The following is a 138,457-nucleotide window of genomic DNA, read 5'->3' on the forward strand; positions in this document are numbered from 1 at the left end:
CTTCTCCCCACATGGATGCAGCTTTGGCTTTCTCTCCCAGGGTCGGCACCTCCAAAATCAGAAGAGCCTGTGCTTCCAGGAATTGCCTTTCCCCAGCGAGACAATGGGGACCAGTCTGGGTCCCCTCCTCAATGAGTATCAAGTAGAGGCTGCCACCCAGGTCCAGGTCTGCCACCCATGGCCACCATTCCAGACCAGCTCAGCCAGGCTCACTCGGGCTCTCCGACTTGAAGAGCCTCTGAACTCCTGGAGGGCACATTATAGAGCCTCTTGCTGGCCTCTTAGTTGACACAGGGTGCCTGGGCTGGCTTGAAGGCCTGCTCCTCTAGTAAGTGGTACTGCTGGGGCCTCTCTCGGGGAACAACCAACTTAATACATTTTTCTTTCCAGTGCTTCTAAAATTTTTTAACTCATGGCTGGGAAACTGGCTTGCAAAGGTTGGAGTAGGAACCTGTTTGCACTTTAATTAGGTCATTCCTGGCCAATGGCGCATGCTTTTTTGATCATGATACTCTGGAGGCAGAGACAGGAGGGTATTTGTGAGTTTGAGGCTAGCTTATACTACAGGATGAGTTCAAGGCTAGCCAGGCCGATTTTGTGAGACCCTCATCTCAATAATAAAATAGACAAATTAATAATGATAAAAAAGGCCAGCATGGCTACTTCCTAGGTGTTGGGCACAGTGCCACACTCAGGGGCTCAAGAATTTGCTTAGCACCATACTTCTGGGGAGAGACTCAGATATGGAAGGCACTTTCTCTTCTGTAGCTGGCGGGACTTGCTAAGAATTGGGTAGTTAAGCCTGGTGGCTAAGACTGAGCTAGAGAAAGAAGGAGCCAGAGGACTACTCTGTTCAGGTGGTCTGGGAGGGTGTTCACAGGCTGGTGGATTCTCGGAGCTCAGGGAAGGCCCTGGTAGTGAATAAAGTGTTGTCAACAAGTGGATTCTGACTGAGGGCCTGGGCACAAGTGTGCATGGTCAGCAAGCCCATCAAGAAGGGAGCTGAGTGGAATGTAGGGAAACTTGTGTGAGGGCTGCTTCCCAGTTTGCAGCCCGAGGCCAAGGATGACAGCCTCGTTGTGGCATAGTGCCCTGTTCTGGAACTCATAGCAGGGCTCACCTTAGAGACCAAGGCCCAGAGCTGTCACCTGGGGTTCTGGCCTGTGCCCAGGGTACAGATGACTGGTGTGCCCAGGGTACAGATGACTGGTGTGCCCAGGGTACAGATGACTGGTGTGCCCAGGTACAGATGACTGGTGTGCCCAGGGTACAGATGACTGGTGTGCCCAGGTACAGATGACTGGTGTGCCCAGGTACAGATGACTGGTGTGCCCAGGTACAGATGACTGGTGTGCTCAGGTACAGATGACTGGTGTGCCCAGGGTACAGATGACTGGTGTGCTCAGATACAGATGACTGGTGTGCCCAGGGTACAGATGACTGGTGTGCTCAGATACAGATGACTGGTGTGCCCAGGTACAGATGACTGGTGTGCCCAGGGTACAGATGACTGGTGTGCTCAGGTACAGATGACTGGTGTGCCCAGGGTACAGATGACTGGTGTGCCCAGGTACAGATGACTGGTGTGCCCAGGGTACAGATGACTGGTGTGCCCAGGTACAGATGACTGGTGTGCCCAGGGTACAGATGACTGGTGTGCTCAGGTACAGATGACTGGTGTGCCCAGGTACAGATGACTGGTGTGCCCAGGTACAGATGACTGGTGTGCTCAGGTACAGATGACTGGTGTGCCCAGGGTACAGATGACTGGTGTGCCCAGGGTACAGATGACTGGTGTGCCCAGGGTACAGATGACTGGTGTGCCCAGGGTACAGATGACTGGTGTGCCCAGGGTACAGATGACTGGTGTGCCCAGGGTACAGATGACTGGTGTGCCCAGGGTACAGATGACTGGTGTGCCCAGGGTACAGATGACTGGTGTGCTCAGGTACAGATGACTGACTGGTGTGGTTATCCTCCACACTTCCCATTGGGCCCACTCAAACCTCAGAGGAACACTTCTGGGGCGTGTCATGTCTGATGGTGGCTTTGAGCTGGGCTGTGGGTAAGACTCCTGCGAAGGCTGACCCAGGAACTGCTTTCCCTTAGGGAAAAGCACCTCCCTCTGAGGACGGAGGCACTCACTAGGTGCCATGCGGTTCTCAAGTCTCACACTTGGGCTTCTGCTGTGCAGTTTGCCCAGCATGGAACTTGCCTTTTCTCTAAGGTTTTTGGCATCTTTGTTAACAATCATAGGGTTATAATTGCATGCGTTTACCTTTGAGCCCTCTGTCGCATTGGTGTACACTTGTGCTTTGTGCCAAGCTCCACGCTGGCTTGGAGCCCCAGGCTCCGTCCTACAGCTCAGTTGTAGACAGGGAAATGGGGCGCTGTTTCTGCAGTCCTGCTTCTCCTAGCTTCACACTGCTTTGGCTATTTGGAAACTTCCGTTTACACTTTGGGTTTTTTTTTTTTTTTTTTCTACTTCTGGAAAGAATCTCATTGAAATTCTGAGTATGTGAATTACTTTCAGTAATATGTTCATTTATACAACAGCAATTCTGATCCATGACTATTGGGAGGTTTTTGTTTAGTTTTTTAAATTTTCTAATGTCTTCATCTGACTTAATTTTTTCTTATTGATTTTCCCTTCAGTCCATCTTATTGCTCTGGCCAATGGTGTTTTAAGCACCATTTCTGAAGCAAAAGTAGAAAGCAGACATGTTTACCTCACCCCGATTTCCCCACTTAGTGCATAGCTAGCTATCAGTCTGTTGCATATAGCTGTTCCTCCCCCTCCTCCTCCTCCTCCTTCCTCTTCCTTTCCTTTTTTTTTTTTTTTTTTTTTTTTTTTTTTTTGAGACAGGATTTCTCTGTATAGCCCTGGCTGTCCTGGAACTCACTCTATAGACCAGGCTGGCCTCGAACTCAGAAATCTACCTGCCTCTGCCTCTCAAGTGCTGGGATTAAAGGCGTGCGCCACCACTGTCTGGCTATGATGCAACATTTTAAGGCATGAGCTTTTTAGTCACTGATAGCTTAAAGCTGCTCCTCAAAATGGCAGTGCCGAGGCCAATGTCTGAGATAGGATTTTGGCTGGGTTGAGGCTTAAAGGTGGGTTTCTGCTAACGAGGAACCTCTCTTAATCTTGCCCCCAAAGGTCAACTACCCTGGGTAAGGGACCTAGTTCCCTGTCAACATGAACAGTCTGTATCAGCCCAAGGACCACTCTGTTGACTGGCATATAAAAACCTCTTGCTCTGCCACCATTTTGCTTCTTTGGTTCCCAATGAACCTTTCTTTCTCCCCAGATAGTCCAGTTCAGTGGTTTTACTGCACCTTACATTTGGTGCTGAAACTCTGGATGGAACTAAAACAGTAACCAATGATGTAACTTCAGAGGAAGGGGACAGTGGAGCCTGGCTGCCTGGCAGCAGCGGCAGCAGTGCTGGGGCCTAGACGCGGGGGCGTGGGGAAGCATGGGAGGAGCGTTTGCTGCGGCCCGCCCGGGATGGTCCAAGTCCGGCCTGGCGGGGTCGAGCGGGAGCTGAGGAAAGCACGCGGGCCGGGTCTGCGGGCCAGGTGGCCGGGGGCTGAGGTAGAAGTGGGCACGGAGGAAAGGGCTGGGCGAGGCGGTGGGACGAGCACCCTTTGGTGGCGGCCGCGGCCCCAGGGACGGGTGCGTGGGCGCCCAGCAGCCCAGACTCCTCCCGCATGGGAGTTGCTCTAGATCATAAACCAGCCTTTGAAAAAGGAGAAACCAGAATGGAAAACCGACTATCCTCTAACAGATGGACAACTGTGCAGCAAGAGGGATGAATTCCGGGACACTGCACCAGCTTTTGAAGGCCGGAAAGGAGATCTGGGATGCTTTGAAGGCCACTGCACAGGCTTTTGAAAGCAATGATCATGAATTGGCACAGGCAATCATTGATGGTGCAAACATAACACTACCACACAGTGCCCTGACAGAGTGCTACGATGAGCTGGGCAACCGGTACCCGCTGCCAGTCTATTGCCTGGCACCACCAATCAGCACGGTGGAGGAAGAGAGTGACATGGAGACTCTGGATGTTCCCGAGCCACCTCCCAATTCTGGACACGCATCAGCTCCATCTGAGGCTCTGCCCAGGCAAAGACCTCAAGCTTGTGGTCCGCACACAGACACAGTGTTTCACATGACGGGGCACTTACCTGCCGGAGAGTGTGGTGCCAGGCAACCAGCGGTGGTTCTTCTCTGGCAGGTCTCTCACTGATAGGAGGAAGCCGGAGGAGCTGAAGATCCCTAAGGACTGCGGTGCAGGTTATGTGAGCCAGCCTGTGCAAACCCCACCACCAGTGGAGAACTGAGCTGGGCTAGTCTTCTTCCAAGATCCCTTGGCTCCTTTTTATTGTTACCATTCCCCACTCTAAGGCGTGAAATTTATTTTCACTGCTCTGAATTCCCTATGAATGGATTTAGTTCTGAGGAATTACCAGTGAAAAAAATCCCATCTGTGATGGAGACCAACAAAAATAAGAAAACACACCGAGCCAAAAAAAAGAAAAAAAAAAAGATGGAACTTCAGGTGAAGATGCATATGAAAATTAAGATGAAAGTAATGGTTGGTTATTTAAGAATATCAAATCACCCAAAAGACTCACTGCGAGGAAAGCTTGCAGAGGAGCTTAGTAGCAGGCATGGACGTGGAGTAGAAAGGAACCATAATGGTTTTAGGCATTGTTTATTCTGAATCATGGGAGTTAGAAAGGGAAATTCAAATTATGGCCCCTGCCCTTTAAAGAACGGCATGCTTACTCAGGGTACAGGGCTGGACATGGTGGTGCAGGCTCTCAACACAGCACTAGGAGTGCAGGAGGAGAATCGGGAGTTCAAGGCCAACCTTGAGAATTAAAACAACAAACAAAACAAAAAACGGAAACCACTCACCCACCAATCCCTGCCCTGCTAATAAACTGTCAGAAAGAATACTGGTATTTATTACAAGTTTTAGTCCACATGAAAAAGGTTCAGACCCCCCCAACTCTTTGTTAACGTTAAACTCTTATGGGGCCACGGGGCTGTTGTTAATTTAGGGGTGCTCAGGAATGCTGAGGCACACAGGGGACAATCTGTTTCTCACGTGGGGCATCAGTTATCTCTAGTCTACTCTTTGGCGCTGCCACATATATTCTCAAGAGAATCTGTTAACATGGCACCGCATGGTCAAATGTGAATACCCTGAGGATGACGTACTGAGGTTATACAATGGACAGCTACAGACACCCCCACGTCAGTGTAGGCTTTGAGTCATGAGTGGCTTTAATGTTTGTTTTTTTTTGTTTTGTTTTGTTTTGGAGACAGGGTTTCTCTGTGTAGCCCTGGCTGTCCTGGAACTCACTCTGTAGACCAGGCTGGCCTCGAACTCAGAAATTCGCCAGCCTCTGACTCCCAAGTGCTGGAATTAAAGGCGTGCACCACCACGCCCAGCGTTTGTTTTGTTTTTAAAGAGCAAAAAGACCTTTCTTTAAAAAGTCAACAGGCCGAGTTCTGTTCGCCCAGGCACGAGTGGAGTACATTCTTCCACACCTCCCTCTGGGAAAGCTGGGAGCTGCACTGATGAATGCTGCAGGCCACAGAGAGAAGTGGACGCCTCAGCAACACAGGAACGTGGCCTGGTGGAGTGCAGGCCACGCCCAGGGCTTCCTGGCTGCTGCCCCTGCTGCTGCTGGAGCTGCCTTTAGTGTCTCATCCACAGACAGGCAAGCTGCAGGCATTTTAAATACAAGTAAGGTCTCACAAAGAACAGATAGGCTTCTTGTACTTTATTTGAGTTATTTTCAAATGACAGTTACAAAAGCTTTTAATTTTTATAATACTCTTCATAAGAAAATAAAATTTAAATAAAAATACATTCTCAACAACATAGAGTCACTATATTATGGTCTGATAACTTACACTTACAAACTAGACACCGTACAAACCAGTATTTACTAGCAACATATTAATTCCCAAGTTAAAAATGGAAGCAGATAATATCAACCAAAAATCAGTCATTTTAACTCTAGAATGAGTTTTGCATTTGTCACATAGGTGGGGACACTAGAAAGCACTGCGGAGTCCATCTTTTAGGCTATTCAATAGTACTTAAAGCAATTTAGAAGGTGTGTTCACTTAAAAGGAATGTATTTTCTAAAACCTAGCTTGAATGAACTTTTCCAGTAAAAGAATGCAATTCGGCCTTGGAGACACAGACAAACCCCAGCCATCAGTCACATGATGTTTCTTGTTGGTAAAATAAGAGCCCAGTTTTGATGCTTAGCTATTACCCGTGATATTAAAAACATAGTTCTTTGGTAAGCAAAATAGTTTGATTTGATAAATTATATTCCTGGGAGTAAAAAAAAAAAAAAACCAAACCAAAACCAAAACTTTTGCTGTTGCCCAGTGTCTTACCAGGTGATGATTTAAAAGAAAGCTAAACAACAGATCAGTATAATCTCAATGGATGGATACAGCTCCACTAGGAGTCAGAGCTAGTGAGTGACTGTGCTAAGTTTCCTCCTATCATCTTCTGTTCATATATATATATATACATACACATACATGTGTGTGTGTGTATATATATATACATATACAAAAACCATGTGTGTGTGTGTGTGTGTGTGTGTGTGTGTACGTATATATGTTTTTTTTTTTCAAATGCTCTTTGCAGAAGCAGAGAAAGGAGACCATGGAGGTAAGACTCTAAGTACGCAAGAGCACAGCATAGGAGAAGCCCCGAGAAGGGCCCTGACTGTCCTTGGACTCTGTGGACATAGTTTCTGATTGGAAAAGACTTACTAAAGAAAATTAGTTTTGTATTTCTCTTTTTACACTGTACCAAGCTGGCTAATTAATTCCAGTCAAGCTGGCTGTTTAAAAGGTCATGTGAATAAAAGAACTACAATATTGAGCTCTCAGAGTTACACATGTATACAGCTTTGGCCCCTGTGACCCTATGATCATTAAAAATACTTGCAATTGGAGTTTGATATTAGAAAGACCAGGTGAGCCAGATGTGGTGATACACATTTAATCCCCGCACTCAGGAGCGGAGGCAGGTGGATTTCTATGAGTTCTAGGCCAGCCAGGGACATAGAGTGAAGAAATCATTAGGAAATCATCCTTTTTTGAGGGGTGGGGTGAGGGAGAAAAACCCCTAAACAAAACAACGAACAGATGATCCCAAACCACTCTAGAGTCTTGAACTTCAATGCCCCTGGGTTTTGTCCTTTTTAGGAAGACATTTGAGAGAATCTAAGTAGGCATTTTAATATGAAGTTCATGATAAATTTATTAAATGGCTAATGTTTTTAAAAAACACCTGTAACAGTATAGTTAATTAGATCCATAAGTCTGTCAGATTTGAAGGACTCTTTTAAGCTTCAGTATGGACCAGGAGTCACAGCGTAGCACAATGCAGGCCAGCACTGACTTAAAAGTCATTTGTAAAAAAATCTATTTTCAGTCATGACGTTTATAATGGGACAATTCTCTGTGTTAATGATCTTTAAAATACCTGCTAATGAAGTAAAAATAATTACCCAGCAACAACATAATTGGTAAGTATATTTTGAACTATAGCTTAAGCTCAACGACAGGGGATTGCAGCTAGTGAGACTTCCACCAGTAAGTCACAGTTTTCAACAGGAACATATGGAAATAGACCAAGGTTCAAAGTACCACACTCAGAAAATAGTTTTAATTAAAAAAGACAAGTAAGTACCATAGGTTTTAATACTGATGAAGCCGAGTGTATCACTCCTCCTCAGGGACACTCGCTTCAACTGCTTATTTACAGGTAGGGTTTCTAGGGCCAGAGGAGGGTAAGGAAACACAGGTATCCCAACAGTTGCTGCCCCTGATCCCCTTTGGCTAGCAGGCAATAAGGAAACAGCAATACAATATCAACATTTTCAGGAAAGCACGGTTTGATATTTAAACACTGATCATTCAACTGATCAAAAAAATAGATACTACGGAGTATCCAAACCACAACCTGGAATGTGCCAGATTATTAAAGTGCGCCAAGTGACCGTTCTCTAGTTAGAGCAGGACCTAACACTATGGAGGGTATCCTTACACACCCTTATTATGATGTGGGACAGAAGGCAACATCAGGTGATCTCCTCACTACTCACTCATGCTTCTCTTCTGGTTGGGAAGAGCTGCCCTCAGGAGGAGTGCTAACCTGAATTCTCGGAGAGAGCGAGTCCCTGACAGCTGAACAATGAAGGCCACTTTAGTGGTCCACTGTCTTGGCACCACCCCCCACTCCAATGTAAACATGGTGCACACAGGAGCACACATCCCCTCACAGCTGAGCACCCTCACCTGTGACCAGGAGAGACACCCGCCAGCTTTCAAAGGTGTTCAGATGTCTGTGTCTGTCTCTAACCTGTAATGGCTAACACAACAGAGGAAAAGGGTTTTTTTTTTTCCTTTTTTTTTTTTTTAAAGACAAACGTCCAGATGAACTTAATGGAAAGTTCTGACCGACAAGGAACTCTAGCTCTATAGTAAACTCAATGTTGGCAGCACAGAGGAGGCACTGACGGTGGTGAGTGACACAGGAGTGCTCCAGGTGGAGGTGGGGTCTTGCTGTCAAGTGCTCCCTTGTTACGGAGCTGCTTGGGTCCTCAGGAAGACCCTTCCCATCAGAAGGAAGCTGCAGGGACACGGGGCTGGATGCATGGCTATGGAGGAAATCTTGGGTTTCAAATTCTTTAGTAATACACACATCAGCATCAGGATCCCCAAACAGTTAATTTCAATCATTAAATATTATACATTATGACAGACAGCATGTATCATCAAAGCCGATGTCCATTCTTACATACTATGAACAAAACGGGGTGAACTGAAAAACTTGATGAAAAAGAGTATTTTCCAGTTCTCCATCAGTTGGTCAAACTATGATATTTTTCCAACAATTGGATTTTCCCTACAAAACAATAAAAGAAATACACAAATTAGCAATGTGACATACACAGAACCCACTGAACACTTTTAATTTTCCTTGACTGCTCATGCTGAGTCTTGTTTTATTAATCTGACAAGTCTTATTGATCACTTACTATATTTCAAGTTCTATTCTAGAAGCTAATGGTACAGCACTGAACAAATCAGACACAGCATGCACACAGCTCACATGATGGTACAGGAAGTGTAAGAGGGGGTTTGCTGTTCACTGATGCCTGCCTGCCCTCCCTGGGCTCCCAGGCAAGCACACTAATACCAAGCTACTTTCCCAGCCCAAGCCCGCCCTCCCCCAAGAAAGAAAGAAAATGTGTGTGAAGAACACTGCAGGGGTAGTGGGCAACAGTGCCATCAGCAGCTGAGTGCTTTTTTTTTTTTAAAAGATTTATTTATTTTATATGAGTACACTGTTGTTCTCTTCAGACACACCAGAAGAGGGCATTGGATCCCAATTACAGATGGGTGTGAGCCACCATGTGGTTGCTGGGAATTGAACTCAGAACCCCTGGAAGAACAGTCAGTGCTCTTAACTGCTGAGCCATCTCTCTAGCCCTGAGTTTGTATTTTTTAATAGAGAAAATCAAAGTTGATCAGGGTATGGTATGCATGGATTATAAGGTACAATTTAAGAATGGCCAAGCCTTGGCTAGGAACTTCAAAGGACTTCAGGAAAACTAGATTAACTTTTGTTGGAAGATACTCAATTATACTAAAGAAGAAAATACAGAATTAAGATGTTTACAATACAACCTTCATAATGTGCCAAGCTTTCTACCAAGGAAGAATGTATTTATATCCACAAAATTGATTTTTCTTATTCAGAAATATAAAAGTACCGACCAACATAAGACTATTTAAAATAGTGTAGCAAGGACTTGGAGTCCTCACACTAACACTATCTTTGTGCATTTTAATTTTCTACCTGTAAAGTAGGAATGAAACCATGCTAGGCTGTATGAGCATCAATGACAGGAGCAGACACTGCATTGCCAGCAGACACCGTGAAGGACACTGTTGTTTGCCAGTCCATCTACTGTACTGCCAGCAGGTCCCTGGTCACACTGAGTGCTGCGTGTCAGAGAGTGCTGGAGGGTTACAGCTGACACATTTCTTTCCTCACACTAGGGAGGAAAGAGTCTTTTCTTTTTCTCCCTGTAAACATTATCTTAAAGAAGACAATGGGGCTCTGAGCTACTGTGGCTCCTCTGATGGTGAGAAGAAGAAAGGCGAGATTTAGATGATCCCAGTGACAATGACCGCATCTCAGTGACAGTGCTCAGTGATGCACTAACCCACTGGATTAGCTTGGTCTTCACTGTGGAGACTGAAAACCTCCCTCGAGTCTGCTACGGCTCCTGGGAGGAATCCAGCTGCCGGTGTCCTGAGAGGAACACGTCCCACGGCATGCCAGCTGCTGCTGTCCTTAGCCAGCGCATTCTCTTCATCTGAGATGTAGCACTTGAAACCAACCTTCAAATGCTTCTATGCACTGTTATGGCTTACTTTTTTTTTTTTTTTTTAGTATTTATTATAAATATAACATATTGTGAGAAATATAAAGGAGACAACAAAAAGAAAAAGCTATGAATTATTCAGAGTGAATTACAACTGACCACGACATTCAAAGCAGTGATGACGCTCAGCACTGACAGAAAGGATGGCTGGCCTGCGGCGGCCGACCAGGAGAGGGAGTGGGGGAGGCACGCACGCGCACGCGCACGCGCACGCGCGGGCCCTGATAGGCGGGAGCAGAGCCCAGGAGACTTACTTGCTTCCGTATTTTGCACTACTCGATCTTTTCTTTCTGTATTTCTCATGAGGTTCATCGAGCTTCTCTATGGTGCTTTTGATTTGCTGAATTGTCTTAAAGGTTGCAACAGAATCCTCAATGGTGAACTTAGAATAACCAGGTTCTTTCTGTGGCCCCTGATACACAGCTATAGACCCACAGGTCTCTGTAAGGAACAGTGAAATCTCTGATCAGAAAACTAAATTCCACAAGTGTAATCTGTAGTGTAATTTAAAAAACTTTGAAGTTTTTAAGTGAGTTTCTTTGACAAGAGCACAGGTGACTGTATTATAACAATTTACTGAACAATCACATTTACAAAGAATAATTATTTAATTTCATGAATAGATAAAGATTAATGCCTCCTTTGAGGGTTTGTAAACTTCACTATCAGTAACAGGAAATCTATAAATATTTTTAACTTTTTAAAAAGTCAAAGAAATAACCTAGAAATTAATAATGAAAACTAATGGTTTCATTTTGTTTACCTTCCATTTTCTGCAGCTTAAGTAAACTGAGGGTAAAAATAGAATAAATTCTTTCTGTTTCTCTGTCTTCATCGATATCTATCTGGATGTCTGCAGGGATGCCTCTATGATAAGAAGAAAATTAAAGACATTGGAAAAATTCTTTGTTAACATTAGAAATGAATCAAGACTAAAACTAGAATTAGAATTTTCTAAAAGCGGCTTCAGAAATTAGTTTCCGAGATACTTCAACAGGATCACAAGGTCTGGTTGTTAAGGACTCAAGTCTTGAAAAAGATTTTGAAGTAAAATCATAAAAAATATTTTTAATGTATATGTGTATATCTGTGTGTGTGTGTGCGCATGCGTGCGTGCCTATACATGCCTCTGCAGAGGCTAGAAGACGGTATCTGATCTGTGCTCTGGAGCTGGTGTCACATGGGTTTTGGAACTAAACTTGAGTCTTCTTTCTACAAGAACAACAAGCACTAACTGCTCCCCAGTCCCAATAAACATATATATAACCTATAGTTGTTCACCGAACAATGCATCAATCTAGCCCCTGGGCACCACTAACTTACAGTTGTGTCTATAGAAATTTACTTACTCTCTGTATTTTAATTTTTGTGGTACTAGAATTAAACCAAAGCCCCTGTGTGTGTCAGGTGAGAGAGACACTCTACCACTGGGCAACAACCCAAGCCTTTCTAGACACGGTTTATAGAAATGTCTTCAGCACCGTGCGGCCTCTGTCCAGCTACTTCTACATAGCGTCTGTCATGCTCTCACACCCACGCCCGCATGCAGTCATGAGTTACTCACGCGGTGCACGGCTTGCAGCCTGGTGTGCTTTCACTCGTCTCCTGGCAGCAGAGCCAGTTTCCGTTGAGATACGCTGAGGGGTGGAAAGAGCTGAGCCTGTTGTGGTTGCATCTGCTCACCCTGCACAGGACATCTATCCACTCATTGGCTTCCACACAGTTGTTTGCTTGGATGTACAGCGTTTTCTCTGTATGTATCACTTGGAACATCTTTATTGCAAATTAAAATAAAAAGTTAGAGAAACCTTAAAAACAACATATACTATACAAAAAGAAAAAGCACTTAGGAGACCTGGATTGCTTGGCTAAGAAATGTCTGCTAATGTGTCGGAATGAATTGGTGCAGTAAGCAGGTCAGTACCAAAGATCATCTTAGCCAATGGGGCTAAGCAGAACAATACAGACTGCAGATGCCATACAAGTGCAGAGGAGGCCACTGTCTGCATAAGAACAAAAAGGTAATTTCAGATGCAGGAGAACCTGGGGGAACCACAAGTTAGTGAGGAGATGCTAAGGAACAGAGATGTCATCCTGGGGACTGGAGGGTCCTGCACCAGCTGAGTGGCCTAACTTGGGACATTATTGAGAGACCTGAATGGTAGATACCAAAATTACGTACACCTGATGACTTAAAATGCTTCAATATTTATGCAACTTACATTTTTCTTGTTGAAAGAGCCTTCTTCCAATTTTTCCACAGCAAGAATATTTTTTACTGGAATAGTGTAAATTGCATCTTTGCCTAAATAATAAAAGACGACAAAATTAAAAGAATTACTGTAATAACCATAAAGATGAGATGTTAATTCTGCAAGGCTAATTCCACTAGCTGATAGAAGCATATGCATCCACAATAGACTTCTGGATGGTTTATGTATAATATGGAACGAGAATTTTTTTAAAAAAGATTAATTAATTAATTAATTATAAGTACACTGTAGTTGTCTTCAGACACCCCAGAAGAGGGCATCGGATCTCATTACAGATGGTTGTGAGCCACCATGTGGTTGCTGGGATTTGAACTCAGGACCTCTGGAAGAGCAGCCAGTGCTCTTACCCGCTGAGCCATCTCTCCAGCCCGGAAAGAGAATTTTGATGTTTAATGTAAAGGAATGTCCCTGCCTTTTAACACATAAATGAAAATATTTTCAAGGAAAAGCATCTAAGTTTGATCTTTATATGGACAATTATTTTCTATGCTATTACAAATTTGCAACACTAATTATGTGGCAGCTGAAAGAACTAATGTGTCTAGTGACAGAGACCCACTTTGAGGCCCAGGCTCAGGAGCTATGACCACAGTGAATATGACTATTCAAGTAGAATCCTTTCTGTTTGTCAACCTAACATTTAATTAAAGGACTAGCCCTCAAAACAACAACAACAGCAACAGCAACAACATCATTGTTTAGTGTGTGTATATGTGCAAGGAACCAAACCCAAAGCATGATGCATGTTAGGCAAGTGCTCTAGCTCTGATCTACATCTCTATTCCTAATGCATGTGGATGTGTTTTCCAGCATGTATATACGTGTACCACATGTGTGCCCAGTGCCCTCAAAAAAATAAAACAAACAATTCCCTCTCCCCCGCCCCCCAAAGTCAGAAGAGGGCTTTCCATATCTTGAGACTGATGTTACAGATGACTGCTAGCCGCCATGTTGGTGCTGGAAACTGAGCAAAACCAAGTGGTTAAAAGCACTGAATTCTTAAGTTTCTCTCTTTTCTCCCTCTCCCCTCTCTCTCTCCTTCCTTCCTTCCAGACAAAGTCTCTTTTGGCTGTCCTGGAACGCATCCTGTATACCAATCTGGCCTCATATTTAGAGATCCACCTGCCTCTGCCTTGTAAGTGCTGGGATTAAAAGCGTGTGCCACCATGAGCACCATGAGCCTTGTTTAAATTTTTTTAAAATTACATTTTATTTTAGTGTGTGTGTATGTGTTTGAGTGTATGTGTGTATATGTGTGCATGTGTGTGTGTGTGTCGTGTGTGCGAACGCACACATGTATGTACCTGCACGTGTACCCCAGCACATGTACAGAGGTATAGGACAACTGGCAGAAATCAGTTCTCTTCTTCTACCATATGGGTCCCAGACAGTGGACTGCTTATCAATCTTGGTGACAGTCAATCCTGTACCCTCTGACTCATCTTGCTAGCTCCAAAGCATGGTTTAAACTATTTACAGCTGTCACCGGTTAGCCAGTCACTAGCTAGACACTACAAAGTTTGCTTAGGAGGTGCTAGAGACAATGTGAGAGTTTATGGAGCAGATGGAATCCCTAACCCTTTACAATCTGAAACGTAGGTAAGGGAATTTGAGTTTGTTAAAGGGCCTCCTCTAAGATGATGCATGTCAGTACAGCCTGGGTATCTGTCCCTCATCCAGTTATAGAAGAAGCTAATGACAAATGCAGTTTTGACTTCTGTCATTTTGTGATGGCATTTTTACACCAACAAAGCTTTGTTTCTACTTCTTCCTCAAGCCTTTCTTTAAGGACGTGTGGGTTGAAATATAAGAAGCTAAAAACATTCTATTTTACACTATTCAAAGGATTAATGCTGTGACCTTTTTTTTTTTTTTGACAAAGAACAGTATCTGGTTAATTGTGATTTTGTTTTTGCTGTAAATAAAGACATTAATACAAAATAGTTGTTCAGACACTTTCCTGGTACAAAGCCTAAAATTTAAGGTGATTCAAACAGACATGGCATGTACTTTTAAAAAGATACATCTTGAATGTCTACTATATGCCAGGTACTATTGTAATAATTTAAGACAGAACAATAAACAGGGAATAGGTTCCTAGTGAAATCTGTATTGAGTTCTGAAAAGACTGGTAGAGCAATATTAACTAGAGATGGACACTGTGACGAAGATAAACTGAAGTGATGTGACAAAATGTAATGGAAAGTTACTCTAGATTGGGCAGTTAGAGAACTTCCCTGTGGAAATAACATTCAACAAATACCAGTCATCTACAGGAACAAAAGAAAAGCAGACAAGATAACATTGGCGAGGACAGAAGGTAGGGTCCGAAGGAAATGCTGATGGAAGCCACAGCTGGGGAGAAGTTAGGAGAGCTGCAGGCACAGCAGGCTGGAGCTGGAGCCTCAGACATAGCAGGATGGTTAACTAACAGATGAGCTCCATCAGGCCAAACTACACAGGCTAGTGAAGCAAGGCTGTAGCTGGGTGGCAGGGCAGTGCAATGAGATAACATGATCATTGTGAGTATGTTACTGAACCCTAAGGTAGGTAAATGGACTGTAGAACACAAGATGAGCAAACTGTCAAGGCGGTAACCAAATAGATAGGAAAATTAGCATTCGAAAGCAGAGCTACACATACAGAGAACATCTGAGGGAATGAATCAGAGGTATGATCTGGGGGACAAAGGAGACAGAGAGACAGCGTTGGGTACCAAGCTATACAGGACAGTGGAGGCCAGATAATTTAAAAATATTCTTTCTTTAAATCTGTTAGATATTTACAACATGTCCATACTCTAAAGTTGTACTTATTCATTTGGAACCAATTCTAATACTACAAATGTTAGATGCTCTAGGGGCTACCTATCTGTTCTTACACTATGAAGGCTACTTCTGTCAACCATGATAACATTACAATGTGAGTTAGAAACAAAAGATCTCTCCAAGAAGTTTCCAAAACTACAACACAGAATGACATAGAAACAATAATACAAGCTTAGACTCATAGGACTTAAAAGTGTTGGCAAGTGACTAAATGCCCTTAAGAAAAAGATAAGGAGTCTCTAAATGGAAAGATATACCAAGTGTTAGGCAGGAATAGAAGAAAAAGAAAAAGGAAAAATTTCTAAATTATGGGTCACAAAATAGCAAAACTTACTAAAGAAATGTTACAAGAGTTTCCAGAGAGACACATCAGAAATTTAATAATCAGATATAAAAATTTTCACTAGCAACAATGGAAGCTATTAACAATGGAGCAATATATATAAAAATAAAATATGCGCACACACACACCTACAGCACCTGTTATTCCCAAGTAGTTTTCCATCTAACTACTAACTAGGTTAGGGGTCTACTTATTTTCTGAGGTAAGCTAAGAATGGAACTATGATACTATGGCCATAGGTCAGAGTATTATAACTTTAAAGTTCTGAGGAAAATTAAGGATCATTATATGGAACTTAATATTGCATTTTGAAGCATTGCATAGATACAACACCTTAAACAAGAGTTGAAACATATATTCATAGTATGTTGTAACGAAATATAGCCTTAATCTGTATCAATATAGAAAATCCAAACCAAATGTAAAAAAAAATTTTTTTTTTTTTGAGACAGGGTTTCTCTGTGTAGCCCTGGCTGTCCTGGAACTCACTTTGTAGACCAGGCTGGCCTCGAACTCAGAAATCCGCCTGCCTCTGCCTCCCAAGCACTGGGATTAAAGGCGTGCGCCACCACGCCCGGCACCTCAAAATTTATTGTATAGCAAAATTTAATATAGTAGCTGTAGCAACAAAAAATAATGACTAGTTTAGGCTATCAAGAAAACAGCCAGAAGATAGAAGTAAGCTGAGCAAGCAGCAAATACAAAGCTCGGACACTTTATTTATGAGGGAAAGCCCTTACATCTGCTTTCGAAGCCTTAGATCTTAGGTGTAGTTTAGCAATTATAGTATCTGCACCTTAATCCCTAGTATATTAGCCATAAGGGATGAAGGCTGGCTACAGGGATGGGAGTGAGACACGTCACTGACAGCAAAGGAAACTTAAGATAACAGCCTGACTAAAAGAGGTGAGAGATAAACTGTACAAAGCAAACACACGGACACAAAAGCGCAGCTTCTGAGGTGTTTAACTGGGAACAAAGGCTGTCAGCTGGAAAAAACAGCTGCACCTACCCTTTGGCACTCTAAAAATGCAGTAATATCACCCATGACCACCCCAAGAAATCAGAAAATGTGAACTTATGTTCGATGAATTCTTTTTTAGACAGCAGGAAAGGATGTAATCCAATTTGGAAAAAAATCCATCAAAATAGTTAAAACAACAATTATTCATGCTTAGAACTGTAAGCTTTGGCAAATAATCTCACCATCCTGTGTATTTCCTCCAACATAAAACCAACACAGATCTAATACATCCATTCTTACAGTTCTACTAGCTTAATTCTGTGAAAGTCCATCCTTTTTTAGCATCACTGGCTAGAACAAAAGGCTAAATGTGACAACTGTAGGTACACTTGAGGCTTCTGAGGTCCATGAAATTCCTATGCAAACTCCATGTGTATATGTACATAGTAAGATTCTCAGGAAATTCACCATGACTATCATCTGACTTCAACAACTTTCTAACTAGCAGGCTTTGGAATGCTGGGTTAGATTAGATAGTGTTTTGTTTTGGTGTTTTTTTTTTTTTTTTTTTTGGCTTTTCAAGACAGGGTTTCTTTGTGTAGCCCTGTCCTGAAACTCACTTTGTAGACCAGGCTAGCCTCGAACTCAAGAAATCCGCCTGCCTCTGCCTCCCAAGTGCTGGGATTAAAGGCGTGCACCACCACCGCCTGGCTAGATAGTGTTTTAACTGAGGAACAAATAACTTGTTTATTCACAGAAGATGACTAATTTATCTTAAATTTTATTTAATTGCACTATTGTTGTTATAATTATTAGGGTTTTTTGTTTGATTGTTTTTTTAAGCAGCAGTCTCTCTCTGTTATCTGGGCTGTTTAAGGACTCACAATGTAGACCAGGTTGGCTTCGACCTCATGGAGATCTGTCTGTCTCTGTCCTATAACTCCACCCACTGTTTAGAGCCTGGATTAGAGGTATGTACCGCCATGCCTGGTTTAAATTGTGCTTGTGCTATTAAAATAAACATTATCAACAACTATGGTATCCATAGGTAAGAATATTTATATAAAATTTAATATAAACTAGAATTCTGAAATATTCAAAGACAGCTTTAAAAACAAAGGTAAGCCTACTGATCGTTAGTTACATATTTATATACTGTATACATATTATATACTGTAACAAACTATGCAGATGCCTAAAATGCAACACACTGTAAAAAACTTCTTATTAATATACTTGGAATATACATGTCTATTCATTCCTTCAGGTTAAACTGCTCATATGTGTGTGTGCACATGTGCACACATGCCAGTAGTCCCTGCTATTTGGGAGGCTGATGCAAGAGACTGCTTAAGCCCAGAGTTCTGGGTCAAGACCTCATCTCTTTAAAATATCTCTCTTCTCAATTATTCTACTATTCAGGAATTCCCAATGAAGCACTCTATATTCTCTCAAAGTACCTTGTATCAGGCCTTTATGTCATCATTTCGGTATTCATAGGAGAAGCTCTCCTAGTTGGTATTTACCCATCAGATTTCATGGGACTTCAAAACCTACTGAGCACCATGAGTTAACAGATTAGCTGAGTGCTTGTGGTTGTTAGTTAACCTGTTAAGTCTGTGCCTTTCTGCTTTGTATTGTTATACTGTCTTACTTACCAAGTCCAGTTGTTTTATTCTCAAACTGGTTTACACCAGGCTTTTACGTTATAGTTTTATTATATACTACATAATGTGATAAAAGAAACACTTCAGTTCAGTTTTGTGTGTCACTGTGGGACAGACACTCTGAACCATTTACTGTGCAGCGATCACCGCGGCACCATGAACCAGCAGAGTAAAGCCACAACGAAGCCCAAGCACAACTCTACCTTGCTGTCTGTGGTAGGTGAGCTCTCTGCTCGTCAAGCAGAACCATCGTTTCTTGAAGTTCTTCTTTCCAATACGGGTTCTTCCTTGAGCTCTCTTATACATCTCACTGCCAACATAACAGACAGAAGCAAACATTTAACCCTCAGAGGTGCAAACCACTGCCCTGAAACCAAGCTGACCCTGACTGTTAGGTGCCATCGCGGCCATGCACGGCTACTAGTGCACAGCAGTGACGTCTGGGGATGACTCAGGACGTCCTTCTATCAATGCAGGGCTGTCTTAGTTCTCCTTTTAGGAATGGCGTAGCCTGCATGACATCTATGCACAGTGTACATTGCCTGTGGAAATCTGAAGAGGGCATCAGATCCCTTGGAACTGGAGTTACAAACAGTTGTGAGCTGCTCTATGGGTGCTGGGAATTGAACCCAGGTCCTCTACAGGAGCCACTACCTCTCTTAACCATGAGTGAGGCACCTCTCCTCTTCTAAGTAATGTCGTTTTAGAATTGTGCTATACAGAATAAAAAGGGCCAGGAAAGTTATTTCCATCTCATTATTCCTAGTAACAACCACTCCTCGGTAAGGAAACAGAGCCATTTCCTAACTACAGAACAGCCTGGGACTGTGTAGTCAGCGTGTGCTGTCCTAAGACGGAGCAGACAGGGCCGTGAGGGTGATTTACCTGGCTGAAGCCGCTTAGGAAGCTCTGGAACAGAATGAAAACTCAGGTGTCCTCCTTCTCAAAGCCATGTTCTTTGTACTTACTGTCTACAGTGAGTTATAACTTTCATGTCTCATTTAGTTAATTACCCTTCTTTCAGGTGCACAGGCTCACTCGTACCACTGGACTCTTTAGTTTCCGTAGATGAAATTTCATCCAAGAACTAAATGGGGAGATGGGGAAGTATTACAGTGTGTGAGTAAATAAGGTATATTATAAAAAATTATTTTATCTGTCAGGTGGTGGTGGCAGCACACACCTTTAATTCCAGCACTCCAGAGGCAAAGGTAGGTAGATCTCTGAGTTTGAGGCAGCCTGGTCTACAATGAGTTTCTGGATAGCCAAGGCTATACCAAGAAACTCTGTCTTAAAAAACAAACAAACTTTTATCTTGCATGTCACTGATTATATTAGGGAATTTCTTATTATTAAAGTATATATATATATGCAGGTTGGAAATCTCTTGCTTAGAACCAAAGTGCTTTAGATTTAGGATTCTGAAACATTTGCATATATAGTAAGGTATCTTGGGGACTGGACTCATATCTAAACAAAATTCATATACATAGCCTAAGGGTAATTTCATATAGTTTTTGTTTTACTACACCTGCAGTTTGTGACCTATCACTTGAGATGAAGTGTTTAATTTTCCACTGTGACATCATGTCCACTCAAGAAGTTTTAAATATTGCAATAGTTCAGATCTTAGATCATCTTGGATCAAAGAGGCTCATCTTATAGTAATCTATGAAATAAAATACATTTGGTTATACAAAGTTCCCAATTTACAAAAGAAAGGCGTTCTAAAAAATTGTTTCTCTCTCTCTCTCTCTCTCTCTGGTTTTTTGAGACAGGGTTTCTCTGTATAACCCTGGCTGTCCTGGAACTCACTCTGTAGACCAGGCTGGCCTCGAACTCAGAAATCTGCCTGCCTCTGCCTCCTAAGTGCTGGGATTAAAGGCAAAAATTGTTTCTTAACTTACTCAAATTCTGAATGTACTTACCTAGAGAAATAACTCAATCTATAATCCTTAACTGTAATTCGTTTTGAGACAGGGTCTCACTATTTCTGAGGCTGAACTCAAACACACTGTAATCTTCCTGTCTCAGCCTCCTCAGTGCTAAGATGACTGGCATATACCACCACATCTGGCCCTTATCCATATTTTTGGTACCCTGGCTGGCCTAGAACTCATTCTGTGGTCCAGACTGGCCTCAAACTCACAGAGATCTACCCTCCTCTGCATCCCAAGTGCTGGGATTAAAGGCATGTGCTGCCACCACCTGGCTCAAAGCATTTATTTTTCTTCCCTTTTAAAACTCTCATCTTTGATTTGCAGCAAACACTGGCACAGGGCTCTCATGTACTATTTTACAGTGTGTTTTCCATCGTGACAAATAAATACTGTGTGTGACTACTGGATGGAACCAAAGGGGGATATTTAATACAAGTACAAGGATTTATTGGTCTTATGTAACCAATAAGCCCTCCCATTCATTGGTTATTCATAGAAAATAGCTTGCTGATTTCTATTATATATAACTGGTGACCTTGACAAATGAGCTAACCTAAAATCAAATATAAATATTTACAAATTTTCTATGCAGAATATAAGGATGTGGCTCAAGAAAATTTGTAGCATCCATTGCTAGAAACAGGAGGCCACTCAGTGAACAGCATTTAGCTTCATGAGTATGTAAGCTGGACTAGTCACGGGCTTCCCAGCACGTGGAAAGAGGAAACAGCACTTCACAAAGCACCTCCCCCTCTTAGAGAGGAATCCTATCTATCTGCTTATCCAAGAGATATTATGCTCCCAGTTGTCTGGCCTGTATTGCTGTCTTCGCTTTTGTTTTTAACTTTATTTTGTTTAGGATTTAGGATACACACGACAAAAGCACATAGTTTTATAAGAAGGACATCAAGGGACGAGTGCTTCCTCTACAGGACTGAAGGCGCAGCAAGCTGGGGCTATGGGTGCTGTGATTCGCCCACCAGAGCACTCACTCAAGAGGCTTCCTTCCAGTTTGCTGGAAGGGAATCTTGGTAAGTGAACAACCAAGAACAGAATCCTTTTTGTCTTGGTGGTGCAGGTTCAAGTATCCAGGGACAACAGTAACAAAGTATGCTGTCTCATCTGTAGTTCTAATAGATGGGCCATCCACCAGTGGAGTTTAATGGCTACTTGAATATCTCACTTCTTAGCATTATATGAAGAAGTATCAGATAAAAGCCAATGTGTGATGTGAAACCACTCAGACGTAAGTAACTGTAGGTAAGGAGCTGGTTTAGATTCACTCTACTTAGAGCTGTAAACATCTTCACTCCCTCACAGTGCTGTGCTTCTGTCACCAAACTGCATAACCACCTTGTATCCAGAACTCTGCTGGTTACCTTTCCTTTTACTGTGTGGGCAACAGCGTATGATTTAGTTACGAGTCACTTAAAAGTCACTAGTATAAATGCCAGTATGGATGAGTTACATGGACACTCGTAATTCCTTAATTATAGAGGCTGGAGACAGAACAGTCTAGGATATGTAAAATCCTAGGTCCGATCTATAGACAGACAGAAAGACACATGGACACACACAAAGATAATCAAGATTTTTTTTCCCCCGGAGACAGGGTTTCCTCTGTGTAGCCCTGACTGTCCTGGAACTCACTCTGTAGACCAGGCTGGCCTCGAACTCAGAAATCTGCCTGCCTCTGCCTCCCAAGTGCTGGGACTAAAGGCGTGTGCCACCACTGCCTGGCGATAATTAAGATTTTAGGACAAACTATCTTATGCTACCTCAGGACTACAGATATACATGAGACAGTAAATGTACTATGGTTAGAATCTATTTGTGAGTATACAAAACTTGTAATTTTATTTTACAAATTAAAAGCATATTATTAAATTTTCTCAAAAGCTTTCAACTAAAGGAGAAAAAAATTTAGGTTCAGCATAGTGGTGTACACCATTAGTTTCAGCACTTAGGAGGTAGAGGCAGGTGGCTACCTGTGAGTTTGAGGCCAGCCGGGTCTACATACTAAGAACTAGGATAGCCAAGGCTATATACTGAGACTCTGTAAAAATAAAACAAAACCAAGCCCTATCTGATGGGAGCATTTTCACTCATAGAGTCTTCGAGAAAGTATGTCTTCAGTCTAAACAGGTACTTCAGTAAAAATGTTCTTGGCCATCAACAGCTAAATCATGTATAGAAACTCAACAGGCTTTAAGACTAGCCTTGCTAACTTGGTTCACTAAGTTAGGATTGTGATAACGAAACATTACTTTCTTCAAGTTTAGTTTAGCTATATCCTAAGATAATTTTTTGTTCCAAGTTTTTCAGGGTTATAATAATGTATTTTATGTGAATGAATAACAAGTTAAGGACCAAAAAATTAAAGACTTAAAAAGACTTCTCAGTTTCTAGTCACACTCCTTTTTACATATTGTAGGTCTTATATCGACATTTTATGCTGTAGGCATTTATATATTTTTATTTTTACTTATTTTTTTCCAGTTACTACCATGCATACTCATTATATTGAAAACACTGTTTTACATTTTTTTCTGACTTTATGTGAATGTGTGTGTCTCAGCACACACATGGAGGTTGGAGGACAACTATGGGAGCTGGTACCCTCCTTCCAATCACTGTGACCCCAGCAATAAGGTCCTCTAAGAAGTCCCTTTACCTGCTGAGCCATCCTGGTGACCCATTTTGCTTTGCTATGGCAAGTGAGTACCCACTCTACTACATAACAAGCTCTACTAGGCTTTAGTCCTAGAACAAAGGTTCTTAACAAAGCCAGTTCCATCCTCCAGGGGACATCTATTTAGTAATAGCTAAAAGCATTTCTGGCCTTCAAAACTGGGTATATGCCATTGACATTTAATTGATGGATGTTGCCATATATCCTACGATGCAAAATCAATAACTACCTAGCCCCAAATGTCAATAGTGTTGCATAGAAATCTGTATTTATAGAGTTAAGGCTTACAGTAGTTATTGTTAAGACTTGCTTAATCTCACAGCTTTATTTGATAGAATTGGAAGAAAAAGACCTTTAAAAAAAAAAAAAGATTTCTTTACTTATTATGTACACAGTGTTCTGCCAGCATACATGCCCTAGGTGCCAAAAGAGGGCATCGGATCCCATTACAGATGGTTGTGAGTCACCATGTGGTTGCTGGGAATTGAACTCAGGACCTCTGGAAGAGCAGTCAGTGCTTTAAACCTCTAAGCCATCTCTCCAACCCAAAAAAGACTTCATGGTTGACAGTTTCAACATGATTTTATTTTTTTAAAGCTGGAAATGGACTCTTTGGAAGAATATGAGATGTTGATTTCTTTAAACTAGATGACAAGAAAGAACCATACCTTTTTCACATCTGTAAAATATCTTTCTTCTTGAAACATTTTGAGAAATTCACACATGACTGACTTTTTGAACCGTGACTATGAGAAAACAAATACAGGATTTGTGTATGTTAAATACGCACAGTTCTTAAATTATTAGTCGTGTCTCACATGTGGTCATGAGAAACTTATCAACAATAAAGGTTTCTAAAGACACAAACAACAAGAACTAGTTCAAAATCAAACATGTCCAACTCTGAGGTGTTTCTGCTGCATGGTACCGCACGCATGCTTTGCACTCTGCATGCCAATACATCACACATCCCCAGTCACTGCTGCCCTGAAGGCCTCAGCGCAAAGCACTGGGCCACCGTATACTAGGAACTGAGCTATTTTTACTAGACATGAAGGCTTTTGCTCTAACAAAAACATAATGGCTTAATTACAGAAACAAAAACCTACAATATTCTCCCACATCATTAGTCAGCATGTATCAATTAGTAGTTTTGGATTTTATTAGAATGTTTGACTTTAATTGCTTATGTTGCTGACTTAAGTTTCACTAAACAAACAAATAAATCCCAAACCAACCAACCAAAAACCAAAGAAACACTAAGTAAATTCTAGCTTGAGATTAGGACAAAATTTCCAACAATTTAAAAAATGGCCTTAAATATACTTCTGCCATTTTGTACTATATGTTTATGTAAACTGAATGATTACAAAATCAAAATACAATCAACTCTGAAAAACACTGAAGATGCTCTATATACTCAACTCTAAATATTCAACTAGTATTTATTTATGTAAACATAAACAAGTATATCCTTCTCGTTAGTATGCAAATTTGTATTTTGTCTTTAATAAGTGGTAAAATTATATATACAAAGAGTGGTTTAAAATATCTGACCAATATACAATGTAAATATGTATTAAAACATTGCATATATAAATTTGTATTATTATTATATGACAAAATGAAAAATGTAACAGAGAATTTGAAAAGTACTTACAAATGCATGGATAGGTTTAACTAGCATACAATAAGGTATAGAGCCATCATTACTCCAAGGTCTAAAGGACCAAGTAAGAAATAAAAATCTACCTGGGGGTCTCCTGACAAGTGCAACTGTGAATCCAAAACAAGGGCCTCCTGGAAGCTCATGGCTCTCCAGAGGCTCAGAGTAAACACAGGAGGGATGCAGATCTGGATGGAAGCTATGCAGCCCAATGTCTGGTTTCTTTTTTGTTTTAAAAATGGTAGTAGTGGGGACTGAACCTATGGTCTGATTTATAAAAGATAAGGGCTCTCCCACTGAGGTACATACAGCCCAGCCCTTTGATTTCTAGTCTCAAGGGAAAGGAAGAAGGCAGGGAGGGAAAGAAAGATCCTGAGACGTGAGAGACAGTGATAAGGGTGAGGCCTCCAGCTCACAGGGGCTGCTCCCACCAGCCACACAGGAATGGGCCCAGCTTAGGAGTGTTCAAATGTATTTATCACAAATGAAAAATTGTGAACAACTTCATAAATTTTCCCTATAGAACCTGGAACTTACAACACTCTAGTGTGGGGATCAGATGAAGCACAGGGTGAATGTGGACTGATGGCAAGAACATAGCCCTGTCAAGGACTGTAGTTGCCTCAGACCCCTGTAAATGGCAAAACCTTCCATTTACTGGGACCAGAAACTAGCAAATACAACTTCCTCCTTCAGGAAGTACTGCCTGAGACTGTGTCCTACAGAGACTTCCCATTAAGATCAGCTAACTCCTCTTGTTATACATAATAAAGGTACCTAATACAGGTTAGTTAGTAGATCAGAGCAAGTGTAGGTCACCCAATCCTAGCTTTTCTTTGTGTGTTTGTTGGCTCTTCATACCAGCCGTGTCCTAGGCAGGTTTCCAGGGCAAGGCAAAGTACTTCCTCTTAAGGCTTCCAGCTTCCATACCAACTGCTTTGTTTCCCCAGATGAGCTCAAGTCTACTTTCTTCAGAGTAGGGAAGTAGCTGGCCACTATGCGGTTCTCCCCACTGATAAGAGCCAACTCCGGGAAAGCGCGGCACAATCTCTTCTGGTTCCCCAATCCTCTGGGATCCGCAGATTTCATTCATGTCAGGTAGCAAGTAAGGTGGTGTCTCTCCTCTTGGCTAATCAGTCATAATTACTCATGGCAATTCACTTGGGTGCCTTAAGGAGCCAGGTCTGCAGCCAGAGGGCCAAGAGTGCTGCCTCATCTGTGTAGTAGGCCAGATCGTGGCTCAGAAGCAACTATAGAGAGCTTCTTCAACTCTTCTCCATGTGGGACAGCAGGCGGGCTGGGAACTCACAGCCACATTCACCATCTTGTTCAGAGCTCTCCTAGAGAGCATTCCTCCAAGTCAGCGAACCCAGAATGTTCCAGGATCATGGCTACCACACACTCATGGTCTTTAGCCTTCCCCACACAGCACATGGGATATCATGCTCAGCCTCTCCCTGAACATGATCAGGCTCCATTCACATTCTGTTGATTCCAGCTGCTGATAGCCAAAGATACCTCATGCTGGGCCAGATGCAGGGTGCCAGCAAAGCCTTTTTTTTTTTTTTGTAGAGTCAGTGACCTGCAGTTACTTTATTGATCTGAGCCTGGCTCTTCTCCCTTCTTTGATGAACATTCTTGGTGAGAGAGGAACCGAGGAGCAGTGAATATCCCTCAGAGCCTGCATATAGCTTTGAACTGGCAGTCACTGTTTGACCTTTTCCTTCTAGGTCTTAAACTAGGGAAAAGCCCCAAGAAAGCAGTTGCAAAAGCAAATGGAAGAAAAAACTCCTCAGCACTGGGAGCTGAGGACTTCAAAATGCTAAAGTAAGTTATTATCAGTAAATGTTTGATTTTTATACGTAAGGTTGCATAAGTTTCTTAAGTAAACGGCTTCATGAGTGACAAGTTTATGAAGCTCTGAGGTAGAACACAAGACAATGACGGGCCTGTATTTTGAAGCTAAGGATAAAGCTGTCCATGTCTCCATGAATCATCCATCCTGGAGCTGAAGGCTTCTTCCAGTGCTGTTAGGTGACTATGGCACAGACCACCACATAACTCAGCTGTGCCTGTGTCTTCTTCCTAGTTTTTTCCCTACCACGGGTATATCAGGTTAAGTATCACCGTCTCCTTCAAAAGGTGACTACAGTAGAACACCCACTAAAAGACCATTATTGCATGTGAATATGTATTCTCTTCAGTTTTATTTTTAACATGTAAGGAAGTAAGTGAAGAAGGAATCTTAGTATATAATAAAATTTGTTAAGTATGCAAAGAGGAAACAGTTATAAACTCACCTTTTTTCTGGACTGACATCCCCAGTTTCCAATAATCTGAATGGTTTTTGAGATGAGAGTCAATGTCCTAACTGTCTGTGTATCCTAGAAAAGGTAAGAATGATCAAAATTCTTAAGTTTTCAAGAAGTTGAGTTTATATAAAAAGCAGAATAGAGTGAATGGGCTATATGGCTCTAAAATAATGGCTAAAAATGTTCATTCAAACAAAGATAGTTAAGATGCAGCCAAGCCTAAGACAACTTATAGAACTTGGGTTGGGAGACAATGAAAGAAGTTGGTGGTGTAGGTCTACGATCTCAATTCCTTGGGAGGCTCAGACAGAAGGACTGCAAACTCAGGTCTGTTAAAGCTACAGAGAAAATCCAGTCCAGGCAACCGAATGAGACTGCTTTGCCTCAGTATAAAGAGTAAAGAGGGCCGGTAGAACAGCTCAGTGGTGGAATGCTTGCCTAGCATGCGTGACCTTTCAATTCCATTCTCAGTACCATTAAAAAAAAGTCAGAGATTAAACACTTAATGACTTGTTCCCTTTGAAAAACATAATGTGGTACTCATACACATAACATAAATAAATCAATCTTTAAAGACAATACTAAGGACTTAGAAAAAAAGAAAAACATAATGTAATCAACTGTATCTAAGGGCTTTGTGTAGTCGAAAGACTGGATCACACTCCAAATCTATTTATTTTTGGAATATCAGAGATACCTATTTTTTTTTTCTAACTTAGAGGTGTTTCCAACTTTCTGTGCCCAGTCTACTTCTAAGCATATTCAAAGAACACGTAAGACTTCTGCAATCAACTGTTCCCATCATGGGAGCAGAGGGAGAATACAAATTCAGACCAGGAAATGGAGTCACCCACTCACATAAGAACGTACTGGAAGGTAACTGTTTGGGTCTGTTAGCCACGTTATCTTTCAGGTCTGTCTACCTGATAGTAGTGTAATTTACATTAAAGTACATATAATAAATGGACAGAACACAGTTCGCTCATGAGTCTTACTGACCTACATGTCTACATAACCAACTATCTTACCACAGTAAACAATATTATCAAAAGACATATCAAGGAAAATACAATTATTATAGTTAATACTGTTTTATCTTTCAATATCTCATATTAAAAGCAGGCAATGAATGTAGTGGGGAAGAAATGACCAAGAAATGAGGAAATCCGGAGAAGGAATATCTGGTATATGACCATTATGATATATCTGGTAAAAGTTATAAATTATGGTTATCTAAAAATGACTTCAGATGGAGCACCTGGGACTCTGTTCTACCTGTAAGAGAACCCCACTACAGCTCTACCTGGGAAGAGAGTTAACATTCTTTAGAAGTTCCGGGAACATTAAGTTTGAATTGAATTTCACAAGACTTCTCCATTTAAACTTGTTGATTTGTTTGTTTTCTTGATTTTTTGAAACAAGGTTTCTCAGTGTAGCCCTGGCTGTCCTGGAACTCTTTCTGTAGACCATTCTGGCCCTGAACACAGATCTGCCTACCTGTGCCTCCTCAGTGCCGAAATTAAAGGTGTGTGTCACCACTGCCGGGCTTAAACGTGGTTTTTAAATTCAGTGTTTTAGGTTATTCTTTTTTTGAACTAGCAAGAGGGAACAGAGCTCATTTTATTCAGTGTCAGGTCACCAAGGCTGGCTTAGACCCATATAACTGTGGCTACTGTAGTACCATGTCACTCGGCTGCTTTGACCCACATAACCGTGGCTACTGTAGTACCACGTCACTCGGCTGCTTTGACTCGTTACTGTATACATGCAAACTGTAATAAAAATTTCCCATCACTGTATACCCAGGACCTTCCTCACCTGGCTTCCAGTACACAACTCAGCAAACACTATGTAACAATTATTAAAGTCAACCAAAATGTTAAACTTTTTAATTCAAAGTAACTCAGCACACATTCTCTTGTTTTTCATTGGTGCCATTTGACTGTCTTTGGTCTACAAAAAAACTAATGTCCCAAGTTTGCTGTTATCTTTCAAAAGAGCAGCTGCTCGGTTCTAATCTTACACCTTTGCTTAGAATCCTCTAGGATTCTGACCTGGAGGCAGCAAGCCCTCTTTTCGAGTGCCTGCCTCTTCCCCTGTATTTAAACCATGAATCTGTTTCTCCATTAAGAAAAGACTCACTTGATGAGTTCCTTCTCTCAACTATCATTTTTATTAATTAAACTGATCATGTGACTGTCTTAGACACTACCACATGCTTTGGATACACATATTAGGAAAAGGTCCTCCCTTGTTCTGGAGATCCTGGCAGTCTGTATGCAGAGATCTGTTATACACAGATGTTACTAGCCAGAATAGAAAATGCCATGAGAGGGAGAGAGAGTGCACAGGGTATTACAGGTATATACAACAGACAGAAAGTAAACCAATGGGTAAAAGAGGTCTTCAGCAGGAGGGCCTTCAAAGGGATAATCAAGGAAGAATGAGGGATTTAATAAGAATCATCTAATGATTTTCCTTTTGAAATTTCAACATTGGTTTACAAAATCAATGTTTACATAATCTGTATTTAAAAAAAAAACACACAACAATCACCAAGGAGGTTCAAGTGAAGGTTTCCGTTTTTTTTCCTTTCTTACAGCCCTAGGAATTGAATGTAGGGCCTCACAAATGCTTGGCAAATGACTGAACATTGAGCTCTAGTCCCAGCCCTTAGTCCATCTCATTATTTACATTATTTTAAAACCTTATTTTTTATCTGCATATGTGTATCTGTGTGTAGGTATGTGCACACAGGGTGCACGTCCCCAGAGCTCAGAAGAGGGGTCAGACCCTCTAGAATAGGTGTTACTGAGGGCCGTGAGCTGCCTGACGTGGTGCTGGGAACTGAAGTTAGGGGCTTAGAAAGAGCAGTATGCCTTCTTAACTGCTGAGCCATCAATCCAGCTCACCCTTTCTTCTTCTTTTCTTTCTTTCTTAAGATTTATTTATTTTGTGTATGTGAGCACTGTTGCTGTTCTCAGACACACCAGTAGAGGGCATCTGATCTCATTACAGATGGTTGTGAGCCACCATGTGGTTGCTGGGAATTGAACTCAGGACCTCTGGAAGTACAGTTAATGCTCTTAACCGCGGAGCCAACTCTCCAGCCCATGCCTTCATTTTTACTAAACTAATGTTTTCAAAACAGTTTTTATACATGTGTGTGCACACATCCCTTGACTGTCAGCAAGCACCGCTCAGATCTCCTGCCCTTGCTATGATTATTTAGCTACCTGTTCTTTATTCTTTCTTGTCTACTCTAAAACATCTTCTATAATTAGTTTCTTAGAATTAAAAGGATTTCTAAACATAAAATTCAGTAGCATTTGATCAATTCTGCACCTGTATTACTTTGTAACTTCCAGTTCCTGATGAAGCCATCAGAGTCTGGGATTGCTCTGTATTCTCGGCCTGTACAGCAGTGCTTACTATTACTTTTTACTTGGCTAATCATGTGCTGGCTTTAAACTGATGCAATAGTTCTACCTTAATAGAAGGCAGCTATGCTCATCCCTACAGCACCAATGTCAAATGTCATATTGTCTCTATTCCCACTACTTCAAATTTTCTTTAAAATGAAGAATTATGGCTAAAGACTGGATGGAGATGCTGAGGTATTGGGGATGGGGGCAAATAACAACAAAAAGAAAACTTTAAATAATAAAGTTGCGTGAAAAGTGACCTAAAAGTGTTTGTGTTAGAGGGATTTTCTTCAAATTCCATCTAGGAATTCCAAGTCTGAATACAAGCAGAGCCACAAGTGGAGAGGTGGGAGTTCTACTTCTGTATAGAATGTGGCTGGCAAGCTCTCACTGCCCCAGGTCATTCCAGCTTTAGTTAACACAGCCACAGAAGGGTTCTCCATGAACAAAAGGATACAGGCTACACAGAACATCCATCTTCTGCCACTGCAGCATGGCTCTCAGCTAACACTGTGAGGCTATTCGGAGGGGAAGTGAACATTCAGAAGCCAGTTTTGCCCCTAAGTTTTCCCTACACTGCACTACTAGATGGACCATGGGTACATTGAAGTAGGGAATGTCAATTAAGGCTGCATATGTCTCCAGCACTGAGCACTGTGACAGTGGTTGCTGTAAGATTTTCAACACCAGGGCTGGAGAGATGGCTCAGCGGTTAAGAGCACTGACTACTCTTCCAGAGGTCCTGAGTTCAATTCCCAGCAACTACATGATGGCTCACAACCATCTGTAATGGTATCTGATGCCCTCTTCTGGTGTGTCTGAAGACAGCAACAGTGTACTCACATACATTAAAAAAAAAAAAAAAAAGATTTTCAATACCAGTCTGCTTATAGACTGTGGAGACTGAACTAGTCCCATTTGAATCTAGTACAAATTGTGTAGGATCCAAATGTGATGTCTTAGTTATATGAGCCTAGAGAAGTTATTGCATGGTGATTTCCTTACCTGTATATGGGGCTAATAAAGTAATTTACTCCTACAGTGACTAGGAAGACCTAAGCGAGTTAGACATAGAAAGTGATTCAAGGAAAGCTTAGAACAAGGTCATCACTAAATGTTTCCTATTCTACTGTACACAGCAGCAGCTAAAGCATCAAGAGTATATATAAAATATTTACAACAGAGAAAGACCAAAGAGTGACTAAAAATATGCTATATGAAGGACTAGAAATAGGTTAAAAGAAAAAGGAAACCTTAAAATATGAAGAGGTATATATTCAACGCAGATGTAGATTTAGGTAACTGAACAGAACTTCATTTTAGTCTCATCTTTTGATATAACTTAGGTGAACAGAAAGCAAAAGCACAAAGATACCAAGTAAGTCAGGTTCCTGAATACTTTTCAAATAAACTTCTTCATTTTCCTTCACATTTCTGAGATCTTAAAATACTGCCATGATTAAACCACCGTAAACCAGGAGCGGTGGGAATGCCTGTACTCCTGGACTCTAGAGGCTGAGGCAGGAAGACTGTGAGTCAGGGTCCATCTGGGCTATGGAACAAGAGTCTGCCTCAGAATATAGAAATAAAAAATAAGCTGCTGTAATAAACCAGGAGAGGGTCGGCTAACAACCAGCCCCAACTCCACCTACCACCCCAGCATCCCCAGCTCCCTGTAACTAAGGACCGCAGCCCGTGTGCAGCAGCCGGAGAAAGGCCCTGAGGAGTGCTCCCCTCTGCTCATCAGCAGACATCAACTTAGCAGCATTCTGCCAACTGTGAAATGTCTTATCACCGAAAAAGAAAAATGGCATATTTCTTCTTCATTTTACAAAAAATAAATAAAAATGGAACAAGGCTTTGAGAGGAGCAAACACTTACTGGATAATGAGGTCGCAAATGAAAAGCATGAGGTGAGAGTATCGCTACAGCAAAGAAACGAAGGAAGACAAAGCTGCTCACTGCAGAGTACTGAACATGAGGGTGATCTGCAGGGATAAAATGGGAAACGTCATGCAAACACACTACTTATAAACCAAAGAGGAGAAAGCAAAAAAAAAAATCATGTAAACTATGTAGGAAAGGAAAATAACTTGTAAAAACTGAGCTGTGAAATGATGCTGACTGTGGCTAAACTAAGAGAAAAAAATGCTGTAACTTAAAATAACAAACGGAAAGCAAAGTTGCTGTTTTTAAAGAAATACTTTTAATTTGAAAAATAGCTTCTTGATATAAAAGATTCTTGAAATTATTTTTAAAAAAAGTAACATTAAAGCCCTACGTAGTACTACCTAGTGACAACACTGAATACCAAAAACTAGCTTTCAGTTTTATATTTTTGTTTTAAATTCACCCTAAAAATCTTCATGGTGTCTAAGGCTATATTATGGTTAGTCTTGATTATTCAGTTCATTAGATGAAAAATGCCTACAAGACCAGTAGACCACCATCTGGAGTATTTCTGTAAGAATGTTTCCAGAGATGACTAGATCACGATCTAATCAACGTTCACCACACTGACGGATTCCAACTGCAATAGACTGTTGTACGAGGTGGTGGGGCTGTGGAAGCTGGAGGCTTATTAGCGGAAGCAGAGGACTTTGGATATGTCTTTGAAGGGTGTATTTTGGCCCTGGCTCATCCCTCCCTCTCTCTGCCTCCTCACTGCCAGGAGACAAGCGGTCTCTGCTACAAGATGCCGTAACAGTGCTTTGCCTTGTCTCAGGCCTGACTAAAGTAACGGAGCCTGTGGGTGTTGGACTGAGGCTTCTGAAACTATGAACCCACAATTACCTTTTATGTTGTTTCTCTCATGTACTTGTCACAAAAAGAAAAGCCAACAATTTAAAGACTAAAAGCAATTAGGTAGAGACAGTACTTTTAAAGCTACCAATATTTCACATAAACTGCAGGTGAATTGAAAGCTACTTGTAGCAATGATCACTCATTGTCAGGACTTGTTTCAGACTGGAGTCAACAACTAACCCAACAATCAGACGCCAGAGAAAGGGCAGTGAGGGAAAGAATCTCCGGATTTGACGTGGGGTTTAGTCTTACAAATCACCCAGTAGGGAACTGTCAAGCTGTCCATCATTATGACTGCCTGCCCTGCTAGCAGGGTAGCAGAGCTCCAGGTAGTAACAACAACTGAGACCTCAGTTTCATTGGCTAATCAATGGGTAATGGTTTCAAACATGTTAAGAGTAAAGGATAAGACAGACTAGCAAGCAGGCAAAGTGGTTATGATCTAGCTCACTATTTGAAAACAGAATCTAATTGCTATTTCATCTTTATGTATGCAAAATCAAGTCTCTGCCTCCTTTATTGATTATGAAGACTAGATATATTTATTTAAAGCTAAATGTTTTATCTCTTTATTGTAATTAGCCAAGAGACCAAAACCCGAATTCATGTAGCAGTTAGTATGGGTGAATTAAATAAAGGGTCTGACGAATGGAAGCATAATGAAATAACAAAATCTCGTTGGATGGCTAAGAAAGTTAATTTACAGTCTTATGCAGATAGATAAACCTGATTATTATTGTAAATAGTTGCCTTGTCTGTGTTATGGGCAGATCTGCAATGAGTTTTGGCAAATTCATTTATGTAACAGAAATGAACTAAAATTTTGAGTATTTCCAAGTGCTAACAATAAGAAGTAGATCTCATAACTTTATAAAGCCTTTCCAAGCAAAATCTTAATATAGATATTTTTGCAAAACCTGAAGCAAGATCATCCTATGGATTGTGGGACAAGTATTTGTAAAGCCAAAGACTATTTCTGAAAAGACATCTCACCACAGACATCTTAGTATCTTCAAGCTGTCAAATCTAGTCAATTGTATAAAACTACCAATTACTACTGTTTGAAAATCTGCAACTGGAAAAAATAGCTGGTACACACGGGTTTATTCTACAATCTGTTAACTATACGACACATAAAGATTTCCTTACATATTATAGAAAACTGTACAGATGCAAACTGTCCCTTCTTAAAACTAATGATTTTGATTAGCTCTTTATATAGTTGCCATTATATTGAAATAAAGTGAATTGCATGTTTTGAGATTCTAGAAAAAATAAATCATTAAATCTCACAAAGAAGCTAGCACCATTTTGAAAAACTCAGAAGATTGTACCTATGCACAAGTATTTCACACAAACCAAATGAGCAGCATGGAGAAAAAAATAGAAAAAGAAAATGTGATTAAGTATACCAAGGCACTTACTAGGAAATTTCTTAGCAGCCATTTGCCTCAGAGAATAAAAAATATCACACATCACAGTGGGGCAGCTCACACTTGATCCTACGATTGTATTGAATACTTTGTCCACATAGTAGTACAGATTCTCCTGCAGGTTTTAACAAAGTAAACACTAAGATTCTGATTGTCACACAGCTTCAATATCTTCATGAGAACAAATAATGGGTATGAGACTTATTAGAAGATGACTCTCGAGTCTCCTGCTTCTAGTCCCAACTCAGGTTAAAGGCCGATCAACATTAAGGTTAATTTATTAAGTTAAATTCAGACTTTCTAGACAAATGAATGAATATATGAGTAATTTTCACAAGAAGCACAGTTTAAGAGTATATGTTGGAGGGTAGAGAGGTGGCTAAGTGGTTAACAGCACTTATGTGCTTGCAGAGGACCTGGGTTTGATTTTAGCACCCACATAATGGTTTATAACCACCTCAACTCTATTCCCAGATGATTCAATGCCCTCTTCTGACTTCCACAGGTACCAGGCACACATATGGCACACTGACATACATGCAGACAAAACACTCATACATAGAAAATAAAATAAACCATTTATGGGAGACAGGTATCACATGAAGATAAAAATTAATGTAGATATAAATGACACTGTATAATCATACCTTATTATTCTCTACATTATCTCCCTCTTTCAACTTAACAGGATCTATTTCACAGGATTTCGAGGATTCACATATCTGGAATATACAAGTATTTCTCAGTTACTCTTCTTTCCTAGGTGATTTAACAACATGAATATAATTCTTCTTCTTCTGATATTATAAAAAATAAATCTAACAAAATTTAAAGCTTCCACCTGAAGATAACTTAAAGCAGCATAAACAATTTCCCAAAGAACTATATCAAAATCCTAGTTAAAAAAAAATCTAACAAACAATAATGTAGATCAGTGTGTCTTGTGAGTAAGAATGAATCCACAGAGGGCAAAGAAATTTACTTACAAAGTGTCTACACCTATTCCTCCAGTAGCCCATGAATGGACAGACCCTTTTAATCAACACATTACTTCTTAAAAGAGAAGCTCTACTGCAGTGGCTCTCAGCCTTCCTACTGCTGGGGCCCTCTCCTACAGCTCCGCATGTTGGGGTGACCCCTGCGTAAGGTTACTCTTTCTGTTACTTCATAACTGTATTTAGCTGTGGTTACGAATCATGACGTAAACATCTGACACGCAGACGCCTCAGATGATCTGTGAAAGGGCTTTTCAGGACATACAAGTTGAGAAGGCTGCTCTAGCTGGTCACAGGCTCTGCCTGTGAGGTCTACTCTGTACCTCATCTAGAACGGGCTTCAGCGTGACTTTCAGGTAGTGCCCTCCCACTATCTTCATCATCTCAGTCAGACACTGGGTAGCCAGGGAGTTTCCTCTAAATATTGCGTTGGCATCTCTGAAATAGAAAGAGACAAAAACCATTGACAGCAAAAAGAAGAAAAGTTTCAAACAGTAATAATTTGACTTTGAACATATACACAATTTTAGTAACCTTTACTACTATTAACAGCAATGTTTGCTGCCATTAGAATTTCTAAACCTATCAAAACTATGTTTATGAATGTAAAAAAAATGTAGTGTGGGTCTGTGTGCATAAGATGATGGTGTAGTGTGGGTCTGTGTGCATAAGATGATGGTGTAGTGTGGGTCTGTGTGCATAAGATGATGGTGTAGTGTGGGTCTGTGTGCATAAGATGATGGTGTAGTGTGGTCTGTGTGCATAAGATGATGGTGTAGTGTGGGTCTGTGTGCATAAGATGATGGTGTAGTGTGGGTCTGTGTGCATAAGATGATGGTGTAGTGTGGGTCTGTGTGCATAAGATGATGGTGTAGTGTGGGTCTGTGTGCATAAGATGATGGTGTAGTGTGGGTCTGTGTGCATAAGATGATGGTGTTGTCTCACTGCGATGGAAATGGAAAGGCACTGACCGCTCTTCACAACGCTCTACGTGTGCCTACAGTGTAACAACCGTGATAGAGAGCTGTTGCTGTGACATGTGAATCACTGCATCCAGGAGCAAAGATCAGTAATAGTAACAAAGGAAATGGCACCACTGACTTATACACATGTCTGCATAACTGGTTCTTACGGTCAGCCGGATTCTGTTTGGTAACTCTAAGAACTGTCTTTTGTTACTGACTAAGCGATTCTTTTTAACCTAGTGTATAGTAAACTTGGTCAATACAAAAGAACTGAGACTATAAAAACAATCTGGCAAATTGAAGTTTAAACATTTAATGAAATACAGTTCTTACGGAGTATCCTTCAAGTCCAGCTCGGCCACCGCAGTGATAAAAGGGACAAGTTTATTGTGATGCAGCAACAGTCGTACAAGGGGCAAAACAGCATCCTTTTGATCTTGACATATTTCACCCAAAATATAAGCAGCTGAGGCGGATACTGGCTAGGATAAAGAAGGTAAAAACAAGGACAGAATCAAGGAACCATGGTTGCATGCGTAATCACTAACCTGTGGATGAAATTTAAACACACTCATTAATTATAACTGATCAGAGGTAAGATAGTATTTAGTTTTCTAAATTATAATCAGAGATAAGATTTGAAGCACATCAGTATTCAGGTTCAGAGAAATCAAATACACAGCACTCTGTAAGAGCTGACACTATGAAATCTTTTATCATTTGCAGAATTAGTTTAGCCTTTTCATGTAAGATTTTTTTAATTTCTTTTTTTTTATTAGATATTTTAATTTCAAATGAAATTTGCTAGTTTCCTTTCCAAAAATTCCCTATTCCCTCCCCCCTCCCCCTGCTCACCAACCCACCCACTCCCATTTCTGGCTCTGGCATTCCCCTATACTGGGGCATATAATCTTCACAGGACCTAGGGCCTCTCCTCCCATTGATGACTGACTAGGCCATCCTCTGCTACATATGCAGCTAGAGACATGAGTCCCACCATGTGTTTTCTTTGATTGGTGGCTTAGTCCCAGGGAGCTCTGGGGGTACTGGTTAGTTCATATTGTTGCTCTTCCTATGGGGCTGAAAACCCCTTTAGCTCCTTGGGTACTTTCTCTAGCTCCTTCATTGTGGATCCTGTGCTCCATCCAATGGATGACTGTGAGTATCCACTTCTGTATTTGCCAGGCACTGGCAGAGCCTCTCAGGAGAGAGCTATATCAGGCTCCTGTCAGCAAGCTCTTTTTGGCATCTGCCATAGTGCCTGGGTTTGTTTATGGCATGGATCCCCAAGTGGGGCAGTCTGACCAAGTTCAGAGCAGAGACTGAAGGAACGACCATCCAGAGACTGCCCCACTTGGGGATCATATAAGATTTTTAAAGTAGTTCCCAGAGCTGACCACAAGGGCTCCTCCGACATGTGGACGGATGAAGCTGACCGTTTTTCTGGGTTTATCCCTTGAAGCTTTGTACCTATATACAAATCCAGAACAAATCACAAAACACTTGGGGAAAAAAAAAGATTTTTAAAGTACCTGAACATCTGGTGACTTTAGCAGCAAAGTTTTCAGCGGTCCATAGTACTCTGATGGAAGCACGCAGTCTTCTGTATAGCAGAGAGTTAACAGAAGAGATCCCAGGTCATCGGTTTTAGATGATTTGTTTCCATTGTCTCTTGGCTGTAGCAAGTACCTAAAGTAAAAGTACAGCTGATGGTACTACACGTGATGGTAGTGAGTTAACGAGCAAGCGGGATAAGTAGACAGCTGAGCTACTGAAGAAGAAACCACGGGCCAGGGCCAGACTGCAGCTCATGGGCGGACTGTGTTCTCAGCACATTCAGCCCTCACTGTGCCCACGAAATAAGAAGCACAGAGCAAGTGGTTACTGGCGAGGATGGGACCTGAATTAAGGCTGTCTGATTCTAGAGTATAAGTTGTAAACCACCATCAAGAGTCAACGCCTATCTATAGTGTTCTACTACACTGTTGAGTAAACATACAGGCATAGTACAGGTGGGCATGTGGTCGTGTGTGCACTTGGGAGATTATGACTCCCAGGCCACACAGAAACCCAGGTTCAATACAACAAAACAACGAATGAAAATATATACATGCATTTGCCTATGAATATAGAAAATATTCCCAGAATCTAGAGAACAGAGGCTGGCTCAGAAATAGGACCTAGGCAAGTGGCACTGGGGAAGGAGGCAGGATTCTCTTTTACATCTTTTTACCTAGGAATGGTGTAATTTCTATTAAAAAAAACTTATTTAAAAAAACAATCAAATTATGTTCTATTATCTACACATGGCAAAATGAAAATTAGCTAATATCAACACAAAAAAGACAATGCTAACGTCCAATCTAATTATCACCAATTAAAAAACAATCAAGGTTAAGGAGGTAAATCACTCCGAGTATGAAATGTGTGATGCTCTGAGTGCGGCTGGCTAGCACGAGACTGTAGTCCGTTTCATTCTCCCAGGTTCCCCCACCACCAAGAACCGACTCAAGGTAAACAGAGATGCCTTTACTTCAATACCCAGAAGGCAAGTGGTGGAAACAGAGAACAATTCCTGCAGGCATTCACAGGCTGCGCGCGCAAGGGACACACATAAAAGTAATATGTACATAAGGGCAACAAAAGACGTCTTAGAAAGCAAGGGAAAGTGGCATGAGTCATTGTATTATAATCTGCAAATAAAATTAAATAGGAAGTAGAGCTGGAGAGATGATGCAGCAGTGGAGACCACTTGCCGCTTCTGTAGAGGACCCACATGTTGGCTCACAACTATCTCTAATTCCTGTGGCAGGGCATCTGACACCATCTGATGACCCCCACAAGCACCAGGCATACATGCAGTACACAGACATACATAGAGCAAAACACTCATATACATAAAATAGAAATCTTAAAAAAACTAAACCATCAAAAACCAGTTTTTAGACATACAATATAATAGGCAAATACTAATGGAAATTACTGGAAAAAAGAAAATAGAAAAACTTAAAGCAAGAGTACTGCCTACTAATAAGTTATTATGACCCTTTGCAATATCAACGTTAGAAATAACTATGCCTGAATGGAATGAGGTTTTGTGCAGTTATCTTTAATACCACTAGAGGATGCTACAGCTCTATAAGTGATAAAGGAGATCAAGATCTTCAATTAAAATGGCATTAACATTTTTATACTTCCATACAATGTACATTAATTCATATACATTAGCAGATTCTTCTCTTTTATGCTACATAAATTTTAGCATTTATGCTTCTGACAGACTACTTTAAATTAAAATATTTTTATTGGAGCCTAGAGAACTAGCTCAATGGTTGAGATCATAAACAAAGAACGAGTTCAATTCTTAGCAACCAAAATCAGGCAGCCACAAATCACCTGTGACTCCAGCTCCAGAGGATTCAACGACTCTGACCTCAAAGACACCAGCACTCAAGAGCACATGAAGTATTTATACTATTGATAGAAGAAATTGAAATAAAGTTACTTATTGTCTGTTAATATTCCAAGTTGGCCAAGGTAGAAAGTTCTGTCAAATTTGAAAGTATATGGAAAGACTGTGTCACACTGTGGGGGCAGGTCTGAGGCTCATTGTGGAGGCCCCTGGGAGACACAACAACTCATTTTTTCTTCTGTACTAAAGGTATGGAATGTTATTTTCAAGACTTAAAAACTGAGTTCAGGAATTTTCATGGAGAAGGGAGGAAATATGACATGGGGGCAGGGGAGGCAAACGGTAATACATTTTTCTCAACAATTAAAGTCATTTTTCTCCTTCTCTGGATGCATTTAGAAATTAAAACACACAAAATGTTTTTAGAGAGACTAATACATTTAGATTTGCATTGGAAGAGTTAAAAAATAAAATTTGAAAATTAGTCTAAAATACAGTCTCTCTAAGGAAGGCTATGGAATAGCAGAATCCCAATGAGGACTGTCTGGTGGCAGGCTCCTTTAAAGGCAAGTGAGACCAAAGAGAAACGTCTAAGTCCTAGGTCAGCTGGAGTGTGCACAGCTTAGATCTCAGCACTTAGAAGGCAAAGACAGGTGGATCTCTGAGTTCAAGGACAGTCTGGTCCTCATAGTAAGATCTAGGCCAGTCAAGGTTAAATAGTGAGATTCTGTCTCAGAAACTAAAACAATAAAAACAAAAACAAAAACAAAAACCCAACCCCTAAACAGTCAACACCAACTCCTCTTCTAGGCAGCTGAGTTCTAAAGAGCGGTTCTTATGTTAACATCCCAGTGTGTACAGACCACGTTATTTAAATTCATTTACTCATCAACAGACGGTTTGCTATTAAAGAGTGAAATCCTATCACTTATGGTAACCCATCTGGAACTGGAGGTCATTTTATCATGTGAAGTAAGGCACAGAAAGACAAAGGCCACAAGTTCTTATTCCTTTGTGAAAACTAAAGTTGATCCACATAAAAACAAAGACTGTAAGTTGCTAGAGGCAGGAGGGGAGATCATCAGAGAAAGGTATTATTATTAGAACGGGCTCTCAATGCAGCGTGGGAGTAGCAGCTCTGTTTATAATCCAACAGGTTCACTATGGTCCGTAACAACTGATGTCACGGTTCAGCACAGTCTAATTCTCCAGCATCCAACATGGAAATGGTATTTGAGAGATGGAAATGCTGACTATCCTGATTTGATCATTACACAGTATATACAAGTGACTATTACACTTAATAAGCAGGCACAAATATTACATTTCATTTTAAAAAGTGACCTTTAAAGGGAAGAGACAGAGGTCAGAGAAATGGCTCAGCTGATAAAGTGCTTGCTCTGCAGAGCATGAGAATCCGAGTTTAGGTTCCCAGCACCCATGTAAAAGCTGGGTTTAGTGGTGTGCACATCTGCAATCCTTGCACGGGGCAGGAAAAGACAGGCAGTCCCTGGAGCTCACTGCCCACCCAGCCTAGCTAATCAGTGAGCTCCTGGTTCTGAAGTCCTCTCTTCAGAAACTGAGAGTGACTGGTGAACATATCCAGTGTCAAGTCTGTTCTCTATGTGCGCATGAGTGTAAGCATACCTACATGCTCACATAGCAGCATCAACAAGCACCAACAACTGAGAAAGCATGATCCTACATACCAATCAATCTAGGAAGAAACATGGGCTCAGACACACGAAGAGACAGAAAACACTAGTTTTTAAGGGCTATAGAGAAAAAGTTTCACATTGAAATAAGTATGAATTTAATGTCAAAACATTAAGGTTATTAACATTAATGTTATTAATTCAGTATCACTATTAGAGCCATGAAAAGGCCAAATGACATTATAGTCAATACCCCACACTCAGAAAACACATCGAGGTTATCTGCATTTGTAAATGTGTGATAACTGAAAATCATACACTGCCTCACACAGAAGACTGCTGTGTCTTCTCAATAAGCCCTCTGCTTTCTACCCACAATTCTTTGACCGAAAAGCATCCAAACTGCAGATGATGACATGTGATCAAGCATCAACGAGCGGTTCATTCGATGTCTTAATGTTTCTCATTTCTTAGATTTAAGACTTTATTTTTAGTGTGTGTGTGTTTGTGTGTGTCCATGTACAGGTGCCCATCAAGACCAAAGAGACCAGTGGATTCCTTAGACCTAAAGTTAAAGCCCTTTGTTTGAGAGATCTGAGGTAGGTGCTAGGATCTGAAACCCCGTCCAAACTGAGAAGAGAGTTCAGCTATTTCTACAGCCCCAAGATTTTATTCTTAAACAGAAAAATATTCCTAGACAACTAAATTCTTTATCTCAGTATCACAGATCAAGTGATACAACTATTAAAGTACTTATCTTTCCTCTAATAACAAATTCATAACCAAATTAATATCAGTAACTTTTTACTTATTTCCAGCAAGCATATATTTATATTCTTTATTAAAGAGAATTAAATTTGGTTCATTAGAGTATCTGTCTTCTTACCAGGCTTGATGAAAGGAATCACTTCTTAACACATTGACAGGAACCTTAATCTCTCCCAGGAAAACATCTTGGACTAGGTTTTCATTATTCCACAAGTCAATCCTGAAAATTGAAAACCTAGCATTAGTTTTGGCAAACCACACTGAGTAGTTTCAAGTGATTTTGATTTGTACTATATTTTTACATGCTTTTAAAAGAGATGTTAGATTAGCATTGTCATATAATGCATTATCTAGACATTGAAAGCAAATTACTACAGCAATTTTTATGAAAAAAAAATCACGATTTAAATTGTAATTTACATCCTTATTAACTAGTTTTGGGGGAGGGATGCATGCCACTGTGCACAGTGGAGGTCAGAGACAATTAACAGGAGTTGGCACTTTCCTTCCGTTGTGAGGGTCCAAGGAATACAACTCAGGAAGACTTGTTTGGCAGCAAGTGCCTTTCCCACCTAGGCCAGCTTCCTGGCCAAATTCTAAACAGTATAAAAGGAGAAACTAAGTTTGAAAGTCTAGGGTTGTTTTTTTTTGTTTGTTTGTTTTTAGTTTGTAGCATTAGGACAAAAGGGTTACTTTACTGAATTGAGGAAACAAAACAAGACCACACTTTTTCTTTGATGATAAATCAATATGTTATTAATTAATACATAAAGATCGGTGATTTAGAAAAATATTGCCTAACAATGTGAACACATGATTAATATGCCTTTTAGAAAACACACTGTTAACACCACACCTACACATGCATTTGCAAAAGTTTCCTTTCCAAAACAGCATAGATATTGAAGGCCTAGGAAATACCACAAACTCCAAACACATGCACCTGTGCGGGTATCGCCTTACCTCACTGAAATGTCTGATAGTCAGCAGATATGTTAAGAAGAATAAAACAATTATTTCTAAATTGGATTAAATATAATCAGTCTTCCATTCATTATACTATAATCCAGGTAGTGAAGGAGCAATTAAATCAGGGAAAATGAAAACAGACTAGGTGAAATTAGGCTGTCTTTGCTCACACAAGAGAACTACTTGATATTTCTGAGAAGAATCCGATTTTGAAAGGCTAAGTGGATTAAGTTAGATGCCTGTTCATCTAAGTTCATCGATCAGCTTGCTATGAAGGGCTCTATGGAGGTTTGCATGGAGAAAAGCCGTTCTCCAGCGCCACAGGACGGCACTGACCTGATCTCCAGCTTCTCAATGTCCTCCTCCTCCACCTGGAACTGGGACTTCCTGCTGTAACTGCTGGATCTGGTTACCTACAAACGAAGGATTTCAGTAGAGACTGTTTAAAGTATCTTTCCTTCATGAGCTCAAAAATGACCATTCCCAAAATATTCAATTACAAATATAAAGAGTCAAGTGTGAATGCAATTTCCAAAGCATGGGAAATGTACCAAATATGCACCAGAAGGTAAGAAAGTCCGGCATAAAAATCAGAGGCCTCCTCGCCTCCACACCGTCAGTTCTACTTAGAGCCACATCTGGTTCCCTGGTTACAACGCTCTGTCTGCACGGGTCACACCTACTCATATTTCCTTCTCACAGTTTTTACTGAAAATATCAAGGCCACTGGGCAGGAACTTCCTCAACTGCCACCAAGCTGAGCATCCACTTCCCCCACCCTCAGGACTTCTGAAGAGGTGATGGTTCTAAGATTACCTCCCCAAGCCTGCTCCTTTCACCACAGTATTAACTAACAAGCATGTGTTATAAGCGTTTGGTCTACTCTAAGTCCAGCTGTCTGATCACTTCTTTCTAGTCTAAGATTGTCAGTGTCCTTGGCCTCTCTCTCTCTTCTTTCTTCTCTCCTTTCCTCCCTCCCCCTCCCCCGCCCTAGTCCCAGACAAGTTCTTTGCATTCGGTTTACCTGTGGGCTAGCCTGCTACCTCTTGCTCTCTACTCCTCCTTGGAATTGCACAGGTGGTTCTCCAAGGTTGTTTTATTTTGTTCTAAATGTAACTTAACGCCACACCATGTTGTCTGGCTTACTCAGTGCTATCACATCTCTGGACTCATTAGACTGTTGCTTTGAGGCAGGCAGAGCTAGATTTATTCCCCTCACTTTAAAAATGAGGAAGCGACAGTACAAACTTCATCAGCACGTCTGAAGCGGAGTGGTTAGTAAGCACCAGAGCTGACTGGGTTTCTCCTCTGCTGCATCTCTTCACTGTTGGCTCTCCTGGCTCTGTACCAAATCCTGTATTGTGATCCATAGTTATCACCTACCATGCTTCAGTCATGAACTGTCCTGTTAGCAAATCTGATTTGCTTTCTGAGATAAGGTGGTCTGAGACTGGCCTTGAAACTGCTCTTCCTGCCTACACCTCTCAAGGACTGGGATGACAGGCATGTACCACATCTGACGCCTGGTGGAGGAATTTTACACAGATCCATGGATGCTTTTGATTTCTTTCTCCCTTTTCTCCCACGATCAGTTATCTCGACTTCTGCCCCGCTCTCAGCTCTTTGAAGGTCTCTGGGCTCTGCTAACAGATCCTGGTTATTTCTTTCTAGTTTAATGGCTAAAGCTAAAGCACCGCCGGACACTTACCAGTTTATCCCATCTTTTTTGGTTACTTTACTAAACTTAGTTAAATCTTTACTTGATGTTCTCTGGGTATAACTTTCAGTTTTTCTGTCTCTGTGCCCAAAGTGTTCTGTCTCTGTAATATTATTTCTGTTCTCGCAAAAATCTAGCTTTGGACTGTTTTAACCCTGAGCTCGAGAGAGGGTGCTCCACATTATAGCTGTGTATATGCACCTGTGTGTGCTTTCTTATGTCTTGCTCCACATTATAGCTGTGTATATGCACCTGTGTGTGCTTTCTTATGTCTTGCTCCACATTATAGCTGTGTATATGCACCTGTGTGTGCTTTCTTATGTCTTGCTCCACATTATAGCTGTGTATATGCACCTGTGTGTGCTTTCTTATGTCTTGCTCTGGTTGTACTGAGCATGCCTGTCTGTACAACCAATCTAACAAAGGACTAGATGAATAAACAGTTTAAGGCCTGAGAGGTAAATTGGTAAGGCAAGCATTTCTGACCTCAACTTTCAGAAAGTTACCCTCTGGCTACAGGTTCTTCCTAAGGAGCGAATTCCAGGCCACCTGAGGTGTGAACTATATGCAGTGAGTGACTTTGGGCAGGAGCTGTTAGAACTGTCATCTTCTTCTCATTCTCATGGTTAGACATAAGAGCTGTTAATAAATGTAGAAAGCAGCACCAAGTCCTCAGCCAGGAAAGGAAGCCTCTTGACTCAGTAGGTTTTTCTTGTCCCCCACCCCACCCCCAGTTTCCTATGTCACCTTTGGCATTTTCTTCAGCTCATGCTCCTTGTTATTAAAGAACAACAATCAGGCATGAGTTGGGGTACTTTGGTGCCCTCTCCAAAACAGAGGAAAAAAACAAAATAAAAACTTCAAGATGTAATTACCCACTTTTACAACCTGTTCTCACATCTTAATATCAATTGCAACTTGTTCTGTTATTACAACCTTTTAGATATTTTGATTTTTAGTTTTTCTATAGTCTTCAATTAATATGAAAAAAGACTAAATACTTTAAAGAATGCCAAAGCACTTTATTTGGGGCAATTTCAAAGCAGCTGAAGATGCAAGCTTGGTGGTCCAGTGGTTAGGATTCACTCAAGGCAGCTGGAGATCCGCATGAACAAGCTACATCTACAGAGTAAATTAGATTTAGAGAACTTAATGGTAAAAAGGCATAATCGTAAACTGTTTCAAACTCTCAAAGTAGTCTCATATTTGGCAGATTTGCTACCGTTCTTCCTTATAAAATTACCCTTTTACAGGATATGGAAGGCAGGGTTTACATTTAATTGATCATTAATATCAGCTGGGAAAAGGTTTCAGATCTTCTGAATGGTAATATTTAAATTTCTATAGGATTTCCAACAGTCTGCTCAGAAGTCACTATGTGTCAGGTAGACTGGAAAGTGTGGGGAGGCTCTCAAGGGAGCTGTGACAATGTGACTATGTGGTAGGGGCTCTAGCCCTCCCCACTTCCAAACCAACCAGAGCTGCATGTGTGACATTATGGCTCTACTCATCTCTGGGTAGAGATTATTAGCTGCATTAATTAATAAAACAATTTTGATGGCTATGGTTTACGAAATTAAATCAACTAGAATTACATATCAAACATTAACATTTATATAAAACAAGAAATTACCTCAAAATAGAAGACTTCATTGAACTGTGGATTGCTTGTTTTCTTCTTTACTTTTGTCTTCTTTTGGTCATTCCTGTTCCAATGTAGTAGAGTTATACCTTGTAGAACTTAATAGTACACAATTATAAAACAAGCTATTCCCAGCTAGGATGCCTAACCTCTGCCTACATTTTAGGACAACTGAGAGAAGACAGTAACTTACATATTATGCAAAGGAAAAAAGCCAAGGATATAAACCTCACAAACTTGAATCTGATGAATATCCACACACAGGATGCAAGTTTTACATATCTATACATGGCAAGATTGGGTTACTGTCTCCACGGCTAGGAGAAGCTGATCCGATTACACTACCAGAAGGAGTGGTGAGAAGAAAGGCCCAAGCCTCCAAGCCTTTACTGATGCTGGAACACCTGAGAAGCATGAAAGGTAACTCTGAACCCAGTGTACTTCTGAGGGCCGCAGCCAGGACAGAAACTTAAAAAAAAACAAAGCCTGCTAATTCTCAGTGAATGGACAATTTCAGAGGCAGTTATAAAGAAATGTACTGGGAGTCTTGTGTCTTTGACTAGACTCAACCAATGGGAATGTCTGTGCAACGGTAGTATAATAGCAAAATCAACTGTGATTAAAAAAAAAGTTTCGGGTTGGAGAGATGGCTCAGTGGTTAAGAGCACTGGCTGCTCTTCTAAAGGATCTTGGTTCAATTCCCAGCATCCAGGAGATCTGGCATGCACTCTCTCTCTCTCTCTCTCTCTCTCTCTTTCTCTCTCTCTCTCTCTCTCTCTCTCACACACACACACACACACACACACACACACACACACAGGAAGAACACCAATGTTTATAAAATAAACATAAATAAATCTTAAAAAAATAGTTCTTGTGAAATGTTACTTTAAAAGCTCCACTAAAGAATTTGTCATGAGATAGAAATCATTAAACAGAAACCAAGAACAACTTCCTGAGTTGAGAATCTCTCTCTGGTAGAGTAACTGCTTAGTAACAATAGTCTGGTTCAATGACAGAACTACAAAAGAGGTTTACTCCAAACAAGCAGCTCTTCTAGGCTGGCTGGTTTCCCTTCTCATTTCTCTGTGAGACATGGTTGTGAGTAGTGCAGGCTGGCCAGAATGTGTGAGCCTCTACGTCTGCTGCCCAGGTACAGGGGTTATCATTATGCTTCCAATATCCAGTGAGGATGAACATTTTTAACATTGATGTGAAAAGTCTTTTGGCAGCATTTAATGCCATATACATTTTTGCTTTTAAATTTAAAACCAATCTGTAATAATAGCATATCAGTATTTAAGCTCCATGGTATCAGGTGCTTTGATACACACACACACACACTTTTTTTAAGACTTGATGACCGAAAAAACAAAGACTACAGCTTTAGGTGATAAAGGGGAGTCATGGTGATAACAAATTTTGTGCTTTTGTTTCTTGATTCAAAGAGCTTTAAGTTGCACACAAACTCCAGACTAGTCAGTCTTGTAAAGAAACTACAATGAAGTTATCTAATATAGATACCACAAAGTGTTACTGGTTTTTCATAAATTATAGACCAATTACTCAACATCATGCTGCACTTCACCATGGCCTGGGACCTCAGTAGTTCTTCTAGAGTTTGGAGCTCTCTTCACAAAGCACCGACACATGAACAGAAAAGGCAGTTCTCAGTCCTAAGCGGCTTCCCAGATACTGGTATGGAAACTGTTTTGCTATTTTGAGTTGACAATCACTAAAATGTGATTTTTTTACTTACAGAAAATTGAGGATATTTGAAAGTAAGAATGTTAATGAGTAAAGGCAGCCAGGTGTATATGATTTGTTTTTTTTTTTTGGTTTTTTGTTTTGTTTTAGATCCTGGATGGCCTGTAGTTTGCTATACAGTCTAAGGTGGCCTTGATTCACAGAGATCCACCTGCCTCTGCTTCCCAAATACTTCAATTAAAGGCATGCATCCCCCATACCTGGCCCAGGAATATACTTTAAAGTACATTTTACAATGGCATAAGATTGAAGCTTTCACCACAGCCTAATAAGCACATAGCAGATTTGAAATAACACCCAGTATCTTTCTGTGATAACAGAACTCAGTTGTTTACCAAGTGTGCTCTAGAACTTACAAAAAATTCTTTTAAAGCATTATTTTATGTCAGTTACTCAGCACTTGATCTAAGAACTGTACATTTCCAATTCTTAAATCCAACTTTAAACTTGAAAATGCAGTAACAATTCAGTAAGCATTACCTAGAGGGGCCCACGAGGGACACTGTTGCATAAGGATCACAGCTTTGTCCGTTTATGAGAGGCAACCCATGGCAGGCCTTGATGCTAAGGTAGAACAAAACAGATCTTAATATGTTAGCACTAACATCATAACATAGTATCTACCCCCTCTCTCTCTCCCTCTCGTTTCCTTCTTGTGGACTGGGAACAGTCCCTGGCTTCAGTCATATACACAGGGCAAGTGCCCTGCAACTGAGCTGCACTACCAAACCTAAAACACTATCTTTCAATAGAAATCTATATATTCAAAGACCGTAACACTGTTTCCATTTTTGTAGTTCCAATGTATCAACTACTCCAAATTACTTATTTACATGAGTACTTCCCAAAAAGAACCACCCAGCAAGGACAATCGGTACTCAGACCAGCATAGCACAGTTCTTCCTGGGAAATGCTCAAGGTACATTTTGTGGTTTGATAATACATCAAAACTGCTGTGGCTTCTAAAACGGAAAAGAAAGTGGTGTAGCCTTACATGAGAAACTACAAACCAGGCCAGCTCTGTGGCACCATATCCTCTGCTAAAGCATGAATGACACACAAGGAAATGGTTGTGGTTTTACTTAAAATCTGATTCATAAATATAGGGCAAGCCTCACATAGTTCTCCAGACTCTCATGCTGAGTCTCAACAGCAGCTCCTATATCACTCTGTACAAAATGAACTGCACTACAAACCCAAGGCCATCCAATCTACTGTACGGACTATGGTTGTATTTATAGCAAGCAAAGAACACGCTCTAATGATGCGATTCTCACAGTTCCTCAGTAATTATTACTAAGTTAGTTGGTTTATTCCTCAGTAATTATTACTAAGTTAGTTGGTTTAAAGTCTGAGTCTCATTTCCTGCTCCCTCACAGAGGCTCATAAATGCCAAGTGTTTTGTTTTTGTTTCACAAACCCCTACTGAGAAACATCCTCTATTTCTCTCCAAGACTCACTCATGGGTGAACTGCAAATGATGTATTGCCAAGTAAAGAGAAAATTGAAAACAAGACTCATTTCTGCTAAACTGAGCATCAAAAATAAAATTCACAAATTTCTGAAACTAACCAAAAAAAGTACAGCCCAAAGAAATACTTTGGGGTTCATATTTTCCCACTAATGGCATTATTCTTAAACTACCAGTTCTCTTCTGTGGCTGGGTGGGCCTCTTGCAAGCTCTATGATAATATGCTGTTCTCATCTGTCTGACAAAGCTTAAAACCAAATTATAAACAGAATGAATTGTTTCCAAGTAAGTTAACTGATACCTAAAAACCAATTCAAGTACATTACAGCAACACAGAGCAGCTAGTGACTTCTATGTCCAACTCAAACAATGAATAAGCATGGCCTACAGTGAGAAGAAAAACCACCAAAAGAGAAGCAGAAACGACAAAAAGTAATTGTAGACAAGAACACTGAAAATTTTTACCTCACACACCATAGACACAGAAAGCCTTAAGAAATAAAGGTCTAGGGCTCAATTCTCTCCTAGGCTACGTGCCTCTACCCTCTCAAACCGTCATCCCACACACATGGATCAGATAATGCAGTCTGTAGAGCCCAGTCAGGAGTTTGTAAAAGACTCAATGCGGCTGACTAAAAGATGTACCAAACTTGATAGAAAAGAATTTTCCAGAAGACTGCCATGGCCACAGCGATGGGATTTGCTATCATGGGGTTCACTGGCTTCTTCGTGAAACTGATCCATATCCCGATTAATAACATTGCTGTGGGTGGCTGAGTCCTTCCTTTCTCACCATGGGACGAGTGAGCCAGAGGGGGTGACATGTTCATGAAGTAAAACACTGCCTGGATGCTTTGTGGTTTTTGTTTCTTTCCTCCTTCCTATGAGGTTTTCTATTTCTAAATTTAAAAAATTTCAAAATAAACATTTTTCCATAATAAAACAAAGGTCTAGAAATGGAAAAAATGTAAGGTCTGATTAAAGAAACACAGGTAGACTCAAATATCTGCTAAGACTCTGGAAAGGAGTTGAACAAACCTGAAACTGAATGTGTAAAAGTTCAGGTGTGTGACAGTGGCAGTGCTATGTGACAGTACAGTGGCTATAGGAGACCAGGACTCAAAACAAACACACTTAGTTATAATTGCAGACTTTGAAACAGTTGTAAGAACAACATACAGAGTTTCTATAAACCCTAACATTGAATGTTAACATTCTGTGTAACCAAGGTGAAGCTACTGAAATCAAGAAACTGACATTTAATGCTACTAACGCTAATTAATCTACAGATGCCACTCAAATTTTGCTGAACTCCAGGATGCAGTATGGGATTCTACACTGCATTCAGCTGCCATGTCCTCCCAGTCTCTGACCTTGTGATAACTGCTTTCACATTACTTAATCTAAGTTCGTCTGACATTTGCTCTTGACCAGAATGGAATCAGATGCCCCCCCATTTTTATCAAAATAAATATCATTTAAATAAATCAGACACATGTCTAGTTTCTACTCCCAAAGAGGTTTTATTTGGGGTGAATGTCCCAGCTTAAATATAGTTTTATATATTTAAAAATAGATAAAGGGCCACCAAGTCTCTAGAGGAGTAGGCTTTCCCACTGAAGCCAGACAAGGTAGTCCTCTGTGTGGATTGGGGGAGGGGGCACGGACCAGCCTATGTACACTCTTTGGTTTGTGGCTTAATCTCTGGGAGTTGCAGGGGTCCCAGTTAGTTGACACTGTTGGTCTTCCTTATGGGGTTGCCATCCCCTTAGCCCCCTTCAATCCTTTCCCTAACTCTTCCAAAGGTGTCTCCGACAGTCCAGTGTTGGCTTGTAAGTATCTGCATCTGTCTCAGTCAGCTGCTGATAGAGCTTCTCAGAGGACAGCTGTGCTAGGCTCCTGTCTACAAGCACAACATCAGCAATAGTGTCAGTGTTTGGTGTGTGCACATGGGAAGGATCCCAAATTGGGATGGACAATGGATGACCTTTCCTTCAGTTTCTGTTCCATTTTTGTCCCTAAATTTCCTTTAGACAGGAACAATTCTGGGTCAAAAATTTTGAAGATGGGTGGCCCCATCCCTCCACTGGGGGCCATGTCTATTATTGGAGGGGGACTGTTCAATTAGATAGCTCGCTGTTCTTTTCTGTACATAGTACCAAGACTACCTGATATGCTACTGTGAAGAGTTATCTATGAAATAACTTCAGAGGGAGATTCTTTGAGACTATACAAAAATGCAATCATACTTAGGCTAACATACTTAGTACTCTTAGATACTTCTCATCCTATTTATTATACTTTAGCTATTTATTTCTATGAATGTTTACATACATGTATGTACACCACCTACATGTCTGATACCAGTGAAGATCAGAAGAGGGTATCAGATCCCCTTGGAAATGAAGCTATGAGCCACCTTCCATTTAGGTGCTAGAACAGAACCTAGGTCCTTTGAAAGAGTATCAAGTGATCTTAACCACTGTGCCATCCTTCCAGATCTCAGTTATATTTTAATTATATGCTTTTATTTTTCAATTATTTACCTTTTTGTTTTATGTGCATTAATGTTTTGCCTACATGTATGTCTATGTGAGAACATCAGATCTTGAAGTCACAGGTAGTTGTGAACTGCCATGTAGGTGCTAGGATTCGGACCCAGGTCTTCTGGAAGAGCAGAGTCAATGTCCTTAACAATTGAGCCATCTCTCCAGCCCCCATATATGCTTTTATTTCTGACATGTAATTGTACATACCTATGAATACAGTGTCACAGACCAATACACACACACACACACACACATATATGTATACATACACACACACACACACACAGTAATGATCAGATTAGAGAAATTAGCATATCTAACATCTAAACATAATTTCTTTGGGGAATGTTCAAAATTCTACTAGCTGTGCTGAAATATCCAGTTGTCACTCATAATTATTCTGTGCTATAAATTATTAGAAATTATTCCTCCTACGCTATAGCTCTGTACCCATTAAACAATCCTCCTTCTCCCAATCCTTCCCCTACATCTTCCCGAGGCTCTGGGAACAACTACTCTGTACCGGCTTCCTTGATAAAGGCTTTCTGTGCATCCATATATAACTGAGAGCATAGAGTGCTTGTCTCTCTGCTTGAACCCAGCTGTGGTATTTGCCAGTGCTGATTCAATCTCCATCACCCTTCCTAAATTCATTAATTAGAATTATACTGTAAGGAAAAGTAACTGTTTCTTCCTATGTATCTACACGATTGTGTGTATTGTATCAGTAGTGATTCATGAATATTTATTCTTCAAGCTTTAGTCCATTATTAATACTAATTTTGAGGCTGTCCTCAAATCTGAAGCTGTCCCACAATTGGCCTTCTGAAACTTATTCAGATTGATTTCAATGTCTCTCATTCATTTATCTCTCCATTATTTTTTGGAGTATTTCCTTACATTCTAATTTCATAAGGTATTCTAGCTTCATCATATATTTCCTTAAGCCAGCCCTAGATCAGCCATTGCTAACAAGGATTCCAGGCTTTCTGCTTTCTATTGGAGCTATACTAATATTGCAGCCACTAACCATATTTGGCTATTACATTAAAATTTAACAAAATATCAGTCACATATGCCTTATTTCATGTCTTCAACAGCCACACACGGCCAGTCGGTACTAAAGTATGAGAGAATATGTAAATTTTCTGTCATGTAAGTATCTATTGGTCAGCTTTGATGCTGTACACATTTGTGAATAATCCTGTGCACACACTACTCCCCAACTCCTGTATCTTTAAACAAATGTCTTTCAGAAATCGGCCTCCAAAGGAGAGCAAGAAACAGGGCACCCAACAGAACAAACCTTCATAAGCTAATGTCCACTTGCTCCTCAACCAAAAAGCAAAAAGCAGAAGAACAAAAAACAAACAAACAAAAAAAACCCACACAAACCAAAAACCAACCAACCAAATGAAAAACAACTAATGCTATCACCACCCACACCCACGCCCAAAGCTTAGCTGGTGAGAGAGGAACTGGTTGTAGCTTGTGTGTGTGTATAGAGAAAAATCAAAACATTCTGAGAAGGAAAATGAGGAGTATTTGTCACCCTAGATCTACCCTAGAAGTATGGGAAATTGGGGCGGGGAGGATATTTAAACAGAATGACAAAAGGAATGTTAATTCAGGAAGAAAGAAAGGAACAGGGACAGAGAAAAATGTGTAAATAATACTATGCTTTCCTTTTTTCTGGATTAAGTTAAATGCCTGATGCAAAGAATTCTAACACTAGCACAATTCTCAATGTTTAATACAAAAATATATTAAACATGGGAGCAAGGAAAAGGTAAAAGAGGAGGCAAGATATCTGTAACTGGTGAACTGTTGACAACAGGAGGTTATATGTTATGTACACATAGTCTGATACCCAAGACAACCACTTTAAAGGACCTATGTAATAAGACACTATAAATAGAACAGGAAATATGGAGACAAAGTGTGGAGCAGGGACTGAAGAAAAGGCCATCCAGAGACTGTCCCACCCAGGAACCATCCCATATACTGCCACCAAACCTGGACATTATTGTGGATGTCAGGAAGTGCTTGCTGATGGAAGCCTGATATGGCTGCCTCCTGAGAGGCTTTGCCAGAGTTTGACAAATACAGAGGAGGAAGTTTGCAGTCAACCATTGGACTGAGCTTGGGGGTCTCTGATGGAGGAGTTGAAGAAGGGACTGAAGGAGCTGAGGGGGTTTGCAGCCTCATAGAGGGAGCAACAGTGTCAACAGGCCAGACCCCCCCACTCCCCGAGCTCGCGGAAATTGGACCACCAACCAAAGAATACACATGGAACGACCCATGGTGCTGGCTCATGGTGGCAGAGGATGGCCTTGTTGGACATCAGTGGGAGAAGAGGCCCTCAGTCCTGAGGGTGCTCGATACCCCAGTGTAGGGGAATGCCAGGGTGGGAGAATGGGAGTGGGTGGGTGGGGGAACACCCTCATAGAGGCAGGTGGAGGGGAAATGACATAGGGGGTTTCCGAAGGGGAGACCTGGAAAGGGGAAAACAGTTGAAATGTAAAGAAAATATCCAAGAAAAACCAAACATAATTTTAACTTATGTTCAGGTAAGTTCAGAAAATAGAAGACAGTATACAGAAACAAGACAGAGTTAAGTCTATCAATAATTACATTAAAAATAAATGGAAAAAATTCACAGAACAGAACATGGCTCTTTACAAATAGTTTTTATCTATTATTTATTGATGTATACTGGAAGGATGTCATGTATCCACGAGTATATAAGTGTTTAATGCATGGGAGTTACGGCATTTCAGGCAGTTGTCAGCCATTCGGTTACAGGCACTGGGACCTGAACTTGGAACCTCTATAAGAGAAGTATATATTTTTAACCACAAAGTCATCTCTCTAGCCCCAGAATGTTTTGTCTGCATGTATGCCTGTTTACCACATGCCTGCTTGGTGCCTACAGAGAGCAGACCATGTTCTTAGGTTCCCCTAGTTAGAATTAAAGACGGTTGTGAGCTGGGGAAGTAGTCCAGGTCCTCTGCACATGCAGCAAGTGCTCTTCAACTATGGAGCTATCTCTCTAGCAACGCCTTCCCACAGAACGACTTTTTACAATGATAGGGTCTATCTACAAGAGAGTACACATAATTCATATGGATTTGCACAAAACCCAATCTCAAAGGCTATACACAATTAGGTTCTATTTCTCCTACTTCTGTGTGCCTATGTTTGTGTGTGTTTACTCAAGACTGAACGCAGGACCTCACAGCGTGTAAGGAAGCACTGAGTTCCGTGTTCCAGCAGTGAGTCACAGTTCCAGCTCTCACACCATGTTATGACAATGTTATAGACTTGGAGACAGAAAAGAGGTTTGAAAAGAGTCGGGAGAGTGGCAGAGAGGAGCATGACTATCAGCTGTAGTATGAATAAAAGCCTTCAGAAGACAGTATGTACTGTACCTTGATTGTAGTGGTGGTTGCATACATTCATACATGTAACCAAGTGGTATATACACAACAAAGTGTAGGAATAAAAATTTCCTTTAGTCATGTAACATGTAAATACTGGGGGAAACTAAGTAAAGAGCACAAAGACCTGTTTGTACTTTGTAAATCCATAACCTCAAGTTAAAACATTAAAATAGAAAAACTGAAATCTAGCCCTGAAACTCAAGAGTATGGAATTGGGCTTATTTAAGTAGCATGTACATTGTTGAGTTATCTGTCAAGTCATGGGAAAAAATAAGGGGCTGGGGTTTGTCTGGGTGGTAGAACCCGTGTGCCTAGCTCAGGAGACACTGGAAACACTGGAAAGAAGATTCTCTACTACTATAGGCAACGATGTAAATGAGTATGAAAGGGAGAATACTAAGTAAAAGAAGCCAGACACAAAAGACTAAATATATCAAACCAGTCTAACCAAAAAGTAAAAACAGACACAGAAATCAGACTGTGGTTGCCTAGGGCTGAGTGTGAGGAAGAGGGAACTGAACCACACCGATGAATAATGCCTTCTGATACAATTTTTCCTTTGAAATCATGCTAATATTCTACATCCTAAAATATAACAACAGGAAGCTGGAGAAATGCTCAGCAGGTAAGGGCCCTGGATACCCTTCCAGAGGACCCCAGGTAAGTTCCAAGTACTCAAATCAGGTAGCTCCCAACAGCCTATGACTCCAACTTCAGGAGATCCAACATCTCTGGCCTCTGTAAGGACTTATACATGTATGGCATACACGCACACAAGCACACAATATACATAAATAAAAACTAAGCCAAGCACCCAAGAGAAAAACCTAAACAAGTATGCAAATAAGCTAATCCAACTACTAGTACTTCAAATGACTGACTACTGTCACTAAACCCAAGCAGGGAAGGGAGGAGCAGGAGGGCCTTATCCAAAGAATTCCACTACAGGCTCTCAGTCTGCGGGCGAAGTCTGCACACTCATTTCTACTGTCTTTTTCTTGTTGTCAAGACAGGGTCTCTGTGTAGCCCTGGCTGTCCTAGAACTCTCTCTGTAGCACTGGCTGTCCCAGAACCCTCTCTGTAGCCCTGGCTGGCTGTCCTAGGACTTTCTATGTAGCCCTGGCTGTCCTAGAACTCTCTATGTAGCCCTGGTTGCCTCAACGTCACAGAGAGCCACCTCCTCTGCTTCCTGAGTGCTGGGATTAAAGGCACATACCACAATGCCTGGCTTTGGACTATTTTCAATAGGCAAATGGAATTTGAAAATCAGTAAGACAAAAACTGTTAGTAAATAAAAAAATTTTATTACTTTATTAATCTATTAAATGTTACCATGATTATAAAGCTTTTAGGAAAAAATGCCTTAAGCATACTGTTTTGGTAAGTCATCCACACACAGCAAAAATCGCTTAGTCTCTTTATTATTTATTAGTTGAGATAGCTAATAAAAGCAGAAAGAAGTTGAACACCTCAGATCATATAGTACACACAACACAGAAAGGCAATGCTTCAAGGAATTGGGGTTTTCATCATTAGGAGAGTGAATTATAGTGTGGAGCAGCAATAGGAAAGTAACAACTGCTCTAACTCCTTCCTAAGGTATGTAGATATGAACCTCATAACCTCAGGGACATTCAGATATCAACTGAGGCAAAGACACAGAAAGTTCCAGAATGAGAAACGCTTGGTAGCAAGCGTTTACAGAGGCAAGAAGTAGAAGACTAGGCTAGAACATGACCTCACAACAGAGTTGGACTGACTACTGAGAGCTTCCTAGAGGGAAAGGTGCTAGCAATCTTAGGTGGTCACGTAGTTTGAGCATCACGTCGTATGACCTCCTCACCCTGATCCCTGGCTCCCTGAAGCTCTGCGTAGTGACTGAGTGCTCGGAGAAGAATCCCCTGGAAACACTTTCTGAGTCTCCGCAGCTAGGAAGCCAGAGGCTCCTTCCTATGACCCTTCATGCCTTAATGCTTACATACATTTGTTGCTCAACCCACATTCATTAAAACTTTGTTGAGTAATTAATGACTTGCCATAGCTTAAGTGGATTAAATGAAAAAATAAGCTGGATTCTCAGTTTGGTAAAGAAATGATGCATGAGAGCTTTATTTTGAAGTTTCTAAAATATTTAAAATAAGAAATTAGTCTAAGAGTATAAAACAGAATTATTTCTAGGTGGTTTTGACAAAAACAAATAAATGAATAAAAAGGATATACTTACTGTACAACAAGCTGCTGGCACACGGTTCCATTCTCTGTTATCAGCTCATTCAGTCTTAACTCAAGGTGAACCTTTCCCTAGGACAAAAAGAAAATATCAAACTCAGTCTATTTTATTTTGCTAACAAAATATTACAATGTACTTCTATCCAAATGGCACACATAATTATTCACTAACCACTATTACATATCTCTGCATAGATTTATTTGTTAAATGGCTAATAATCACCAATGTATGTGCATGCATGCGCATATATAGCAAAGTTCTGAGAGAAAACATTCTAATATTTATATGAAATATGACAGGTAGAAATTTAGGAACTTTATACCTGCTTAATAAATGTTTATATACTGCAATGACCACAGTATTTCCTTAAAGAAGGCACTTATATTTTTTGAAAACATAAAATAAATTAATTTCTAAAGCTATGAAATTAAGTTAAAAATAGTAAGAATCAGTTTTTTAAAATATACCTTGTCAACTACTGAAGATTGATTTAGAATCTGCTATGTTTTAGGAAGTCCTATGGGAATACACAGGAGCAAACAGCTGTGTAAGACACCGTCACTACTGACCAGAAGCTCATGACCTAGCCAGAGAGACTGTAAGAGTGACACTATACGGTCAAAGCACTGATGGAAGAATTGGAATAAAATAGAGTTCTCTCTTACACACAGCTGGTAAGAGATGAATTGAAAGCGCAATTTAGTACGTTTTAAGGAACTCAAGGCATTAGCTTCCTCAAGAAAGAGCTTAGGGACAATGTAATCCAGAGCTTGGGTATCTCTTCTGCTTACTGGCGATGAGCAATCCTAAACCGGTTAACAATTAGTGCTGCCTTACCTCCACATAGCTGACAAGACAAATTCCCAGTGCCAAGTGGAGATCTTGGGGTGTGATGTCTAGGGCCTGGTGTACTGAGTGATAGTATCAGGGGTAGGGATATTTGCACTCTAGTTACAGCTTCTCTTCAGAGCCCTTCTAGACATTCATTTAAAGATATAATCTGAATCACCTTTATTACTTTATGCCGACTTTTCTTATGATACTGAATCTCAGGACCATTAGCTGTGAACTTTAGGCTAGATGACTACTACACAATGAGCAATATACAGTTATGAGTCATAGTGCAAAGGTCTGAATGAGAGAGATACGCTCTAACGCAAACAACAAAAGGCGTCAATGAGAAAACGAGCAGTCATGTAGAGTTGGAACTAAACAGAAACAAATATTCCAGAAATAATAATCTAGGTATAAATATGGAACCAAAAAAATAGTCCAGAAAAAAAATCTAGGTATAAATATGGAACTAAAAAAATAGTCCAGAAAAAAAAATTTAGGTATAAATACTGATAAAATCATATATATCTTACAAACTCGGTCCTTCACTATTCCTGCATTGAGCATTTACAACCTCTGCGTTTTGATACTGACCTTGAAGGTCTATACTATGTAGTAATTTTTAGTGTTACGTGTGTGTGTGTGTGTGTGTGTGTGTGTGAGAGAGAGAGAGACAAGAACAGAAGACTGTAAGTGGAGTGGGAGTTTAAAATAGTTATCTTAATTTCTTTTAACATAGGGTCTCGCTATTTAGTCCAGGCCAGCCTCAAACTTAAAATATATACCACCCATTTGTTTGTTTGTTTGTTTGTTTATTTTGCCTTGTTTTTATTCTAACAGAAAATAAAGTGAAAAATCTAGCAAATAACTGGAAACTATAAATGAATTAAATGATAACTTTAGAGCTAAGTACTAAAGTAACTGAAATGAGATATATCTAACATCAGATCAGCCACAGCTAAAGGAGAATAAACAGGAGTGAAAGGCTCATCAATAGAAAATGTTCATGATGAAGTACAGAGGAGGGGAGCGCTTAGGAGACATAAGACACATACACAACAGTCTGGTTCTAGTACAGGGAGCCTGGAATCCCAGTACAGAAAGTCAGAGACGGGAGAATCCAGAGAGAATTGCTTTAAATTTTCTAAGACCTGTGAAAGACATTACGTTACAGATTCAAAATCTCCTAAAAACATATCAGTTGGATAAATAAGAAGACAGCATACCAAAGCACTAGTGAGACAGCTGAAAAGATAAAAAGGAACCTTAGTGCAGCTGCTATCTCCTGGTATCAAAAAATGCACAGAAAACAGGTTTGTAAAAACAGGCAAAAAATAATGCATAAAGATAAAATCCTCTCACATCTAAATAGTCTTTAAATCATAGAACATTTTAAATATTGAGAATTTCCTCATAAAAATGACTGAGACTGTTTCAGCATGAGACTGCTCTCTGGTTAAGAACACTGGCTGCTCCCACAGAGGACCCCAGCACCACACAGCCAATCATAAATGTCTGTAACTCCAGCTCCCGGACACCCGATGCTTCTTCTGGATTCCAAGAGTACCAAATAGGCATACGGTGCACATGCACACATGTAGATACTCATACAAACACACAGACCTTAGAGACAAATAAAAAAGAACTCTGTATGTTTCAATTGGTTTAAAAAACTTATGAGGCGAGGAACAAATAAACCAACTAACACCACCACCACCACCACCACCACCACCACCACCACCACCACCACCACCACCACGACGTTATGGCTCCCGACAGAGTTTCACTGGTTGTTTTGAGTTCAGGTCTGGCTACACTGCCTAAGCTGTTCAGTTTCTGGAGTGGCTGGAGCTACAGGCATGCATCATGCATCGCTACAGCAGCTAAGACAGCTTTAGTTATAGAAATTGCCTCTAAATAATTTTAGACACAACTGCTTGTCAGATGAAAGACAAAACTTTACTTTATAATATCTCTTATATTAATGGCAAGATTTTTTTCTCCTTAAATAATAATTTAATAATGAGATAAAGAGTGGGGCACAGTGGCCCACACATGTCATTAGTTCCAGCATTCAGGAGGAGGTAGAAGTAAGCAGATCTGAATTTGTCTGCACAGTGAGTTCCAGGCCAATCAAGACTATATAGTGAGACCTTTTTTCAAAAAAATAAAAAAATCTAAAAAGAAATAGAATGGCTCATTTCTGTTACTTCCCATATACAAATTCACAAAGTTTTAAAATCAATCTATAATAATAATAATGAATTATGCTTTTATATTATGATCCCTTAACTGAACATGTGTTTAATGTCTTGATTTCTTCTTAACTGGCTATTTAAAACAGTGGTGGTGCACGTCTTTAATTCCAGCACTCGAGAGGCAGGCGGATTTCTGAGTTCGAGGCCAGCCTGGTCTACAGAGTGAGTTCCAGGACAGCCAGGACTACACAGAGAAACTCTGTCTCGGAAAAAAACAAAACAGTAAAACAAAGGCCATTAAGAAAAAGTATATACCGATCGATAACTTACAGTATGATCCAGATGGTCAAGCTTATCCTGTTGGATAAGACTTACTAAGTAATTGCATCGAAAGGACATAACTAACATTGCATCTGGCATAACATGTGGGTTTGCTGCCTGTACATGTTGTGTGAGACCCCACCCATAATCAACAGTCTTATGCAAAGCATGTTTTTTATCGAGGTACCTAGGAAATAAAGAATGGAACAATGCTTATAAGGTGTGAGTTTCAGCATCTCACAGCTAAGAGGATGGCTGTATTATCATCACTTGTATGGAAGAGAATAAAGAAAATGTACACCAACTGGAACAGACTGACAGCCAGGATCATAACCAGGACTGGAGCCTAAGGAAGAGAACGCTTCAAAACCAGAGCAGCAGGCAGCCAGTGGAGCCCTGATAAAAGTGACGTGCCCATTTGCTTAGGGGCATCAAGTCCCAAGAAGCGAGTCTGAAGGCACACTACAATGGTTTCAAAAGAAAAGGGTTCATGTCAGAGGGGAAAATGGCAAAAAACAGAGTCAAGAAAAAGATTTGTATTTTATTAAAAAGGTAGAAAAGGGGCTGAAGAAATGGCTCAGCAGTTGACAGACAGCAAGCACTGCTCTTGTAGAAGACTCAGATTTGACTCCCAGAACCCAGCGTGGACTCTCAACCACATCCGACTCCTGCCCCCCAGGGGATCGGATGCCAGTTTTTGACTTCTGTGGGCTTTGCACACACGTGCTGCCCCTAATACACTCAGGCACAGACACAGACACAGACAATAAATATTCTAAAAATCCTGCCAAGGAGCTGAAGACATGGCTCAGCACTTAAGAGCACTGCTTGCTTTTGCAGAGGACCTTGGTTCCAACACCCCCAAGGCATTTCATAACTGTCTGAAACCCCAGTTTAAAAGGGTCCAACACCTGGCTTTCACAGACACTAGGCACACATGTGGTGCAGACATACATGCAGGCAAAACATACATACACATAAAGTATTTTTTTAATTAAAATTCTGTCCAAAAAGGTAGAAAATGCACTCATTAAATCCTGCTACCATGAGCTTCTAAGAAGAAAATAATCAGTAAGTCCAATAAGCAAGAGATAAAGTAAAAGGCTAAGATAACAATCAAGTGCGTGGTATGAAATGGGAGTTACTAGTGAAGCTCCTCACTCAAGGAGTGACCGACATTTACACGTGTCACTTCCTGGATCTCCACAGACACGTGGTCCTTTACACCGAGGTCCTCATTCCATAAGTGATCTTCCACCAACAAATCGGTACGGATTTGAGTTACAAATACTAATTAGTGGTAATGGCAGATAACTAAACTGCTTCCTCTCCGAGATAAAGATGCTGATCATTTCATCCACTCAATCCCCTAAACAAACGGGCCTAACCCAGACTCCAGAATGAACTGCCCTGCAATGTCTCCAACCTCATTAGACTTTAGTGGACAGTGACAAAAATTTAGCTAACTTCTCTCTGTAAATTGAGTCAGATCTTTGAGGATGAGGAAGGTATATGGACAAAGAGACTTAAAGATGAATATAGCATTTTACAAGAGGCACTAAGAGTAAACTCACAGAAAGAAACAAAGGAAGAGATATGTACTCTCATTAGGCATATAAAAAGAATGGTTGACATCTTTAGGAATCATTAAGTGAGGAGATAGCTCAATTGCTAAAGCGTCTGCCATGCCTGCCTGAAGATGAGTAACTCCCACCAGCCACCCAGGAAAACAGGTGTATAAATAAAGATGGGTATCTAATACATTCTGAATATCTGCCCTTATATCCTCATCCTGCATATCAAGGGAACTTCTCTTTACAAAGGACTAGAAACATTACAGAAAACCGCAACCAACAAAATGCAGAGCCGTGGAACCCAGTCCCAACAGATTCATCAACAATACAACTCCTGCACCTAAGGATCATTGTGAAAGGGGAGTGAGGGGTGGAGAGACTGTGAGAGCCAGAGGATCAGAGAGTTTGCTATGGAATTATGTCTCCCAGTAATGTCAGAAGGTACACCCATGAAGTTTCACAGAAATGACTGCCTAAATACAAGCGGAACAAGGATGACAACAGACACGCCTTTGTGGGCTGGGGTGAGGTAGCCCAGGCGGGGGAAGCCCTTACCCAGAAGGCTACACCAATTGGGCATCTGACACCAAACAGTCAGCCCAGCCTTATACAGATTAAATAGGTGGTAGTCATGCTAAGAATATATGCACACATGCGCACGCACGCGCACGCACACGCGAGCACACACACACACACACACCCATACCCACACACACACCGACATACACACACACATCCCTAACAACATTTAATGAAAAAAGAAGTCATAAATTTGAAAAACAACAATGAGGGATATATGGGAGGGCTTGGAAAGAGGAAAGGGGAAATAATATAACTATAGTATAATCTCAAAAAAAAAAAGAAATAATTTTTAACAAAGATGGTTGTAGTGTTGTACTTGGAAGTCCTAGGGAGGCAGAGACAGGTAGATCACTGGGACTTGCTGACCAGCGAGCCTAGCAATAGTGATCTCTAGGTCCCACTGAGAGACCCTGTCTGAAAACCGAGTTGAAGTATCTTTAAGAATGACACCCAAGGTTATTCTTTCTCTAAATACACAAGCTCACACATACACAGGCACCTGCACACACACACCCAGAATCTTTTTTCTCTTTTGTTGGAAATTGGTTCTAATGTTTGGTCTTATTTTGGCTTCCAAAAGTCATGCTTTCTTCATACCTGAGGATTCCTGCCCCCTACTGGCTTTGACTGATAATGAAGAATTGCTGTGCAGCCAATGGTTGGACAGGGAGATGGGGCGAGACTTGTGTGGACAAGGGACCCAAGGATGGGGAAGCAAAAAGATGAAACTTATAGGCCTGCAGGCAAATAAGTATCTGGGGCCACTTCCCCACTTGGGTCTGGGGTAGCAGAGATGAAATACAGATTTTTAAAGATGTTAACTCAGAAATATCAGAGGGGAGTGTTTGCTAGCCATGGGGAGGTTTAGAAGTGTCCAGCCATTCAGCTAGTCAAAGCATATCAAAATTAACTGGCATGTGTGTGTTTGTCTTTTATTTGGGAATCTGAGCTCTTGGGCGGGTACAGTGAGAGCGCAACCTGCTAGGAGCCAAAGCGGTTTAACTAATTCACGGCTACACTCTTTATTTTGCAAGTATATAGTTATTTAAAAGAGAGTGAAAGAAGAAAACATAACTATTCCTTTTTCAAAATGAAAAATGAAAAGCCACAAACATGAAAAAAATCAACCAGTGGATCACAGGTCTCACCTGCCTTACAGTACATTGCTGCCGAGTTGGGGCTACTGCTAAGAATGACACTACACAGCGTTTGTTCATCAAAGCCCCAGATAAAAACTAATGTTCTCTGTGGCAGTCAACCATGTTATGAAGACTTAGTCACTTCAAGGATCATTTTTAACTTATGTGAATTTCTATCTTGTGTGCTACTGTCAGAACCTAACTGCCATTACCACGAAGTATCTGTGCAAATGTCTGGGAACTATGTAGCTCACATTCCCGAGGAAGTTCCTGTAATTTGACTTCAAACAGCTCCCTACACACTTTCTAATGCATTCCCCTTTGCCCACTAATTTGGGTAGGCTTCTGTTCTTATATTTTGATGCTCCCTGAGCAATTCTAATCTGTTGAATTCTTTCTATAACTAAGAGTACACGTCACTGAAAGACAGCACAGTGCTGTGACTAGGAGTTAGGCAGATCTCTAATGGGATCACATCTTCTATGACTAAGTCCTTTAATCCTATTAATATAATCTGCAAAATGAGGTTAATATACCTACCTCATAGTGCTACTATGGGCCTTAAATGAGATAATGTATATTAAGTACTCACGGCTATACTTGGTACATATTTTATAATTACTAAAAGTAATCATTAGATTGAGTCCTGGCTAAATGTAATCTCATTGCTTTCTATGCTGCCATCTATTTTTCTTTTTGCATGTCTTTAAAAGATATTATAAAACTTATACAGGGTAAACAACAAAACCTGAGTAGGCTCTATATTAGTTTCAAGCTGTTTTCAAATCTTTTATACTCACAAGGCTAGTGTGGTATTTTCAGATTGTTTGTGGCTAAATAATAATATTCCCAATGATAGCATATTACCCTGAAAAGTATTATCCCTCCCTCCCACCTCCTACAGCATTTTTCTTTTAAAATCTATTTTAAGTAGTGGGTAAGTCTTACTAATTACCATTTAAGATAAAAGTTCTGGAAAGGCTAATGACTAATGGGCACGGAAGCAAACAGTACTAAAAATGTAAATGCCAATACTATATATAAAACATAATGGCTTTATAGATACACTGTCAGATAAAGCCTGTGCTCTAGTATTAGTTTCTGGTATCACCTCCAAGATTTACACAAAGAACACATAGAGCTCTATATTTTCAGAATCAAAATCTTTTTTTAAAAGGATTTATTTATTTTATGTATGTGAGTATACTGTCACTGTACAGATGGTTGTAAGCCTTCATGTGATTGTTGGGAATTGAATTTTAGGACCTCTACTCGCTCTGGTCAGGTCCTCGTTGAACCCTACTCACTCAGTCCCTGCTCACTCCAGCCCAAAGATTTACTATTATTAATATATACACTGTAGCTATCTTCAGACATACCAGAAGAGGGCGTCAGATCTCATCACGGGTGGTTGTGAGCCACCATGTGGTTGCTGGGATTTGAACTCAGGACCTTCGGAAAAGCACTCAGTGCTCTTACCACCTGAGCCATCTCGCCAGCCCCCAGAATCAAATTCTTAAATCTAGAAAAATGTATGCTGGTCATTAAGAACGTACTAAATAAATAAATAAATAAATAAACTGTAATGAATCTTCTAAGTAATTCCATTTCAGATCAAAATCTTACAAGCCTCTTCTTCTCTTTCCTCTTGTTCAAATCACTGACAGATTAGATGGGTGCAGTGGTGTACGCCTAGAATCCCAATATTAAGAGAGCACTGTGAGATCGAAGCCAACCTCAAGTACACATGAGCAGCATACTCAAATGACTGACACCATGTGGGCGTAGATGGAAAATGTATTAAGTCATGTGTCAAAAACTGAAAATGGATAATCTGGTAAAGCTATATTAGAAAGCCACCCGTGTTGGCTAGTTTTAAGTCAACTATCTTCAAGCTAGAACTATTTGAAAAGAGGAAACTTCAACTGAGAAAATGCCTCCATGGGGGCTGGCAAGATGGCTCAGTGGTTAAGAGCACTGAGTGCTCTTCCGAAGGTCCTGAGTTCAAATCCCAGCAACCACATGGTGGCTCACAACTATCTATAATGAGATCTGATGCCCTCTTCTGGTGTGTCTGAAGACAGCTACAGTGTACTTATGTATAATAATAAATAAATCTTTGGGCCGGAGCGAGCAGGGACTGAGTGAGCAGAGATCCTAAAATTCAATTCCCAACAACCACATGAAGGCTCACAACCATCTGTACAGCTACAGTGTACTCACATACATAAAATAAATAAATCTTAAAAAAAAGAAAGAAAGAAAATGCCTCCATAAGATCCAGCTGTGGCTGTAAGATTCTTAGTGATTGATGGGGGAAGGCCCAGCCCATTGTGGGTAGGGTGTGCCATCCCTGGGTCTGTGAACCTGGGTTCTGTGAGAAAGCAGGCTGTCAGTAAGCAGCACTCCTCCATGGCCTCTGCAATCGGCTTCTGTCTTCAGGTTCCTGCCCTGTTTGAGTTCCTGTCCTGACTTTTTTGGAAACTGACGCGTAAGCCGACTAAACCCTTTCTTCCTTAACTTGCTTTTGGCCATGGTGTTTCACTGCAGCAACAGAAACCCTAACTAGGGCACCACCAGACTGAGTAGTGGTAATAAATTTACATCTGTATAGAAGCAAACAGGTTTTTGTTTGTTTGTTTGTTTTAAAGACAGGGTTTATGCAGCCTGGCGGCCTTCACTTCCTAGGTGCTGAGGTGACAAATGTGCGTGGACAACATTCAGTTTCTGTGGTACTGCGGATGGCACTCAGGACTTTGTACATGCGAGCCAAACACTCTACCAACTGAGCTACAACCCAGCCCTAAATCAAGTTTTAAAGTATTCTCGATCCATATTAGTCAAGCATGGTGAATTTTATTCTCCTTTTACAGAAATGAAGCTCAAGGTCATTAAACTGAACATATGAAAACACCATCAGCCCATTCTACTTCCTCACATGGCTTCTCCCTTGGCACCAACAATGCTCTTCCTGAGAGCTGAATGATACATATGGTCAAATGGACAGACAGAAGATTAAAACGGGGTAGAGTAGATAAAACAGAAAAAGTACTTAGCTATATTCTGTATTTAAGAAGGGATTTTTGCACACAATACTTTTTTTTTTTTTTTTTTTAGAATTTAATCACAGAGACTGCATAAAAGGTTATGAAGAAATGGAGACGTATTTTATTTGCAAAGTATCTGTGGGTATGCTTTTTGTCTCTTTGTTTTAAACTTCTGAGTCTTAGCAGCAAATTATAGCCTGCTTAAGAGACAAAGAATCCTGCCTGGAGTTATGCCCTTGTGAATGGCTACACAATCATTACCATAGTTAATAAGTTTACAAAAAAAGAAAAGAAATAAGAGAGAGAGAGAGAGAGAGAGAGAGAGAGATTGATTCCCTTAGAATTAATTTTTAAGTCATAGAGACTTAAGCTTTTTAGAAACTTCAACAATACATTTCTGTTCACATATAGAATTTATACAAGGCCTTTTATGTGGCAAGGGGAAAAAGAATAGATTAACAAGAATAATTATACCCCTTCAAATAAAAGGAGGTAAACAGGAGGGGAGGTAGGAATGAAGGCTATGCATTGCAGATTCAGGCATGGTTTAAATAAGGAACATTTTTTTCTCCACAAATCTAGTTTATTACAAATGGAGTAAATGCGTTCAAATGAGAATTTATTATTTTCTGGTTAATTCCTGTATGGATACATGTATATATATGTATGTATATAGGTGCCGTGCACATGAATGGAAGTTAGAGATGAGAGTTGGTTCTCGAGGGCTGGAGAGATGGATCAGCAGTTAAAAGCACTGACTGCTCTTCCAGAGGTCCTGAGTTCAATTCTCAGCAACTACATGGTGGCTCACAACCATCTGTAATGGGATTTGGCACTCTCTTCAAGTGTGTCTGAAGACAGTTACACTGTACTTATATATCCATAAAATAAAAAAAAATCCAAATGGAAAAGCCATTTCCTTCCAGCTCTCTATTACTTTAAGGTCTATGTTTGGTATTAGAATGTAAAATAAGGTATTACAAGTTCTATCAGTATAAACTAGTATAATTAGTTGGTTTTCACTGGTTTTTCATGTTATAATCTCCTGATTATTTAACTTACCTGAACTTCTGAATTTGAGTCAATCGGCTGCAGTGAAAACCAAGTTTCTTTACCACTATGACTGCACAAGTCTTCTTTTTTGATGGCTACTTTTCCTACAGAAAATAAATAAAGTGATGAGAAACCATAGTTTATATAACCTTATGGTTCATAAGCATTGTTATATATTTTACAGAAAATATTTTAATTTGTATGTGCTGATATAAAAATCCACCGTTACTCCTTTTTTTGAAACTGGATGTTGCTATGTAGCCCTGGCTAGCCTGGTACTTGCGATTTAGCCCAAGATAGACCTAAACTCATGGTAATCCTCCTGCTTTAGTCTTCTGAGTGCTGAGATTACAGAATTAAAAAATTTGTTTCTATAAAGTTTGTTTTTTCTTATACCTTAAAGAAGAAATGTCCTGTTTCTGCTTGCCCACTGGAAGGCCCTTTTGTGGGTCATTCTGAATCAGGGCAGTAGAAGGACTCAGCTGGACTTAATGTAACTATGGTGTGTTAGCACTTCCTCAGATTAATATTCAGGATAAAAACAGAATCTAAATGGCAATGCTATATAATTTTCCAGGTTGTGAAGCACTGTGGATGAAGTGTGTGTGCTGTTAATTCTGAGCAGTAACACCTGCATTTAATAAGAAGTTATATGCTCCAATTAAGTGAAAGGACAAACAGTATCTTACCTATTACTAACAAATGTGCAAAGTACCTCAAAGATCATTTTATCAAACATTACTAAGCTAGCTCTACTGCTTTAGCCATCAAAGCTGCTCCCTAAAGCGCTTGTGTCTCAGGGAAAGAGGAAATACCGTGAACAAAGGAGGATGAAAGGAGAGAAGAAGCAAATAATGTTCAGATGAAGCTCTTGGTGTGCTGGGGCAAAGCACTTCCTTCCTCAATGCAAGCCCTGGGAAGCATCGTTTTGCATGTGACTAACCATTCAAAGACCGCACAAAAGCTCCAACAAAGGAGATACAGGGTAGTTTAAGAGTAATTCACGTCTTTCCTTGTTTTAAAAATACTTTCCTTTTAAGTATCCCAACGGTAGGTTATGTCTTTTTTTTTTTTTTTGATTTTTTTTATTAGATATTTTCTTTATTTACATTTCAAATGTTATCCCCTTTCCTGGTTTCCCCTCCAAAAAACCCCATCCTTCCCCCCTCCCCCAGCTCACCAACCCCCCACTCCTGCTTCCTGGCCCTGGCATTCCCCTATACTGGGGCAACGAACCTTCACAGGACCAAGGGCCTCTCCTTCCACTGATGACCAACTAGGCCATCCTCTGCTACATATGCAGCGGGACCTATGAGTCCTACCATGTGTTTTCTTTGGTTGGTGGTTTATTCCCTGGGAGATCTGGGGGTACTGGTTAGTTCATATTGTTGTTCCTCCTATGGGGCTTCAAATCCCTTCAGCTCCTTGGGTCCTTTCTCTAGCTCCTTCATTGGAGACCCTGTGCTCTGTCCAATGGATGGCTGTGAGCATCCACCTCTGTATTTGCCAGGCACCGGCAGAGCCTCTCAGGAGGCAGCTATATCAGGCTCCTGTCAGCAAGCTCTTGCTGGCATCTGCAATAGTGTCTGGGTTTGGTGGTTGTTTATGGGATGGGTCCCCAGGTGGGGCAGTCTCTGCATGGTTGTTCCCCCAGTCTCTGCTCCACACATACTTTCCTTTTAAGTATCCCAAACTGTATGTTATGTCTTACAACATAACCTTACTTTTAGTTCAACAGTTGAAAACAGAAATGATAAATTTTTATGTGAAGCTGTATCAACTTTAAATTATCAAGTGAAAAGGAAGATAGAAAAACAAACAGAACAACATATGTGCGTGTATGTGTGTGTATTTTTTTTCTTTCTGGAAGCAGGTGGTGATTATACAATTGTCATACTGTGTGATTTCAAATTTTACAAATATTTTATCTTGATAATCCCAGCACTAGGCCAGCCTGGTCTACATGGTGCATTCTAAGACAGCCAGGGCTGTAAAGAAAGACCCTGTCTCAAAAAAAGGGGAGGGGGGAGAAAGAATTTCAAATTTAAAAAACAGCTGCCAAGAACACTACATAAAACTATTTTCTTTACCCAGGATTTCCAAAAATCTTATCATTTTTCGTATGTTTTGCTCTGATATGTGCATGTGTATGTGTATAATATGTAAATGTACAATGATCCCTTCTCTAAGTCTTTAAAAAATAAGTTTTAAATATAATATACTTTAAAACAAAAAATTTTGTGGTATATAACTTATACCTTAATAAAGTTGTTACTTAAACTTTTAAAAACATATTACAGTTTTATGTTTAGCTCTTTATAACTTAAAACTCAATACCTGAGACAGGGTTTCTCTGTGTAGCCCTAGCTGTCCTGGAACTCACTCTGTAGACTAGGCTGGCCTCGAATTCAGAAATCCACCTGTCTCTGCCTCCCAAGGGCTGGGATTAAAGGCGTGCGCCACCACGCCTGGCTTTTCAGATGTATAATTTAAAGAACAAACATTAAAGTACGGAACCAGATTTGTAGTAGAATGGCAACTGCAGCAATAGTCCTCAAGAGACTGAAAATCCAATCAGTCTATTAACACACAAAATTCAAAACACAAAAATCTTTAAACCTATGAATCTGTTTTCTTTTAAATATTTTGAGTGAAATCTAATACAAAGATAAAAAATCTTTGTGTGACAGTTAGAATTGTAGAAAGTGACACTAGAAAGATGTACTTCAGGGCTTTTAAATTGAATTTTAAGCTGAGAAATGAAGGGAAAACAAGACAAGTCCTCAACCTTAAAAGGGAGGGTTTTAAAATATTTATGTGGATGCTTATTCCTTTGAGCAATTCATGCCCACATTCTAAAAATCACATCGGTGCAGTTACAAGCAGTGACTCAACTTCCACCTTGCCTCAACTTAAGACTATTTAACCAAGCATGGCCTAAAAGCCGCACAGGAACGAGTCTTTCCTACTATATGTTTCAGATCACAGGAAATACACCTGACATCTTCATCTTCCCAAAGGACAACCCAGACCCCGGGTATAACATTTCAGAAGTAAATTATCTGCTTATGCCCTATAGGTTTGTTTTTAACTACAAATCGTTTTTCTTAAAATTAGTATTTGCTTTTTAATAAAAATATTTGTTTGGTTTTCTTTTTCTCTAGATGGGAAGTCTGACTCTGTAACTCAGAGAGCCTGAGATGGACAGCAACTCTATGTCACAATAGAGAGCCTGAGATGGACGGACAGACAGCAACCTTCTGCCAGTCTCTTGGTGTGAACGTCTATGCCTGATGGGTTTTACTTTAATAAGCAGATATCAAAGACTTACAGAAAGAATGAACATAATACTAATGTTGTAATTATAAATAATTATGAATAGTACCTACCTATACGAAGATCTCTTTGTAAAACATTTTTATCATAAACATAAAAAGACAAATACTGGAAAGTTCTTGGAATCTCAAAATAAAATTCTTCACTGAAATATGGACTAGAGAGAAAAGAGAAATCTCATTATATTAAATAATATATATTTATTATCACTATTAAAATGGTACCAATAATAAAATCACATTCAAATTTTACTTTCAACAAACATCCATGAAATTATAAACTAAAATTCTTGAGAATTTCAAACAAATTCTATACAAATCGAGGTGAACTGAGGAGACTTTAGGTGCCAAATGAATTCTAAACATACAGCTTTGCAGAAGGTCCTGTGAACAGAAGAGTTAGTACCTGCCTAGCCATGCTCACCCAAAGCTGACATGAATGAGAGTCAAGACAAAGCCATTCGTATTATTATCTTAGAAAGATATAACCGGCAACAGCTGTATAATACTGAATATCTAAAATGAATAATGCTATATAAAATATTTAATTATATTAGAAATAGACCATTAAGCATTTTTATTATCTTTCCGGAGTTAATTTTGAATTATATAATATCAAATCTGATCTATAGAGGCTGGTGGTCTTTGATAAAATTACAAACCTGTGTAGCTTCTACCTCAATCAAAATATAGAATACTGTTAGCACCTTAGATAGCTGAGCAGTGGGGGTGGGTTCCAGAGGTTTGAGCCAGGGAGCTTGTGTATGCTATGCAAGTATGTAAATGTATCTTTTATTTGCCAGATACAGTTGTTGTTTCAGAGGCTTACTATTGAATAATCTCATCTGTTCAGCTCTTTCAACTCTGGCTGGCTGGTTCAACTCAGCTGTTCTGAACCAAACTCCTCTCCAAGCTGACTGATTCACACTGGCTCCTCTTAGCATCTGACTGAATTGCTCTGCTTGGCCTCAAACTAACTCTGGCAATCTGTTCTAATCTTCTGGCTCCTTCTTATTCTCTGTCTTTTATCTGCAACCTACCTTGGTAAAATTCTCCCCACCCCTCTATGCTGCTCTCTTAAGTCACCTCTCTTTCTCATGTTGTGAGAGCTGAGCATATGCCATCACTGACTCATTCTGTCAAATCTTTCTCTGACTTGTCATTTTGTCTGCCCCTCACGGCTGCTTCCTTCTACAAATTAACTTTACCTTCGTTGTTTAGGATTAAAGTTGTGTGCTAAGGGTGAGCCTGTACTCCAGCCAGATCACAGAGTCCTAGAAGGCTTTGGATGTGATCCCTTGCCAGAACAGGCATGATGCTGGATTAAAATTCTTTTACATCTCCCCCCATTCTGATTAAGCTAAATACTGTATACATTTTAACTTTTATAACACTAGTGCTCTTTTACTGAGTTATATTCTTAGCCCAGTGATATGATTTCTTTGTATATGTATACATATGTGTACAAGTGTGACTGTTTTGAGTATAAAGGCCAGAGGTCAATCACCTAGTTGAGTGTCATCACCTAATTTTTTGATACAGGGTCTTTCCCTGAATCTGAAAGTCCCTGTCTGGCCACACTGCTGGCTACCTAGTTCCAGGGACCTTCCTGTTCATATAAGCCCAGCTCATTTCAAACAACTGCAATACAGTTTTATGTGTGCCGAGGAACCAAACTCAGGTCTTCATGCTTGTCTAACAAGACTGAGCTAATTTTTCAGTCTCAGTGATTTGACTTGTGTGCACCTGTGTGTGCACCTGTGTGACCTGTGTGTGGGTGTGCATACTCCCATGTGTGCATCAGTATAGAGATCAGAAGTGGATATTAAGCATCTTCCTTCATCTATCTTTACCTTATTTTAAAAAACCAAACCAAACCAAACCAAACCACAGGGTTTCTAGCTGAACCACTGATGTACGTGGCTATATGGACTGGCCAGCAAGTCCCAAGGATCTTCTTAGCTCCACACCTCAGCTCTGGGATTACACCACTAATGTCTGGCTCTCTACATGAGTGCTAACTGTCCAAACTGAAGTTCTCAATGCTTTCACGACAAGCACTTCACTGACTGACCTATCATGGCTGGGGAAGTTAGTGGCTACTGGAAAGGGGAAATCATTTTCCTCAGTGGTGTAGCCATTTGTTTGTTGCCCATGCCCCAGTGCATCATGCTCCACCTACCCGTATGCAAGCAGCCCTAATTAAACTCAGTGGGTCCCATACATACCCACAAACACATGAGAGCAGGAGAGCTTGCTAGAAGGAATTCAGAGAGTGTGCATGGGAATCAGATGAGGGAGGGTAACGGAGTGGGTACGAGTTACAAACAAAACATTTACGTATGGAATTTTCAGAGAAAGAATTAAACATAAAACCTATCACCTATCCCCCAGAAATTTCCCTGTACCCTCTGCAATCACCCTTCAGACAGCCAGTCAACTGGGGAAAGTTCTATCATTACAGATTATGTCCTAATAGTGACAAAAATGGTTTTAAACTGTATTTTCCTGGTGGCTCATGGAACTGGATCTCTTTCCATGTGTCTTGGAGATACTTGTATATCTTCCTTTATGAAATATCTGAATCTTCTTAAAATTTAAAATCCTTAATTATTAAGCACTTGCTCTGATTTAGAGATATTTAGAAGCAAAATCTCTTAAATCTTTTTACAATTCTAAAGTATTTCCTGTTTTATAATTCAGAGTTATAAAAACTGAAGAAAAAATTCCAAAGGTGGAAAAAGTTAGAAAGACCTACAATGTAGATACTTCCAATTTAATGGTTGATCAAAATTTAGACAAGTATTAAGAACGTTATAATAAAATCAAGTTGAAGAAGGATTATTTTTGCCCTATTCTAGAAAGTAAGATTGGAGGCATTCAGAATGCAAGAATTATCTAGTTTAGCTAGCTATACCCTTACGATCTAAGGCAGTGACACAGCTAGCTTGAAATTATCTTTCAAATGATTTTCTTTTTAAAGGTGGAAAGAAATAAAGAAAACTGGTTTCATCATTTTTCCACTATACAAACGTTCAGAAAGGTTAAGGGTTATTTTCTCATATATGGCTAGATATTACAAACTATAAGTACTCAATTTATGGACTCAATTTACAAAATTACTATTGAATTTTGTAATCACTGATTACCTTGTGATATAAAATTGTAACAAACTGAAATTTAAATATTTTCAGGTCTCAAATCCCAGCTGTGCTTTTACCTTCCTTCATTATATGACACATCATGCAGCCTTCCCGTGACATTTCATCATTCATAAACAAAGAAAAAGGCCATCTGTGACTCTGAATGCACAAGTGTGAAAAATAATTAAGATTCTAAATATGGGCATAAGGCTTGTGACAAAATCTTTGAAATTCATTACTCTCAATATTTTTGGGCTACTAAGGCACCTTTAGTTGTTTGTTTTGTTTTTAATTATGTACTATTCTCATTTTTTGAGGAGGGCGCTCATGTGAAGTCAGAGAGCAACCTGTGGGAGTTGGTCCTCTCTTTCCACCATGTGGGCTCTGGGTACTGACCTCAAGTTTCAAGCTTGACAGCTGGTTCCTTCACCCACTGACGGAGCCACTACAAGGGTTACTTTTAGTTCTATATAGTTTTCTTATGAAGAGATCAAAATTGTAAGAACCCAATGACAAAGAGCTATGCAGAGGGGCCTGCCTACACCACCAATATGTGAGGCTGAAGTAGGAGTAAGAGTTCAATGCCAACCTGGGCTACAAGGCTAGACCCCGCATAGAGAAGAGGAAAGGAAAAGGGAAGGAAGGGCAGAGGAGAAAAGACAAAGAAAGAACAGGAAAGAGACACAGGCAAATGTCACAGGAAAACACAGGCAAGTGTGTGGGAGAGGGTAACAAGGTACCATAGCATCCTCCAGAATCCAATGGGATAAAATACAGTTCGACAACTGTTTCATTCACCATGCTTGTCCCAACAAGTCCCAGAATCCTCCATGCTTTGTCTCTGAAGACTTTCTTTCAGCAGTTTGGTGGTGGTTTGGTTTGGTTTGGTTCGGTTCTTTTTTTTTTTAAAGATAGACTCTCCTTATGTAGCCCGACTGGCCTGGGACTTGCTATGTGAACCAGTCTGGCCTCAACCTCAGCAGAGACCTGACCAGCTCTGCCTCACAAATGCTGGGATTTAAAGCCTGTATCATGACACCTGGTTTTAGCACAGTTCTATATCAAAATTACAAACACAAACACTGCTACAAGGCAGAGGAGGCAAAGAATTTGCTGTATGCAGTACTTTCAAAGAATAATTACACTTTCACAGATAAAAACAATCCAAGAGCTTATTCCCTGATAATCCATTAGTAAGTAACTTGTATCTATGCAGATGCGGAGAAAGGGTGTGTTTGTGTAGCCCAGAGGTTAACATCCATCACCTTTCTCAATCATTTTCTACCTTATTCTTTGAGACAGGACTCTTGTTAAACGGTTTGTCTACACTGGCTGGCCAGCAGGTTCCTGGGACCCTCCTCCCTCCATGTCCCCAGCACTGGGAACTATATGGGAGCCACTGTACCTGGCTTTCTTACATAGGTACTGGGGATGTAACACTTGACCTCCTATTTGTGCAGCAAGTACTTTACCAAGAAAGCCATCGACCTCTCTAGCTTCAACTTGTGTGAACTTTGAGCTAATATGTTCTCTGGAGAAGTAAAAATGATGTGCTTTGAGGAAAGCTCAAACAAATAGGCACTATTTAGCCTAGAGAGCACATTGAACGCTTATAATAGTTGTTTTCAAACATTTAATGCTGTCACATAAAAGATGGACTAAAATTGTTCCCCAGAAATCTAAGGGACAGAGCTAGGACAACTAAGAAAAACTACTTCCTAAGGCAATGAAAGGCCACATGAGAGAGCAAGCACTTCACTGGGGTCACTCTTAGAGACATGAGTGAACAGAACCCAGAACTGAGCAAGCGCTGGGCACGTGACTGGATGTCACTTTAATAATCACTAACCAATTAAACATAAGCACTTTCTGAGTCAGAAGAGTTCAAAGACCAAGCAGCCTACTTAGGAGGTGTGAACTTCTTGGTGACTGAACCATTATGAAGTAGATGCCCCATGACCACTTCCCAGAACTACTGCTAAGGAGATCAATGTTGTCAGTGCAGCTTACTGACATTCAAGGCCTCTTTAAATGCTTACATTCTATAAATCTAAAAAATAAATTCATAATAGAATACAAAACCTTTAAATAAAAAATATTAGCTTCAATATCAAGAAACTCAATTTGTTGATAAAAATCTGGAAAATACATAAAACCATGAATATACATCAAATGAATAATTTCTAATTTTTCTACCAACCTTAAAGACTTTTCAACAACCTGGGTGCGATAAACTTCTTCCTGGTCCAAATTTATAGTGCAGAAACAATCGCGCATTTTGTTGGGTCCAAGATATGGCAATAAATTTTTTGCTTCATCTGTTGACACAAAAGTTTAAATTGATGTTAAATTTTTTATTTACATCACCCAAAGCTTATAAATGAATTCAGTCTGGAAGAAGGCATAATATGGAGTACAGGGAAAAAAAGCAACTTGTGCTCAGAGAGGTCAGGGGGTCTAAAGGAGACTAGTGAAGACTGGGGGATGAGCTAAAAGGTGGTGAACTTTCCTGAGAAGTCTATAAAAATGAGTATTTTTTATTACAAGAAAAAACCTAAGTGTTTAAAAGTAAAAAGACCAGAGGAGCTATGTATAGACACATCACTGCATCCTTCCTCTATGAAAGGGCAGTTTCTCTCCCTCCTGTCTCACCAGAACCATCTCAAGAATTTTCCTGCAATGAATCTCTCCTGAGTCAGCATTAATTTCCCTTCTACCGTTTGCTCTCAGCAGCATATAAACAACACTCCACAATTAAGACAAACAAAAGCAGCAGACCGTTATCCTCGGTCCGGCTTCTCTCCCGTGCCACACCTCCACTTCCAGACTCCTCTGTCAAAGGAGAATTTCTTCTAAGTACTGCCCCTCACTTGCTCACTTCCCATTCACGCTGTGATCCTCTCTAATCAGCTTCCGGTTCCAAAGTGACAATGAAACTGCTTAGTCAAGGCCACCAATGTCAAAGGATGTTGGCTCACCCATGTCCAATGTATTCTTACTACATCCACACCTTTGCAGCATCTAACAGAGTGGACATGTAACAAGCTCCCTGTTCCTGGATTCCACAGCACACGGTTTCTGGCCTTTCTCCTATGTCTTCCACTCATCTCCTCATCGAAATGCTGTAACTGCCTCAGGGCTCTGTTCTAGACCATCCCTTCCTTTTTCTATAAACTACTGCAGTACACACTGTTAATGCTAGGAGCTCCCAGTTCTGTGTTTGCAGGCCTGACCTTCCCTCATTCATACCACTAGATATCTGGCAGGTATCTCATATTTAGCAAGTCCCCAAAACCAATCTTATTTCCTCTTCTATAAGCTCTTCCCTTGGTCTACCACCACTTCCTTCTCACTTATCGTCTTCCTGCCTCTCCCTCACACAATCCAGCTCATTAGCACATCCAGAAGATCTTCAAAAAGACAACATCTAAAACCCAGCTACGTCTCCCCTTCACTAGAATCACCCAAACAGGATCACTGCAGAGGAGCATGGCAGTATCTTCTGTTTCTGCTACTCTTCACCAACCTGTTCTTCACCAGGAGATGTGATCTTTTCTCTCCTTTCCCATGCTGGGGATCAGACCCAAGCCGTCTGCATGAATGCAGAGTAGACGAATGCTCTATTGCTGAGCCATAATCCAGACCAAGCATGATCTTCTCATAAGATTGAACTCAGTCACTTCTCAGCTCATCCCACTTGTCTGAGAATAAAGTCTAATCTCTAAATCACACTCTGCATGACCCTAAGTATCCCTTCTGACTCCTTCTTTTGTTCTTCCCTTGGTTCACTTTTCTCCATTCATCAGCCATGTCAAGTTTATTATCAAGTTTATTTCTTCCCGGATCTCTCTACTCTTTACACGGCTGGGACATTCTTATCATTCAGTCCTGACCTCAAATGACACTTGACCTTTTCCCTAATTAGTCTTAGGTTTGGTTTCCTTGAGAGAATTTGTAATGGGCTGAACTTCTGTTAAGGGTTTCTGCAGCTCCTGTACAAGGTCTGAGAACTTGCTAATGCCCAAGATCTAAAACAGGAAAACTCTGGTGATATGTTTGTTGAAGGAATAAAGAACCCAGCAAGTCAAGCTTTGAAGGTCTCATGAGCTATTTGTGTACCAAAAGGACGACACCCAAGTGTCTACTTGATGTGTATACTGAAATCCCATACCAATGTACAAATCTAAGACAGTGAGGAAGGGGCCAGTAAGAAGCCTAAGTGGGTGGGAACATTTGTGTGCAATCCTGACTAGCTGGAAGCTGGAGTGCACATAATGTTTCCAGTGTTTCTACAGTAAGACGATGGGAGGTGACACAGGAGACCCACCCAGAAGCTCTGGCGTCAACAAGATAAAACCTGCAGCCAGGTAGTAGTGGTACATGCCTTTAATCCCAGCACTCAGGAGACAAAGACAGGTAGATCTCTGTGAGACTGAGGCCAGGCTGGTCTACAGAGTGAGTTCCAAGACAACCAAAGCTATTCAGAGAAACTATCTTAAGGGAAAACAAAACAACAAAACAAAACAAACAGGGAGAGAGAAACCACATTTCAAAAACAAAATGAACTGGCTGGAATGGTGGTCATGCCTGTGATACCAGCCACTGGAGTCAGAGGCAGGAGGATCCCTGTGAGTTTGAGGTTCTCTCCCCTGTCCCTCCTCTCTCCCTACATAGGACCTTGCTTAACAATTCTATTTTCACTGCTGTCAAACTTCTTCAGAATTTCCTTTGCCTCTGAATAACACAATGGATTTGTTTTAAAACCAAAGTTTATAGAGTCCATAATACACCACCTAGTTACATACATACATACATACATACATATATATATATATATATATATATATATACATACATACACATATGACTACAATAAATACGCTCCATATGTAAAAGAGAGTTTAGAAAATTAAATCATTACCCTAGGACGTGTCCCTGTTTTATTCATGCTAAGCACTGGTTAGAAAATAATGGGGCATAATGTGTAAATAATCTACCAGTCCCACCCCACAAGAGAGAAACAAGGGTTACTTTGTCTGTAGAATTTAATGAAACTGAATTGCCAGATATTTACTTAAAATAATCAAAGGCCAAGTCTCAGATAGTGTAAGAAATGCACCCAGCACCACTTTTTATAAAAGTAGTTTTCCTGATGTTTTTTTTTTTTTTTCACTATTTACCACTGGTTGACATTCAAATAAGCTGTTTTGAAAATTCATCCCATCAAACCCAGTTCTCCAAAATAATCACAGTAATGTTTATCAGTTATGAGGAGTTTTAAACTGTAATTCCAAACTACAGTAGAGATTACTGCTCACTGATAAAGCACCCTAGGCGATGGTTCGAACGAAAGCACTGCCGCCTCTCTGCATCTCTAAGCAGAAGAAGGTGTTGCCAGCGCACCCTCCACCATCAAGTACATAAAGTACAAAGTGAAGCACATTTGAAGCCTGCATTTTCCCACAGATGGTCCTACCACTTCCAGGCAAGTTTAGGCTATAACTCACATGACTGAGTCAAAATCACCCATCCTCTAACCCTCCTCTTTCACTCATACCCTAGCCTTCTACAATTAGCTTCAGACCTTCCTTTGCCTAGAACCTTTACGAACACTAGTAACACTAAGCACTTCCGAATCGAATTACTGCCTGTCAATACCAGAGTATGTGGCCACTCTCTAGTATCTTAGCACTAACCCACCCTCTGTTTGGCAGCTCCTGCTAAACGGTCTTTGTTTTACCCCTCATTTAGGCTTTTATCTACAGAGCATATTTAAATGGGAGGAAACTTGGAATAGACTATTTAATTCATCAGAGGAAGGCCACTGTTAGGTATTTTTAAAACATGCCATTATAAAATAAAAAGACTCTCCATGCATGGTGGCACACACCTTTAATCCTAGCACTCAGGAAGTTTTGTGAATGGATCTCTGAGTTCAAGGCAACTCCAGTCTGCATACTGAGTTCTATTCTTAAGAAGAATCAACTTTATACTCATACAAGATATGGTGAGTTAGCGGTACAGCATTACTTGTGTGCTTTCTGGTATTATGGAGACTCTAAAGCTAGAAATTCTCCTAACCTATCTTGCCGCTATGTTTATGTTTCTAAGTTCTACTAATTTAAGTTCCACTAATCAGAGTCATTCACTAGAAAACTGGAAAACAGAAGGACACTGAGTTTTGGTAGTTTCTGGTAGCAAGCAGTACCAGTTACAGGTTTCGTATGTATTAAGAAGAAATCCGCCGGGCGTAGTGGCTCACGCCTTTAATCCTAGCACTTGGGAGGCAGAGGCAGGTGGATCTCTGAGTTCGAGGCCAGCCTGGTGGTCTACAGAGTGAGTTCCAGGACAGCCAGGGGTATACAGAGAAACCCTGTCTCGAAAAACCAAACCAAACAAACAAACAAACAAAAAACCCCAAAACCAAAACAAACAAACAAACAAAAAAGAAGAAATCCACGGGGCACCCATTGTCCCTTTTATGAAACCACAAATTTTCAGAGATGAACAAAATAAACTCTTCATTAGATATTTCTTCTTTCATAGATGCAGTGTAAGTTGGCCAAAACACCTTCACATTATATGACAGCAGTTTTAGCTGACCAATAAGATATAGCTTTTCTTCATCACACACACACACACACACACACACACACACACACAATTTTTCCCTTTTTTGTTGAGACAGAGCTTCCACGTTGGCCTTGGACAGACAGAGATAACCCTGCACTCTTCCCCCTCCTACCTCTTCTTCCCAAGTGCTGGGTTATCACCATTCTCAGCTATTATCAGTTTTTATATTAAATTAATTTAAAAACTCACATCCTCTCTAAGAGAATTTTAAACTCACATCCCCTCTAAGAGGAGTATATATGCTCATAAAACTGCTTAGCCTCCACTCCAGCCCCGACGTTATTTGTCTTGATGCTTGTCCTCTCTGTGTAGATTATACAGTAACTCCATGCGGGCATGCTTCTGTTTAGAGCCTATCATGTAAATTTTTAGGGAACAGAGCCTCCCACTGAACCTGGAGCTAACAAGTTTGCCTAGATTAACTAACCCACAAGTCCCAGGAGTCCTCCTGTCCCATCTCCCCCAAGAGAGAATTACAAGTGCATCTCATCATATTTGGGTTTTTTTTTTTTTTATGTGAGTTGCAGGAATCAAACTAAGATTCTCATGATTTTGCAGCAAACATTTTACCAACTGAGCCATCTTCCTAGTCTACCATATAAATTGTACCTGGCACTAGAATACTTACATCAAAGCTGCTCACACTTACTTTGATAAGTGTGGTTTGTACACCTGTGTGTGTACACGTGTTTATGTAGATGTTTTAGGGAAGATTCTGTATATATACTTATCAGTGGGTTTTATTGTTGTTTAAGAATGTGCTAGGTGAGCATAGTACTGGATACACTATCTCTTAAATATCTGGATGACCCACAACTAAGGATTTTCTCAAATGTCTCCTTTGATTTGTACAACAACCCTATTAGGTAAGCAATTCTGTTCCTTTTTATAAAGTAAATCTGCAGCAGCAAGAGCATCAATGAATAAATCATAGTCAAAAGCCAATAGCATGATTATCTATCTTTCCACTCTATTCTTAAAGATTTTCGAAAATAGTAGTTCTGAGACTATCCTTGTCTGAAAGAGACTTGGTAAACCCAGCCCTACTTCAAAGCATACCTTTAAAACAAAGAAGAAAAGGACCAAACATAGATCCTAAAGGGATCAAGCCTCAGAGGAAATCATAATAGGTCAGGGTCCTGAACAAAGTAATAATAATAATAATAATAATAATAATAATAATAATAATAAAGACTATTTGGAGCAGGAAAAAGTCAAGCCAAACCATAATAAAAAGCTACCACTTACTTAATAAGTTAATATGTTACACATAGCAGATTTTTAAAGAATGTCATGTTATTTTACTTAAAATCTTTCAATGGTGCATTTTTTTTTCAAAATACAGAAATTACACAGAAGTGGATGCTCACAGTCAGCTAATGGATGGATCACAGGGCTCCCAATGGAGGAGCTAGAGAAAGTACCCAAGGAGCTAAAGGGATCTTCAACCCTATAGGTAGAACAACATTATGAACTAACCAGTACCCCTGAGCTCTTGACTCTAGCTGCATATGTATCAAAAGATGGCCTAGGCGGCCATCACTGGAAAGAGAGGCCCATTGGACACGCAGACTTTGTGTGCCCCGGTACAGGGGAAAGCCAGGGCCAAAGGGGGGGAGTGGGTGGGTAGGGGAGTGGGGGTGGGTGGGTAAGGGGGACTTTTGGTATAGCATTGGAAATGTAAATGAGCTAAATACCTAATAAAAAATGGAGAAAAAAAAAAAAAAAAAAGAAAAGTAAGCCTAGGCATTTTAAGAAAAATGTTAACATAGAGAAATAAATTTTCTTTGTACAAGAAAAAAAAAAAAAAAAAAAAGATCATCCAACTGTAAAAAAAAAAAAAAAAAAAAAAAAAAAATACAGAAATTAACACCAGAAGATCAATGTTCCAATAGAAGGCCTACCACACGGACAGGCCTTACATGGGATGTGATGTCATCTTTGGTAATGGAGGTGGGAACAAGAAGCATCTTCAAGGCAGCAGTGAATATCACAAACTAAGGCAGGGGGATTAAGGGAGAACAGGAGGATACAGGATGGAGGCCAACAGAGAACCTAAAATGGAAGGCTACAGAGTTCTAACTTAGACTGAGGTAATGAAAAGGAAAGAGATGAAAGAAAAAACTGAAGAGAAACTACAGAGAGAGAATTCATAGAATCTGGTATAAACTGGCTCAAGTGACACAAAACATGATGTCCTCAGAGATGTCAACCTAAACAGAAGCTTTTAGCTTTTACATAGTGAGAGCTATGACAGTATGTAAACGTCACCATATATTCACACTAACAACAAAAAACAAAGAAGGATCATACATACTTAAAAATATACTGTGGGAGCAAGAGAGATGGCTCAGCAGTTTAAAGTACTTGTTGCTACTGCAGAGAACTAAGTTTGGTTCCTAACAGCCGGATGATGGCTCACAATAACCCCTAACTCCAAGTCTAGGGGATATGGTGTTCCTTGAGGCTATGAGGTACACATGTAAACACGGACATGCAGACAAAGCTTTCATACACTGACGATAAAAAAATAAATCTTTAAAAAACTTTAAAATATTTGAAAATACGGACTCAGGTTGATAAGCTTAGATAAAATTAAAATGCTACCTAACTATACATCAGACAACCCTAGGTATGATATGATAATATATAGTAAAGTCTTCAAAATGTTCTCCTAATTTTAATTTCAACTTCTGCACCAGGGAATTCTAAAACAAGTAGTACTGACAATACAGCAAGTTAAATGAGTGCATTTTAAGACAGACATCTGAGTTTCAATATAAGCTTTGTACTTTAGAATCTGTTATGTCCTTAGTTTCAACTTCCTGTGTAAAGGAGGTAATACTTAGGACTGTTGTGAACATTAACTGTGGTAAAGCACTTGGCACAATATCTAAAACAAAGTAAGTACTTAGCAAATCAAAACAAGAACTAGTACTCTTGCTGGGCTAGAGGTTCTTAAAAGTTAGCATCTATATAAAATTCCCTTATTCAAGCCACCACGTTCAGATCAAAGATAATGCATAATAACTGTTCCAGTTATCTATATTGTGATCATGCTACTCACCTCTGACTGAAGCTTAGTCTAGAACAAGAAGTTAGGAAACTACTGTACGTGAAAAGGCTAGTTTCACAAGGTATTGCCAGGAAATGTCCATAGGTTATAGACGTATGTTACCAAGTGCAGGAAGATCTTCCTGTGGTCTGCCTTGCTCACTTCTGGTGTCAGCTTCGAGCAGGTCCCTAAAGGTCCCTAAAGGCCCCTGTGCATGGTGAGAAAGCAATCAGAGATTATGGTGTAATCTCTGCTGAGCTAGGCCATTGGTCCCTACAGCTCCATGATACTTAGCAAGGCTCATAAGGCAACCTAAAGAGCCTGAAATGCCAAGCAAAAAGCTAAAAGCTGATGCTGGGAGAGTCTCGGGGCATGTAGACAGGCCTTACATGGGATGTGAGTGTTATCTTTGATAATGGAACTCTTATCAAAGAAGATACACATACCCAACTCCCATTTATAAAAGGTGTGTACATATTAGGGGGACCACTCAAAAGCAAGAAAGTGCATTAAAGAACAGAGAGATCAGTGGCACACACCTGAGCTCTAGCACTCTCACTAGGCTGAGGGTTTGAGGCCAGCCAGAACTACATAGTGAGAGAGATTTCATGTCAAAAAACAAGGAAGTAGAGAAAGAAAGGAAGAAAGGAAGGGGAAGGGAGAGAGGGACCGAGGGAGGGAGGGAGGGGCAGAGGGAGGGAGGGAGGGGCAGAGGGAGGGAGGAGGTAGAAGAGAAAAACCAACAAAAGCAGGGTTAGGAAAACCAAAGAATAGTTTTACAAATCCCTGGACTCATTTTTACTGTGTTTGACAACAATCTAGCTTTAATCTCTATTCATTAGGCCACTGTTAATTTAGAGAAATCACCATGTCTTGACAACAAAAATGAATTCATGCCAGTACACTACAAGACAGAAAACCTGGTGTAGGGAACGGACATGAGCCTTGTCAACAAGCCTGCTGAAATCTGGTGTTGCTAAAGAGCCTCTCTGCTGCTCCTTCTTAAAGAACAGCAATCCTGTAACGAAATGAAGCAAAGTATCCTAGCCCAATATCGGGAAAGCAGCAAATATTCAGTAAACACTGCTTCATTCCCCTTATATACTGAGCAATTTTTATATAAATAAGACTGTCCAAATACACAGGTTCAAAATTATTCAGGACCTTTATATAACACTCCTTTGAAAAGTATTAACTTTTCGAAAAGTCAATCTTCTTAGCATAAGCAACTGGTCAAACAGGCAAAGTACATAGGAATCCATTGAATTTTTCTGAGTTTCATTTTCTTTAACCTCAAAATAAAATTATGGGGCTAACACATGTTTCTCTTGAAGAAGACCTGAGTTCAGTTCCAGGCATCCATACAGGGTGGTCCGAACCACCTCTAACTCCCCTAGCTCCCATAGGCACCTGCACTCACACATTCATGATTAAATAGGCATCGTTAAAATTGCCCAAAAGACATAAAAGGAGGGCTGGTGAGATAACTCAGCAGGTGCAGGCACTTGCTGTTAATGCTGATGACCTGGTGGAGCTGGAAGAAGAGAATCAACTCCTACAAGTAGTCCACTATACATGCACACACATACACACACACACACCTTCCCACACAATTACATACATTTATATACAAACTAGTAAGTAGAAATTGAAAACAGAAAATTTGATATTATTCATTTCAATGTATGCTTAAAATGTTACTAAGTCTGATTTTGGATATAGTATTCAATCAAAAGTTAAATTGAGTCTCACAATATCTGACACTATCAAATTCATTTGTACAAATAGAAAATTGAAATAACATCTCAAATACATACTATACTCCCTATTGAAAATCAAGTCATTACAGAAGACTAATTCCTGTTGCCCATCATTGGGGAAAAAATCAATATACATCTTTCTAGACATTTTTAAATAAAATTTATCTAATTTATAGGGGGGAAAAACCCACTGTTCCAAGAGTTTAAAAGCATACATTAAGGGGCTGGCTTGTAGCTCAGTGATAGAAAATTTAATTAGCATTTGTGATGTCCCAGGCTTGATCCTTGGGCATCATAGAGACAGAATAAAGGGATAGATGGACAGACGGATAGATGGATGACAGATAATAAACATACATACTACTCTAACAATTTGCTTTTTTTCACTCAATAATACACCTTGGGGTCATCATAATATAGATGTAGTTTATTCTGTTTAACTGCTATAGAATATATTTATGAACAAACCACTTTAACCAGTTTCCTGTTACTAGAACTTCAATGTGCCTTTTTAAAAAACAAACAAGGTCAACACAAAATATCTTTGTGTCTGCAGGATGAGATGGCAAAAGTAAAAGCATAAGAAAAATACATCTAGGTTTTTATTAGATACTACCAAATGCTCTAACATGGTTTTATAAACGTAAAATCACAATGAAAGTACGAACAGTATCTGTTTCCTTAAGCATTCATTCAATACTGAAATATACAAGGTTTCCATTTTTTTAAGTGTTGAGGTATTTATACTTTTATTTCTCTGATTCATTTCTGGTCAATTTCACCAGCATTTTCATATATTTACTAGATAATTTATTTTCTTCTGTGGAGTGTCTTTGCATTCATTTTTCTATTAACCTCTTTAATTTAAAAATCTGTATGAAGCCCAGACATGGTGGTGCACAGCTGTAATCCCAGCACACTCAGCCAGTGCAAGAGTCAAGAATATTATCCCAAATTCAGGGTCAACATGGGCTGCATAGCAAGAGCTCACATTTAAAATAACATGTAGCAGCCAGGCAATGGTAATCTCAGCCCGTGGGAGGCAGAGACAGGTGGATCTCTGAGTTCAAGGCCAGCCAGCCAGGTCTACAGAGTGAGTTTTAGGGCAGTTAGAACTACACAGAGAAACTCTGCTTCCAAAAACATACACACACACACACAGACACACATACAGACACACACACACACACAGACACACACACAGACACACACACACATGGCCTACAGCTTGGCTTGATGGTAGAGTGCAAATAAGACCCTGAATTTTCTCCCTAGTAGCACACATCCACACTCACACACACACCTTACACATATACATGATAAACAGGGCTATTTATGGTGGCAATGTTTGTTATTGCAAAGACAAGAGACAACTTAAATTGCAATCAACAGGTGACTGGTTACCTAAAATGCAATACATCTAGATGATGTGAGATGAGGTATTATACATACTATATTATTTTTAAGTGAGGATATAAAAACATCTTTAAGTTATATTTAAAAAGATGCAGAACACTGCATATTTTGCTTCTATTTCTCTGAAGTGGAAAAGCTACAATACACAAGCAATTATTTGTTTATGCTTAAACTACCTCTAAAAAGATACAAACTAAGCTGGTAGACCCTCAAAATGATGATTTTATTTAGAGTCTGGATATCAAACGTTTTTAAGTATTCAAGAGACACTGATGGACTGCAAAAAGTTAAGGTGGGATTTGACACAAACAGTAAACATCCAGATTATCTCCACAGAGCTCACGGCATTGCTGGTCCTAATCACCTCACTAAGTTCTTAGCAGGAGCAGATGAGCATGGGTACAAACCTCAACTGCACCGCTCTAAAAACCATCGGGGAGGTAAAGCAGTCTTCATAGCTTAAATCTAGTGCATTTTCAACATCCATAGTAATAAATCAACAGCACTCTAGAAAAAACAGTGCACTAGTGTCCAACAAGTGATTAACGTGTGCCACTTGGGTCCTCTAGTCTTCACGTACACATGAACAGAACAACAGTGTTCTTTTCCTTCCAGTTCTAAAGCTTTCTAACTCTCTAAGCAGAGAATGAATGAACGCTACTGCTTAGTATAAATTTCAGAGTAAAACGCTGAGTAAAGACTTTCTCATCCCACTCACAGCTTAGACCTATTTCTCAGCACCAGGGGTTGATATACCCTATCAGATACTCAACTATGTATCATATACAACTACTGAATTAACTACTGCCCACTGGAAAATGTTTAGGATTCAAACAACCTTAATAAATCTTAGGCGAATTTCTTAAAAGTACTGCATTAAATACAAAACAAGTATATTAAACAAACTCAAGTCTAAAGCAAAGGGCTCTGATGTATTATCTTAAGACAAATGGTGCACTTCGTAAAGCAACTATTAAATAATTTGAGGGGTATCTTCTGAAAGACACACCCAAGTCCTCATTTTTGAGGTAAAGTAGGGGCTCCTCAATATGCACGGTTAGTCTATCATTAATAGCACTATAAGAAACCACACTCAAGTGTTCGAGGCTCTTCCCCACTTTCTCTTCTATTAGTTTCAGTGTATCTGGTTTTATGTGGAGGTCCTTGATCCACTTGGACTTCAGCTTTGTACAAGGAGATATGAATGGATCAATTTGCATTCTTTTGCATGATGACCTCCAGTTGAGACAGCACCATTTGTTGAAAATGCTGTCTTTTTTGCACTAGATTGTTTTAGCTCCTTTGTCAAAGATCAAGTAACCATAGGTGTGTGGGTTCATTTCTGGGTCTTCAATTTTATTCATTTGATCTTCCTGCTTGTCTCTGTACACCAGTACCATACAGTTTTTATCACTATTGCTCTGTAATACAGTTTGAAGTCAGAGATGGTTATTCCCCCAGTTCTTTTACTGTTGAGAATAGTTTTCACTGTCCTGTTAATCCAAATGAACTTGCAAATTGCTCTTTCCAACTCTATGAAGAATTGAGTTGGAATTTTGATGGGGATTTCGTTGAATCTGTAGCTTGCTTTCAGCAAGATGGCCATTTATACTATATTAATCCTGCCAATCCATGAGCATGAAAGATCTTTCCATCTTCTTCTGAGATCTCACATGGGCACAGGGGAAAATTTCCTGAACAGAACACCAATGGCTTATGCTCTAAGATCAAGAATCGACAAATGGGACCTCATAAAATTGTGAAGCTTCTGTAAGGCAAAGGATACAGTCAACAGAACTAAATGGCAACCAACAGATTGGGAAAAGATCTTTACCAACCCTACATCCCATGGAGGGCTAATATCCAATATATACAAAGAACTCAAGAAGTGAGACTCCAGAGAACCAAATAACCCTATTAGAAAATGGGGAACAGAGCTAAATAAAGAATTCTCAACTGAGAATATCGAATGGCTAAAATGGCAGCTAAAGAAATATTCAACATCCTTAGTCATCAGGGAAATGCAAATCAAAACAACCCTGAGATTTCACCTTACACCAGTTAGAATGGCTAAGATCAGAAACTCAGGTGACAGCAGCTGCTGGTGTGGATGTGGAGAAAGAGGAAAGCTGTACATATGTGAGGAACACTTCTCCATTGTTAGTGGGATTGTAAGCTGGTACAACCACTCTGGAAATCAGTCTGGTGGTTCCTCACAAAATTGGACATAGTATTACCTGAGGACTCGGCTCTACTACTCCTGGGCATATACCCAGAAGATGCTCCAGTGTATAACAAGGACACATGATCCTCTATGTTCATAGCAGCCTTATTTATAATAGCCAGAAGCTGGAAAGAACAGAGGAATGGATACAGAAAATGTGGTACATTTACACAATGGAGTATTACTCAGCTAAAAACCATGACTTCATGAAATTCGTAGGCAAATGGATGGGACTAGAAAATATCATCCTAAGTAAGTTAACCCAATCACAAAAGAACACACATGCTATGCACTCACTGATAAGTGGATATTAGCCCAAAAGCTCAGAATACCCAAGATACAATTCACAGACCACATGAAGCTCAAGAAGAAGGAAGACCAAAGTGTGGGTGCTTCATCTTTCTTAGAAGGGAAGAAAATACTCACGGGAGCAAATACTGAGACAAAGTGTGGAGCAGAGACTGAAGGAAAGGCCATCCAGAGACTGCCCCACCTGGGGATCCATCCCATATACAGTCACCAAACCCAGACACTATTGTGGAAGCCAAGAGGCATGCTGACAGGAGCCTGATATGGCAGGCTCCTGAGAGGCTCTGCCAGAGCCTGACAAATACAGCCAACCATTGGACTGAGCATGGGGTCCCCAATGGAGGAGTTAGAGAAAGGACTGAGAGAACTGAAGGGGTTTGCAACTCCATAGGAAGAACAATATCCCCCCCCCCCCCAGCTCCCAGGGACTAAACTACCAACCAAGGAGTACACATGGAGGACCTATGGCTTCAGTTACATATGTAGCAGAGGATGGCCTTCTCTGTCTTCAGTGGGAGGAGAGGCCCTTGGTCCTGTGAAGGCTTGATGCCCCAGTGCAGGGGAATTCGAGGGTGGGGAGACAGGAGTGGTGGGTGGGGGAACACCCTCATAGAAGCAGAGGGAGGGGGGATGATAACATTTGGGGGAGGAACAGGGTAACAATTGAAATGTAAATAAAGAAAATACCCGGGCTGGAGAGAAGGCTTGGGCTGGAGAGATGGCTCAGTGGTTAAGAGCACTGACTGCTCTTCCAGAGTTCCTGAGTTCAATTCCCAGCAACCACATGGTGGCTCACAACCATCTGTAATGGGATCCGATGCACTTTTCTGAAATGTACTGAAGACAGCTGTAGTGTACTCATATAAATAATAAATAAATCTTTTTAAAAAAAAGAAAAGAAAATACCCAATAAAAGAAAAAAAAGAAAAAGAAACCACACTCAATAATAAAAATGTTTTCTTCTTTCCTTTGGTGGGGGTGGCAATGGAGACTCTGTTTCTCTGTGTAACCCTAGCTGTACTAGAACTTGGTTTGTAGACCAGGCTGGCCTTGAACTCAGATATCTGCCTGTCTCTGCCTCCCAAGTGCTGGGATTAAAGGCCTATGTCAGCACCACCTGGCTCATATTTGATATAACCTTATAATGGGCCATTTTGGGGCTAGGGGGAGAGATCAGTCAGTAAGTCATGTTTGGTTGCCTCAAACCTGAGGACCTGAGTTTAATCCCTGGAAACTAGGCAAAAATGCTGGGTGTGAAGGGTCCTGCATGTAACCCAGCACAGAGATGGTAGAGACAGAGGGATCCATGGAGTTTGCTGGCCAGCCAGTCTAGACTAATTAGTAGGGCTCCAAGCCATAAGAGAGGTGGACAGTGTTTCCTGAGGACAATGTCTGAGATCATCCTCTGGCATCTACATATACACACATGCATATGTACCTGCGCGCGCGCACACACACACACACACACACACACACACACACACACACACAAAGAGAATGAAGCCAATCTAGCTAGAGATTTTTGATGATTAAAACATCACACAAAGCTGGGCGTGGTGGCGCACGCCTTTAATCCCAGCACTTGGGAGGCAGAGGCAGGCGAGTTCTGAGTTTGAGGCCAGCCTGGTCTACAGAGTGAGTTCCAGGACAGCCAGGGCTACACAGAGAAACCCTGTCTCGAAAAACAAAACAAAAAAAATCAAAAAACAAACATTACACAAAACTAGATGTCATAAAAATTTAACATACACAAAATGTTCCTAATTTAACAATAACACATGACTATACAACAAAACTGTTACTAGGGTATAAAAGGGTATAAATATATCAGTAGGTAAAGCACAGAATCTGATATTATCAAATAATTTCACAAAGCACGTTAACAAGGAAATAGGATTAGGGTTTATAATTAAAGGATAAAAATGGTGGTTTTATTCTAGCTACATTACTTCCCAGTCAGTCCAGGGCTATTCAAAGAGTTCTCAGTTACAAAAACTCTATGAACTCCCTGAGGTTTATTCCTGTCCTGCACAGAGCAAATGATTAGCTGAATGCTCTGTGAACTTTTACAAAGGTCCCTTTTTCCTCTGTTTCTATCCATCTCAAAGATGGATTCTTCTTCCGTCCTAAAGAACTCATCATCTCATTTCAAACATCTGACAATAATGAATTATTAGCATGAGTAAACCCTTTTAAATTCCTCTACTAAGTATTCATCATCTCATTTCAAACATCTGATAATAATGAATTATTAGCATGAATAATCCCTTTTAAATCTCTTCCTCTCAACCCTTGGGTAGTCAATAAAACATCTTGATTTACATCTTAGTACCAAAACATTTAAACCTGTCATGTCAAATAAAAACAATTCTAGGTAAAGTATGAGTTTAATATTTTCTTTTCCAAGCTCTGGGGACCAATTAGTAACAAAACTAATGGACACAGTCAGGAAACAATTAATATTCTAATTAATAAGCCAGCATTTAGAAAAAATGTAATCCTTTTCCTAAGGAGGCAAGTTTGGCCTCAGTTCAAACCTAAGATTAGCAGACATTACAACTTTTCAAGAAAAAGAATAAAGAACTTCCAGAGAGACTCAGGAAGCTTTCCTTTACTAAAGCTAACCCTGCTAATCTGTCCAGAGATATGGAAATTCTTTCTTATCCAGATACACAGTGCTCTGAAAGTATCTATAACACTGAGAGATAGGGTATTTTCTAAAGGCCTGCCCTGATCTAGTGAGACTGAGACACACACACCACCAGCAGCAACAAATATTAAAAACAAGAATGAATTCTAAAATTAACATAACAGGGGACATATACAAATGATTTTTATAAGAAGAAAATGGTCATGAATTACGTTTTTCTTTTTTTAGGCATCAAAGCCATATGGCTAGAAACAAGGGCAAATCTGGTCAGAGGAGACTTGGATTGCATTGGAAGGATATGTGGCTCTCTGACATAAATAAGGGGAGGGGGGGACACAATCTCAGGCAGAGGAAACAACGTGAGCCAAGTGTCTGGTGACAAAGCACTAGTCCACTCTAAAGATGAGAAAGATAAAAACAACCACAAGCTCAAGAGTAAACAGCTGCCTGAAGTCACAGGAATATTACCTAACACAGTATGAAGCAGAACACGGGCTTTCTGCTTCCAATTTGCTGTCTACACCAGGAAACGTTAGTGCAGGCTGGACAAGAGCATCAGATAAGGCTTATCTCCTACTTAACTCCTTCCTAAGAGATGGCCCATGGCTGACCCAGATTTTTTTTTAGGGGGCTGGGGCTGAAGGTACTGACTACACCAGGCCTCCTAAGCTTAAGTACTTAATCTATCTCCTTTGTCAAACAGCCGGAAGTCATTCTTGGTCTGAAAATGTCAAAATCCTAAGTGAGTAGTTCTTGGGCCACATCACTGTCTCACAGATCTCACTGAACAATATATCAAACACTTCCCACAAATCTTCGCAGGCTGGTGCCTTTATAACCTGGTATCCCTGAGAGAAAAGCCCTGTGTAAGGTAGTGTAGAGCCTTTCAAAATGTTTACAGTTGACTTAATTAGAAAAGGGGGTAACCAAAAACGAGGCCATATCAAGCCTGAAGACAGACAGACAGACATAAACACACACACACACATATAAATCTAAAACTTTTTTTTCACCTGAATATAGGGTATAATGGAGGGGGGTGCATACAAACTACCTTTAGGTATGCTACTTATATCAAAGTAGTTCAGACCAAAAATACTCCTAATTTTGTTTACTAAAGGTTCAGATGAAAATTCTAAGATATCTAACAACTTTGTGTCGTGAATTCAGGTAAGGAAGCTGAACATTCAAAACCCTCAGGATATCTAGGACACTAAAATGCCCTAAGAAACTGGGTACTAATCAGTCTATAACACAAAATACTGTCTGCGATAATAGATTTCTTTAAACTGGTTGTGTGAAAACAGCTATATGATGGTCTCTGTGTGTGTGTGTGTGTGTGTGTGTTTGTGTGGTGTGTGTACTTGTTAATGTACTGACTGTGTGCACTAGCTGTGTGTGCATGTGCATGCCCATGGGTGTGGGTGCCTGAGACCAACATCTGGTGTTTTGATCTCTCTCTCTCTCTCTCTCACCTTTATCATCTGAGACAAGGTTTCTCTATGAACCAGAAGCTCTACCCAAGCAAGCTACCCAGTCCCTGAGGTTCAAGGCTCTGCCTGTCCAAACACTCCACTAGTGCTGGGTTAGAGGAAAGCGCGGTGACCCCTCCTCCCCCACCCATGCCTTTCTACTTGGGCTCTGGTGATCCTGCTTGCTAAGCAGGCACTTTACCAACTGAGCCATCTCCCCACCCGCTGGTTTTCTGATCTGTCAACTTGATACTATTTATACCTTGTGAAATCTATGGGACACAAATAAGTTAGAAATGAAACACTGAAGAAAGTGTGGACCATTATCTAACCTCTAGAACTTCCACAATATAAACATCGGGCCACCCTCGCTCTTCTTAAGGATGATTCGGACTACACTACCCAGGAGTGCTTCCTCTCAGGTGGATCAGATGAGAGGCTCCCAAAGAGCAGTTCTGAGCTTAACAGCTCATCTCCAGGCTAACAGGGAGCTACCAGGTTCTCCCCAAGGTTTCTCAGTGTGGTAGAAAGGACTGGTGACTTCAACACTCGCAAACTGCTTAGATTCTTCATTGTCAAACTGCCATCATCCCATTTCTGTGACTTCAGCACCTGCTAATGTTTCCGCCACTTCTCATCACCTTACAAAGCCCACGTGTCAGTTTCAGGAAACACAGAAGGGCATTTCCTTACAAGGATCCGGAGGGCAACCAACCTTGATCATACCAGCTAAAAGAAGGGCAAGAAATGGGAGGGGTGTTCTTGATTTCAGTATGTATCCTTGTGAAACAGTCACAACATGACCTGAGCTATAAGATGAGCAATAAAAAATAAATAAACTGTCTAGGGTAGAAACAAGTGGTTTAGTTTAACTAGGGTTAAAATAAAAATATTCCCAGGAAATTAATGGTCAATTTCTGGGAGTGAGATTGCCTAAGCCACAGAAACCAAGTTTTGTGTGCTTGTGTGTGTGTGTGTGTGTGTGTGTTTTAATCTGCAGACCCGAATTTCACTTGGAGTGATATTTTTACCACACTGTTCACAGAACCTTTGCTATGCATCAGGTCAAAGCAGAAGGTAACTTACTCCTAAAAACAGCCCAACCCTAAATCTCAACTCCAACAGAGCACACTGTCTTCCCACAACACAATCTGCTTTTATAGATTCGCAAGGCTTCAACAGTGTCTAGCATCAAGTCACAGAAAAATATAAAGTAGTAAAAATTTGAAAAACCTAATTAGTAGGGGAAGAAAATTCTAGTGTATTTGGCTTTTCCCAAACATTACATACATGCAAATATTAACTGTAAGAAAGCTAATTTGTGAAAAGTTTACACCCTAAGAAAGTAACTTAAAATACTGGGAACTTAAGACGCACAAAACACCCACTGCTCTGGTGTAATTTCCCAAGTTTTAATACTTAAAAGTGTCTGAATTGGGAGTCCCAGGATGACGTCAGGGAATTGAAAAGTAACATTTAACATGCTTGCTCCTGGGGTTTTAATAAAATTCCAAATCCTTGAAAGGGGAGTAACATCAAAAACTCAAGTGGGAGAATCCAAAAGAAGCATCGAGATTTAAGAATTAAAGTTTATACTCTGCCAAAGAAAGAGCAGTATCAGCCATTCTAACACAATTGAATTTTCAACATATAAAATATCTCTTATAGCCAGGCATTATTTAGGAGACCGATTTCATTCTGGGGATAAAATAATCTGAATTAAAAAAGGTTTTCAACTAAAGTAACAATAAACTCTACTGATTCGCCAGTCATACAGTGAAAAGGGACCATCTCAATAAGCTGGGGGAAGTCGATCTAATATCAAAGGGTCGTTTTAAAGAGGAAGGATAGCAATGACAAACGAACTGGCCCGTCTCTGAGTAAGAGTCTACACTCATCGGTGCGGCTCTCACAAATGCACGGGAGAGAATCAAGTGGGTTGAGCGCGGACTGGATGACTGAGTTTTGAGACCTGCTCACAGGAAGCCACTACATCCTGCCCCAAGTCACCGTCAGTCACGCCGGCTCTCGATTCAAGTCCCCGCCGCGGCAAGGTGGGGCGGGCACAGGTGTCCCGCCCGAGCTCCCCGGGCGCCCCGCTCGCCCGCGCAGCCTCGCCCACCGGAGCCCCCGCCACCGGCTCCCGCAGTCCCCAGCGCCCGCCTCAACCTCGCACTGGCAGAGGAGCCCCAGGGAGCTCACACCCCCTCCTCAGCCCGCCGCCCGGCCCGGCCCGGCCCGGCCCCGCCCCGCCGCAGCCGGCCTCCCTCCCTCCTCCAGCCGCGCCTCCCTTGTAATTACCACGGGGCTCCCACCTCGGGCCGCTCCCGTCGTCCGCGGCCGCCCGCAGGCCTGCGTCGGAGGGAGGCCGGAAACTCCGCGCGCCCCCGGCCGCGCCCCGGGCTCCCGCGTCCAGGCCGCGCTCCAGGCAGCGCCCCTCGCGCCGCGCCGGTCCGGTCCGCGCGTGCAGGTCCTCACCCCGCTCGCTCCGAGGGGGAGCCCCGACCCGCGCCGGGCAGTCGGTCGACGCGGCGCCTCCCCCCAACACACCCCCATCCAGTCTCACCAGTCCCGGGCGGCCGCCGGTGCCGCCACCCCCGCGCGTGCCCGCCGCCCACCCTCCGCGCCGCCCCGGGGGTCCCCTCAGCCCCGGCCCCGCTTACAGATCCTGCCGCGCAGGCTCTGCAGCACTCGGACCTCACGACTGTCCTCGTCTCCCGTCTCCGGGTCTGCGCTGCCCGAGACGGCCGGCGCCTCGGGAGAAGCCGCCGCAGCAGGCGCTGCCGCCGCCATGGTGCCGCCCGGCCCCTACCCCAGCCCTACCGCCTGCGTAGCCGGGCAAGGCGGAGCCGGAGCGAGGCCTAGGCCGGATCGAGCCTCGCTGTAGCCCCGCCTCGGCCTCGGGCTGACTCGCCCCGCCCCTCGCGCCGTGCCCGCCCTGCATCCGCCTCGCCTTGCCTCCCTGGGCAAGTCGCGAGAGGCGCTCTGAAACCCCCACAAGGAGGAAAACCCTGGCCCTGCTGTGATCCCCAGAACCCTGAGAATTGGACGTCCCCCACGAACGGACCTCTAGGTCCCCAGATGCTCAAGGAAAAGAAAAGTCCCCAGTCAGAATGACTCCAGGTTCCAGGAAAAAGTTTGGCATTTTGGCAAACGTCAAGAGATGTATTAGAGACTCTTCCAGCGGTGTCTAGATGCTCCCGCAGTGCGGCACGTGGGGGACAAACCACATACTCAACCTTTGCTCTGGGAACATTGCTCTGCAAAAAGTTGGGTCAAGAAAAGGACCACAGACTCCGTCCAGTCCTGTCTGAGACCCAGAGAAATTTTGAGTTTATCACCAGTTTTGCATTTCAGAATCGGAACGGTGACCTCTTTCCCACTCCCAGAAGCAGGCTTTTTAGAAAGTAGATTGGCCCTGGGAAGTTTGTAAATCTTCAACTAGTTGTTGCCACTATCTTAAGGGAACTATTTACAGTGAGTAAACTGTGTGGATAACACCCTGGTATGTGAGGAGAGGGATGATTTCCTGGTCCTGAGGTTTAACTGCGCTGCCCTAAGAAGGAAGAAACTGATTTAATAGAGCAGGGTTGTTCTTTGCCAGGTGCTAGAGTCAGCCAGTCAAGGAATGTTTTCAGACATATAGGAATGGCCCTAGGGCAAAAAGACGGGGCAGAAGGCGCCAAGACCATGAGCACCTCAACCTGGAAGGGCACACAGAGAGAAGAAGCAAGTTGTGGAAACAGAGTCAAGGAGAGCCTGCCTGGGAAGAGTGAACAGACGACAAGCAAGCCCAGAAGCCACTTGTGCCAAGGCCAGTCAGGCAGACGGAGTGACCTAAGCTTGCTGGATGTCTTAGGCTACCGAGCAATACTTCCAGTCCAGCTGGTGATGCATGAGGGTGCCCCTTGTCCTGTACCATACAGCCTTGGAGAAAGTGAGCTTACCTCTCCTTCCAGGCATTTTGTTGTTTCAAACAGAAACTCCAAATGGTATTTCCCTTTCTTTCCAAATCAGAGCTCACACACCACAGGCCAGAGACTGGCTTTTTCTATTTTAAAACGTTTAATGCTTTATTGGTATGTCTTACTTATACACAGTCATGGTGTGATACCGTTTTCATACACATGTTTAATGTATGCATAGTATTCAATACCCTCTTCATCGCCGTCCACATCCCCTGCACCCCCTTCCTCTCCTCCCAGCTGGCTTTCTTCCCCTCCAATCCCCTGGAAGGTCAGTGGATGGCTGTTGGGAGGTGGTTCTCCTTTCACCGTGGGTTTCCTAGGGATTAACCCGGCCATCTGGTTTGGTATTAAGAACCTTTAATCACTGAGTCATCACACCAGCAAGACTTTTTTTTTTTTTTTTTAGTTCAATGAGTTTATGAGAGTTGTTTCCAGAAGCATAGACGAGAGATTAATTACAGGAGCACAGGAAACTTAACAGTGGCTGTACTACTGAAGAAAATGTCTCTTCCGGCAACCGTCAACTGTCAAAAATCCTTGTAAATCCTCCTGCACCCTACCACAGGATGTTGGCTCCCAGTATTGCACGGATCTTGTATAGTACAGACAACCACAGCTGCTGTCAGGTAGAATGGCTGAAGAGATGGCTGAAGGGTTTAGAGCACTTAGAGAAGAGTTCCCAGCACCCAAGTGGCAACTCACAATGCTCTGTAACTCTAGTTCCAGGGGATCCTACTCCTTCTGACCTTCAGGGACACTAAGCACTCATTATGGTATACATACATGCAAGTAAACACTCATACACATACAAATAGAAATATCTTTGTACAAAAAATGTGACAGCCATGTCATGTCATGCCAAGAAAATTCCACCACACTCCACTCTATCCTCTGACTCTTACACTCTTTCTCCCATCTTTTCCTCAACGTTCCTCCGAGGGGGGGTGATATACAGGTCTTATTTAAGGCTGAGCATCCAGTTTTTTATTCTCAGTGACTAGTTATGAATCTCTGCGTTTAATACTGCCCATGAGGGGGTGGACTTCTCGAAGCAAACATGACATCCTCACGAATTCCTATGCACAAGCACAATTATTGGAAAGCAACTTGGTGCACACATCACATCTGTTTAGCAGAACAACATCTGTACCTGCCCTACTGGGGCTGTGACTTCCCCAGCCATAGGCTTTTTAACAGGTTTATAGTACCAGATGTGAATTTCCTCTGAAGGAGTTGCAGTCAGGAAGTGGTTGGTCACCCCCATAGCAGACTTCCCACTAGTGTGTCAGTAGGTGCCCTTTGCCTGGCAGGTCAGTGATGTAGGAAGCAGGGACCCCAGCTGAGTAAGATTACTGATGACAGTTCTCTACCAGCAGCCTGAATAGCACCTTCTGGCATGATGAGGGGTTAGCTAGCTGGGAGGAAGCGCCTTCTCTGCCTCACCTTGATGTCTGTATGCCCTGTGGTCTCTTCAGCACATGTATCTTCGGCTTCACAAGTCTAGTTCTGGTGGGCTACCAACCACAGTGGTGATTGCTTATATTGCTTGGAAGCCTGGTGGGCCTGTGGGACCAACAACAGAAATGGTCCACTCCCAGCACAGGGTTTGCATTTGATGACCTTTAGCTTCTCTGCGCAAGTTTTATCTACTTTCACAGGGTACCTCCATCAAACTCCTTTTATTTAATTCAATTTTTAAATTATCATATCAAGTATCTGGTTTACTTGTGACCTTTTCATAATCCTTAGTTTCGGTTGGCCTTTCCCTCCTCTACTCTCCTTCATCTGGAGACTGATTTCCCTAGACCTTCTCTTCACAGTGTCTCTGGTTGTCACATCCCTCTGATGAAACTTCTTTTTTTCTCTCTCTCTCTTCTCCTTTCCATTCTGTCATGGCAATTCTTTAAAAATAAAAACAAGACTTCATCTGAAGAGTGTCCACAATACAATTTTTTTCAAAGACAAGGCTTTGTAGATCCTATACGAAACCTTATCCTATCCTTTTACAGCTGTGATGTTTAGGAGTGATATTCAAGCTTTGTAAAAGGACTTTTTCCCCCACTTGGGGTTGGAGAGGTGGCTCTGTGGTTAAACTGGCTGCTCTTCCCGAGTTCAACTTCCAGCACCCACATGGTTGCTCATAACCATCTATGATAGGATCTGATGCCCTCTCTGATGTTTAGATATATACATGCAGACAAAGTACCCACATACATAAGATACCTAATAAATTAGTCTTTAAACATATTTTCTTAAAATGTATTCTCTGACGACCACATGCACACACACACACATACACACACACACTATATTTTGATCCTATTCACCCCCTTATTCCTCTCCCACTCCTACTGAGATCCTTCTTTCCCCCCCCAAAAGTCCTCATCCTTGTGTGTGTGTGTGTGTGTGTGTGTGTGTGTGTGTGTGTGTGTGTGTGTGTGTAGAGAGAGAGAATTGTCTGTGACTCTGTGTGTGTGTTTTTGCACAAGTGCCCAATCATGCCATAGACTCTAATTAGGGCTGTGGATCAAGGCTTATTTATTGGAGCAACTGAACAGTGGTTGCACCCCTCAAGAAAATGATTCCCCTTACCCCAGCAGCCATTCATTAACTACCTACACAGCTCCTCAGAGAGGGGAAGGTGCTCACGAGCCCCTCCCACAGCGGGGCTGGAATGTTGACCCGGTTAATCGTGTGTAGGTAAGCACAGCTGCTTGGAGTTCATGAGCACAAAGGCCGTGTCAAGTCCAGAAGGCAGCTTTGCATAGCTCTCCTCCCCATCCTCCTTCCTGCCCCATCCCTCCTTGAAGTCCTCTGGACCTCAGAAGTGGTTGGATGTCTCATCTAGGGCTGAGCATTTCTCAGTCCCAGATTCTCAGCTCTCTGGCCCGTTGTGAATCTCTGCATCCACCTCTGGCCACTGCAAAAGGAGGCTTCTGACTAGCATCTAAGAACAGAGCTAACCTATGGCTTTAAACATCTGCATGTGCTTCTCTGATGCAGAACTGAAATGTTACACTGGGTCTTCCTTCTCTGAAGGATTATCAATAGTATTAAGTAAGTGTTGAGAACATGTCTGTGACGTATCTAGTAGGATTAGTTCAGTAAATGCCACATCAAGCTCTTGACATGAACGCATGTGATAAGTCTCCCACCTCGTTCATTCCTGTTCTGCACCAATGAATCTTAATCTAAAGCAAAACCCAGGAAGCTTATTTGGTTTGTGGAAAACAAACCAAGCCAACAACAACAAGAACAACAACAACAACAATAAAAACCTTATGAATGGCTTCATTCATTGTATCAGTCACCAAGCAATCGAGCAGTGCAGGTCAGGAAGCCAGCTACAGATGACTAATGAATGAAGTTCACATTCCTCCGCCAGGTGTTCAGGGCTTAGATTGGACCCAGCCTGTGTCGAACCTTTCCTACCTCAGTCACTTTGAGCCACTTTCCCCAACAACTTGTTAAGAATGGCTTCCTAAACCAGGCATGGAGACACATGCTTTTAATTCCAGCATTTAGGAGGCAGTTGCAAGCCAATATCTGTGAGTTCAAGGCCAGCCTGGTCTATATATCAACTTCCATTCCAGCCACAGCTATCCTGTCTCCAAGAAAGAAAGAAAGAAAGAAAGGAAGAAAGAAAGAAAGAAAGAAAGAAAGAGAGAAGGAAACAAAGAAACAAAGAAACAAAGGAAGAAGAAGAAAATGAGAAGAGAAGAGAAGAGAAGAGAAGAGAAGAGAAGAGAAGAGAAGAGAAGAGAAGAGAAGAGAAGAGAAAAAAGTCTGGCCGAGGGTTGCCTCATTTTCCTCTCCTTTCTCTCCTGGGCAGTGGCTCTCACGTGAGTCATTGTATAGTACTGATCACTTCTATTATATGAAACCCTCCTAGCACAAGGAGAGAGGCAGCTTTGCATAGCTCTCCTCCCCACCCCCTCCCATGGAGGGAGAGGTGGTCGACGAGGGGTTTTATCTCCTGCACTCCATATTCTTTAACAATTTCAGTGTGCTCACGCATGAATGAGTGATGTCTTAACTTCCTCTGCTCTGCAGACGTGGCGCTTCCCTTTTCTGAAATTTCTCACTTGTAATTTGTTATCATAGTCGTCCAAATGGAAGCCGTCTGACCTGAAAACTTTTGTGACATCCTCCAGGTAGACTTCCAAAGCTAGCTTTTCTTTTGTTTTTTTGTTTTGTTTTGTTTTGTTTTTTTTCTTTGAAAAAATACTGTTGCTTACAGTAGGTTCTTCTAACTTCCCTTGTTTTTCATGAACTCTGTTACTAGTTTGTTACTAAAACATATAAAAACAATTTTATTTGAAGTAACATTAATTTTCCCTCCCAGGACATCTTCCTGTAGTGGAGTTTGAAATGATCACATTGTTCCACTAAGGCCCTCCAGCTCCTCTTCCTTTTCATCCCAAGTCACTTCTAATTACTTCATTTCTGAAGGAGCACTTTAGGAATGACATTTTTTTCAACTGGTGCTGCAGAAATCTTCACTAGTCTTTGTTCCTTAATATAAAGCATTCAGGAATCGAGTTTTACAGACTAAGGTCTGCATCCAAGCTGCAAGACTGCTTTTCCATCTCATTTTGTCTATGGCTTTGTGCGCTGGGTTTTAAATTCGTCTAGAGTTCCTCTCCTCACTGTGTTTGGTAACGGGAACAATATTGCAGCAGACACGATCTTGCAGTTCACTTCCTTCCCCATATTATTAATGAATGTCTTTAAAACCTATCTCTCCCCACCTCTTCTCTATTCTGATGAGCAGTCATTCACTGCCCTGTCTTTTCTGACTTCTTAGCTAGTTTTAAGCCCATTCATTTGTTTCAAACCACAAGTCAGCTCATTCAAGGTGCGATGTGTGAAAATTGCCGTTTCTGTTAATGAAATGAATACATCCTGATGCTAGAAACTATTTCTAGAGCTGGTCAGTTCCATCCTATTTCTGAATACTAATACATCCTATTACTAGCCTCTAACTGACTTGTAAGAGCTATCTTTTGGTCCGAAGTTTTTAATTTTATTATATTTTAATATTTACTTTCATTTAAATATTTTTTATGTGTCTAGTGGATGTTTTGCTTGCTTGCATGTATGTGTGTATGTGCGCACCACACGAGTACCTGGCACCCAGAAGAGGTCAGAAGAGGGCATTGGGTCCCCTGGAACTAAATCTATAGATAGTTGTTAGCTAGCCTCCATTAGTGTACTGCGAACCAAGCTCAGGTCCTTTGCAAGAACAAACGCTCTTAATGGCTTAGCCATTTCTCCAGCCTCTGTTTTATTTTACTTCTGAGACAGGGTCTCATTCTGTAGGCCTGGCTGGCCTGGAATTCACAGAGAGCCACTGGCTCCTGGCTCCTGGCTGCTGGGCTCAAATGGGTTGGCTGACGCCCTGGGCCCCCCAGGTTACTGGTGTTTCTTTGATAAGTCAGGAGATGTGTTTGTGCTTTTTTAGTAGTTAAATGTAGGTCATGTTCGTATATCTGTGCACTAATGAGGAAGAATCATTTCCCCTAGACTGGCTGGGAGGCAAGTTGCTTTCATCAGTGATGATCTGGTGCCCCCATTCATCCCATCTTAATACGTTGGTGAATTAGTTATTCGCTCTTCCTCTAAGTCCAGGCAGCAGTTTTCTTCTTAGCAAAGCTGGACATGGGGAAGTTGATGAAAGACTCAGAGAGCTTTTAAGATTTTACTTCAGAACCAAACAAGGCCATGACAAAACTGGTAAAATATGTGGACATTTTTTTTTTTTATCCCGAAGGCTCCAGCTCATCTGTTTAAAATACTTTCAAAGAAGTTTAGCTCCTGGAGGAAGCGGTTAAAGGCCCGGCTGCGGGAGCATAAGGCAGCATATGCCCTTTGGCCAGAGTGACTTCAGGTGTCCCGAGGCTCCCTTCCTTTTGAATTATGATGGTGCGTTCACCCCTCCTCCAGTCCACTCTTCTTGTCACTTTTCACTGATAAAACAACAGCCACGAAAGGGTGGAACCGTTGAGCAACTCTGCACTTGGTTCATGGACTCTGTGCCAGGACATTTCTTCATTTGTCTGGGCAGCCCTATCCACTCATCCAGCATCCCAGAGCCACCCATCAGTTATTCAGTAGTTAAGTGCCAGGCTAGAGTACCTCAGGCCAGGCAGCCCCTGCCAACCCAGCAGCCATGGGACCTTCAGGACATGGTCTAATGGAGTCCCGCACTCTTAAGATACTGCTAGGGCCTCCCAGTGTTCCTGTCACTAACCTGGCTAGTACAGATCCGCATGGGCACCTCCAGGAGTCAAGGAAATGTGGACCCACGTGGCTCTGCTCAGAGAAAGTTCCGGTGCCCCCTCCTCTCCTTAGTGCCCCGAGAATACATTAGAATGGTAGTTGGTTAAATGATACTTTCAAAATCTTCTCAAGTCTCAGCCAAGAGAGAGTATAACTTCACGAAGAACTGGCTGAGGCTGGAGAGACGGCTCAGTGGTTAAGAGCCACCGGCTGCTCTTCCAGAGGACTGAGGTTCAATTCCCAGCTCCCACATGACGACTCATGATGGTCTGTAACTCCAGTTCTAGGGGATCCAACGCCTCTTCGGCCTCCAGGCACACACATGCAAGCAAATAAAACGTAACTGGGGGGAAGGGTGCTAAAGAGCCGACCCAAAGTCCCTCATGAAACAAAGCTGGGAATGGAAGGGCAATGAGGGCTAAGAGTCAAGGATTCAGGCACAAGGGGAATTCTTTGCTGAGTTTCTTCTCTCTCTACAAAGCACAGGCAGTGTGCTGGCCGTAAAATACTGACAAAGCTCCTCGAGCCGGCCTCTGCAGGTAGATGCTACATGCTCCACTAGACGCGACAACACTTCATAGCTAACGTCAGCATTTGTTACTGTTCTTCTCATGCTGTCTCTGAGCAAAGCTGACCCACACAGACTCTCTAGGATTTGAGCCAATGCACCCTGCCCGCAGAGCACAGTCCCAGTCGGTCCTCTTTGTTAGCATCTTCAGAAGCCCCATTGCCCACTGGGAAGTTTTCCAGTGGTGAGGACTGGGGGAGGTCAGTGCTGGCAAACAGACATGTTGGATGGCATGCACAATTTCTGAGCCACTTCCTTGGCATTTTTGATGTGAAAGGGCTGAATGGGGGTTTAGCCCCAGAGCAGCAGAAAGAGAAGTATTTGAGTAGAGAAGTAGATACACCAATCTGGAGACTGAACAGGCCTCCAGGAAAGAGGACATGCTAGCAGGGCGGGGCGGGGCGGGGCGGGGCGGACCCTTGAGTGAAGAGCCCCAACTCTGCAGTAGCCAAGGGTATGCAGGGCTCCAAACAGGCAACAAAACAATTTTATTCGCCTTCTTCTCCCGATGTTACTTCTTTTCTAGCTCTAAGTGCATGGTACCATTTCCACCACCCTTTCAGCCTCTTTTAGGTGCCCCCGAAATATCATTTCAACAATTTAAGCATCATTTTGAGGAGAACAGTCAAAGCTATGGCTTCTATTCTCCTTTGTATCAGGCCTGTCACCATCTGGGAGGCTAACAGCAGAGTTGAAGCAGGACACTGCTGACTTTCTTGCCCTTTTTCTGGCCTCTTTTTGTTCTCACTGAGGTGTCCACCTTCTCTGGGGGAGTCAGGGTCCAGGGGGAAGATAGAGAATGCCCCATAGATGGCATGTCACTGCTGCTCAGACTCAAACAGTGCTCTTAGCAGTCCCCCTCCCCCATGCACCAGTGATGCTGGTTGCCTGTTGCAAACATGCATCGCCCACATTCCTCAGTTTACCCTTCAGCTTCTGTACTTCCTTAGCCCACCAGCTCAGTCCTTAGGGGAACATGTCTTTTCTGCTCTCTTGTCTACCTTTCCTGTTACCTAGAGCAAGAGCCTCAGCCTCTCACCTTGGGATTCCTACAGACTTCCACACTCCAGAGACATCTCTTATGTTTTTACAAGAGACTAGCAACATGTCTAACACTAGCCCCAGAGTAGGGCTCAGACTCTTACAAATCATGAGCAGGTGTCCTCCATGCACACTGGGAATTGAGGAGGCAGCTACAGTGTGGTTCTGTTGCAGGCTAGTGGAGAGGGGAGGGTCACCTTGCTGTTTATCACCCCAGACAACAGAAGAAACCACAGCACCACCAAAGGGGGGGTCTTTGAGGACGCTCAAAGTGCAATGGTGGGTAGTTCAGAGATGATCTCTGGTTTTTTACTAATAGAAAAACCTAGGAAAGCTGAGACACAAGAAGTTGATTAGGCTGAATCAGGGTGGCAAAGTACATCCTACATCAAATCCAAAGGCCACTCCTGTATACATACAGATTTCACACTCCCTCCAGAAGGCACTAGGTTCAGGGAACTTTCTCATTCCTAGGGACCATTAGAGCCTGGAATCTGAATAACTTACTGTTCCTGCGGAAGGCAGACAAATGGTTGCGCTTTCAGGGGTATCTTGTGAGGCCTGACGTCATCCCATTGAGAAAGGTAGGTGTTAGATGGCCTGAACCCAGGTGCTCAGTTCACCAGAACAGAGGGAAACTCTTGACTCCAAGTCAGCACAAAATGTCACTGAGTCTTGACAACCACAGGTACCTGCATCTCATTTTTCGGGCCCAAACATGTATTGTTGTAGCTGTGTGCATTTGTGTGGAGGTTAGGGGGTTACAGGTCTCCTTGTCTTCTATCCTTCACTTAAGTTACTGAGGCAAGATCTTGAAGCTGGAGCTTGCCAGTTTGGCTAGTCTAGGTAGCAAGCTTGTCTCGTGGTTTCCCCGTCTCTGCCTCCAACCGTCTGGGACTTCAGATGCATTTTTATACCTAGCTGGCCTTCATGCGGGCCCTCAGCATCAGAGCTCCAGACCCCATGCTTTCTCTAGTAAGAGTTTTATCTACCGAGCCATCTCCGCAGCCCCAGGGAAATGCATTATTTTAAAATTCTCTCTCTCTCTCTCTCAGAAGATTTATTTATTTCATGTATGTGAGTATACTGTCGCTGTCTTCAGACACACCAGAAGAGGACATTGGATCCCCATTACAGGTGGTTGTGAGCTACCATGTGGTTACTGGGAATTGAACTCAGGACCTCTGGAAAAGCAGTCAGTGCTCTTACCCGCTGAGCCAGCTCTCCAGCACCAAATGAATTATTTTAAGGAATTTTCTATTCAGGTGTAATTTCAGGTATATATATATGCCCTTGACTCAGTAATACTCACTAATACTTTCTTCTTGGCTTCGCCGTTACCTTTCCTTCTGTGTTCCAGAACCCTTTGGCAGCAGTGGCTCTCTATCCCTAAATAGTGTATGGTTCTAAACTGAAGAGTTCTCTTACCTTGTCTAGTACACTTACAAAGTCTGAAAACCAATATTGCTAAATACCCTAGCAAATCTACCGGCTTTATTCATTGTTCTGTTAACTCAGTAATCTTCATAGAAAGTCCTGGATCTCAATGGCATCCACCGGGTGTCTTTGTTTTCCTCTAATCTGGAACAGTTCTTCAATTTTACCATGTCTTTCTCAGGCTTCCTATTTTTTAATTGAAAAAAAATAATTTTTCATACAATATATTCTGGTTACACTTTCCCGGCCCAATCACTTCCAGATCCTCCCCACAAGAAACACACACACACACACACACACACACACACACACACACACACACATGCACACCCCACAAGAACACAAAAATGAAAACAACAGTATACAAACAAAAGACCACTAAGACAAAAAATATCCATGTGGCACGATGCCTCCGCCCAAGTATAGTTAATGTACCCAGTGAGACTCCAGTGAGGAAAACTAACTTTTCCTTTGACAATAGGTATCAATCGCAGGCCGTTTCTCGGTTAGGAGTGGGAACCCATGTCTACCTCCACCACCACCACCACCCCTCCCCAGTGCTGGGACCTCATCTGGCTTGAACCTATGCACACCCCGTGCATGCTGCCACAGTTCATGTGTGCATCAGTCCTGCTGTGTCCGGAGGACACTGCTTCCTTGACCTCATCCATCACCTCTGGCTCTTACAATCTCTCTGCCACCTCTTCTGAGTGGAGCCCCGAGAGGAGGGGCTTGATGAAGACATCTCATTCCCTGAGGGGAGGGGTTTGATGAAGACATCTCATTCCCTGAGGGGAGGGGTCTGATGAAGACATCTCATTCCCTGAGGGGAGGGGTTTGATGAAGACATCCCATTTAGGATCGAGTGCTCCAAAGTCTCACTTTCTGCATACTGTCCGGTTACTGGTCTCTGTCGTCAGCTCTTCTCTACTGCAAGAAACCTCCTCTCTGGTGATGTCTGAATGGGACACTGATCTATGGTTATAGCAGAATATCATAGAAGTCATTTTATTACTGTGTCCCTTTAATAGAGCAATAGTGTTTTGTTTCCCCTTAGGCATAAGGCCTATCCAGTCTCAGTTTTTTGCCACTCAAGTGGTGACAGGAAAGGGTTCCATCTCATAAAGTTTGCCTTAAATCCAACCAGGGAGTGATTGGTTACTCCCACAACATTTGAGCCACTATTGTACCAGCATAACTTGCAGGCATGCTGTGGTAGATCACAGGGTTTGTAGCTGGGTTGATGGCTACCCTTCTATGGCAGAGTACTTTCCAGTGCCATAAATGCAAGCCAGCAGGAGCAAAACACTTAGGGAGGCAAGGCTTGATGTCTTAATGGATTCATGTCAATTATTTTGTGGAATATCCTTGAATTCTGTCCTGTAGATTTTGGCCTGGGAGAAGCTGTGCCAAGGTTACAGTCTTGCTGACAGATGGGATGCATCTACCTAACTGATACTTCTCTTCACAGAAAGGTGGGGAAGAAGGCAGGGCTGGAGAAGGCACCTTTGAAGGTGAAGTTAGTCTGATGTCTCAGAAAGACCTCAGCTAGTAGAAGTGAAGCAGGGGGCCACTGTTCCTGCACACATCACAGTGTCTGTGCACACTGGCCATGTAAACTGGCTATTGTTCTAAATGGATAGAACATTTGCAGTTTGACTCTTTGATTCTCCAAGAAATTCTTAGTTATCTAACACATTTGAAGTAGTCATATCTTTCTTGAACTAAGCAGAGGTTCCAGTTGCTTCAAGCAAAGTGCGGTACATCCCTCTACTGTGCTGATGTACCAAGCTGTCTGCAATACCCTAAATGAACCCAGGGTCTCTATACAGGGCACCTCTGTGTCTACACAACTTCCTCTGTTCAACTTTCCCTCCAAGTCCCATCCTTCATGGGCACAATTAGAAGACCTGGGCTGTTACAGAGAAATGTTGATAAATGTTGTAAACAATTATATCTTTTTTTTTTTCATTGAGAAGAAATGTTTACTGTTACTCCAAAAATTAGACAAAGAACTGCCATCCATTTTACCACTTCTGGGTTAAAGGGTTTTGAAGAGTCACTTGTTCATTAATCTCCTCCGCACCATCATTCACCTGGGCCAAAAAGTGGAAGCAACCGAGCCCTCACTAAAAGATGAATGGAAAAACAAACTGCAGTTTAGACACACAACGGACTATTACTCAACTGTTAAAAAAAAAAAAAGGAAGTTTTGACACATACTACAGTATGGACTTCAAAGACAATATGCCAAGTCACAAAGCATAAAACTGTTATTCTAGGGGGCTGGAGAGATGGCTCAGTGGTTAAGAGCACTGGCTGCTCTTCCAGAGGTCCTGAGTTCAAATCCCAGCAACCACATGGTGGCTCACAACCATCTGTAATGGATCTGATGCCCTCTTCTGGTGTGTCTGAACACAGCTACAGTGTACTCATATACATAAAATAAATCTTAAAAACAAACAAACAAACAAACAAACAAACAAAGAAACCCAAAACTGTTATTCTACTTATAGGTGGTACCTAAGGGGTTCAAGTTCATACAAAGAGAAGCATAATGGGATTTCTAGGCCCTGGGGAAGGGGAGGTGAAGTTTGAGTCTTGTACATGGAAGGAACGCTGGGAATGGATGGTGGTAAAAGCTATTCACAATGGGAATGTGCTTAGCTACTTAACTATGTGCTTACCAATGTTAAGGTGGTGATCTTGAAAACAATTCTATTTAATTTTATTTTATATGTGTAAATAGTTTGCCTGTGTATATGTAAGTGCATATGGTGCCCACAAAGGCCAGAGGAGGGCACTGGATCCCTCAGAACTGGAATTACAGTAGTTGTGAGCTACCATATGGTTTCTGAAAACCATACCCCGGTTCCCTGCAGGAGCAGCATGAGCCATCTCTCTTGTCCCGAGATGACACATTTTATGTGATATGTATTTATCATAGTGGAAAAAAAATGAAAAGAAAAAGAAGTTATTGAGGTTGGAGGTGGCCCTGGGGAGTTGGTGTCTTTGTAATATTCTTGGCTTTTGTTTCATAATCATGAAGTGGCTGTTATAGCTGGAAACACCCACATCTTGTGGTGGGGTTCATTGACCACAGGATTTCTTCCCTTAAGACTCAATTACAATCATTCTGAATGTGTAAATTATCTTAATCAAATTATTGTCAATATCCCTGGGCCTGAAGATAGGCCCTTCATCATGGGATAACCTGCATTGCTTGTTAGCAAGTAGCCTGGATCAAATCAATGTTTTATTGTGAGAGAGGGGATCAGTATCCATGAAGTCAGAGAGGACTGTCCACTCCTCCTGTCTTCCTATGGTATTGCCTATGTTCAAGTAAAAATAACTTGATAACATTTGCTGCCCAAGGCTCCTTCTGCATCTGCCCCATAGACCTGCATCTTCCTTTGGTCTAGTGTGATGCCCTGTGTATACATACAGACATTGCCTGCAATGCTCATTGCAAACTCACAAGTCCTCTTTGTTCAGCTGTGTATGCAACTCTCAAAAGCTGGACAATACTGTGCCCTTGACTCATACGTACATGGAAAATGAAACAGACACAGGAGGCATCAACTGAATGATTTAAGAGTGGATGAACAAAGGCATACAATGGGATGCTCAGAGAAGTGGCTAAACAGTGTGCCAGAACTCTGCACCTAAAGCTGGTAAGAGAAACCAGAGCTCACCACCGAGGTGATCACAGAGGGCTTAAGCAAGAGCTTTGCTAAAAGTTTCGGGCCAGAGGGCATGCAAGATGTCAGAAGTCAGGTGAGGAAGAAGAAAGGGAAAGAGGCAAGGCATGGGGTTTGAAGTCTTCACCATGGGCTAGGCTGGGCTGTGTGTCACAAGCAGCTCATATTTGGCAGAGAGGGCAGAGGACAGAAGCTCACTGGTTATACACTGTTCTTAGCAGTGGCTTAGAGATAAACATCTTCCTTTTGTGTGTGTGTGGGGGGGTTGTTGCAGAATGTAGGAAAAGTGAATACACTGTTATAAGCTGTTTTTGGACTTAGGAAGAAATCTCCAGGTAAGCCTGTCACTCTGTGACTACAAATTGAATTCAAAACTTTCCATCTTGAGGCTGCCTGTCACCTGCCCAAATCCTTCAGTCTCTCCCCAGTTGTTGATTTCTAGGAGGGCCCATGGGGTTGCCATTGGCATCTTGGGGGTTGTTGTATGGTGTGAAGAGGATGGGGTGGTTATGGTCTTCCTTCTGTCATATAATGGGACTCTCACTACCCTGTGATGCCTGCTGAGAGAAGGTCAAGACCCAAGCCAAGAACATCATGTTTCAGAACCCACGGGGCAAATCTGGCAAGAATGGTCACTCTTCAATTTCTAGTTCCAAAGCAGCACTGTGTGGGCTGAAAGACTTGTAAAATCAGTTCTCAGCTTTGGGGTTTCCCCTCTTTCACCATCAGGACTGCACTAGTCTAAGGTGCCAGTATACATATGTAACGTTTGTGTCATGCTTAAAGCAACGAACATTCCCAGACTTCTCCCTTGAGTGTTCCAGGCTCCTTGTCAGCTTGTGCTGGTTCTATGACTCAGTGAGACTTGAGAGGGAGTCCTCTTTGATCTTCCAAAAGATTTTGTGTTCTCCGTTAGGAAGGATACGTAAGACAGTTGCCATGTTCTCCCATAGCCCCGTCATCTCCTTTTGTTAAACAAGAACATTTGCCTGGAAATTCAGTAGCCGTCTTGTGATCACACAAAGATTTAAAAGACCTAAAAGTTCTGAAACCCTGAGTTTCTATACGAGCTGTGGACTGCTTCCTGCAGTCCATTTGTTGAGAGAGAGAGAGAGAGAGAGAGAGAGAGAGAGAGAGAGAGAGAGAGAGAGAGAGAGAGAGACTCTCTTCCTGTCTAAGCCACCATCTGTCAGTCACTGAAAGCCCAACACAGCTCCTCCTGGCTGCACCTTTGACTTTTGCACATTAGGTGCTGATGTTGTTCCTCCATCTTATAAGGGCCAAGTTGTTCATTCACAAATCACCTGATGGACAATGGTCTGGAGTCCTGGAGGGGTGGCCTTGCCTGCTGTTGTTGTTACTGAAGGAATGAGTTATGTCTCCCCCAAGGGCAGTGGAGATTTTGATAGCCTTAGTGCAAGGACCAAGTCTGCTGGCAAGTGCCTCTGGCCATGTGCTCTGCCTCTGGACAATTGACTTGATATGTCCCTCTAGAGAAATGTAAGGGTTTGGAGCAAGCCAGGCCAATATCTTGGACCACATAGATGAGGTGATGATATTAATTTCCAGAACATAGGACCACATTTCAGAGAAAAGGCAAGGTTGTGTGGCCAGAAAAGAAATAGAAGTTTGGATAAATTTATAGTTTCTTGGGATAATTGAACCAGTGATCACCCAAAATTTAAGCATTCTAGTTTGTTTTGTTGTTTTTAAACCTATATAGTGTAGATTCCTAGGACTGAAGTCTGGAAATATCTTCACAGAGACAGAGAGGGCTGATGGGAATCCAGCCGGGGAGATTATAATAAAAATTTGAAATTATGCGATCGTCCCCTAACACCTTATCCCAGTAGTCCTTCTTGGTGAGCATATTACCTGCAATGAAGCAAAACAAAGCTCTTAGTCCCTGTGTGAAAGGGCTGGACAAAGAGTTAGACTCTGGGACTTCACTTTGGGGAGCAAAGGATGCAGGGAAGCCATATTTGTCCATCGTGATCATGTCTTAATCAGGGCAGCTGTTCCATCCGGTGTGCTTGTTTTATGCTGTGGACAGCCAGGGAGATATCTTAGTAGTGTCTGCATCCCCAGAACCCATGAAAATGCTGGGTATCCATGGCAGGCTGCCTATAATTTCATCTCCAGGAAGGTGGAAGGCTGAGGTAGGGTATCCCTCGAGCAAGCTGACTAGCTAGACTCGTGGAAATGGAATAGTGTGAGAGGAGTTGGGGGAGACTCCTGAGATGGCCTTAGGCCTCTATATGTACACACACACACACACACACCCCACAGACACACACATGTATAGACGGTCAATAGATATTCTATAACTTTCTTTATTCAAATCTCTTTTCTCCCTACAGGGTCTTAGATTTTTCTTTTCTTTCTTTGTTTGTTTTTCAAAATAGGGTTTCTCTGTGTAGTCCTGGCTGTCCTGGAACTTGCTTTGTAGATCAGGCTAGCGTCAAACTCAGAGGTCCTCCTGCCTCTACCTCCTGAGCGTTGGGATTAAAGGCGTTTGCCACCATGCCCAGCTAGGTCTTGGAATTCTTAAACAGGAATTCTTCCAGTTTAATGGTTTTTGCAAAACTAGTTTCTATTCAGATTACCAGATAAGAGGTGATATGAAGGCCTAGAGAGGTGGCCCAGAAGGTGAAGGCACATGCCACCAAGATTGACAGGAGTTTGAGCTCCAGGACCCACCTGAGTAAAAGGCGAGAAACCACTCCCCAAAGGACTTGACCTCCACAAGTACCATGTTCCTGGGACTGTGTGCTTGCCCCTGCCTCCCATGCGTTCTTTCATGCATACATACCCCAAATAATAAAATATAATAAACATTTTTTAAAAGAATATCATAAATGTGAAGGAATGTTTAAAAGGAGAGAAGCCATCTTTTACTTTTTGTCACTAGAATGGGATGACGTATTTCCTGGTCAAGTTTCTACCTGGGACACCTTGCTATGAAGGGTTGTTCTGTATACTGAAAAGCGCTTAGTGGTGTCCTTGGTCTCTGTCCATTGGCCACTCACATATCTCTCAGTTGTGACAACTAAAAATGTCTGCAGGGGCTGGAGAGGTGGTCCAGTTGTCACAGTGCTTGCCTTAGATGCGCAGCCCTTTCCAGCCTTCTTCCCACTGCTAACTTGGGTACCACTGGGATTGCGGTTCAATCCCCAGAGCTGCATCCATCCAGGAAGAGTGGCACATACTGTAATCTCAGCACTCCAAAAGCACCCATAGGAGGAACAGAAGTTCAAAGTCCTTATAGGCTAAATCATGAGTTTGAAGCCAGCCTGGGATGCATCAGACCCTGTCTCAGTGTCCTCTGGGAGAAAAAAAAAATTACCCCCAGTTGAGAATCTTTGCTCTATATACCCATTTCTTATACAGCATCAGGGTCACTGTGGTCATCAACCTGTCAAGACTGAGAGCTCTGTTCACCAGTGACTGGGTGAGGTTCAAAGAAATAGTCTTGACAAGAACTCCCCTAGATCTTAAGGAATAGCAAAGATACAAGAACGGAATCCACAGCAACTCCTATTCAAATCCGTCTTGTATTTCCTCTAATGTACAACAGTAGCTGGGCTCCTCGCTGTCTCTTCCTGGGACGCCATTCTCTGTCATTTCTATGTGTCTGCCTTCCTTTTCCCCTCTGATACCTTTGGGCACACTCCATGTCCTGTGCTCTTTAGAGGATCTTTCAAGACAAACTGGTTATTGGTTTCTCTTCAGAATCCACCCATCGGCGTATCCATTTCTTGCCTCCTTCTCAGTCCCTTAATTTGGCACCCCAAAGCCCAAAGATCTGGTCTGGACCCTCTAAGCTCTTCTGCACAGTTGCATGTGGGTGGATGGGAGGAACTGAGCAGCCCAAGTGGCACCCAATTTAGCAGTGGGGAGGAGGCTGGAAAGGGCTGGCAACAATTCTCTGTGAGGAGGGCTGCAGATTCTTGTCACCCCACTCACAGATGTGCAGAGACAGCATACTATCTTTGTTTCTCTAAAACTGCGCTCTCCTCTCCGCATAATAGAAGGGGAGTATTCAAATGAAATTATTGAAATAAGCACAACAAATAAGTAGTCCATCTCGTCTGGTCAAAAACATAAAAACACTCTTAGTTTTTGGTTATCTGCTTCCTCTTTTTAAAAAATCTTCTAGAGATGGTGTTTGGGTCTGGGATAGAATCACGGCTATCGGATTCTTCCGAGACAGAGAGAAGCTGGGCTCCTGCGGTCCACTCCTGCTGAGTTTCGCTAGGTGGGTGGTCGGCACACTGCCTGTGTTTCACCTGTGAGGATGAGACTGAGTCTGCTCCTAGTCTGTTTGTGTGCACCTGCTGTTGTGCAGTGATTCTAGTGCCTGCGGTCTGGTCCTTCCTGGCTTGGAAGGACCTGCGTGTGTTCCCTGATGACTCAGTGCTGCTCTGGCGAGGACTCTGACCCCACATCCTCCATCTGGCTCGTCCCCAGAGTGTCCGCCCCCACCTTACTAGTGACTCACCTTTCTCTCGTGATGCTTGGCACATGGAGGCCTGTTGGCTCTCAGCTCAGTCAGCTTAGCTACTTTTCTACTGTGGTCCTAGGGGTAGCCCAGGACATTGTATTCAACCCTTCTCCCTAAATAACCTTGCACCCACTCCTAGGGGGCTAGGCAACATGATAGGTGAACCCCTCCCTCCCATGGGTCCCAAAGACAGGATCTTCAGGTACCCTCCACCTTCCCCCACCAACCCGATATAAGCAGGGCCAGGAGAGGAGAGACAATACTTGAATCAGATGGCGACCTCCCTCTTCTTTCTGTCCCTTCCTAAGGAGTTTATGGGGTCCAGCAGGATGGGCTTTTTTCTCACCCTGTCTCCAGCACTTCTGACATAAAACTCCATGATTAACTGGCTCAGGTGCCAACAAGCAAGGCAGAGCAATATGTGACTCTGTACGGACGGTCTCTCCTACACAGCTCTTTAAGTTACTATTTGGCAAAAAAAAAAAAAAAAAAAAAAAAAAGTCTGAAAAGTCTATTTAGTAGAGGATTTAAACATTACCTTCTCCTGTTTACTCTTTCTTTTCATTTCTTCTGTAAAATTCTAAGCATAGTCTAGGCAACTGGAAACCTCTGGAAGGGTAAGAGAGGGTCAGCATGTGATACACGAGAAAGGAGGCCACGTATCTGATATTTTAAAAGGTGGTTGCCAGCCTGGATGTGTTTATAGTTTACTGTCCACACATCATCTCTAATGTGGTTGTTCCACTGAGGCCTGCCTGCAGGCTGAGACCGCAGCCCTGTGGGTAGACCACATCTGTCCAGGCAATGGCCGGAAGAAGTACAGATCTCCAGACAGGAAACTAGACCACGCAGAGCAACTGCTGACGAACAGGAGAAGGGGTGCTTTGCTGTCCTCAGGTCTGGACTGCAAAGATGAGGAGTTTCTCTACTGTGGGCAAATTTCGTCACAACCCCAGTTAGGCCAGGTTCTTTGAAGAGAGACTTCTTTAGGTCCAGGTTCAGAAGATTAGCAAAACAAAATCTTTATATGGAAGGAATAAAACAGGGATAACAATCTTTTATTTTGCAGGTAAGTTTATTTAAGAAGAATCACTGTTTGTGGTTTTATATCATCAGTACTTCTGCTGTTTTAAAAAAGAACTTGGGGGCTGGAGAGATGGCTTAGGGGTTAAGAGCACTGGTTGCTCTTTGGAGGACCCAGGCTCAATTCCTAGCACCCACAGGGCAGTTCACAACTGTCTGTAACTCTAGTTCCAGGAGATCCAACAATCCTCACACAGACATATTTGCAGGCAAAACACTGATGCACATAGCTAAAAATAAATAAATCTTTTAGGAAAAAAAAATAAAAGAGGACCCTTTCAGGCGGTGGAGATGGTTTGGCAATTACAGCTCTTACAAGCAAGAATTTGAATAGTCAGCGCCCATGTAAATGTCATGTAAATTCCAGGAGGGTGAGGGGGCCCACCTGTAATTCAGCCTGGGAAGGTGAAGACAGGATCCTTGCAGCAAGGCAAGACCAGCTCTGGGTTTGACTGAGAGACTCAAAGAATAAGGTGGAAGAATGATGAGAAAGATTTTGAGATCAGCCTTGGACACACACACACACACACACACACACGCACACACACATGTACACGTATTTGAATATGTATGTATATACCTGCATACTATATATGCTCACATGTATTTGAATATGTAGGTACACATGCATATTACATATACATGAGAAGAAGAAAAAGAATAATTTTTTAAAGGGACTTTTAACACCTAAAGATAAAAAGGTGACTTTGACAGAGGACACTGCTACCAGAGGGACAAGTGCAGAATCCACTTCAGACAGCCGGAATGCACAGGCAAGGGACAGGAAGACGGATGGTTGATGTTTGTCCAGAGGTGACAGGTGTCCATCTCTGTCCACAGGGCTTGTGAGAGACAGGACCAGAAGGCAGTTGGAACAGACTCTGGAGGTCTGAGTAACAAGGTAAGACAGCAACAGGTCAGCTTTGAGATGGTTCAAGTAGAAAATCAAGTTCAGGAACTGCAGGCTAACATGCAGCTTCTGGTTGACTTCCTGCATTTTGAGGTGGAAAGGCTAAAGAGGAAGGAAAGCCGGTTAGGAGAGAAAGCTAGGATCCAACCTAGCCTCAGATGAAGTGGAATGCTGTGTCTATAAGCATGAAGAGAGGGGTGATGTCTTCCAGAGGGTCACGACAGGTCCTAATAAACAAACAGACTTCTGAACATTCTACCCAGTTTCTCTCTTCCTTGCCCAAAACTTAGGCGGCGTTTGCGCAGCTCTTCTGCCTCGATTTACCTCATCTTGCTATCTGTGGTGTCTTTTGCCTTATGCTTTCCATTTGATTCACTCAGCCCCGTTTGTGATGACTTCATCACAGGAGTAGCTCCTGTTTTTCTCACTAAAACACGTTACATGTAGATGTGGGTTCATCAACTCCCTCACTGTTGCCACTCCAGGGCCATGCCTGGGTCTCTGAAGTTAGTCTTCACCAAACTTGACAGAGTTAAAAGTGGTTGAATAAGTGGATGTGGTTCTTTGGGGAGTGACGGATGCCACCCATGCTTTATTGGCTCCTTCTTGTTGTGGGGGACTGTGGGTTTTGCTGTTGTTTATTTATTTATTTTTTAAAGAAGATAGAATGAGCTTACAAACTGATGTCTATTCTAGACCGGAAGCGCTGACTTTCCCGCCCCAACCCCCATAGTTTGCCTACCTAGCTCTCCTTCCCAGAGAAGGAGAAGCATTGTGTAGCTTAGTGCCCCCTGTTGGATCAAACGGAAAATACAGCTTTTTAATACAACCACATTTTCCCTTTATGAAGAAATATGTAATTTCCACATGAAACTCCAGTCCTTCTTAGAACGGGGAACAAAATGCCCATAATAAAGAAAATATATAACTAAAAAAAACTTCACAAAAGCAAAAAAAAATGTAAATAAAGAAAATATCTAATAAAAATTAAGCTTTGATATGTGGGGGGAAAAAAAAAGAAATGTGTTATCTCACTTGAAATTTTTATCCAGACTGTTCTTTAGCCCTTAATTTTTTTTATTATCTAAAGATAAGCTTTCTCTGCTTAATTTACTATTTTAACTACTAGCTTTGTTTTACCTCACAGTTCACTTGTCAGATAAATCCTATTAAATTGTGAAACACCTCTTACACAAAAGTAGACAGGGAGTGAAGTATTAATAAGATTACTTTATGTGCAGTATATGAATTACTTGATATTTGTGGAAGAAACACACAGTACAGGAAAGGTATGCCCATATTGCCCTTGATCCAAGACTGCTGAGCAGTAACTTCAGAGGCACACAGTTACTATTGTAAACTTTGTTATACTTGAAAAACCATGACAACAATAATTGATAGAATCTTGGCTAGAGGTTAGCAATTGTTCTTTATAGCTAATTCATCGCTAAACATTGCCTCAGCCATCTGGTCTACCTTAGGAGAAATGCTCATTGACTCAAATGATGTTATCACTGTCTCATGCTGTGACTTATCAAGTGACCTTAAAATAGAGTTGTTGGCTGGTTTGTCATTATTTTTAGACCGACTGTTAAACGTTTTAAAAGTCTGTGGTTTGGTGTTTGTTTTGTTTTTCTTTTCTTTTTTTGGTTGCTGGTTCCATATTGGCAGTGAGATCACTCTGTGGTCATGTTTTTGGTGATCTCTCTTAGCGGTTCTGTGGGAGAATTGTGTATAGTTCTAGAGATTGAACCTTGAGCCTATACACGTACTAGGCAAGTGCTCTACCACTGAGTTACATTCCCAGCCCTTAGAAAGCTCTCTCTCTCTCTCTCTCTCTCTCTCTCTCTCTCTCTCTCTCTCTCTCACACACACACACACACACACACACACACCTTGTATTTTAAAGACAAAGATAGGCAACTTTTATATATCCATAATCAAACTTTCCCTTTATGATAATTTAGCTCCTGGATGTTCTGGAAATCGATCTTTAGACCAGGCTACTCTTAAATTCAGCCCCCTGCTTCTACCTCCCAAGTGCTGGGACTAAAGGTGTGTGCCACCACACCTGGCTTGTTCTTTGCAATAATCTCTATCTTCTCCTTTCCTGTCTAGCTATCCAGTACATATCTGTTTGGTTTTACATTGTTTTTATTATTTAATTTTTCCTAGAAATTTAATTCATTTACTTCTGGATATTACTGAAACAAGTGCCACAGATTTTCTCCAAGTACAACCAACCTCAGCACCTTTTGCTTAATAGACTATTTGCTTTTTCATGGTCTTGTAGTGTCAGCTGTCAACATGACTCAGCTGGGAGTTATCTGAGAGAGTCCCAATTGAGGGATTGACCAAATCAGATAGGGCTATAGGTAAGCCTGTGGGATATCTTCTTGACTGCTAATTACTAGGAGGGCTCAGTTCACAGTGGGTGGTACCATCCTTAGGCAGGGAAGCCTGGACTGTATAAGAAAGCTAGCTAGGCACAAGCTAGAGAGCAAGCCAGGTAACAACTTTGCTTTGGGGTACTTGCCTCTGCTTTTTCTTGAGTTCCTGTCCTGACTTCCTTCAGCGTTTGGACTGTAATTTGTTAAGTGTAATAAGCCCTTTCTTCCTATTTTGGTCATGGTCATAGCATCAGAAACCAAATGAGAACACTTGGATTGTGCTCTTTCCTTTATTAGAAGCAAAGCTGATGCACAGATAAAAAAAATTATTGTTTTCGTGTTGTTCCCTGAAACCCTCTATTAATTACTGTGCCAATACCGCACAGTTCTAACCCTGATAACTATTCTGTACATTTGTTGTTGTCATTGTCATTTTAGATTTTTCTGAGACAGGGTCTCTCTACAGAACTCTAGCTGTCCTGGAACTCACATGTAGATCAGACTGGCCTCAAACTAACCGAGATCTGCCTGCCTCTGCCTCCAGAGTGCTGGAATCAAAGGTGTGCACTGCCACACCCTGCTTACTTCATATCTTTTAATACACACGTCTTCCTCACTATGATTTCCTTTAGAATTCATTCTTTCAGACAAATTATTAGGATCACTTGCCATTTCCTAAAGCATAATTATTAGGATTTTGATTCACTGCCTTTACACCTATTCAGCAAGATTTGTGTTTGTACTCCTCCATTGCTGGTGGGATTGCAAGCTGGTGCAACCACTCTGGAAATCGGTTTGGTGGCTTCTCAGAAAATTGGACATAGTACTACCTGAGGACTCAACAATACCACTCCTGGGCATATACCCAGAAGATGCTCCAACATTTAATAAGGACACATGCTCCACTATGTTCATAGCAGCCTTATTTATAATAGCCAGAAGCCGGAAAGAACGCAGATGTTCCTCAACAGAGGAATGGATACAGAAAATGTGGTATATTTACACAATGGAGAACTACTCAGCTATTAAAAACAATGAATTCATGAAATTCTTAGGCAAATGGATGGGACTAGGAAATATCATCCTAAGTAAGTTAACCCAATCACAAAAGAACACACATGCTATGCACTGACTGATAAGTGGATATTAGCCCAAAAGCTCGGAATTCCCATGATACAATTCACAGACCACATGAAGCTCAAGAAGAAGGAAGACCAAAGTGTGGATACTTCAATCCTACTTAGAAGGGGGAACAAAATACCCATGGATGGAGTTACAGAGACAAAGTGTGGAGCAGAGACTGAAGGTATGACCATCCAGAGACTGTTCCACCTGGGGATCCATCCCATATATAGTCACCAAAACCAGACACTACTGTGGATGCCAACAAGTGCTTGCTGACAGAAGCCTGTTATACCTGTCTCTTGAGAGGATCTACCAGTGCCTGACAAATACAGAGGTGGATGCTTGCAGCCAACAATTGGTCTGAGCACAAGGTCCCCAATGGAGGAGCTAGAAAAAGTACCCAAGGAGCCGAAAGGGTTTGCAACCCCATAAGGAGGAACAACAATATGATCTAACCAGTATCCCCAGAACTCCCAGGGACTAAACCACCAACCAAAGAGTACATATGCTGGGACTCATGGCTCTAGCTGGATATGCAGCAGAGGATGGCCTAGTTGGTCATCAATGGGAGGAGAGGGCCTTGGTCCTGTGAAGGCTCTATGGTCCTGTGAAGGCTGTATGCCCCCGTGTAGGGGAATGCCCAGGAGTGGGTGTGTTGGTGAGCAGGAGGAGGGGAGAGGGGATAGTGGGCTTTTGGAGGGGAAACCAGGAAAGGGGATAACATTTGAAATGTAAAAGAAAATATCTAATAAAAAAAAAGATTTTGTGTTTGTTTTTGTTTTAAAGCACACATGTGAAGAAGCTACAGAATGTTGACACAAATAATCATTTATGTACACTTTATATATATATATATATACAAAGTGATATATATATAAAGTGATATATATAAAGTGATATATATATGTATATATATAGCATGACTAGGTGCAATGTAGGTCATTCATGCATGCTTGAACATAAGAAAATTAAGGTTGGTTCATACAGGGAAAATCTCCTCAAAATATACAAGGAAGGGGACCAGGCTCATTGAGTACGGTTAGAATTCAAAGCCTCTTTAATTCAGGTCAGAAAATTAGATGCTATATAGAATGTGAAGGAGAAGTTGGGAGTGGCCAACACATGAGTCTAAAAATAACCAGTTGGGCAGTGGTGGTACATGCCACTAGTCCCAGCACTGGGGAGACAGAGGCAGGCGGATCTCTGTGGATTAGAGATTAGTCTGTTGGAAACCCTTTTGAACAATGTGTGAAGGTTATTTCTGTCTATTCAATTGCCAAACCAGTACATCGGACATCAATACAGACTCCTCTGTGATAGGACCACGGACCCAGACATGGTCCCTGGCAGCAGCGTGGGCCCAGGTGTCTCCATGACCTCAGATTACGCATAGGCCATTCAGATCAGTGCGTTCCAGCAGCACAGCCTTCAGGCATCTGCATGGTTTCAGGTGGCAGCCCAGACTGTAGACGTTTGCCTGGCCTTTGGTGGTATCTTGGGCCATGGACATCAACAGGGACCCAATTTTCAGCAGGACCACGGGCCTAGACATGGCCCTAAGTGGCAGCCTGGGCCAGGAGGTCATCATGGCCTCAGGAGGTAGCACAGGCCACTCAAATCAGTTTGGCCCCAGCATCAGTGTGGTCCCCAGACATCAGCACGGTCTTAGGCAGCAGCTCAGGCCTTTGGTGGTAACACGGGCCACAGACATTCTGGTTTCAGTAGGGCCATAGACCCAGACCTGGCAGCTGACGACAGCCTCGGCCCAAACATTGCCATGACCTCCTTGATTCAGGCTCCTCATTGGCTGCCTGCCCCTCTCTGCTGTTTTGTCTCCAGTTCCACCTCTCTCTGCAGTGCACAAACTACCTGGCTTCACTTCCTCTCCCATCTCTCCACTGTGTACTCCATCTCTCCTAGCTCTACACACAGTCACTCACTGTAGTGGTGCCAGTAGGAGCCGGGGCTGGAGCTTGGGTATCTTTCTTCCAGCCGCCCCACAAAATTAAGTCATTTTAATGAAAAGCTATGCTGTCAATTTTGGTTTCTTTTTTCTTTTCCCTTTTTTTTTTTTTTTTTAAAATTTTGATTCCTTATGTCTGCTTTTTTTTTTAGTGTGTTTGTGTGTGCATATTTGCACATACATACATATCATAGCACACATAGTAGAGGTTGAAGGTTGGCTTTCGGGGGGGGGGGGGATTTTCTTCTTCTACCATGTGGAAACCACATGGGTTACCTCAGTCTTCATAAGATGTATAGAAATTCAAGTGAGGATGTATAACACACGGCTCGCTGTCAATGCTTGTAGTTTTGATGAATAGTTTAAAATATATTCTCTTTGGTATGTGTACGGTATCTGTGTGTGGAGTCTCACACTGAGTTGCCTATCTCTCTGTCACTTTATCACATGTGTCCCGAGGCAGGCTCATTCATTCAAGGTTAGAATTCTTGCAGTCATCTAGTCTAGCTAGTCAGCTTGCTCTTGGGGTCCCGGTTCCAGACATTTCTAGGTAGAAAGCCATGTGATTCTGGGGATCTGACCTCTAGTCTTTAGGATTTCACAGCAACTGCTTTCTCTGCTGAACCATCTCCCCAGATCCACAGTTCACTATTTATAGCATAGAACGAAATTTTTATACTGTTTATTTAGAATACAGACATCACCAAAATTTTTTATTTTCCTCACCTCCAAAGCAATTCCATAGTCAGCAGAAATCACTTTCCATTTTCTCCATTTCTCTTTCTCATTCCCTGCACAACTTCAGACCTATGGATTGACAATTTCCTGTTCTATAGTTATAAGGTCGATTGCTGCTCTGTCCCATGCTTCTGCATCATGTCCACAAAACACATTAGTTTTCCTTTCCACTGACTGACGAGCATTTGGGCTATTCACATTCCTGGGCCATTATGAACAATGCTGTCAATACTCCCTTGCAAGTATTGACCCAGCTACATTTCCAGACATAGACCAGGGAGTAGAATTTCTGGGCCATGTGATAGCTTTATGCTTCATCTTCTGTGGAACTGCTAGGGTGTCTTCAAGGCAGATTTATCATTTTATATTCCTACAAGCAATGCATGAAGGTTTAACCTTCTCTGTATTCTCTGGCTCTTGACGCTGTTCAAAAAACAAACAACACACTCTAAAGTTATGAGGTAGTGTCATAGTTTTGTTTTGCATTTGTATTCAAGGATATTAAACATTACATGCTGATTATCAACATGTAGACCTTTTTGAGAAGGTACAATTTAATTTAGGTATCGGAGGCACTCACATAAAAAAATCTTGGGATGATGGCATGCACCTGCCTCCTAGTGCTTGAGAAGCAGAGACAGGAGGATCCCTGAGCCTCACTAGCCAGCTGGTCTACCTAAGCCAGCAAGCTCTGCTGGTCTACCTAAGCCAGCGAGCTCTGCTGGTCTACCTAAGCCAGCGAGCTCTGCTGGTCTACCTAAGCCAGCGAGCTCTGCTGGTCTACCTAAGCCAGCGAGCTCTGCTGGTCTAACTAAGCCAGCGAGCTCTGCTGGTCTACCTAAGCCAGCGAGCTCTGCTGGTCTACCTAAGCCAGCGAGCTCTGCTGGTCTACCTAAGCCAGCGAGCTCTGCTGGTCTACCTAAGCCAGCAAGCTCTGCTGGTCTAACTAAGCTCTGCGTTGAATGAGAGACTCTGTGTTAAAACTATATGGCAGAGAACAATAGAAGACACCTGACATCGACCACATGTCCTGCACATATGTATGCATATATGTACATAGGAACATATATACACACACTCTACACACATAATGATAGCCAATTTAAATAATATCTACATTTTAATTGGGTTGTCTTTTTTGTTACTGACTTGTAAGAGAACTTTACATAAGTCTAGATGTCTTTCCTCTTATCCTGTGACTGTGTCTTCATTTTCTGTTGCAGGATATTTGACCACACTGTGAACCTCAAGATTGTGTTATTTACCAGAAAGACCTGTTTCTAGTTGTGGTGTGACTCCGCCTTAGCACACACCTTTATTCCAAGAGCTTTCTGCTTGAATATTGTCAATAGGATTAGATAAAGCCAACCATAGGTCAAGAGGTAGAACAAGCAACCAGTTGACAGGAAGTCAACATAGGTTATTAAGGGAAAAAAAAAACCATAGAGAGGGAGTCAGGAGGACAGATAGAGAGATGCACAGAAAGTAGAAGAAAAGAACATTCCATTGAAGAGGTTTTTTTTTTTTTTTTTGAGATGGCATGGGGGAGGAGATGCCTTCTGGGACTTTGGCCGAGGAGGAAGGTCAGCTGGGTGTTTTCTTTGCCTCTGTGAGCTAGTAGGCTTTCACCCCAGCTTCCAACTCCTGAGTCTTCATTGGTTAAAAAAAAAAAATCAAACAATTAAGGTTTCGTTAAAATTTCATTAAAAACAACAATTTTTCCTATGGAAATAAACATGCCTCAGTCTGAGGTGGGGGAGGCAGTTGATCCTGTGGGAGGAAAGCAGAAAGAGTGGCAGCCTGTGGACACAGAGGATCCTAGGGTCGGTTAATCATAACAGGTACAATTCATCTTCTGGATCTCTGGCCCCGCCATTCCCTCCTACTCATACACAGATACAGACCTCCCCCTCCCATTCAGAGAAAACTCAGTGCTACAGAAGTGCAGAGAAAGGGTGGGCATAGAAGGCCAATTGTTGGTTCAAGAGCCTCTTAGGTGACATTTCCCAAACTTTCTGGGAAATCACCCTCTGCCCTTCCCTTGTCCACTTTCAGGGCCATTGCCCATCCCCCCCCCCAACTCTGCTCTTCACAGAAATTCATTGAGCTCATGTGGGTGAGCTCTTGAGGTGGGGGTGGGGGGTGGCAAGAGAGTCTCTGCAGGAGCCTCAGTTCTGCTTCCAAGCTGTGGCGTTTCATTGAGAAGGAACAAACAGTGACTGTTCTGCTAAGCTACACAACAAGCTGCTTTCTCCTGCCCGTGACCTTTACCCAGGAAGAGGCCAAGCACACTTGTCAAGTCTCTTCATTCGCTGCAGAGAATATGAGGTAAACAGCAAGAAGGCTCTCATTGTCATCAAGTTTACAGAAGCCGCTGGGACTTTTCACACGGGGCTCTTGCTTGCTTAGTCAATGGCTGTGAGACAATTTTTCCCCCTCTGTGGAAATGGGTCACTTGAATAATTTATTTGGATGGATTTGTGTTGTCCTGGATGATAGCCAAGACCTTGGTGATGTGGTGATTCCACGGCAAACTTGTTCATTCGCCCACAATCTGTGCCGTCTCTTATAGTGCTTGTCTCTAGAGCCCTGGTTTTGTACAATTATTTCCAAGGGTAACCTTTGAAGGGGTCATCTACTTCTGCCTTTCTAGGACTGGTCTGTGGTGGGCCACTGAGGGCTTTTGAAGAAGGCAGAACACACTGGAATGCTGCTCTTTCTTCTTCCCATTGATCTTGATGACGTCCTGACGCTCTAACTGTTCTTGTTCATTGTCTTAGGGTTTTACTGCTGTGATGAAACACCATGACCAAGGCAACTTTTATAAAAGAAAACATTTGATTGGGACTGGTTTACAGTTTCAGAGGTTTAGTCCATTACCATCATTGCAGGAAGCATGGCAGCCTGCAGCCAGATGTGGTGCTGGAGGAGCTGGGAATTCTACTTCTTGATCAGAAGTCATCCAGGAAGAGTCTCTTTTCTGCGGGCATTAGGAGGAGCATCTCTTCTGTCTTGGGCAGAGGTTAAGCATGGGACTTCAAAGCCCACCCCCACAGTGACACACTTCCTCCAACAAGGCCACACCTCCTAATAGTGCCACTTCCCATGGGCCAAGCATATTCAAACCACCACAGTCATCTTCTGTCTGCAAGTCCAGACATGAAGGACAGAGTTGAGAGGTGAATAAAGGCCTGAGTCCTGACTGCCATAACTGAGCTCCTGGAAAGCATCCATGGTGGGATGCATTGTGGACTTTTCTCTGCCACTGTGCAGGGCATCCTAGCTGATATAAAGTGTCTCCTCAATGGGTCAGAAATAAAACAAACTCTCAGCAAATGTAAATAAATACACTTGCTTTGTCTCAAGCAAGATGCTGCAGTCCAGAGGCCTCCTGAGGACTTCACTGTTTCAGCAGTGAGGAACTGGAAATGGATTTAAATGATAGGCATCTAGCTAAAGGACCAGAGAGAATCCTTCTTTCTTCCAAGTCGGCAGCTTCTTACCCAACAGTGGTGTCATGCATTTAATTACTTATTTTCTCTCCCTGAAGGATTTAGAACTGAGATCAGGCTCTTCCTTCTCCCCACTCCCCTCTCCCCTCCTTCCCTCCATCTCTTCCACACATTAAAGTCTATCAACATTCACCATGTGTTTCTCAGCTTCCTGTATTTCTGAGTGCATTGGTGATGGGGTCTCTAGGTCCCCTCAGTTGGGTACGATGTGCAGCGTGGGCTGTGGGCTGTGCACTGGAGGCTCTTTGGTTCACAGTCTCCTCTTCCTCCTCCCCCAAAGCAGGAATCCTCTGGAGACAGGACCAGAAAACCTTTAGAGTCTAAAAATGATTCGTTCCGTGTAAACTCTGCTGGCGCCACTGTTTTAGGTATGGGGCAAGGCATACTGCAACTGAGATTTAAGAGTATCTACACTGAAATGGGAAAAATGGATGTCATTGGGCTTGGAAGATGGTTTCTGGGGGGAAAAAAGACAAAATATGCTGTCTCACTAATATTTACTCAACAATGAGGGTGCCCATCCAGAGAGGTCAAATCTTTTGTTTTATATGTGTTAAAATTTATGAAGCTATACACAGATTTCTACACTCCTGTGAACATGTTTTACTTAATTTAAAAAGTAAAATAAATAAATAAATAAAATGCCTACATGGTTTATTTTTATTATTTTATTTTATGTGTATGAGTGTTTTGCCTGCATATGTATGCCATGTATCTGCATGAATTGGGTATCTGCAGAAATCAGAAGAAAACATCAGACCACCTGGAACTCAAGTTAGGGTTCTGGGAGCTAAGTTCAGGTCTTCTGTAAAATCAGTAAGTACTTTTAACCACCGTGGTGGTTTGAATAAGGATGCCCCCCCCCCCCCCCGCCCCATAGATTACTATGTTTGAATGGCTTGGTCCTCAGTTAGTGGAATTGTTTGTGAAGGATTAGGAGGTGTGGCCTTATTGTTGGAGGTGTGTCACTAAGGATGGGCTTTGAGGTTTCCAAAGCCCATATCATTCCCAGTTAGCATTTTCTGCTCCATGGTTGTTGACTCCACATGCAAGTTCTCAGCTATTACTACAGCACCATGTCTGCCTGTCTGCTGCCACGTTCCCTGGTGTGATGGTCATGGACTAACCATCGAAGACTGTGAGCGAGCCTTCAAATAAGCTATTTCTTCTTTAACTTGCCTTGGTCTTTACAGCAATATCTTTACAGTGTATCTTCACAGCAAGAGAAAAGTAACTAAGAACCATTGAGCCATCTCTTCATCCCTACCCCCTTTTGAGACAGGATCTCACTACATACTCCTGGCTGGTTTAGAGCCTGCTATGGAGGCTGGCCTTGAACTCACAGAGGTCCCTCTGCCTCTGTCTCCTGACTGCTGGTATTAAAGGTGTGTGCTATCATGTCTAGATATAAACAAATGTTTAAAAAAGAAAGGAATGAATGAGCAGGAATCTTAAAGGTAGCAACATCAAGCCATCTATCTTGTCTCTCTTATCCAGGAAGGACCTGGAATGCAGTTGCCCACTGAAAACTCCAGGGGTATCATCAACATCAGGTATGGCTTGAGATGATGCTCACAGAAGACTACTGGGACTCAAGTTCCAGGCACTCCGGGGCTCTTCTGCGTCAGTTATATCTCAGGACTTGTATTAGTCGGGGTCCTTTACAGTAGTGGTTCTCAAAATATGGGTTGAGACCTCTTTGGGAGTCAAATGACCCTTTCACAGGAGTTGCGAATCAGACATCCTACATGCCAGATATTTATATCACAATCCATAACAGTAGCAAAATTACAGCTATGAGGTAGCAATGAAAATAACTTTATGGTTGGGGGGTTCACCACAACATGAGGAACTGCATGAAAGGGTCGCAGCATCAGGAAGGTAGAGAACCAATGCTCTAACAGAACAGAACCAATTGGACTTATTGTGCCTCAGAAGTCTTAGTCTGGTGCTGAAAACCTTGAAGAGCCACAGGTTAGGAGTCCACAATGAAAGCCTGGAAACACTGGCTCTGATTTCAGTGAAGAAAGCAGCAGCAGCAGCAGCAGCATAAATCAACTCATCAACAAGCGAGAAGGCCAGGAAAGCAAGGTGAACAATCCCCCTTTTGCTGCCGCACCTCTTTGTATCTGGGGTGCTGCCCACATTCCAGGTGGGTCTTCTCCAGGCAATTAAGGCAACCTGGATAATAACTTCAGGTAAAGCTCTCTACTCAAGTGATTCTAACTTGTGACAACTTGACTTTAAAACCAGAAATCAGAAGCCCCAACATGGCCACTCAGTTCCAGGGAGTCTCCCCAGATCTATAAGCCCTCAGCAACATGCTGGCCTGGGGGAAAGAAGAGAGATGAATATGCCTTTTCACTTAATATAGTCCTCGAAGAATCCTTAAGCCTCATTGGTTCCAAGTGGATTGCATACACATTGATGGAACAATCACTGTGACGTTGGACATACAAAGCACAGCCCAGGTCACATGATTTTCCTCAGCATTCTTTCTAGGCAAAAAGGCAACATCCTTTTCTTCCAAAGAAGTCCCCTGAAGCCACCCTGTGTTGCGCGCGCTCAACTAGCCAGGAAGAACGACGCTGCTACAGGATCCTTCTGCACACATTTATTCAGTCCTGTTTCTTCTTTCTCCATATATCTCCCTTGTTTATATCTCCCTTGTTTATATCTCCCTTGTTTTTATATCTCCCTTGTTTTTATATCTCCCTTGTTTTTATATCTCCCTTGTTTTTATATCTCCCTTGTTTTTATATCTCCCTTGTTTTTATATCTCCCCCCTGTTTATATCTCCCTTGTTTATATCTCTCCCTTGTTTATATATCTCCCTTGTTTATATCTCTCCCTTGTTTATATATCTCCCTTGTTTTTATATCTCCCTTGTTTATATCTCCCTTGTTTTTATAACTCCCTTGTTTATATCTCCCTTGTTTATATCTCCCTTGTTTTTATATCTCCCCCAAACCCTGGGCCTCTCACTCTTTTATACTCTCAGTTCCCATCCACGCACAGCAGGCCACGCCACCTCACCAGTCACGAGGCTTCAGCTAATCAGGGCAGCAGGGGCAAATCTCCACCAAATTGGATTCACCTGTATCCTGGTACACCTGCGCAGCACTCAAGATGTTTGTGTCTTATATGAGGAAGTCAGGTGCAAGTCATATGACTTAGCTGCAGTCCCTGGCGCCTTTAGGACTGCCGCCACACCCGCTCCCCACAATTCCCCCTTTTTTCTTTTTTGGCAGAGAGAATGTCTGTAGATAGCCCCTCGCAACCATGCCCCTTGCCTGTCTTTGGGAGACAAACAGCATTGGTTTGATCCCTGTCTTAGGTTGGTGACATGCCCAGGGAGTCTTATCACTGACTACCTCTCAATCATGCCAAGCCACTCCTGGGGAGATTGTGTTTTGCTTGCGGCAGGTGCATCAAAAGGCCAGGATGTTAATTAACTTATGGCCAGATCTTAATTGCTGCAAGCAAGCCTCATGGGTGAAGGTAGAGGTCTGATCCCCAGTGTGCAAGCATAGGGGCCCTACACAAAACCATCCCTTAGGCTCATCACCCAGAGAGGTCTTGGCCAGCTCCCGTGTCGTTTTTCCTGGGGGAAGGGAACTAGGACACTGAACCTTCATGCAATCAGACATGCCTTCCACAGGATGCCAACAGCAGCTATCCTCTGTGCAGTGCTTAGCCTCGCACCCCACGGCATAACGCAGCATAATTTCTTTTAGAGTGGCAAACCGAATCTGAGGAGATTGTCCCGCCTCCACTGCAGCAAAAGCCTACGCTACCATGGCGAAAGTGCGGGCCGCACACTCTGCACCTAACACATGTGCCAAACACAAAACACACACACACTATAACAAGCATACATCCCAGGGCTCTCATCCCCGCTCATCTTCCCTGAAGCAAGGGATAGATGGCCAGCGAGGCTATCTCTTTAAGGGGAATTCAGGGATCAAAAAGGCATGGAAAAATTTGAATGTCATGTCGAGCTGGTATCGGCTTCTGGAATACCGAAAGGATCTCTCATCTCGGCTCCATCGTTTGTGCTTGTGGGATCATCCACCACATCCACAGGGGCAACTGGATCAGGATCCTCATTCTTGCAGCGTCTCACCAATCTCTCCGGCACCCAAAGAGGTTCCATCTGGTCCTGTGGAAACACACAAACAGACCCTCTCGCCCACATCAACACCTGATCTACTTGATCCCCAGTGAGGATGGATACAATACCTCGTGGTGATGAGACCGTAACCTCAATCACCTGTGTGTCCATCTGGGGAGTCAATATGAGAGTCAAGTTTTCACTAACTTCCCCTCTGTTAGGCAATGATTTCCACGCCCTTATAGGAATCTGATTCACCTGCTCAAACACCTGCACTGGATATCCTGTCTGTTGTTGTGCAAATCTACCTTGATCAAGCAGCATATCTCTATCCCATGCAAATTCAGCTTGATCAGTGAAAATAGGACATCCCAGCAAGGAGAATCTATCCTCTTTCCAGACCTCCGGACAGAAGGTCTGCCCATAGATGGCTGACGAGGAGGCATAGGGAGGGGGAGCAAAAGCTAATTCGCCTTCCTCCTCTGCCTCAACTCTTTTATTTTGTCCTTTCTGTTCACCTGATAACACTGTGTCTCCTTTCTTTTTCCTTTTTCTTTTTAAGCCCTTTTCCTCTTCTGACATACTTTCTTGTTGCTCTGTAAGGATTTTCTGACCTGTCTTGACTGCCTCTACACACAGTTTCAAACAGTAACAGAGTCCATATATCAGAACAAACAAGACCAAAACTATCAGACCTACCCACAAAGGGTCAATGGGAGAAAAAAGCATAACTACACAGCGAGGATCTATTGATCACTACACTGAGGTTATCATAGTTCCTTAACTTGTCCCAAAACCAGGAACCTTATCTTGTCCCAAAACCGTGAACCTACCTTGTGCCTGCTTCCTGGCAACTTTATATTCGCCTCTATTTTATCCGAGGTCCTTCCTAAACTCCTGGGTTACTTTGTGCCTACTTCCTGGTAACTTTATGCTCACCTCTATTTTATCCGAGGTCCTTCCCAAACTCCTGGGGTCGCAAGTTTCACTCACCATGAACTTACCCTGCCGGCAACCACTGACTGCTGAAAGTTCTGAACTCGGTGGGGGAGTCGGTTCCCCGTACGGGCCACCAATTGTCGCGCCTGCTCTCGACCAACAAGAACGATGCGACCACCAGTCCTTCTAACAGCAGTTTATTCAGTCCTTCTAACTTCTTCTTTCTCTTCATCAGTACTGTTCCCCAGCTGAAGAGTTCTGAATCCACGCCGGATCCTTCTCAACAGTCTGTTTTACGGGAACACTTTATTAACCCCTTCTTCCCCGTTATGCAGTTCTGAATCCTCCCTGTAGCAGGGGGTCTTCGCTCTTGCCTGAAGATGTTTCTTTTCCCGGGTTTCGGCACCAACTCTTGCGTGCGCCCAACGTGCCAGGAAGAACGACGCTGCTACAGGATCCTTCTGCACACATTTATTCAGTCCTGTTTCTTCTTTCTCCATATATCTCCCTTGTTTATATCTCCCTTGTTTTTATATCTCCCTTGTTTTTATATCTCCCTTGTTTTTATATCTCCCCTGTTTATATCTCCCTTGTTTTTATATCTCCCTTGTTTTTATATCTCCCTTGTTTTTATATCTCCCCCCTGTTTATATCTCCCTTGTTTATATCTCTCCCTTGTTTATATATCTCCCTTGTTTTTATATCTCCCTTGTTTATATCTCCCTTGTTTTTATAACTCCCTTGTTTATATCTCCCTTGTTTATATCTCCCTTGTTTTTATATCTCCCCCGAACCCTGGGCCTCTCACTCTTTTATACTCTCAGTTCCCATCCACGCACAGCAGGCCACGCCACCTCACCAGTCACGAGGCTTCAGCTAATCAGGGCAGCAGGGGCAAATCTCCACCAAATTGGATTCACCTGTATCCTGGTACACCTGCGCAGCACTCAAGATGTTTGTGTCTTATATGAGGAAGTCAGGTGCAAGTCATATGACTTAGCTGCAGTCCCTGGCGCCTTTAGGACTGCCACCACACCCGCTCCCCACAACCCTGCCCTCATCCATCCCTCTGGCACTACAGGGTTATCACCATTTTTTTTTCCCAGTGCCTGTGAGTTGTACCTGGCTGCCCCATCACCCAGATGGTTGCATGGGAGACAGGTCATAGTCCTTTTGGCTCCTTACTGGCAGCATCTTAGTCTGGGACAATATAAGAGATGAGTTCTGTCCTGTAACAATGTGGTGGTGTCTAGGCGCTCCACCGCCCCCTTCCCTTCCCCTTTTAATAGAAAGTCTAATGATGACCACTCAAGGCCAGCAGAGCTTTCCATCATACACAGCTGCTGCCCATAGCTAGCTCTGACACCCTGAGTGGCTCAGATGCAGATAGCCCACAGGCACCTCCTCTTCTTGGTGTCTGTACCACTCTACATCACGACATGGCATTCATTCCTACTCAGTAGGGGGCTCTGTGTGCAAACTCAAGCCGTTTGGGTGTATGTGTTCAAGTGTGCCTGCGTGGTGTGTATACATAGGCATGCATGTGTTGGGGGAAGGTGGTGCCATTCTTAAGTTCCAGATTAGAAGCACATACAACTACTTTCTGGGCCAGGTTAAACTTGGTGATATACAATCTAAGGCTGCTTTAGTTTGAGTGTTAAATCAGTGTTAAAATAAACAGCCTTAGGTTGAAGGTACCAAAGGTGGGCCTCATGAAGAAAATGTGTCAACAGCGTGCACACAGTTCTGCACTGATTCCCTTCAACTTGCTGCGCAGGGAGCAAGGCAGGCACAAGTGTGAGAAGAGCTGCGTTGGACTCCCTCCTGGTACATCAGTGACCTCTGCTGGTGGGATTTCCCTCTCCCTGTGCACAGAAGTAGCATCCCTCCATGACAGTGGTTCTGCTGCCTTCAGATGCCACCACACTGCAGAGCTGGTGGGCTTCCCTGCTTATACTTTCATTGGGGGACAGGACTGCAGCCGCCAGAAAGTCTAAGTAAGCCTCCACCGGCTTATTCTCAAAGCATGTTCACTTTCAGATACAACTATATTTATTTAAAAATTCTCAAAGAGATTGCAGGAGAGGTGGCTCTTGCAGTGAGCCCGATTTTGGTCCCCAGGGTCACATCAGCCACTTACAATGGCTTCTAACTCCAGCTCCAGAGGGATCCAACACCTCTGACTTCTGCAGGCATCTGCACACAAACGCACATGTCTGCACACAGACATGCAGAATTGAAAATAAAAAAATGAATATTAAAACAAAATTCTCCAAAAGGGAGGCAGCTAGATGGTTCAGCTTGAATACGGGAATTTATTCTCTGAGATCCAAATGGTTTGAAGGAGAGGACCGACTCCTGAAAGTTCTCTGACCTCACGTGTGTGAAATGGCCTGTGTTCCTGAATACACACACATGCATGTGTGAACACACAGGTACACACAAATTAAACAAAATTTAAGTCTCAAAAAGAACATGTCTAAAACCAAATGCTACTAGCTAAACGAGTCTGAATATATGTTGCCCTGGCTGTCCTGGAGCTTGGTATGTAGGCCAGGCTCGACCTTGCCTGTGCTGAGATTAAAGGCATGGAGCACCATGCCATCCCAAACGTCCCTAAAAAAAAAAAAAACAGCCCAGCAAAGTGAAATCGATACTATCAGAGTAAGGTTACTTTTCAGATCCATGGTGGGCAGCTGCTGAGGCATCCTTTATAGATGCACAAATTCACATCTTCTATCGCTGCAGTTCATCTAACTCACAAATCAACGCAAAACGCTGCTGCCGCTCACTCATTAGCCCACATCTAGGTCAGGCGGATCTTTGATTGACTGTCCAGGCACAGCTGTCCTGGGGAACTCCAGCCCAGGAAGCTAAGCAGTCAAATTGAAGCCGTGATGACAGATCTTCCAGCATCCTGCAGGGTTTTGTTTTTAACAGCTTTTCCCCAAACCTCTTGTCTTTGTAGGACCACGGGGTGGCACTCGAGAGCCTTTTCCAGCGTGAGGTTCACCTGTGGGTGGAGCCTGTGCATCTGTCTTCCGCTGCGGGGTTCTGACTCTACAGTGAGAGCTCATTGGACCAGGGGCAAACTCCTGACCATGGAGGAACCAATCCGCGCACGCGGGGCATGGCAGGTCGGAAAATGCCTGGGAAGTGGGGAGACCGCATCTTCCACCCACAGCCTGGAAGAGCAGAGGCGGTTCCTCAGCCCACAGAGATGCACAGAGATGACTGGAGAGTGGGACGCAGCCGAGATGAGATGTCGCAGAGAGAGATTTCTACTTCTAGTTCAACTTTGGCCCAGCCTCCTTTGTAGGGTTTTCCCCTTCCATCATGGCATTTGTTCAGGCAAGGAGAATTCTCGAAGACACGAGCTTTTGTTTATATGACATTCAAAACAAAGAGCAGAATTCTGAATAGCTTGGAGAAACTCAGAATTTGAACTCATGCAAACTTCCAAGAAACCTCATAATGGGATGGGGTTTTGTCTGTCAGGACTTTGTGTTTAAAAGAGAGAGAGACACACAGAAAGCCTTTTCCCCAATTTATTTTTACATTTGCTATAAAAATCTATCAAAAATGTGTAAGCAAAAGCAAAAGATTGAAAACAAATGGTCACCATTAGCAAACTCGTTACACGTTCATCATACAGTTACACGTTAGGCAGGCATTGAAAGACCAAGAGGGGTAGGTTGTTCCTGCATTCTAGTTTAAAGAGACAGTATAGCTGGTCGTGGTGGTCCACGCCTTTAATCCCAGCACTCGGGAGGCAAAGGCAGGTGGATTTCTGAGTTTGAGGCCAGCCTGGTCTACAGAGTGAGTCCCAGGACAGCCAGGGCTACACAGAGAAACCTTGTCTCGAAAAACCAAAAAGGGCAAGAATGTACATGTACACACACACACACACACACACACACACACACAAAGGGGGTGCAGGGTGGGCAGAGGGGTCTCTGACATCTACAGAATGATTGTATCGTGTGAAAACAATGTTCCCACATACATGTATTAGCTCTTTCAATACACAGCGGCTACATATGTGTACACAACTATACTAAGCTGCTTTTTACCTTTATTGAGTTTATACTTAATCTACTTTATAGGAGATACTTCTCTTAACCTTGAGAGCTCCTGGAAATTGGGTCGATCTTCATAGCTGTCTGTCCTGCCGTGCTTCTGCGAGCTGATTGGACAACCAGGGAGAGGCAGGATGGGAAGTTCACGGTTGCTTGTTCCGTATACAGAGTGACATGTGGAAGGGTGTAGTTTGTGGATTGGTAAATTGATATCTGAAGTTGAGGAATTGCCCAGTAAATAAACAGGGTGTCTCATCTCTGTTCTAAGTACATTTTCAACACCTAGACGAGTGGAGTCATTGGCTTGGGCCCGCAGGCTCCGCATCTAGTGATTAGTGAAAGTAATACCTTTTCCCCCAGATTCTTTTAAATAAAGATGAAAGCATCTGGCGCACCGCCTGGCCGGGTCTTGGCTGATGTTGAATGTTTGGTGCTGTTTTAATCAGCTTTTTCTTCAATGTGTCCTAAAAGGAGGTTGTACCACTTACGTTAGAAGAGACCGAGTATCAGCTATGAGCCAGCGCTGTGTTGTGTTTGAATTCAGTTTCAGAGGAGATTGTTAGACGTAGCTCGCTGAATTTCGTTGCTGTTGACAGGCTGGTCTCCAACTCGTTGTCATTATTGTAGGTCTGTTTTTGTGTATGTGAGTGAGATTATAATATAATGACATCACTTCTTCCTTCTCTTCCTCCCTCCAAACCCTCCAATAGATCCTTCCATGGTCTCTTCTAAACTCATGGCCTCTTTTTTTTTTTCATTGATCATTGTTATGTGCCATCCATATATATATATATATATATATATATATATATATATATATATATATGCCGTGACTGTATACTGTTGCTTGTATGTATGTTTTCAGGGCTGAGCACTTGGCATTGGTTGACCATTGGTATGTTCTTCACTGGG

The 138,457-nt window shown here is 41.9% G+C and overlaps 1 protein-coding gene and 2 pseudogenes across 5 annotated transcripts; 2 read left to right on the top strand and 1 right to left on the bottom strand.

The window, feature by feature from the left end:
• Gm8495 (predicted gene 8495) lies at positions 3,633-4,536 on the top strand (annotated as a pseudogene).
• Rasa2 (RAS p21 protein activator 2) lies at positions 5,791-98,103 on the bottom strand. 5 transcript variants are annotated; one of them, NM_053268.2, is made up of 24 exons: positions 97,855-97,994; positions 77,873-77,990; positions 72,584-72,687; positions 69,204-69,298; positions 58,441-58,517; positions 49,234-49,317; positions 46,978-47,050; positions 43,964-44,040; positions 42,777-42,878; positions 38,356-38,512; positions 37,157-37,305; positions 36,182-36,296; positions 35,511-35,585; positions 34,855-34,978; positions 32,507-32,613; positions 27,189-27,272; positions 23,891-23,968; positions 19,604-19,677; positions 18,794-18,900; positions 12,738-12,820; positions 12,080-12,288; positions 11,279-11,382; positions 10,770-10,956; positions 5,791-8,966 (listed from the first exon to the last, which is right to left on the bottom strand). In NM_053268.2, exons 1-24 carry the CDS (start codon positions 97,982-97,984, stop codon positions 8,936-8,938), a joined length of 2,544 nt encoding a protein of 847 aa, NP_444498.2. In that variant the 5' UTR covers positions 97,985-97,994; the 3' UTR covers positions 5,791-8,935. The 5 variants fall into 5 exon arrangements, with proteins under 5 accessions (NP_444498.2, XP_006510838.1, XP_006510839.1 ...); XM_006510775.3 differs by lacking the exon at positions 97,855-97,994 and adding an exon at positions 97,507-97,799; XM_006510776.4 differs by having other exon boundaries at positions 7,680-8,966; positions 97,889-98,097.
• On the top strand, positions 50,735-51,062 carry Gm19280 (predicted gene, 19280; annotated as a pseudogene).
• Positions 98,104-138,457: the final 40,354 nt, after the last annotated feature.

This window comes from Mus musculus, chromosome 9, assembly GCF_000001635.26.
Source record: "Mus musculus strain C57BL/6J chromosome 9, GRCm38.p6 C57BL/6J".
NCBI classification, from domain to species: domain Eukaryota; kingdom Metazoa; phylum Chordata; class Mammalia; order Rodentia; family Muridae; genus Mus; species Mus musculus.

Excerpts from the sequence above, each read along its gene's own strand:
- Rasa2 (XM_006510775.3), bottom strand. The coding sequence starts at position 97,747 with ATGGGGGTGTGTTGGGGGGAGGCGCCGCGTCGACCGACTGCCCGGCGC. Across the intron at positions 36,297-37,156 it reads CTGGACTTGAAGGATACTCC|AGATGCCAACGCAATATTTA; the intron begins GTAAGAACTGTA and ends TTTCTATTTCAG. Across the intron at positions 12,821-18,793 it reads CACCTACCACAGACAGCAAG|GCAAAGATGCAATTTACACT; the intron begins GTAGAGTTGTGC and ends TTTATTATTTAG.